This window comes from Chelmon rostratus, chromosome 23, assembly GCF_017976325.1.
Source record: "Chelmon rostratus isolate fCheRos1 chromosome 23, fCheRos1.pri, whole genome shotgun sequence".
In the NCBI taxonomy this organism is placed as follows: domain Eukaryota; kingdom Metazoa; phylum Chordata; class Actinopteri; order Chaetodontiformes; family Chaetodontidae; genus Chelmon; species Chelmon rostratus.
In genome coordinates, this window is record NC_055680.1 from 2,784,343 (window position 1) to 2,906,238 (window position 121,896).

Consider the following 121,896-nt stretch of genomic DNA (forward strand, 5'->3'; position numbering starts at 1 on the left):
TGGTCAGAAATCAAAGTAATGAACAAGCTGAGAGTTTGACTGGATGAGTCATTCGGACTCATTCTGCGGGGATCATGAATGTGTCTGTACATCCAATAGTTGTAGAGATATTTCAGTCTGGACCACAATGGTGGAGTGACTGACCAATCAGCATTGACCATCCCCGGAGTCATCCAAGCATGGCTAACAAGGGAAAAGCTGTTGACAAAAAAATCACAACTCAAGCTCCATTTACTCCAAAGCTTTTAACCCTTTCACACAGTCTTCATGAGCAGATGCTGTTCTCTCATTTGTCACAGAACCGTAATTTATTTGATCTCTTGCCTGTGTTGGATCTAAAGGTAAAAAAAAAAAGTAGAAATCATCAGAATAAGCTGTGGAAAGATTTGTCACAGTTATCTGACCTAAAAGAAATGCTGATTCACTTTAGTTCTAGCCACAGTCTCAGTCCAAACCTGAGTCACCAGAAAAATTAAACTCATGTCCTCTGGCCATGAGCAAAAACATTGTCTGCAGGAAAGGCCTATACCACTATAAAACACAGCTAAATGTGTGTTTCTGAAAAATAAATTCACTATGAAGGTGGTCAGTAGTTAAAAAAGTGAGGATTAAAACAAAAGTCAACATTTATTACATTTAAAAAGCCCCAATTAGTGGAAAAAATAAATGATTTGTATCTTTTTCTTACTTCTAACGTGTATTTCAGGTGTGTTTGTTTGCATGAGTGTCTGTGTGTGTGTGTGTGTGTGTGTGTGTGCATGTACATGGAAAAATCACCCTGTGGAAACACTGTGGGGAAAAAAATCGTTGAGTGGAAAGACACTCATTAAAGCTGTTTGTGTAGGTGTGTGTGTGTGAGCGAGTGTGTGTGATGCCCCAGGGTTGCGCTCAGATGGTGTTTGGTTACTAACCTACACACACATGCATGCTGCACACACACTGTGTCTGTCCCATGATGCACTTGTGTCCACGCAGGCCAGAGCAGCACAAACTGCTCATCCACACGCTCCCTGGTCAATAATTACAGCCGCGCGAGTCACCACTGCGCAGTCACCTGGTCTGAAGTCAGAGCAGAAACGCTGTAACTACAGAACTGTAGTTTTGATAGATGACCTCAATTAAAGATGAAAAGATACATTTAAAGACACGGTGTGTAGTATTTTAAAATTCCTGATTTTGGCACCTCCTAGTGGCAATATAAAAACATGCAGTCTTTATTTTCAATAATTAAAAAATATCAGAATAATTTGAAGCATGCTATCATCACATGGAGATTCTGCACATGGCTTTAAGGTGATCAAAGTACTGGACTACCCTCACTATTAAAGCTGCTGCCACATTTATTCGCATATTATTTACAGCTGCATGTGTAAAGTGAATTACGCTTCCAGCAGCAGGCTGCAGTTTGCAGCCACCAGGCAGCGCCTTGATCAAGGGCACTAACAGGAGAATTAGCCTGTCATGTTTTGATGGTGGAGGAAACCCACGCAAGCACTGGGAGAATGTGCCAACTCCACCCAGACAGGCCCTGCCACATTCGGAGAACAAACCCAGGGCCCCTCCAGCTGAGACGCAGTGTTGACCACTGAGCCACGGTGCTGTGCCTAATCCTGGCCAGCCTCAGACAGCATTAGCAACTAGCTGGTGAACATTTCAGAGCACTCAGGAATGAAAGAGGTATACGACAGCCTGACAGAGTTAGTGGAGACCATTGTTTGGTCATAGTTTGCTGTGCTGCCCCCAAGTGGCCAAAACAGCAATGCAGCCTTGAAGTCTGTGTTTTTTGATGAAAAGCCAGCGTTGAGTTGGACGAACGCAACCCCAGAGGCCGCCGGAGGCCTGTTTGACAACAGGGAATACAGCAGGTGATTTAAAGGACTCTGACTCTGCAAACAACGAACACATGGTGGGTTCAGGCAGGGACACGAGAGGCTTGAAGAAGGAGAGGAGTTAGAGGATGCAGGCTGGGCATCTCTTGAGCTGCCTCTCTAATTGGTCAGCATGCAAACCTCTGTAGATATCTCTGCAACACAACGCACAGATATCTTTGACATAATGTCAAATCATTCTGTTGAGGATTTTTGTTGATTTTTAATGTTGTAAAATTCTTGCATATTACACCTCTAAAGAGACACTCCAGTGATTTAGCATCACACTTTCAATAAGTTGGTGGACTCACAAGTGCCAGCAGCTCCCGTTTTTTGTCATCACTAAATATTTTAAAAGTTCATTTTGGTTCAGGACAGCCTGGGTCTTATTTTTTCTAGCTAAGGCCTTCATTCCCATTGGTTATGATAATGTTGTCAGAGTAACAGCTGAGATTTGGGAACACAGCAGCATTGCTGTACAAAAGCATCCAATAGCAGCATGAGCAGTCAGACGATGAGACAAGCTGTAAACAAGCCAGCATCGAACCCCGTGGGGACAAAACTGAAAGTAAACACATGCGACACACTTTCATGGAAGCTGTTGTACAGGAAAACTAAACTGCGGCAAGTAGCATAAAAATAATTCTATAAATGACTTGACTGCCCATCTAATCATCACACACTTGAAATAGTCAAAGTTGTTCCGGGCACACTTATTCCCAGTCAACAGAAGAGTGTGTCGGCCCTCCAGCAGCTTTTAAGAATCACCACTTTACCACTTTGCCCCCACGCCCTGAAGCACGAGGTGGATTGAACACCATCGCAGCGTCATTAGTTGCTTGGAAACAGTGTGAAGTGCTTCCTGGAAGGACTGCCGGTGAGAATCTTCATCAGTGTGAGCTTCACGCAGACTGCGATGGAATGATAAATGAGGGCTGCTGCAGGAACCTCTGGGGTTTACACAAGGAGACATCAGCTTCTGCAGTGCTACATCTAGAGGCAGTTCACAATGAGTTTATCTCACAATGGCTAAACAAGCTAATAGCATACAAAAGTCTGCTTTAAAAGTTAAGTTGAAATAAAAAGTTGGTAAAGTATTTGCCAACAAAACCACAAGATAAAGGTACACAAATTAAAATACTCCTTCATATCAAATGTGGCCAGAAAAGTGAAAAAGATAAGAATAATAAAGTATGTGGAGATCTGCAGCCTCCCCTCCTTTTCCTTTTGGTGCTCTCATGCTTCTTCCCCTCCTCTTGTCTGTCCCCCCCCTGTCTTTCTCGTGTCATTTTGTCTCTGCAGGGCGGGGCAGCTCCTCTCTGATCGAGCGCAGGTGTGTTCACTGAAGCAATCAAGACGCACCTGTCTGCACGGTATATGAGCACCTGGAAATCAGCCAGTGTTCAGTAGTCATTTTGGTCTTATGTTACTCTCTGAGGTTGAGTTTCAGCGCTGTACCACAGATTCAGTCCCTCACGTCCGCATGTCATTAGAGTACATTAAACATTAACTCATATTGATCACTTGCAATGTGTGTAAACTGCGAGACAGTTTCTAATGATAGTCTAGGAGAGAAGGGAAGGCCTAAAATAAACCGTCTGCCTTGCTTATTGCAGTTATGAGTTTTATCTAATAAGTGCTGAAACGGGCAGATAATCAGTTCACCGTGAGAGGAGCTGGACTTCAGTCTGTGAGGCAGAGCACAAGAACAGGTCACTGATTACTAATCAGGCCAGGAGTTAGACCACCATTCTGTATCAGCCCACTCATGTTCTAGGTGTTTTATTATGAAGCACACACATAGATGTTCTGGTAAAGTTCTTGCTTTTGAAATCATCCTCCATCAGACTAATGTTCAACTATGACGCCGCCTCCATCTCCTGAAACACTTTACTCATAATTAGTCATCATCCTTATACATTAAACTGCTTTAAAGGGCAATAAGTCTTTACATTAGTGTGATATATGCAGCCAAAAGCTTGAGAACAGTGGATCAAATGATCATTGACTGGAGGAGTGATCAAACCAGCAGCGCAGGGAATCACTGCAGGCTACTGCTGCATCGTGTAATCAGGTGATACATATATCAGTTTAGATAAACCATTAAAATTAGCATATCATGGAAATATATTTCCTCCTTTCAATTCTAAATTAACTTATTCATTTTGAAAATGGAATTGCAAAATTAATAGAATTTTTAATCACCGACTCTGGAGTTCCTCTTTAGCCTACTTTAGCTCTCTGCAGCCTGCATGGACCCTCTTCAGTGTCGTTTCCAGCAGCAGAGAAGAACCAAAAACCAAGTTAGGTACTAGCTGATGCACATAATGGAGGATTTAGCAGCTAAAGAGCAGCTAAAGTATTTTTGTTGGTGGAGGCCAAATCATAGTGAATATTCGACTTATCAGATGGGCACAAACGCACCTCCAAACAGATGCTATTGTTCTTTTGTGTCTGCTGGATGTGGAAAACACTCAATAATATACAAATATAATATGTCAAATGTCAGTGGCATTTTGTCACAAAAGTGAGATTAATGCAACTTGAATTCCAACTGTGTTTGACTTTACTTTGAAGCCACAAAGCTGTATGTATGTATATCAATTGAACATTAGTATAACTGAAAAATGAAAAGACTACAGTTATTTCAGTGGTCCACTCCAGACTGAATTGAAAAGGGAAAACCCTTTTTTCACAAAGAGAATAATTCACTGCAGCCACGTTTCTGTGGCATTTTATTAGCTGAACATGTACACCTATGCACTCTATTTCCTCCGTGGGCTCCTGCGCTCCATGTCTGCTCTGCTAACCGGATTAGCCTCGGTGCAGGAGCCTGCTGATGAATAGCCAGCAGTAGGTGTTAGGTAACGTGTCGGGGTAGAGCGGGTCCCGGGCATCCATCATGATCACCAGTGCCCGGGGAGGTCTGCTCTGGACGCTGATGCTCAGCTGGGTGGCACTCAGCTGTGGAGGGGTGGGCTGGCAGACATTGTGAAAGTGGAAGGAGACACGGTCTTTTACTCATGCCCTGACAAAAAAATAAAATGTGAGGGGCTTTTTATTCTAAAGCTTCCAGGTACTGGGTTGCCTTTCTAAAGCAGTGCCCAGATTTCTACGCAAATTCATAATTCTTGTGAATTTATAGAGCCCAAAAGGCTTGTTGCATACAGTGTGCATGCAGCCACAGGTGATGGTCCGTGCAGGCAGACTGACTGACCTCGCTGCATATAGGGCACATTGCTTCCTGCATTGCCACTGAACGTTGCCGCTGGATGTAAATAATGACATGCGGAATTGTCCAATTTGGATTTAATTCTTCGGGTAAGCTGGGCTGTGTATCCTGTGCACGTCATGTACAGGGCACACAGCAGGTCACATGTGGCAGCCTCATCATATGTTGCTTAGAGCCCCAGCAGCCAAACAAGTCTTATAAATTGATTAGACACAAATGGATTCAGGATTATGTACACAGGATGCAGTATTAGCTAAATAAGAAAGGCCTACATGTATATTTTGATACATGGCCCCTCTATGGCTAGTTCGTGCTTTGGTATTCCCTTCTTGGTAGTCTGTGTATTCCTCCAGCAGAGGAATGACTGGACCACATGCACTTTGTGGTAAATTCAGACCTGACAGTGTCCAGTCGTACCTGCATCACATACTGCAGCAATACTGTAATAACACAACCACGCACCAAAGGAATGTTTGGCCAAAGGCAGCGCCGCTGTGAGTTTGTCCTCAAACAAGGATAGCGACAGTGTTGGGAGGCTCAGCTGACGTGAAGCTGGGCCTGAGCGATAGGCTCCATCAATACCGTGTCTAATGTCTTGTCTGTGCGGCGGGCCAACTGCTTCGCAGGTTTGTCCCTTCGCAAAATAAAGGGTTGGGATAAACAGGGAAACCACCACGCTTTACTGCTCAAGCTTCAAATTCTGAGACCTCAAAACGCTGTGAACTGCTCTCTTTGTTGCTGATAAAGGACGTGGATGCACTGGCAGTTTTACTGATCTAGGTGGAAGAGGGAAAATAGCTGATAACCATGAATTTAAAGTAAAGTAGAATGTGACATTACAGAGGAGGGGGATGTGGTGTCCAGAAAAACCCTTTAATTAATTAATTTAATTTATTTCACAGAAGAAGTACTTGTTTTTTTTGCTTTCTAAACCCTAGAGCACAGGTGTAACTAAAAACAATAAAGGCTGATTTTTGCTGGTGGAGACCAAAACGGAGCTACTGTACAAAGAGAGTTATTGAGTGACTTACATTTGTCAGGGGGACAGTAACACAACTGTGAGCTTTAGCTTGCTGTGGAGAACTGGTGGATCTGACATAATAATATATTATTATTTTCAACTAGGGTCCTTGTGTTATGTCAAAATGTCTGTTGTGAAAAAAGTCTAATGTTCTGCAACTGCAATAGTTTGACATCACTGTGGTGAACACCATGAATTATCTCAGTCAGGCAGGTAAAAGAACATTTGCTTGTTTTAAGGTAAGATAAGATCAAATAACATAAGATATAACTTTACTGATCCCACGGCAGGGAAATTATGTTGTTACAGGCAGCAGTAACAGCAAGAATAAAGAACAAATAGACAATAAAAAGGGAATACAAAATAAAAATCAACAATATATATATAAAGATGGCCCAGTTTCCCAATGGATTTTTTATTAAATGCATATGGTAGGATATGGGTGATAAAATAAAGTGTTTTGTACCACTAGAAAATATATAACACAGTAGAAATAATATATAAGCACAGTAAAAAGGTATAATATTGCAGGTGATTTTTGCATGAATGTAGTGGATATTAGCAAAATAAACCTCTACAAAACTAAAACTATCCACAAATTAGTCGCAGCCTGACTCTCTGCTTGGCATAAACATGACAGTGCAAGAACATACCAAGAGATTGAGAAGTTTATATAAGGCCCTCTGAGCACGTCTTGAGCTCCCTTATTATCAGTGATATACAGCAGGCGTGACTGCAAATCTTTGTCTTCATCACTCAAGAGAACCTCTGGTCCTGGCCATAATAAGCAGCCACCTTCCTCCCGCGGACCTGATTCTGTTTATTCTCACCCATTCACAGATTTATTGAGTCAATTTCCTAGCTCACATAAACGCTGAGGCGCCGGCTGCCTGACACTTCACCTCTGCAGAGCTTTTAGACACGAGCTATTTCTGGAGCCGATGGCGAAACTCGCCAGAGGTGTTAAGGTGTGAAACTGCGGTGCAAAACTTCCTCTTCGGCCTCCTGAGAATAGATCTCACAACACACGAAAATCAGCAATTTCTGAGTATATTCAAGTACCGTCTGCCACATTCATCTAGATGAGCTAAAAGAAATGAAACAGCCTTTCCACATCCGCTCCCTCCGCTCTAATCCTGGATCACCGCTTTTCTTTTGCATCTCGTCTCATCTTTTTGAGGTTTATTTTTAACCAAGTATGGCTTGGAATAGCTCGCATCCTGAAATGGAAATTTGGGATGAACACAATGGGAACTTGGCTCCCTCGCTGTCCCCCCCAGAGGGAATAAGTGACTCATGTAACTTCAGCAGGAGTGACAGCAGCCCCACCAAAATACGAGAGAACGAAGAAGGGCCGAGAGAAAGAGAACAAACGTGAACCAAACAATAAAAACTCTGATTTATGTTCATCTCCAAACATCACACACTGTATGTGCATCTTTGATCTTACTTTTTTTCCCCCCACTTTTCATTATGCAATTGTCGTTCCTGCAGTGATGAAAAGCACATGGCCTTTGCTTACATGTTCCATTATAAAGTAATAACTTCAGGCCTAGTCCAAATCTAGCCGACGAGCGGGGCCATTAATCAAACCGTTACACCCACAAGGGTTTCCTCCAGCTATAGAAAGAGAAAATATATCTCTCTATAAACAGACATGACCGTTCACAGTGTTTCTATCCAATCAGGGCTTAGAAATGTGACGCAGAGAAGGATCAGTGTATTTGTAAAAGTTAGCTTTTTATCAGTAACCAAGCAGCAGTTATTGATTGGGCTATAAAACAAGCTGAAAAGTCAACATGTGTTATATTATTACCTTATTAAGTAGTTGTGAATGGCGCAATGGCAAACAGTCTGTGTACACATCAAACATGAAGAAAGGGAATTAGCTGCCATTGAGAACAATGAAGTCAGGTCCTCAGGGTTTATGCACAGATTTGGCGTGTCCAGCAACCTAAGGAGCTCACAGTCTATGTATAATTAAAACTTACATGTGGTGGGATCAGATCCCAGTATATCAACAATGAACTAAAAGTAGGCCATGAAATAAAGAAATAAAGGATGTTGTGTCACACTGGTCAAAAGTGGCCAAAAAAGTCAATTAACACGAGTTTAACTGAAGAAATAAACTAAACAAAATCCAAGACTTTCTTTTTGGTGTCTACAGGGGTGCACTGTGGTTAGCTGGACCTCCTGGCTGCAGCCCTGCAGCAACATTAGCAGAGTTTTTTTATTACCACCCAAATCTGGCTGTTCTAGTGCTATCCCCTTTAACTTTGTGTGTCTGCTCTTTGGTGCTGAGCAGGTACAGCTGCCTGCCGCTGCTGGAGGCAATGCTAATGATCGCAGTAAGACTTAGAAGTAAATCTGCAAGTTGAGAAACCAAAACATCGAGCTGAAAGACTCTAAAACAGGAGAAACTGAAGAGAAGTACAGAGTTGAGTGATAATTTCTGCTGGTTCGCCCCCATAGGCAACAGGGTTCAGATTACACACTGTCATTTGATCGTTTGCAGTGCGTAATGTGTTGATTAGTGCAGCTTTAAGTCATAAGCAGGGAGCTAATGTGTCTAAGCAGGTGATTTTAGCTTTGAGTCAATTCAAAGTGAAGCACAATTCCAACAAAGCCGTCAATCTTTTGATGTGCTGATGAGGATATACTGTACAAATAATGCCTTCCAGACGTTTAGCAGCAAAGACAGTTTCCACTTTGCCTCATTTCCCACCAATCCTACAATTCCTCCACCATGCACACATCAAGACTCAGGACTGAACCAGCCCTGCGTGCTACATCACATCTACTTCCCACATCATTTAAAAGAGCTCTGCAAATAAACATCTCTGATCCGATGCGGTGAAGACAAAGAGAAAAGGCCCCTTGAGATATTTCCACTGCTAAGCAGGCCAGATTGCAGAACGAGGAGTGAGACCAGGGGAGAGAAGACAGAGGCCTTATATAGTCAGAACAAACTCATCCTCCTGCTCAGGTAGCCAACAAGTCAGGATGCTGACCTCTTGAAAGCTTACTGATAAGCCACCAGAACTGATGAACAATTTTAGAAGATATGAGGAAAAAATGTCAGGAATCCTGAGCTCAGAGAGGAAAAGCACGGGGAAGAACGTAAGAACCCTGATGTTTATGTGTGCAAAGTTGTGTAAGAGAGAAAGAATCTGATCAGGAAAAGGTGAAAAAGCAGCCAAGAGCGCAGGAGGCAGAAGACTGAAGATGCAAACACACATAATGCAAGAAAAAAACTGACCAGTCAACAAGCCAAATCCTTTCCCTTAGCTGACCCGGCCAATCACAATAGTCCACTCTCAAAAACTGGGGTCAGAGGTGAGGATTTCCTGTCTTTAGCTTTCAAGCTCAGTCCCCAAATTCCTGGAACCGGTTCAGATTCAGCCCACAAGTCCCATGACCTCCTTGGGACTGGTGCCGCGAAATGCTGGACTGTGGGATCTGCACCAACTTTTTTTTTTTTTTTTTTTTTTTCAAAGTGACGCCGTGTGTTTATTTATATTAGCCTCCGTGGGCGGCGACGGTGACACGTGAAAAATCGTCGGCGGGGGAGGGGCTGTCGACGTGTGAAATTTGACATGTTCTGTCTGGCGCTGCTTTAATGAAGCTGTGCCACCGGTGGAGAAATAGTTTGGACGCAAATGAAGGGAAAACAAGGCTGACTCGACTTGCTCGCCAGGACTTGAGACAGCAGTCCTCTTAGGTTGTGTTTTCTTTTTTTTTTTTACATGCCAGCACCACTTTTCCTCCAGTGCGATGTGAAAGTCTTACTCAGAAGGAATTAAACTGGGATTGTTCCATCATGTAGTCAGTTATAGTGACAGGTCTGTTCAGATAACACACATTGTGTATGTGTCGGGGCACTTCGCCTCACATCAGTCCAGTAACACTCACATACAGTGCTATTCCTCCTCCTTGAGAAAGCGTAAAACTCTCCTCGCTTCATCACTCTCCCTCACACAGGAAGCTTCGAAACACACACACACACACAGGAAACTCTAGCTAGGATAGTTGTGGTTGTGGTCTGGCAGCCCCCATCCTTGTTCGAGTATCGTACTCACCCCATGGCTGCGAATCCCTCTGGCTCTGCCGGGCAACCTCGGCTGCTTCAACATACGCCCTCATGCACATGCAGTGATGGAGTCTAACGAGGGGGTTTCCTCTTCTGGTTTCTCTCCTCTGTTTTTACCCCCCACCCTCCTGTGGCTTTAGCGGGATCCTTTTTTGGAACTGGAGGAGAGAGAGAAAATAAAAGAGCATTAGAAAGTCAGTAAGGGAAGCAGAGACGGGATCATAATAATTGCTCCCCATGTTGCACACCAGGGACCTCACCAGCCTCCAGTGATACACCAGTCTCCTCCAATCATCCCTCTTTTCCCTCCCTCCTTCTTCTCCTGCTGTCCTGCTTGGAGACTGTGCAGGCCTGCAGGGAGGCTGTCTGGACCGGGACACTCCTATTTCCCCGCCATCTTTCACTCATTCTCCTCATTTCACATTAAAACCTTTTGGATACTACATGACTTTAGCACGCTTGCTTGATTTTTCCAGGAATGATCACACAGCGCTGGCTGATCAAAACTCAAGGATCAGTCTGTATTTGAACTCTGCCAACAGCTTAACTGGACTCACACTGCATCCTGGGAGCTGTGGTGGCAAACCCTCAGGGCCGGAATGGAAAACAAATCAGCTCCATTGGGAATTTTCTTCAGCTTTCCAGATAAATTAGATCTTTTAAAACACACACTTCCATTTTGAGAAGTTACTGAATGTACTCATCTCCCGCGTAGTTCCACAAGGTTCAGTCTCAGGTCCTGTTTGATTCTCCTCACATATACATCTCCTATATCTGCTATGGTGCAGTAACATCAGAGCTTGGAACAGCAAGCACAGTTAGAAAGCTTGTTAGCTTAGCTGCTAACAGGATAGTAAGTCCACATAGTTTTTGCACCATTGACTCCAGTGTCATAACTGTCTACAAACCATGTCTGTTTTATGGAGCAGTTTACACTCCGGAGACAGAGGAGGGTTAGATAAAAGCTGATGGTGCAGCACAGCTAACAAGCTACGGTAGCTCTCCTGCTTCTCAAACATCAGCACTGTCGAACTTGATACCAATCTTAATATTGATTAATATTGATACCTATTGGTTAACCAAACACATGTGTATGTTAAAGGTCACTAACATTGAACTAATCACATAAAATGTGAGCAAATCTACTTTACCCTGGTGAGTTAATCTACCACCGCCTGCTTTAAGCCCCTGCTTAATTTTGACTTGAGAATGAAAATTTTGGATGGTTTAAATCTTTATAGCGAGATGAGAGTAAAACAGAGGTCCTCATCTTTGGACTTACAGACTGTTGCAACCCCCCAGCCAACATTATTGGGCCTCTGTCTTTGAATATAAATACCCACGCAAAGAATTTAGGTGTCATCTTTGATTTTGGTTTAAAGTTTGGGAAGCAAATCAACTCCATTGGTGGCGCTCCCTTCCTCCACCTCATATCTACTGCTTGATTCAAACCATTGTCATTTAAGGATTCAGAGACTTGAGTGTGGGCTTTTATTTACTTTCCTTTAATGCTCTCTATTAAAGAACAACAGTCAGCATTAGCTAGCACTGGTAGCAGAAGCGAGCAGGTGAAGGACAGAATTAATCCAAATCTTTTCTGTTTATTTTTAGAGCACTGCGTTAAATGGCTCCAGTTTATATTTCTGATCTCCTCGGCGTCAATTCTACCTCCAGGCCCCCTCAGATCTCTTCACCAATCACTGGTCTTCATTCCATACTCCTGATTAATATCTAAGGATGACACAGCATTTTCCACTGTTGCACCAGACTGTGGGATAGCCTGTCCGTCAGTGTTAGATCTTCTCCCTCCAGTGATATCTTTAAAACTTCACTGTCGCTTTTTGAAAATCATATGTGACACGATTCCCTGTACAGTATGCAAATATATCAACATATTGTTCAACATATTCTTTTTAAATGTGCTTAATATATTGCTTTGACTTACATTCAGTCTACTGCATCAACTGCAAACCAAGAGATGTGATTCCTGAGCTGTGTGCCCTATTTTTTTTGCAAACCGGTGCAGCCTAATCAAAAGGCAAGGTGGTTTAAAACCTGCCAGTAAATCATTTAGTGCGCTCCCAAATTAAGATGTAGTGTTCTGCCAGGTCTGCAGGTCTTAAAAACTAGTCAGCAAAGCACAGGGGACAGCAGGCTGGAGGAAGAACAAAGCCACAGCGCCTATTGGCTGAAAGTTATATAAAGGTGAAAATGAGTTTCATAACTGCTACATTATAATGTTATGTGTGTAATAGTAGAAGCACCTGTAATGACATTTTAAGATGTTTATTCATGTGTATTTCCAACTATTATAGCTTCTCCTATATTTCATTAAGAACAATGAATGATGAATCAAGTGAGTTTGTGAAAAATGTGAAAATATGTGAAAATGTGATGAATCCACAGGGAATTATCACGCACCTCTGCAGTTCCCCTCAGCTCTGCAGATATTTTTAGCATCTTTCAGTTCATTGGTTTGGTTTTCCAGCCCAACTAAAGAGCCAGATATTGTAGAAGTAGAGTTGGTAGAAGACAAAATTGAACTGTTTGCTAAAGCTTAAGCCAACTTGAAAGATGCCGTGTTTATAGCTTGTTTCTACTGCCCCCAAGTGGCCAAAGAATCAATTACTGTAGGTTTAATTACAAAAAAAGATGTTTCTCTGCTTGATTATCTTGGTAACCTACTCATCCAAATCTGATGTTAACTAGAGTCAAACTGAAATGAAGTTAAAGAGAACAGGACTGAATGTCCAGAGACCATCACTACCTTGTGTGTACGCTGCTGCAGAGACTCATCAGGACAGCTCACAGTGTCTGTCTTTCCTATCGAACAGGTCCTGTGACAGGCAGACAGCACAAAGCAGACCGTGTGTGTGTGTGTGGGTGTGTGGGTGGGTGTGTTTGCATGTGCATTTCTCTGAGTGTGTAATGGAGTGGCAGGGTGTGTTTACGTGTCACTGCAAACATCTATTCCTGCTTTCAAGTTCCTAAATATGTGTGTCCGTCCACAGGTATGTGTGTGTGTGTGTGTGTGTGTGTGTGTGTGTGTGTGTGTGTGTGGCCACCTGCAGCGATGGGTGGATGCATTCTGCCTTTGTTCCGAGCAGATTAAAGCAGCTGCTTCAAAGGTCAGTGTGGGTTCAGACCTGTTTTATGCAGTCTACGGTTCAGACAGGAAACACTTTCAGACAGGACGGCAATCGAGCCCACGACCAACTCTTTCAGCTCGGCTCTTTTCAGCCTTTTCACAAAACACCGCAGGGATAAAGCAGCTGGTCTCTTTGGCCTGTCCTGTATAATAACCTGTATTGAACCGCTTCAAACGCTGAAGGTGTGATGTGTCATTTGAAGTGTCCCTGTCTCATCTCTTTTGATTGGATCAGATTCTGATTGCTATCAAATATTTCCTCCTCTTAAGGATAGTTTTAATAATTATGATTGCACATTTTATTGAAAATCAGTATGATCCTTCATCACCCTTCATCTCAAAAAAAGATGAAAGACTTATAAACATCTCATCAGAGTACTGAAGAATAACTCATGTTATATTTTATCACATCTGTACTTTAAAGTCAAGTGCAGATTTTTTCCAGCCTATACTCACACACCTGCTGAGGGTTAAACTCTGGACCACCTGCACAGATCAGCATGTAACTAGCTCTTCTACAGATTGCAGAAACCAAAGTACAGGATAAATTGAAATTTGGACCAAATGATGACATTAGTTAAGATAAGATAAGACAAGATAAAACATTATTAATCCCAAACCGGGGTAATCAAATTGTTACACACAGCAGAAATAAAACAGAGACATAGGAAGATCAAAAGAGTCAATAAAAAGGGATGCAGAATAAGAAATCAACTATATACAGGTATATGTACATTATATACAGGAGTATGAGAAAAATGTGATGTGAAAGTCAGAGGAGCACCACAGTTATACAGTCCACCTTAAAAGTTGCACAAACACCTGTACCAAATGTCATGCCGATCCATGCAGTAGTAGTAGATATTTCAGTCCGGGCCAAAGCGGAGGACCTCGACAGACCAATCAACAGACGACTACTGTCCCCCCTAGAGCCATTCTGAACAATAAGCCACTACATTTCTGCTTCTCTTGTTTCCTGTCATCTCACTGTCCAATAAAGGCAGAAAATGTCCCCCAAAATAATGACGTATTACTGTTTGGTTTTTTTTTTTTTTTTTTTTTTTTACAGGAATTAGTGAGGCTTGCACCAACAAGTTTTGAAGAATACTGTCACGGCTCGGATGGCAGAGGCTCAGGTGCAGATGAAGAACTCAGTACACAGATAAGGTATATAAGAATTTATTTACAAAATGTGAATACAACAAACCCCAGAGTGCTAAATACAATAAACAGTGACGTGAGACCAGCAACCAAACTATTCTTAGCAGAAATAATTTCACAATACAATGACTAGTCCGAATGGCGATAACCCTGGACGGGAACATATAACTCAAGAGAAACAAGACTGGTAAAGAAACATAAAATGCTGAACACAGGAACACAACAAAGGAACTAGGGAACGCTATCAAATAACTGGGAACAACTAAGGCTACCAACAACTAACAGAACAGGACCAACGAGAGAAAGGGTTTACTGAAGGTGGCTGTGGGATAGGTTTGGACGGAGTGGCTGGAGGTGAGACTGACGGCAGCGGGTAGGTGTAGCAGAGGAAGAGGGTCGACTGGAGAATGAGCTGGAGAGTTGGAGAGGCCGAGTTGTCAGGAATCCGAGGTGCATGAGGCAGAAGGCAGCGGGGGTGATCCAGACTACGGCAGAGCAAAAGAAAGCAGAATTACATTCAAGCACAACAAGCAAAAGAGCAAACTGACTACTTTCGAGGAGCTGGTAATAAACTGACGGAGTGTAGTTTACAGTCCGGATTGAGGCCGGTATTTATGGCAGAGGGAGAACAATGGAGCAGGGGTAGACCACGCCCCGCCACAGGTGAGTAGAGTTACTAATTGGCAGATTCACCGCACCTGTCTGAGCCTCACACACCAGCCTGCACACGCCCACCTGAGGAAGGAGTGTGAGAGGAAGAGGGAGAGATAGGAGGGAAAGGGGAGAGGGATTGCCACTAGGAGAGGGCAGAGGTGGAGGGCGTGACAAATACAAATTTATGTCAGGCTACAAGGTTTTTGTGCTTTTTTAATATACCAAGTTGACTACTTTGCTTTTTAAAAAAAGCTTTAGATGCTTTAATTATTTGGCTTGCATGTGTTGGATTTCATCATTTCTGTCATGTTTTATTGCATTATTAAGCTCCGTTTTGTAGCTTCATCAGACACTATATGCTAGTGAAAGTATTTTGTTATTAATGTGATTAGAAAAAACACTTGACAACCTACAGCCATAAAATAACCAAAGAATCAGATTTGATATGATGTAAATCAATAATAATATACAAGTATATAATCATATTAGAATGATCAATTAATTCTAATCATTAAATTATATTATACAGGTTTATTCCATATATCTATCTACAATCTGAATTATGATATACTATTTATGTAATCAGATCCTCTCTCTGCGGCGTGCACCCAGCACGCTGAATGGCTGCAGGCAGCATCATTTCCTGTTAAGGTTTCGGCGTGCTCGGCCTTGGCCAGTCCAAACACCGGAGTTTATTCTGAGATACAAACGCAGCTGGACGCTGCGCTATCGATGCATCAGACTGTGCCAAGAGAGCCGTGGTTCACGCTGACCACACGAGATTAGATTAGTATAAGTCTGCAGAGTGTGGAATGTGACAGGAAATTAAACATGCTAGCGTAAAATAAAGTCACTAAAATAACTCCAAAAACCACGATCAGACACAAACTATTAGACAAGCAACGTCTGGACTGTGTAACATGTCACTGGCTACTCGGATAAAGTAAATATCGCCAAGGGAAAAGAGGGATCCAATAATATCAAATACCTTTTTCTCATTGTACAAATTTCAGAGCTCTGACAAGCCAATTGCTCTTTTTAATGGGAAATCTGAGTCACTGGATCAAATGGAGTTATTTACAAGCTCAGCTGAAAGGACTGGTGTGCAGGTTCACAGAAAAGCCAGTGTTTGTTATAATAACTAATGATACACATTGCAGTTTTTATCATGTATGGATGACACCCATCTCCAGGATTTAGGCTTTTATTTGACCTTTATGTAATGAATTGAACTCATATGTTAGGATGTGTGCATCAAAAAACCATTCAACATGTTATGTTTGGTGACCAATACAGTGTTTCCTTTGTTTCTGTGCAAATACACAAAGTTAGCAGCAGGGCTCAAGCATACACTGTGTTGAACATGGACGTATTCTCCATGAGCCATAGCATAGCATCAGCAGTTGCCGCGTTCTTGACTGCAGAGCCACACTGCAGGTGTGATGCCAGGTGAACAGGTCACAGTGTTTAGTGTATGGATACTTGCAGTCTCTTTTCACACGCCCCTTCCTCGCCCGCATTAAACCCTTCCGCTCCGCTCTACTGTTTTTGAATGTGAATTCATTGGAGCATTTTATCTTATATCTCATTAGATTTATTCCCCTGTTTTCTGTCTGTCTGGGCTCATTTCCAATTCATAGAGAGGAAGGCTGACAGATGCAGATCTCTGCCTGCTTAGCATTTGAATCACGTATCAGTGCTCCGCTTTTTTAAACGCTCTGTTGGCCTTTCGTCCCTTTCTGTCCGAATTTCCTGCTTTCGTCTCCTTCCAGATTTTTTGCTTTTATCTCTCTTGGTGTCTTTTTTTTTAATTATTGTTTTTCTCTTCATTGAATTGCTGAGTTCATGATTCGGTTGATTTCCCAAAAACTTGAAGCAGTTCCAGGTAGGTGTCACAGTTTGATTTCGGTAACTTCATTCCAAGTGGCCATTGGTTTGACTGCCCATGTGCCTCTCACCTCACACAAATGATAGAGACTTGTGACTTGTGTTTTCTTCCAGTTTGGAACCTTTCACAACATTTAAAGATCTTAAAATTGCAGATATGCACCTGTTGAGACACAAGACAGCAACACACTAGCAAGAACTCATGCCGCCATCAAAATAAAAGCGTAGAATCAGTCACTGTATATATCCACAGTGAGGGGGAGTGTTCCTGCGTCTGGCTGCCTTCACCATTCAGACTGGATCAACATGATGAATGAATGAAAGCGGGTGTGTGCATGTGAGTCAGGATGAACCTGTCTTTTCACCACCATCATCATCATCATCATCATCATGAAGGTTCTGGCAGGATGTACTGTCTACCTGGTTTATAAGACACCCTTTGCCCCAGTGGAAGCTATCAGACACTGTGTGTTGTGTGTGTGTGGACATGTCACACTTAGAGGAAATGAAGGTCTAGTCCACTTCGGACAAATTTGTTATATTATCAACACAACCTGCACAATGTGCACACATGGCTTCCAGTAAAACAGTAACCGCCAAAAAGCAGGTTATCTGGCGGACGGGCTGCACGGGAGGTAAAGAGACAGCAGAGTAGACCTGAACAACGCTGCCACCAGGTGGTCATACGGAAAAATTTCATGTGTTGAAGTCTGATCACATTTATTAATTTATTTATATTTAGAGAGAACATAAGAGAACTGTTATGTTTCAAAATGCTGCAATATACAAAATATAGACCAACTTTGGCTGTCTTTGCATTTCAATGAAAAGTACAATAACTGCTAACACTGCTTGAGATTGCCCAGCTGAAAAGATTCTGCACGAGCGCTGAGGTCACACAGACGGAGCAGCCATCTTCTTCGCTCTGCGGGCTGCTCCAGACTTCCTCCTAGCTTTAGCCTTGAGGGCGGAAGGACGAGATACGCGTTTCCCTCCGCTCTTGGCACTGGAGCGATGCCTGGAAGGCCGAACACAGACGGGGGAGAACAGGTTAAGACTTGAATCTTCCTGGCGCGGCGATGGAGTGAAAGGATTTAACCCACTGCGGGGGCCGCTCTCTGAACTCACCTGCCGACCCTGTGCGTGTCTTTGAGGGGGCAGGCCTTGCGTTTGTGCTCCAGGCTGCCGCAGCTGAAGCAGCCCTGCGTTCCTTGAGCGTGCCCACACGGGTGGTCCGGGAGGGCGCAGCGGCCACAGGACTGGCAGTGCCTCCAAGCTTAGAGGGGGAAAATACAACAAATACGCACATTAAGACAAGACAATAAGCAACAAGTAACGATGAAGACTTTTATTAGCCTTGACACGTAGTGACCATGTGTTCATGGTTGTGTGTACCTACATGGTTTCACACATTTCTCACATGCAGCGCAGTGCTTCCATTCTCTGCCGTCCTGGAGACACAGAGGGTGAAAACAGAAGTTTTAGCACATGCCTTTATTAGAGGAAGCTAAATATAATGGGATGTAGTTGTGCTTTTATACCTTGGATGGGCAGACATTGCATTTAGCGCAGTGCTTGTTGAGGGACCAGACGAATCTCTCACATACAGAGCAAAATCTAACAGGAGGAGGAGAAGATGCACGACCTTTTTGCACAACTTCAAAGTCCTTTGTGTTAACACTGCATGGTTCCTACAGCTGGGTACTGAACTACAATACTTTCTGTGTTCCACCACATGCATCTCTAATTGAAAATTGTTGGGAACAGAATGCTGTGTAAGATCACACACCACCTGATTTACAGCAAGCCTTAGCAGCAGAGTTAACTAATAGAGTACATGTGTTGATACCTGTAGCCCTCCTCTTTGGGCAGGACAAAGCCTCTGGGTGAAATATTAGTGAAGAGCCTGACTGGAGACTGCTTCCTGCCTGTCTTCCCGTGTTTATACAGAGGATGGTTGTCATAGTCCACCTGATTGGAAACAAACCAAACATTTATTTCATTGTTGACTCTGTACGAAGCACAGACTGCTACTTCACAGTATCCTAACAGAAGATCACTGCTGGTTGTCTTGATGAGTGAGTCACTGTGCTGCAGCTCCAGGGCAGCTTTGCCGCAGCATGTTGATGTTCACTAATGTTTTTAATTCGTTTCTTTAGTAGTGCAAGTGAAAAATGCAAGATAAGCTTCTTCATTTTTTGCACTGGACTGAAGAGAATCAGCAGTTTTGATCTTTTCTTGCCCATCTTGATCTTGACATCATCATCATCGTTTGCTTTCTGAATAAATCTTGCTAACCTTAATCTTGATATCTCAGCAGCACTTTGTTTCTTTATTGTTCCCAAGTGACTCTGCTTCACACACCTTTTTCCCACTTGACACGTCATAGTGGGAAAGGCTCGGGTGTTACTAATAACATGAACTATAGCTGTTTCAGTAATTACTACAGTGCACTAAAAGGACCTACAGATGTACAATTACAGTCCACGCAGGTACTGTACTGCACTCTACGGTACTGTACTGTCATTTCTCACAGTTTTTATCTTTATCAAGCTGTTTTTATGTCTGCATTAATCAACGGCTAAAAGTGTTGTACTGCCAGCGTACCTGGTAGTCCAGCATGGTGAATGAGGGGAGACACTCCAGGATGCGAGGTTCAAAGAAATACGGGAAGATCCACATCATGGGCATGTCAGAGTTACTGCTGTCTGCACACAAAGCACACGGATAGTAGTTTCAAACAGTGGACATCAACAATGAATCAGATGACTGTGTGTTTTCTGAAATGGGTCACTTGATACTTGATGAGTCCACAGAAGATTATCATCCAACTGTGCAGTTTTCATACTTCACTGTCTTCTCTTGTGTATTGTTTTACTGTTTTTAAGCTGCGTTACTGCAGAAAGGTTCTCCTCTTGCAGAATAAGAGAGATCAGAACTAAATATACTGTTGGAAAAATAATATGACCAACATAAACAGACAAGCTCTCAAACTCCACAGTGACACTGACCAGAGCTCTGCAGCTTCCTCCATGTCTGTGAGATCAGAGAGAAACTATTAGCCAGAGGCTTCACCAGGCCACCGAACGGAGGGTCAGCCACCATCACCACCTTCTGCCCATCGCACTCTGCGAGGAAGGCCTGCAGGACTGCCCTGGAAGCCTGACAAGAGGCAAAGCTTGAGCATGCTGCACTGAAAAATCCAACGCATCAAACAGGAGTGTTGTAGCCTGTACCTCTCCATCAAAAAAGTGGTGGTTGAACATGTTGTAGTGGCAGAATTCATCCTGGCTGTAGAACTGAGCGTATCTGAAACACGATGCAAAAAAAATCACGTTATTCAGCAGCATTAAACATTCAGACAGCAATCAGATGCAACAGACTGTCCTTGGTTCCATTTCCGCTGTCTTACAAGTCTGGACTTATCTACTGTTCATACACACAAAGTTGGCAAACACATAGTGGATCCTGAGGTGTGTATCCAGGTAACTATTAGGTGTCTGAGTGTGTGCTGCAGGCTGAAGCTTGTAACACAGGCACACACCCTCCTCTGCACATTCTGTACAGAAACAAACAGCAGAGACACAGCACGAAGAGACCTCAGGTAAGAACTACTCCAAAACGTGATTTAATAATGCTAACATACAATACAGCTGAGTAAACATTCATCATGGATATTCTGCCGTGAAAGCATGGAGAAGTCTACAGCTTGATTCCACAGTAAACACGGAAATGTTTTGTTTTTAGTAAATGTGTGGAGAAAATGAAATCATGTCCCGGACCTGGTTTTCACAAAAAGCTTGGCATGGACTCAGGTTTTCACAGACTTTCCAAAAACCTGAAAAACTGGTTACTCTGCAGCGACAGCAAACATATAGAAAATGCTTTGGGTGGTGCAAAAGGAGGAAATATCTTAAGTTTAGCATATGTTTGTTGTTCAGCCCTCAGAGATGGCAGAAAAAGAGGCATTATCGGTCGGTGATGGACAGTCAGCAGCGGCTCAGTCTGCACAGCGCGGTCTTGCGTCGCCCTCTGCAGGCACCCACAGTGCACTGCAGGACGGACTGAGCTTCACTCCACTGGACTCCAACAGTGACAGGGTTGTTCAGCCTTTCCCACGTTCTCCAAATCTACAGAGGAAGATAGCCAATGCTGCACAGCCCTCGCAGGTAAACGCGAGCTGCAACATTTTCGCAGCTCGCCAATGTCAGCGATTTCACACACACACTCGCACTGTGCGCACCAGTGAGGTTATCACGGTTTAAAATGATATACTTTCATGCAAAAACTGGCTGTAACTCTGTCCCCTGCAGGAGCAGCTGTCCAGACGTTTGCAGGAGCTGCAGGTGGAGAGCTCCAAGACTGAGGCTCACATCCAGTCTCTGAAGAAACGCAAGGCAGACCTCTCTGTGAGTATGAGACGTGAAGCTCTCAGTGCTTCAAACAGTTGCGATACGATCTTTCGGTGTGTATTCAACATCTGGCCCCCATGTTGTCTGTGTACCTCCCTAAAGAGAAGCACAGAGATGATGAAGCAGCAGGTTCGAGAGCGCTTCGAGAACATGCGGCGTCTCCTGAACCAGGACGAGCAGGCTGTCCTGGACTCTCTAGAGCTGGACCATAGACGCACCAGGACCAGGCTGGACCAGGTTCTGAAGGACTGGAAACACCACCTGGACCAGGTCACTAAGAACATCAGCAGCACCCAGAAAGCACTGAGCAAGAGCTCGTCAGCAGAGGAAGATGGGAAGGTCTGATTGAAGGGCTGCGCACTGCTTAAAAAAATACAGTAACTGAAGGAATTTCCTGGTGTTTTATCAGTGTTTCTGTTTGTCTCTCATCTCAAGGGCCAGTCTGAGAATGTGAGGTAAACCACTGCACCTTTACATGAAACTCCAGCTCCAGCTGCTGTACAGCTCTGCTCACGCCTCCCTGTCTCACTACAATCTGTGTGATCTCTCTCGCAGTCCTAAGAAGCCGGATGCCTGTGAGCAGGAAATCCGACTGAATGAAGAGAGATTTGAAGGGCTGCTAAAAACGTTATCCTCCATCTCCAAAGACCTGAGAGCTCAGCTGCAGAGGAAGACTCTGCTGTTAGGTACTGAGGCCGCTGTTTCTACATTACATCAATCTCTTAGACGAGCTAACTCATTTGGGGGAAGCGGAGAGTAGCAGTGAGTAAAATCTGGTTCCAAAGTGAAGCAAAATGATGCACTTTATATCAATGACTGAAACCAGTGAGTGGGCAAAACCTGTAGGCGACTTTGGACGGCACCATTAGAGTTAAACAGGCCAACTATTCCTATTCATTCCTCTATTTATCTTCACTGGAAAGGTGCTTCATCACACTAATGCAAAACGCAAAATCTGTAAACTCAATAGAGCCATGAAATCTTTTCATTATTTTGCAACACTGGCTGCAATTACAGGTCACCACAAAATGACTAAAAAGAAAGAGAAATGTAAATTCATGTGACTCTGTTAACAACACCTGGGGTGAACTCAAATGAGTCAATGCGACAGGTATGAACACAGTGTTTCATTTGTTTACAGTGACACTGATGCATGGCCGCGGGTCAAATGTCATCAATAAATCTACGGATTCACTGTTTCATTTTAGATTCGTCCCCCATGGTGATTGACAGGGAGACCTGCCACAGCCAGATCGCAGTGACCTCAGAGGGGCGGGGCATGTCCTTCTCAGGCTCTGCCCGCTCAGCTCCGGAGCGTCCTCTTCAGTTTGACAGGGTGTGCTGCGCTCTGGGCTGCTCTCCCCTCACAGCCGCTCAGAGCTACTGGGAAGTCGACGTCCGCTGCTGCTCCGCCTGGGCTGTGGGCGTGGCGTACGCCAGCCTGGAGAGGAAGGGCCGGGAGAAGGGCGCCAAGCTGGGCCGAAACAGGAACTCGTGGTGCGTGGAGCTTCGTAACGGCCATCTTTCTGCTTGGCACAATGACCGGAACGTCGCGTGTCAGGGCGTCGGGCAAATGCCGCTGGGGAAGGTCGGAGTGTGGGTGAATTATGAGAAGGGCCAGCTGGTGTTTTACGACGCAGACACCATGGTTGTCCTGCAGAGGTTCTCCGCAGCAGTGACGCCGGTGTTTGACAGGGTTCATCACCAGTTCACTGAGCCCCTGTACCCCGCCATACGCTTCCTGAGACCACCAGAGAACCAGATGTGGCCAAACCACCTGGAGCTCTGTCATCTCAACACCGCATGACCCTGCTGTCACATTCCAGAGACAGCCTCTGAATGTGTAACGATGATGTGTTTTCCACCCATGTACATACACCGTTAAATCAGAGCAGCTGTACAGTGCAATATGTGTGTGACACAAACTAACCTGAAGTCAATGTCCAGCAGCAGACTCTTCATTGGCTCATGTTTCTGCTCCAGGTTTCGCAACTTGATCACCTCCTGGAGTCTAGAAGAGACAGCAACAATCATTACTGACTGCATGTACTAAAAAAAAGGCTTAAAATTTTCTGTCATTTGACAATTTTGTGACTATTGGCTGTAGCTAACTTGACTATTCTATTAAAATGTTATTGTTGTCATGGCGGAATTCTTCAAAACTTACATTTTGACCATTACAGGACATTCTAACTGTCCTCTGAACCCCAAATGATTCAAATTCTTTCTGTTAAAAGCCTCTTAAATGGTCTTTTTTCACATTTCATGGGTCATCTTTGGCACCTGTAGTTCAGTTCAGTTGGTCCAGACCAAGAAAAGAACAGTTAGATTGTTGCCTTTTAGTTCTGGTCACCCTCATGTTCCATCCACTTTTTACAAACACAGAGCTGACGAACATCATACGGACTGAACAGTAACTAGTTATGGTGGGGTCATCCTGCACCCAACCATAATGCACCCGTTTTAACCCCTTTTCACTTTCTGACTCATCAAGAAAACACCTGCACTCATGTGCTAATCATATTGTCAATAACTAACTGCATAAATCCAGTAGTAGTTTGGCTCTTAGGTTGATGCTAATGTTGCACACTGTACTGTAATAGATATGTTCAGATATGACACCACCCGACCAAACCCGGCAAGGACACCAAAAAGTAAAGTAGCTCATTTAAAACCAGTCTACAGCAAGGTGTACTGATTATTCAGAGTAACTGGGATATTGCCTCTGCAAAGTCAAGTTGCAGTCATTGTCATTTTTAAAAAGGTTTTGCTGCCATTTGCCTTTGTGAGATAATTTGAAATACACATATAGACAGGAAACCACACAGAGGGAGAGAGCAGAATGTGACATGCGGGGCCCTGAGTCAAACCAGGGGCGTTGAGGTTATAAGGTATGTATCTTTGACCACTAGACCACCATGACACACTTATTTTCAATTCTTTAAGCAACTCACATGAAGTTCTAAAACTCAAGCCAAAAAAATTAAAAAATCACAGTAACCCCCTCACCTGGGTGTGCCCACACACAGCACCTTCCTGTATCCCAGCCCAGCCAGGGTGTCCAGCAGGAAGCGGGAGCTGCGGTCGGTGAACAGGTACTGGGCGTTGCTCTTCTTGTTGTCCAGAGGACGCAGCAGCACGCTGGGCCTCCTCAGCTGGGCTGCGGTGACGGCCGTGGATCTGTGAGAGGAGTGGGCTTCACGATCTCCTGGCAGGAGCAGAATCTGACAATCCTGGCAGAACTTCTTCTCATCCAGCGGGAGGGAGGCAAACTTTTTGAATCTGAGAGACAAATTAGAGAACTTTCAGTAAGTTGGTTTATATGCTCATGTTCTGAATGAATTAGGTCATGTTAATTTGACATTTAAATTTTGTAAAAAGTCAGAGAACAGGATTGTCATACATAATGCACTTCCTGGATCAGGCCAACCATCACCAAGCCTCTTGTTCATTGGAGGTCATGATGGGCTGCAGCTGACTTCTTACCTGCAATAGGACTCCTGCTGGGTTAACAAAGGTCTCTTTGACTGGTTCTCTGATTCTCTGGCCAAAAGCCTGGCCTCTGACACCTGCAAAGCAAATGAATTAAAATGAATGAGAGTTCGCTGGAACAACGAGGTGACGGTTAGAATTCCAGCCAGCCTACCTTTTCATCTTCCCACTGGAAAAACTTGCAGTCTTTTCTGTCTCTGCAGGCTGAGCAGGCATAAAACCTCCTTCCTTTCTCACCTCCTTTGCTAACTTTCTCAAACAGCAAGGTTGGACCTGGCAAAAGACAAGTGACATTATTATTATTCCGTTTGATCCTCGATATTTCCTGGCATTGAAAGGTAGACTCCGACTATTAATACATTCACAAAGAGACAGGGTGTGTTTACCTACAGCATAGCTAAATATAAAGTTGTATCAAAATGGCTTGATACAATGGCTTAATGGCTTGGTGTGTGAAGCAATTTTAGTTCAGATTTTACTGCTATACGAGCTGTTTTATGTTACATTCATATGCCGAATTCATTAAAATAAATTATTAATTGGTATGGTATTATATTGTTGAAAGTGTGTTCATATATGAATAAAGAAGGAACGCAACTTTGAGATATAGAGGATTTCATAACACAGTTTGGTGTTGCGCTTTTGAGTGTCTACCATGGTTGTCCTGTACATTTACACTTACCATGCGGACAACATGGCGCTGTTTCATCGCCGACTAGAAGAATAACCTCTATTCCAAAACTGTCATCGCTAGCCTCGGTCATAATCACGTCTTTAAGGTTACAAAATTCATGAATTTTACTCTGATGTTTTTAACACGAGGGTTGAGCCTGATAGGCGGAAGACATGCCGTTTCTAGTCGCGCAGATATGACGTCATGCGTTTATTGTCGCAGTTCAAGCTCATTGGCCATGAATCAAAACATAGCCAGAATCAGTTTTGCGTTTATTTGATGATTATTCTGATATTTACGACTTTAATTTTAGCCAAACGATCATTCTTTTTGTACTTTGGGGTGAGGAGATTATAGCAAAATGTGAATCTATTAATAACTCTCAGTGTTTAATTGTGGATGTCATGTCATCCTTTTAATTGACTTCACACACGCATATCTCCTTCTCACATAAATTACTTTTTAAAAAATAGAAGTACATAAATTCTTCGTGATAAAGAGAGCAAGTCATCTGGCAAGTCCCCTGAACAAGTCATCGAGATATACAGTTGAAAGGCTGAAAAAAAACAGCACATGGATTTGATATATATATATATATATATATATATATATATATATATATATATATATATATATATATATATATAGTCAGTAGTAAACATTAAATGTGTTCATTTACTAACTTTTTAAACCTATCCTTTATTCTGTAAATAATTATACTCAAATATTCAGTAATTTCTTTATTACCTGTATATTCTAAATCATTTTAAATGGTGTGTATGTGTATGTTGCTGCTGAATTATGTCTGTATGTTTGGAGCTATGCCAAATGTCAAACCCAAAGTCACTATTTTACAAACAGTAAATATCCAATTGATAAACTTTTTCAAATCAAAGGGAGGGTAGTGATGTAGCCTAACTCAGAGAAGATGTTTGCCCTTTCCCCCTAATCTGTCTCGTCTTCTTCAGCGCTGTCGATTCCTCCTGCGCCCCCCCATCTGTACCCAAAGGCTTTTTTAAGAATCGCTGACCCAGTTAATTGTAGCCAATTACAACACACAAAGAGATCACGAAGAGAAATGAGCAATATTATGTTTAACCTTCAGTGTTTCTCTTAGATAACAACAAATAAACACACAACTTCAACAATTAGAGCAGTTATATCCAAACTGATCATCACAGAAACTGAAATACAGTCCTGTCACTGTCTGTGTGTTTCACAATGCAGTTTGTTTACACCGAACAGGCTTGTAGTCCAAACCCAGCAGCACGCCTCTCATTAGAATGGGTGTTTTCTTTTTTAAATACTACAATTCCCAAGTATGCCGCCGTACGCGCACAGCGGCGCTGTGAGCCTGAGGATGCTCTGTTCAGGAGCGGTCTGCTGGATGCTGAAGCAAAGCACAGACAAGATGCCCTCTGTTACCGAACGGTGAAAAGGAAGCGTTGGATTTTCTCCTTCAAAGTAAAAGCACAAACGTCGGCGATTTAACGATTAGCATATTAAAATATTGAATGTACAGAACAAAATTGCATCGAAACGTAACACTGAAGGTAACACTAATGTATTTTGCCAGTAATGATGAAATTGTGTCTCAGTCGAAGTCCTAAAAGCAACTTCCATGAAATTGTTCTGGATGCCCAGCTGATGCATGTGGATGCAGTTTTTCTATATACTGTTTTTTCACAACACTATATCCGTGGTTGTGTAATCACTATGTTGCAGCTTTGTAAATAAAATCATGGGCACAGTGGATTGTGTGTATGTGTACTTTGGTTTCCCCTGCACCGATCTGGAGGAGGTTAAGGATAGATAAGGTCCAGCCTATCCAGGGTCTCAGATGTGATGTCAGTGCCACCGGCCTAAATGAATCACTTTAACTTAGATAATTAATTCCTTCATTATTTTAGTTAATACTGTGCCAACATTGTTCATTTTCCTAAATTAAATTGATTATTTAGATTAGATTATTTTGGGGTCTAACTGTAACTGACTTGGTTTTATATTGTAAAGCCAGAACAACAACAAGCCTAACTTGGTTTGACCTGATAGTGGAACCAATTTGGTAATTTTCAGTTTCTGATTTAATTACTCAAACAATAGAAAATGTTAAACTCTTCCGGATTTTGCTGCACATCTGTCTACAATATTCTTAAAGAATCCTCGGATTCCCTGATCCCGAATACAGACCCAATCTTCAGGAGGACTTTTATTTTGAAATGCCGCACTGAAAACCCTCGTCGCTCTTCTATCCAGCTTGACTACAGTCGTGTTTCTACACCGTGCGCCCACACCCAACCTGCGCTGTCTGCCTTTCTGTGAGGCAGCGCAGCTCCGCAGTGTGTGCAGGACATTGTCTTGTCGGTGCGGCGGCGTCGGGAGATCTCAGCGGCCTCAGCAGACAGAGACAGCCGGGCTCTGTGCAACATTTGCCCGCATTCATCCCGCCGGCTGACACTGAGGCTTGCGCGCTCTGCGGCTACTGGCATCACCCATGTACTGTCAGTGTGGATAGTGGCTTGTTTACTGTGCATCATCTGACTGGAGAAGACGTCTGACTGGCACCATGAGCAGCACTGGTAAGCCCATTTTACTGTAGATTGTGCTGCTTCTTTTACATTGCACTGGGCCAATTCTTGTTAATGGGAACAATCCCCAAAACGTGATTTTAATGTTCCTATAGAGCTGTATTGATAAATACTGAGTCTTTTACATCTTGCACCATAATAACATTTACCTGTATAAAATGTATCAACTATGCATTGAAAATGTGTTAGAATAATACATGCTATTATTTCTCTTTTTAACCTTTACCTGCTAATGATGGCAGCAGCATCACTGTGCACCCAAAGATGTGATGCTAGAGTTAAAATTGAGGTTGGCTGATGTTAAGACACTGTTTCACATTCGGCCCAGTGAAGATGAATGTCATGTGAGCTAATTAGTCAGGATGTAGGAACACCCACAGTGGGTTTGGTGGCTCTTTGCATCATGTTGCTCCGCAGTCACTCCTGGTTTAAAGAGGGATGGTCTACAGCAGGCCTGACTCCTGGCGAGCTGCTGCCACACTTGGCTTTGTCCCTGAGGGGGGATCTGACAAATGTAACAAGAGGCCGGTGTTCATTTGAAGCCTGTTTGCTGTCAAGTCCCGCAGCAACAGTGCTGCTCTGCTTGTTTTTCCATATGCAAATAAACCCATGGAGCGCTCGAGCCAGCGTAGAACACGAGTTTTACTTTTTCGGGGACCCTCAGGAGAGACCACGTCAGAGTAGTGTATGAGGCAGCACTCCAGAGAGGTCGGAAATTCTGTGTTATTACAGGAAAAAAATGAAAAGGTTCGTCCTTTCAAGTCAGAATTTGAAGTCAGGAATGCAACATGATTTTCAACCCTTGAAGTCTCGTCATCATATACTGTTAGTTCTAAACTACAACAACATTTATATTTATCGTGCACTGCTTATAATCCTGAAAACACCTAAAATTAGCTTTCAGCACTGCATAACCCTGTATTCAGAAGAGCACTTCTGTGACAAATCAATAAACATTCAACTTCTAAGTCTGAATTAGCAACTTGCTGCGTTACAATGATGAGTTATATTATAGGTTTAGACCATAATAAAGCAGCAGAGGGGGCAAAATGCAGCAGCCTCCTGGTTGTCAGACGTATCAGGAAGTTCTCTCAGCTACATTGAATCCCCCGTTTAGTGAAAAATCAACTCCATGGACAGCAACATTACAACAGATTGGCCTTTTTGGATGGTGCTGTACCCCCTGAAGAGGACAGGAGCCTCCATGTTGGAGGATTCAGGAAACCCACGCACACAGACCAATACTTACGCTTCGACTCTCACCACCCCCTGGAGCACAAGTTAGCAGTAATCACAACCCTGCAACACCGAGCTGATAGTGTACCAGCAAGTGCCGAGGCCCAAGAGAAGGAGGGCAAACATCTGAGGGATACACCTGAAGCTTGTGGAGACCCTAACCGGACCTTTACAAAACAGCCTGAAGATCCAGGAAGAGCACCGACACTGAGGTGGTGAAGAAGAGATCAAACGCAACAACATCATCATTCCAGATGTTTCTAGAGAATCTGATTTTCAACAAACACCACGACCCTGTGTGCTTCAAACCCAGCAACACACTGAGACAGAAACTGCTCCACCTGAAAGACCCCACACCCAAACACAAGAACAGCAATCCAGCGTACGCAGGCCGATGCAGCGAGGAACGCACAGACTTCTAAACAACCATTCACAGGAGAGCCAACTCCTCAGGTCAGGACCCAGCAGCTCACCTCCACCTGGAAGATAAGGGCTGGAAAGAGGAGTGAAGGAGGCTGCTTTTACGAGGAGGAGGTCTACGACACCACTTATACCCTGCCTTCAACGCTGTCCTTTCATCCCTCTCCAGGAGATTTAACAACTATTCACAGTTGGCCTCATGTGACATCTTTGACGACTGTCATTCACATCTGTCCTCAGGTGACTCCACTGACTCTAACCGCTGCCATTACTACAGCCAGGAGCAATAGTGACCCAGGTACTAGAGGTGTCAACGTCCTTCATAATGACTCACCAGAGGCTGAATAGTTGGGATTCCCCACTTCAAGTTTGTGCAACCCAGTCCAGTTGCCCTTGATTCAGCCTTCCTTGGAAATGTGAGTGAGGCGTTTCGGTGCTTCCTGTTGTTCTGACGCTGTGTGGATGCAGCAGAGCGCTGCATTGATCACACAGTTTAGGGAAAAGTAAATCTCCCATCTTATTTCCAAACTGAGAAATTCTAGCACCTCGCGATGCTTTGCAGTAAATCTGGCCAAAACCAAAAATGAGATGTTACTGAGGACGGAGATAGGAGCCCATTAGCCGCTGAGAGTGCTGCAGTTCGTCATGGAGTCGAGACGGAGGAGAATTCATTAGCACGCCGCCGAAAACTGCGAGCCAAAGGGACAAACGAGACAGGCATCTTTGTCTGGGACAAAGCGTGATGCCTTTTAAGAGGTCGACCTTTAACCTTTAGGCTGGATGTGTGAGAGGACATCTGTACCTGCGTGTGTGACGACAGCTGGCCTCCACATGGCGGGAGTTGATCCTGATAAACAGTATCAGGTGTGTGTGTGTGTGTGTGTGTGTGTGCAGAGAGAGATCCAGTTGGATTTCAGTCTAGCTGTCTGGCCTGAATGAATGCAGCGATGGTTCACATTTAGAGTTTGTTTTCTGTACTTCATAGCACAGCAGAAAGGCTTAATCTTGTTCAATTACGACTGATCCAGGCCCTGTAAACAGAAGTTAAACTGACCTTTTAAGGTGTTGGTGATTGATCATCTGGTTAGGCTGGGGAATATGTGTTTTGATATTGCTTCCTCTGCTTGGGTTCAGTTTTTCATCATCCCATCACTTTTATTCCACATGGATGTTTCAGTCCTGAGTGAATGTGGCTTATAAATCTATGTGTTCTATAACCTGGATATGCTAGAAGGTAGCGTTAAACTAGCCTTCACTGCCCTGCTTAGCCCTGAAAAGGATGTAACGTGACTGTGTCAATACGGGTAAAGCGGAGCAATCACAACCTGCAAACAGTGTGTGGAAGTGGTGCAGCAGTGGTGTCATTTAGACCTCAATGTGCCAGTACCAGCCGTGCAAATGAGCAGGTCTGGGTTGAGAATCAATTAATATCAAAGAAACAGTCTCTCCAAAAATGATAAGCGGTTGAAATATCAGTTTCTCGTCCACTTCTGGATCAAGCTTTTCCAGATCGAGCTCGATCCTGAGAGCACAATTCAGTTGTCCTTCTATCCGACCAGAGTCTTGCGGAATCCTGTGGGATCCTGATCTAATCTGAGGCTTCTAGTTTAGATTATGTTCTTGAAGAAGAAATCGCACCGCAGATTTCTTGAGCCGTGACCTCAGCCCTCAGTTCAGATCATATCTAGAAACGAGAGAAAGAAGTGTAAGATCTGCACTTGCAGGCGCCTCAGTGTGACTGTTCAGTGCCACCTGGGTTTGACATTGTTTGCCTGGTCAAACCACAGGAGTGGTGCACTCGAGTTTAAATAAACCTCTCCGAACAGGCTCGGCATGAACACGCCCTGAGAGGACATTTCAGCAGCATGATTAATCCACAGACCAGTTTTGCATTCTTTCAATTCCAGAAAAACATAATTACGCTTTCAGATTTTATTTGGCATTACCCGTGCAGCAGCGAAAGGTTAAAGACTTGCATCAGATGACATTATTAACTGGGTTTGTTTTAGTCTCCAGAGCGGAGACGCTTTGACGGCTCTGAGCGCCTTCACCACAGGGAATAATTATCAGTGACTAACAGGGAGGGATGATCGTGGAATAGGCCGTTAATTCTTCTCAGATTACTGCCACAGGTCACATGACACGAGGCCTGATCAATACTGTTTCTCGGGCTGTTTTCTGCCTGCGTGTGTGCAGCTGAACCTAAAGGGTGGACCTGCTGACTCGTTAGCGATATCCTCGTGACCGGTCGTTTCGGAGAAGACAGCAGGGATCAGTATAACGTGCATTAAATGGATTTGTTGTGGCTTTGTACAACTCCCAGTGATTCACACAGAGCGATGATGAGGAGTGTCTGCTCAGCGCACATCACACTGCTCCATCATCAGTATCATCAGCATTAAGGCGCTGCTCTGGTGGACCTCATCACCGTCATAAAGCACGTAGCCGCTTGAAAAATGACTGGTACTAACAAATTAAAGACCCAAAACCCATCCAGAGACCTAGAGGTGGTTTATATCTCTTAATAAATTACATTTAAAGATTACAGAGCCCAAACCCAACCCAGGCCCGAGCTATACCATTTCAGTCACTGTCGAACATTTTAAAATCCTCAACCAAGAGAATACCCAGCATCCACCAGCTCCGAGCCAGGAAGTCCTGCCTAGTAAGCAATTACATCCACCCGCAAACACAGTGTTGTGACACTGTTGCAGGAAGGCTGGTTCACTCTGACTCCAAACAATGTGTGTCACAAGTCATGCGGAGCCGCAGTGTGTGCAGGAGTGTTTTGCTTGAGGAATGTGCCTCCAGGGTGTGTGTGTGTGTGTGTGTGTTCTCTGTTGACAATGATGATATATGTGGTTACACATGTGCAGTTTGTGCTTGGCTAAGTGTTTGTAGAGGGGAGAAGACAGAGTAAGAATAGAAATTTCGAACGCTGGTGTGTCTGCATGAATGTTAATATCTGGAGATAATGCATGAGGGTGTGTGTGTCTGTGTGTGTGTGTGTGTGTGTGTGTGTGTCAAGTCCATGCTGATATTTCAATCCATGTGCACTATCTGATATATATTTGTAATGGATTGGGAGTTTTGTTGCCGTATATATGTAATACTCATGAATCCCACACATGCTATCACTCCCAGAGGAATGCAAAATGATCAGCAGTAGATTATCATTTAAGATTATTTTAATGATCTATTGTATATTAATCTGGTTAGCATGTAATCTAATCATTTAATTGCATAAGACAATGGGAAATCTTTTGAAACTGTAATTAACGAATGCTTGGTATTTTAGCTCACCCAAAAGATGATCACTAAATATAAATTTTCAACATGCAGCTGTTTACTTACCCTAATCTTTTCTGCATTAATGATGATTGGGATTCATTTGTATTTGTATCAGAGGCTTTTCTAAAGGTCGCTGACTGAGGCGAACACCTGTAAGCAGGAGCTGTTTCAACTAGAGCGGCTCCAGCTCATGAACCACAGAGACCCGCGATAACACAGAATAACGACGGAAAGTCCAGATCAGCTGGAGGCTGCACACACTCGCTGTCGGCGCGTAGGCTGTCGGCTAGCGTGTAGCTAACGCCCATGCACCAAACACAATTCAGCCAAACTTGAGCTGTCCAACTGCCAAAATCCAGGCGAGAGGGAAACTGCAGGCAAAGTGCATCCACTTCCTCTGTTGTTCCGTTAAGAGAACAATCTAGATTTTTCTTAAATTAAGATAGAACTGCGAAAAGATCTTCTAACTAGACTTTTTGAAGTAAAGCTGCAGATACAACATTATCTATTAGAAGGTGTCAGACTCATTCGCTCCGTCCCATTTAGTTTGCACAGGTGGCCCTAGGCTAAAATTAGCTTTGTATTGAATCCACATTACTTCACTTCACTTGGTTTTGGCGACTTGACGTTTTTAGCATGTTTTGCTGAATGAAATCAGACAAGTTGCAGATATTTCTGTTTGTATCTGCTATTTCTTCCAGTAGCTAATGCCTCATGTCTCTTCCTGTGCCCAACAGAGGGACCACTAATTAGTGTTGTTAAACAGCCAGTGTAAAGCTTTTCTGAGCAGCCGCGGGCTGCACGCCTGCATTTTGATAAAAGCTTCAGCTATAAGCATTGAGTCACATTCACAGCAGACATTGTGACGCCTCATGGTAAGAAAAGCACAGTTGTTGCTAATAACATGAATGATGGCTTTGTTCTGTTGGTGTCCCAGTAAACCATGATATGTGTTTTATTCTAGAAATGTTGTTTAGTCGTGCACTTCCTTGCTCGCTTGCTGCTGAATGAAATAGCAGTGGACAGAAGCGGTGGGCAGAACCAGGCAGCAGTCAGACTGACACCTCAGCTCTTCTTGCTGGGATAAATACCATCTGACCTCACTGGTGCTAAGCCCCCACACTGGGGCTACACACACACACGCACACACAAACAGCAGTAATTAAGCCTACGATGTGGCGCGGGCTCGTGACATTTCCCTGCAGCCTGCTGTTTTACGTGGGCCTTTGATGAAGGCAGGGGCGGCGTGTTGTTTGTCCTACGTGAGTCCCCCTGCTGAATAGTGCAACCACATCACAGCTTTGGACGAACACAGCTGATACTCTTGAATTGAAGCTGATGTAATACTGCTATCGGTGTGTTTCGCCTTCAAACTGGAAGCAGGGAAGCTGCTATCGTAGCTCAATCAAAAGCAAAAAAAAGAAAACGGTTGATATATGTGTGAATTACGGCATTAAACTGCAACAAGGATGTAAAATACTTCATTCAGAAAGGAGTGAGCACCCTGAGGCTTTCCTATTGCAGGCTGCTTTTCACCAAAGCTCTTTCATAGAAATTGAGTCATGCTTTATTTATTCCTCCCTGCGTACCTCGCTGTTCCTGTGTGCAGCCTGGAGCTTCCTGATAATTGAGTCCGCTGAGTTAAACGTGCTGAGTGTGTGACATTTAGGTGTGACGGCAGCCATCGAGGTCAGCCGTGCGTTTCACAGGGAGCTCTATGATACAGTATACAGTTATTTTACGGGCTGTGTTCAAGCGGCCGTAGCGTGTTGATTAAATTACCGCAGCCCTGTAGTTGAATTAGTCTACATTATAAGGGAACTGTGTGATACTTCACGGGATGAAATGTAGAACAGCTAACGGCGTAACAACTGCTACACACGCAAAGGTGTAGGGGTTTGCAGGTGTAGCAGCCGAGTTAGCTGTGCACCACCAGAATTTGTCCTGTGTGTATGTGTGTGTGGCAGTGCTAGCAATCTCTGAAAGAGTTCTTTCTATAAGGAGTGCAGTGCATCAACAGCAAATCAGCCATTTTTGGAGGATACCAACAGTCACCTGCACACCATCACCATCCATATTGCCTCAACCTGTTCAACTCAGTGTGAGTCGGTTAGTCTAGACAGCAATTACCTTTTATTCAGCTCTAATAGAAAACACCATAGAGATGAAGGAAAACCTGTCGTGGAATCTCAGTGATCTGGTCTTCATGGTGGACATTACCAAGATCCTCAGAGCTGAACCCGGAGCTCCAGCCAACTTCTCGGCTCTCTGCATTCAAATGTGAAATTATTTGAAGCCAAATTAAAACTGTGGCAGCTGGAAAGAGGAAACAGGAGTATTTTCCTGCTCTGCGAGAACTAAAGCCGCTCTGACGTCTGAATGCGCTGCTGAGCGTGAAAACTCCTGCAGGCGTTTGGTGAGAGGTTTGATGACATGAAAAACAAACAAAAGGAGCTGAACATGTTTGCTAAACATTTTAATGCGGAACTAGCTGATGTGCTGACGGCCTACAACATGAAACCATAATGTGTCAATTCATGCCCTAGATGCTGAGATATTTTACAGGATAAGAGAAAAAACATCAGGGCATTACAGGTATCTGTGAGAGTTACACCCTCTACATCTGTATCAGCAGCAGAAGGTGTTCCACAGGGTTCAGTTTTAGGTACAGTCCCTTTTACTATTTATATTAACATTATTTCATCTTTGGCATCTTGAACTAAATGTTGATAAACCAAAGTTCATGAACCGACTTATGATTGAGAGACCACCTCCTGTAGTTTGCCAACTGGTCAAGTCAAGATAATTTAATTTAGATCGCCAAATATCACAAATATGCCTCAAGGGCCTTCATAATATGATCTGTCCAGTATGCTTACTAGTATCCATAGAACCTCTATTCGAACAAGGAAAAACTCCTCGAAATGCTCCTTTAATGGGGAAAAACTTTGGGAAGTGCAACAGAGGAGGGATTCCTCTTCCGGAATAGATGTGTGTACAGAATAGAGCAGCCTAATATCACAGCATGGACAACCAGGATGCTAAAATTATAGCTACATTGTAAACATACACACAATTAGTCACCATGCAACCAAGCCTCTGAGACCACCTTTGTGCAAGGACTCCCTTCAGAGAAGGAGAACAGAGATAAGAGCAGTGAGAATCAAAAGCTCAGTGAAGCTGGTGCTAATTAGCATTTTCATACTCTCAAACTGTATTTCACATTAGCGCTCTCTCTACATGGCAACTTGCTGCATTGTGGTCTTACAGGGTCTGCGTCGGTTCCGTGTCCCTGTAATGACCCCACAACGGTTTTAATGTGATGAACATGTGATGTCCACAGGCGCTATTTGTAGGTACTTTATAAGAGGAAACAGGACATGTTGTCCTTTGTGTTTTTCCAATGCATCATGGGATTGTTTGCTACCTTGTGAGCTACCTCTGCACTTAAAACTTGGATCAGATTACTGCTATGTGGGGAGAGGGAGAGAGACACACAGATCAATGGGCTTCAGTGAATTATTCATCAATTCACTTTCTCCTGAGTGTGTGTGTGTTTGTGTGTTTGTGTGCTTGTGTGCGTGTGCGTGTGTCTGTTCTTGTGATGTGATTGATCCTTCCTGGAGTCTGGATTGTTGTTTCTGATGTTCCACATTCTGCTGTGTAGTGATTCAGGTTCTGATATCTCTGTTATAAGAAGAGCTTACACACCTTTTTCCCCTCTAACTCTTCCACTCCTTCTCTTGTTGTCTTTCTTCAGCACACACCCTTAAAGGCAGGCGACAGTTTCTTCCCCTCCTCTCTTCTTATGTACACTCTGTCCACTCTGCACTCTGCCTTTCCCCCATTGCCTTTCTCCCTCTAATCTTCCTGTTTTCCTGTCCTTTTTGCTTCAAATTTCTCTCTAACCTCTAATTGTCTCCTTTCATTTCCTCTCCTCTCCTTTTTTCCTCATCACCTCTTCTCTTATCTCTTATTTCCTTTTTTCCTTTCTTTTCTTTTCTTTTCTTTTCTTTTCTTTTTTTCTTTTCTTTTCTTTTCTTTTCTTTTTCTACTCTCCTTCCTATCCTTTTCTTTTCTTTTCTTTAACCCTCCTTAATTTCCTTTCCTTTCCTTTTCGTTTTCCTTTTCTTTTTTTACTCTCCTTCCTTTTCTTTTCTTTTCTTTTCTTTTCTTTTCTTTTCTTTTCTTTAACTCTCCTTCCTTTCCTTTCCTCTCCTTTCCTTTCCTTGATCTCCTGGAGCCTCCACAGGTCCCCAGTGAATTAACCAATTAACCAGATTAACACACCCAAATCACATTGTGCGCCATGTTTTATGAAAGAGTTTCAAAGTAGGGACCTAAATGTGGGTCACACAGTATTTTGTGTGTGTGTGTGTGTGTGTGTGTGTGTGTGTGTTAAATCTCTTCTTAAGACTAGAGGAAAAATGCTGTGAAGACTGAGATTTGCTTCATGTTGCGCTTCCCTGGTGATCAGTAATCCTGAACATCAGCTTTAGTGTACACTACTGCTTCTCAGTCTGAAGCTTCATGATCAGTGCATGCTGAGTGTGTGTCTGTACCCACGAGTACCACACAATGACGGAGAGATACTAGTTTAGGATCAGAGGGTAGAAATGGAAATAGCTTTTGTTAGCGTTAAGTTTGTGTATCAGTGCATTTTTTCCCATTTGATATGCTTAATATATGGCATGCTTGCTTGTATTCTGTTGAACTGCAGGGTGTTCCCCCTGTTTATATGCATATGTAATCACAATGAAATGAGCATGCACGCACACACACACACACACACACACACACACACACACACACACACACACACACACAGACTGAGAGAGGAGCATTTTTCCCCTCTAACCATATTTTGTCACATAATTGTTTATTATATACTTTTTTAAATTTACCGAGACTATCTTCAGTTCGTAAGTGTAAGTTAATGACGAAGTTAAATAGAGTTTCGGCAAGGAGCCTCCCTCTGACCTGTTTTCATTTGTATTCAGTTTTTTTAGGAAACTCAACACTTCTTCCATATTTATCTGTGTTTTGTTGGCTGCAGAGTCATCTATATGTTCATTATTATACAGCATTATGCAAGTCATTATATACCCATTACTCTTCTGCTCTGATTTTGATGAATAATGCTCTCACTTACTAATTAATTGCAGTTTGTTCCACTCTGCAGGAGGGTTTTTTTGGCCAATACGGCAATAAAAGTCAACACTGCCTGCACGGATTTCACATTAAAAGCTCAATGGGCATTTTCCCACCCACTCCTGATGAAGGCTTTAATTTGTAACTGAACAATTAACTGCAGTCATTCCACTTTGCCTTTATTTTGATCACTATTAACATCCCTTTTTTTTTTAAAAAGGCCAACACTTCCTGTAGATGTTTCACATTAAAAGGCTTACCGCAACATTAAATACTAGCAGAGAGTGTTGACTTTCATGGAGTGGAGCTTAACACCAATTACAAAAATGGCAATGCAGAACAAAGACAGTTAGGGCAGCGTTTCTGTTAACAAGGAAAAACTCAGCAGCGTGGTGAGAATGACGTGACTCTGCTGTGCTGTGGAAACATTACACCGAATTTACCTTCAGAGACAGGTAACAGCACAGGTAATCTCACCCACCCCTCAATATTTTTAACCTGACTTTGACTAGGGACTGGCTATGCTTGCGCCGGCCATGGCTATTATTTGGTTATTAACTGCCTATTATTTGAGACTTTAAGTTTACTTCAATGCAGGTTTTTATTACAGTATAGGGCCACTCCTGCAACCACTGTGCAGTTTCAATGAGTGTAAATGAAAAGTTATTTAAGTTTGAATTAATGAGCAGGAAAGAAGAACGAGACAAAGAAGGTTACCATGTTGAAGACAGACTGAGAGGAAGAAGGTCAAGAAGGAGAAAAAGTGGATAGAGGAGGAGGAAAAGTCAAGAGTCATTGCAGGTCATACAACAGATGCTTTAATTAGCGGGTTTCAGTTTGGCGACTCCTTCTTTTCTGGCACTCGTCCATCCATCCGTCCTTCCCTTGTTGCCATTGGTTACAGCCATTTATCCTATTTCCAACGAGAAGCTGGAGCCGCAAGTGTGTGTGCGTTTAGGTGTTTGTGTGGGATCTCTCCCCAGCTCGTCTCCTGCTGTGTTTGACATACAATCAGGAGGGTGTTCCCTAATGTTTACATGCATAAAGACACACACACACACACTATTCTGACACCACAAAACACCAGCTTTCAACCACTGCAGCGTTTTTAATTTGTGGCATCTACTGCACTGTATATTTCATTTCACGACAGGGGTGCATTTGCAGGAGCAGAACTAAATAAGGCTGATATACAGTTGCACCCACTTTCTGCCTCTGTGTCTCACATGATCACACACATCCATCGCACACCCACATACCGAGCAGTGAACCACCCTGGGTACAGTGATTGTAATCTTGCAAATGGAGATACCAGACGTCCTGAGCTTCATCACTTCTATTTGGTATTGCTCCATTTCATCAATCTATTCAGTTATCAGATGTAGAGGACAGATGCACAAATTACAACACTGAAGGAGTTTGAACCAAAAATTCCAAAATGAGATAAATCAAGGGGCGTGGAAAGAAGTGAGTTTACCAGACGTCTGTAAACCTCTCCTCGTCTCTGCAGGCTAGTGGCCCCAGCAGTGGCACTGTCTGAATTGCTTCAGTATTATCCAGTATCAAAAAATGCCTTGCCACTTTTAATACCGAAGGAGTCAGTGTCATCAGCATCAGATAGCCAATAAGCATGCTGCATACTTGTACCAAGATCTAATAATGCTGGTGATTGGCTGTCTTAACATTACCCATCATACATTACATTATGCCCATAGACAGAGCTCACTGTTTAGTTGCTTCCTTGCAGATCACTCAGTAAACTGTGTGTGCCTTGTTAGCCAGTGCAGCTATTTATATTTTTTATACAGTCCAGCAACATATAATGTACATTTCGAACAGTTTCTTCATTTTAGTCCACTTATCTAGGTTGAGTAAAGTGCGAGTAAAAACGCTTTCTCCAGCTGCTCCCAGGTCTCTGAACTGTTCCTGTGAAATGAGTCATTTTGTCATAATGTGCAGCGTAGTTATATTTTTGTTTAAATGGATTTTATAAAATTGGTGTCGAATAAAGCATCATTCAGGAATTGGCATCAGAGCCAAGGTATTGGTACTGGTATCCAACATTTTTAAACAATACCCAGCTCCAATCATGCCCATCATTTCAAAGGTGGCTGTCACCGACTGAAATATGACCCACATTTCTTGCTATACAGGAAGGGAAGGGGAAGATGAACCTATTTAGGTTAAGAAGCATTTGTTCACTTTAAAGTCTCCTTTTGGGCATCTTAAGCTAAGCTACTTTTTACTCCATTTTTTGCATTTGCACACACCCACACACCATCCTACCTACAGCCCAGTTTCCTCCTTTTAACACACTTTTATGACCAGCAGTTGGACTTGGGATTGGGGTCGGTGGTGCATTGCAGAGGCACACACACGTATGCTCACGCACACTAAGAAAGAGAGAGAGAGAGAGAGAGAGACTTACATCACCAGCCTCCGTGATCCCTCACTGGGCTTTTGGGCCATTCCCTTATCCATTTTCCACTCCACCAGTATTCCCAGTAGTGATACGGTCATCTGAGACTTTGAAGTGAAGCTCTTAACGATGGTCTGGTTCACTTTAGTGCTGCAGGCTTGTCATGCATTAAACTGCTATATAATGACCCAGTGGTTTCCTATTAGACTTAGAACACTGCAGGGTGTAACTGATTAAGTCCAGGATGCTTGTGCATATGTGACATGATTGGCAATGAGTGTAGGAAAGTACTGGGAGTGGTGAGTGATATAGATAAGGTCAAGGTCAAGAGGTGCTGAGCGGGCATATCATTCGAACAATGTAAAGAGAAAATTGCTCAGTCTGAAGTGCATGAAGAATGAACATCATAACCTACTGCTTTTTAGAACAGTGGCCTGATTCACCTTTATGTTCAAAAATACCCCGCATGATTCAAGCAGTCTGTTGCTAGCTGTCATATCTGCACAGCTCCTAAACAAAAGCATACAGAGTTAGTCTAAGTTTGATTCATTTTGCATCTTTACAACTCTAGATGGTAAATGCATCTCCAGAGTTATGAAATCAGAGTGGTTGTTGGTTTGAATCCCTGTATCAGATGGTACATGAAGATAATAAATCACCCAATGCATCAGTTCGGCTGCTCTGCCTCTTTATGTCTCCTCTCCTCCTCCCCTGCTCCTCTCTGGGAAGTGAATAAAGCATGTTCAGGATGACAGATTGCTCTGACTGCAGAATGCTGCAGCGTGCACAAATCTGCCCAAACCTCTGCAAAATACCCCTCAATGAAGGAATGAGGAAGGTTTAGAGGAACGAGAGAGAGGGAGGGAAGATGATGCGTGCTGAATTTAAGCCCTTGAAGATATCTGTCCCCTGCCTTTCACTGGTTTATTTTGCCAAATGGAGAAAAGATGCCACAAGCTGAGCTCTTTCTTTCTCGCGGTGTCACTGTATTTGTTCTCTGGCAGATGCTGTTGCTTTTTCATCAGTCATTTCACTGCCATGTAAGACCTGCCTCTCTTGAGAACATTGCAGAAAGTTGTTGCCAGAGTAATGCGAAGCTAAACCCAGATTGTCATTGATCGCAGTTGGAGGGGAAAAGGAGCTGAGTCATTGTTTTGCAGCAAGTATTTTTCACACGATGAATGGCATTCATATGGAAGTCTGCATGGATTCCTATGACAGAAGCCCGAAGTGGCATTTTTCTTATCATACTTGGCATTTTGATCCTCATAAATGTCATCGTGCGACTGTAAATTGTATTGTTGCTTCATTATTTTGGCTCAGCTGGAAGCGGCAGAGCTCTGTTTTGGTCCCACTTTTGGATTTGTTGTAGATGTCACTTGGCAGCTCTGGTGCTGGATGATTTGCAATGCAGATCCTGTGTCTTTCTTTGCCTCACACACACACACACACACACACATGCTGAGTCACATGGCATGTGTGGCATGGCAAGTCCACCATGCTCGCTGTTCCCTTGAAGCTACCATTTACTGAGCACTTCCTTTGGTTTATGTCCCAGTGATGATCCGTCACAGCTTCAGACAAAGACAAAGAAGGAAAGAAGAGAGGAATTGAGGAAGTGTGAGAAAGACGGGGACAGTGTCAGAGATGAAATGAGGCCATGCTCAGTCCCTCTGGCATGTGTCTCTGCTCGCTGACAATCAGCTCAGCTTGAACACACTTCTCTGGTACATCCTGTGTTATTTTTGGTCGTTTTTAATAACCTTCTCTAATGGCGCCTGCTTGTCTGGCCTGACAGTGGAGAAACCATTCACCTGCCATGTTGTGACTTCGAATGAAGCTCACGCTGAGCCTGTCCTCTATCTAGCAGGGTTCAAGTGACATCTTCTGTTTCTGGGCCAATCCTGAAACCTCCAAAAGCTGATATATTGTGCTCAGGAAGGCAATAAGACTAAAGCCTAGCAACTCTGCAAAGCTGTATGTAGTCACAGTGGTGCTTTGAGCTGAATGCTAATGTCAGCATGCTAATGTGCTCGCAATTTCATAATGTTAACGTGCTGGTATTACGACAATGTTAAGAATGTTTACCATGACATCAGTGTAATAGCATGTTAACATTTTCTAATTAGCACTACACACAAAGTGCAGCCTGGGCTAATGGGATAGTCATTGGTTTTATAAGTAGTGGGTCAAATCCCAACATTTTGGACAAATAAAATGTTTGATGTGAGCATGGCATTCATCATCTAAATGTCTGAATCAAATGTGTTAAGAATCCATGTAGAGATATTTCACTGGATAGGTGAAAATGGTGACCTACTGTTGGAGCTGGAAAATCTGGAAACGTAACCAGAATAATTCAGGGTTCATCCTCCTGGGAACATACATCTTTTTACCAAATTTCATGGCAATCCATCCTATAGTCAAGATATTTCAGTCAAAGCAGCAAATATTATTGTGGCAGAAGAGGGACAGTCAAGGGATCACTTAAGTCATTCGGATGTATCCTCTGGGAAGCATGAATGTTTTCAAATGTAAATCTTTCTACAAAAATATAAGTATATATTCCATGAAGTTAGTAAAAGATAAGTGAAAAATGTCCCTGCTGGTGGTACTAAATGAACAGTTAGAGGATCACCTGACAGTGGGATTAATCCTCTTGGAACCATGAATGTCTGTACCAAATTTAAAAGATAACTTTCGTTTTTTACAACCTGGACTTTATTTGTAGCATTAATTACGACCATTTAGACACCCAGACAACTTTGGTGGCATTTGGAGTCGTTTTGAAGAAATTAGCCCCAGAGGAGCGGCGCATATATCCGTATAACGCGAGTTATCGGGGCACCCGTGCGTAGCCTCTATAAACGCATAATCTGCAGCGAAACTCGTTCATATTCCAATATTTTGATAAGATATGCTGGTGCTATTCCCCTCTGAGCCCGTGGTGGCATGTTATCAACATCCAGTGTCTCTAGACAACTACTTCTGACGTGGATGACGTAATTTTCGAGCGCCACACGCTGCGAGCAGCCAGCCACAACACGGCTAAAGTGAACTGGAAGACCCAGCCAAAGCCTGCAGGACCAAATGGGCAACTTTCGATTGAGTAAGTAGCTTACACACATGTATAGGTTGTTTATTTGCCTTGGTTTTGTTTGCCAGAAGTTTATCATTGCGCGGAAATCCTCCAGTGTTGTGACACAGACATTTATTGACACATCCAGACGCGTATCTCCTGGCCGCAAGTCCCACTCTGAGCAACAGAGGCATTCCTCCTCTGTTGTCATCGATGAACATTGTCCACAAGAACACCACCAGTTACCGTCTACTCGTGGACGCGCAGCTGTTTGTTGTTGTTTGGCCAGCTGTTCCCCTCTCTGCCTCCTCGTCAGTGTACTCTAGCTCAAAACGGTAAGGACGTCCATCTAAAACAAAGTCATCGTCCACCACCTCAGAGTCGGAAAAATATTCATCCATTTTGTGAAAAATAACAGTCGCGAACTACAGCTAAACTAGCCGACCGCCGCAGACAGCCGTGTTGTGGCTGGCTGCTCGCAGCGCGTGGCGCTCGAAAATGACGTCATCCACGTCAGAAGTAGTTGTCTAGAGACACTGGATGTTGATAACATGCCACCACGGGCTCAGAGGGGAATAGCACCAGCATATCATAACAAAATATTGGAATATGAACGAGTTTCGCCGCAGATTATGCGTTTATAGAGGCTACGCACGGGTGCCCCGATAACTCATTATACATTATACGGATATACGCGCCGCTCCTCTGGGGCTAATTTCTTCAAAACGACTTCAAATGCCACCAAAGTTGTCTGGGTGTCTAAATGGTCGTAATTAATGCTACAAATAAAGTCCAGGTTGTAAAAAACGAAAGTTATCCTTTAATTTCCATCTAGTCGTTGACATTACATTTCAATTCAAACCAAAAATGTGAACCCATTAGTTGTTCAGATATTTCAGCCTGGACTAAATCTGTGGACAGACCAACTAACACTATAATTCCTATAAACTGGTAGCTAGCATGGCTAATAAAATTAAGTAATATTTATATAAGACTGATCCACCATCACCAGGAGTGGTCACTTATTTCATCGTTATGGCAGAATATTCCCCCTCAGGTCATCTGGTTCAGTCATGTTCTCAATCCTTGGCACAACGCCTAATGGATCTGCCTGCTTATTTCACTGTTGTGGAAGTGGCCATTGTTTTAGCGGGACCCAGGAGATGGAGATGGTCCAACATCATTACCATTACCCTAAGGTGACCCTACACCAGCTGAATGAAGAATGAGCTCATTGTTGCTCTACACTGTACATACAGTGTTCACTCACATCACGCAACCATTTGCTGTATGCTCTGAGCATAGAAATTGTTTGAGTGTAGCAACTTTCTCTTGAAACATGCCCAACTCTTGATTAGTGGTCTCTGTACAGTACAGTCAACCACAGCCTTATCTGTGTCAGTGTAAAGCTGAATTGATTACAGTTGGTGATGAATTCCTACGGTTAAGTGTTGCTGCTTCCTCAGTATTGATTTGATATCAGCTCAGATCAATGGTGGGAGTTAAAGCCAGTCTCCAAATACCAACAAACACACAGCAGTTCAATTTGAAGTCAACTGGAACATAAATCAGATATGTAGACAAGCTACAGTAGAACTGTACAAGGCTGTAGTCTATATATGTGTGTAATGATTTTAGAGCAACACCGCTAAGGTAGGAGGGTAGATGATTATGCAACCTGCAATCCATGTCTCATTGTTCATCCTTCACCATTCAAGTGCACAGAGAAACAGATGGACCACACCAACCAGAGCCTCTGATGGCAAAAGATGTAGGTAGGATGAAAATATGGAAAAAAGTTCAGTTCAGAATTCGTTTTCAATGAAATAAGGGCTCAAGAAATGGCTCAGTCTATGGGACAAGAACAGGAGAAATGGAAAAATGACCTAGGCTCCCAGTGTTCCTATCTTATCTTATTTCAGGTAATAAATGTTGAAAAGGGATAGGATGCATATTGCTTCAGTTTTTTTCAGTTTTCTCTGGTGTAGTCTGTTGAAAATGCATGAAAAAATACATTACCCTATGTCTGTTTCTTATTTCACAATTTTAATTCTTCTCAATTTAGAAAAAAGCAACTTGTATTTTGGATTTTTTCATGTGTGATTTTGCTTTCACAACAGCATGTGAGCCATGTGTGGAGGAAGTTTGTTGTTAACGATCTAGCCTATCAAAACTTGCAAAACCAACATGGTACCGAATGAATCAGGACCAACCAGGTGCACTCACTGGCCTTTGCAAAACAGCGTCATAAGAACACCAACATTAAACACAAGAGGTCGCACCGCAGTCAGTGCATTTACAGGAGGATAGTAAAACCAGTGTGTAGAGTTAGAGGATATTGTCCACTAGTTAATTGATCGTGAATGGCATCATTCTCTCGGATGGATAAACCAGAAAAAATGGGTTTCCAAATATACTTTGTCCAAGTAAAGTGAATGCTTGGGAAACTGTGTTTAGATGCACTCTTTTTGTGTTAGTTTAAACTTTAGGTTGGTCTGATGTATTTGAAAAACTACAGTATTTCCTGAAATAATGACCAGGACCTGTATTTACCTTAACTGTAGAAGGTAACAGGCCTTTATTTGAACCAGGCTTGTGTTAGAGGCAAACCTTTATTTCTAATTGGTCAAAAATTTTGTCCTAGATAGTTAATCCTTTCCTAGATAGTTAGTCCTTTCTCTTCTGAAATGAGTGATGTAAATTGTACTAATTTGATCCATTGCTCATATTAAAAATATTATACATAAATTATCTCTAACATGCTTTGGAGCTGGTACTGAAAATAAGGAGCAACATTTTTCCCCGTCCACTGATGCTAAAAATATATAGAGGGAACACTAATATTGAATTACTGTGCCATCAAAATTTTGCACAAAACAAATTTCAAACATTCTGAATCCCAGTTTGGTTATTACTAAGCTGTCTAAGTTGAGTTTGGTGTGCACTGGGGAAACTGGGACACGCCCAGTGACGGATTACCAGGAGGAGGTGTCATTCTCTTTGAGTCGCACATGCTTCTATTTATAACAGATAGCTGCAATAACTCAGAGAGGTGGGAGAGAGAGAGGGAGAGAGAGAGAGAGAGGGAGACATAGGGAGTCATATGACCTGCAGCTCATTCCAGAGATAGTGACGGACAGAGCGCTCACTCTGTCCTCCCACCTATTATTACTCCAGAGCGTGCGGAGGATGTGTCGCAACACCATCAGAGGACTCTGAAAAGATTTCTGGGATATTGTCGATAATTACCATCACTGAAGGACATAACAATATATCACAAACAGCTGAGTGACAATGCCAGAGGAGAAAGGTAATAATGACCTTTAATAACCTTTAATAAGCTGTGTGTGGTGTGTTCACCTGTGTCAGGGAGAGAAGAGTTTGCAGCTAATGATTTGCTTGTATTAACCAGAACTTACCTGTTATCAACACCATCCCTCTGAAGTAGACATTAGTTACTTTTTTTTTTACCACAATAACAGATAATGAACGGAAATAACCCATCTATTTAAAAGGTCCAGGTCATATGAGTGTGTTTGTGCTTACAGCATGTATGACTGTGTAAGTAGCTCTTTACCTACAGCTAAACAGGCCTCCTATTATGCAACCCCAGTGAGAAGCGTATGGCACTTTCTGTGAATATGGCGTGCGAATGTGAATGACAACAACAAGCCTGTGGTAGCCGGCTGAACGCTTATGCTGCAGGTTGATATGCTGCCTGCCTGCAACATCCCTGGCAACAACAGTGTTGTCCTGGTCCCCTGCCTGCATCTCTAACACTGGGAGCTCGGCCATTTGGGCCGCTTACAAAGGGATAAGAGCCAGTTGCTAAGAAGAAATCACTCTGATATTCCTATAGTGCCTTACAGTCTGTCTTTGGTGTTGCATAATAAGGTTGTAGTGACCTTTTATGGCTTTAGCATCCTTTAATTTTCTCTGCACCTACCTCTCTGCCTCTGATGGTTAAAGATGAGGACTTAATACTTCCACAAACATTCCCATAATATTCCTGTGGACACTTATAGTTTGAGGTGAGGGTGAAATATAAGCTTTGACGCAGAGGGTATAGTACATTGGTTGTATTTTTTGTGTAAGATTGTGTATTTCCATCACAGAGGACAGCGAAATGCGCTTATGTTTCAAATGCAACTTCCCATCAGAGTTTTTATTACCATGTTCCCCTTAGTGTTTATTATTTGTCTTTTTTAAATTACATAATATTATATTATTGATTTTTTTCATATTTCAGTTTTTGGCAGCCTTTAACAAAGAACACACCCCATAAGCTCTGGACTTTTGCCAGCTAAATGTCACTAGCTTCACAGAGCTAGGCAAGTCAGCTGGGGCTTCGAATGGCTACGTCTAGTTCATACATCGCTGCAACACCAGCAGGGCAGGGAGGGCTGAACGGTGAGACAGTTTAGATACCAAATATCACAGCAAAAAATTTGGAAAAAGTATATTAGAGGAGAAAATCATGAATATATTGTAATGTAATTAAGTGTACTACCTGGAGCTGGAGTCTAGTTTTTTGTTTTTTTTTTTGTCATGCAAGTTAATCCTTGTTTAGCTTAATTAAAATCATCAAGGTTCAAATGTGAATAGCAGGTGTTGTAGTGGATACCGATTCATCTTAAAATATAAACCCCACGTTTCACTTCCGGCCAATGAAAGAAGCCCTGAGAAATGGCATTGAGTAACAGACGCTCGAGGCAGCTCGCCAAGTAGTGTCAGGATGAGGATCACTGTTACTAGCTTGCTGAGGTGAAGCTAATTTTAACAACTTTTTTATTATAAGATACTTTAACAATACATTGTGCTTTATTCTGTTATTTTGGATGAAAGTCTAAATGTAGAATATAGGCGTGAGGTTGAAGTAGTGAAGTAAAAAGCACCATATTTTTCTCTGTATTTTAGTGAAATAGAAAAACTAAGTCGCATGAAATTGAAACACATTGAGGTCTAAGTGCTTGAATGAATGTTCTTTCCAGCTGCTTGTGAAAAGCAGCCTCCCTGTTGGTCCTTGCGGTGTCCTAAACACACCACAGATATGTCCTCCCCCCTCCAGTGTCTTACCCTCAGCCGCCTTGTTAAAGCCGATCCAGTGTTAAGTCTGTGGTTGTGTCTTGGTGTCTAAATTCGGGGCCATAACTGTGTTTTGCACAGAGCAGGGAGGCGTGTGCGCCGCCGTCGCAACGTGACGAAGCTTGTAAAGTTTGGTGGCGGGGACATTCGGCCGACACACCCCCACACACACAGGCCACATGCTTCCACGCACACACACAGTCAGTGTCAGGAACATATGCTTTGAGAAGGAGAGTTAATTGGTGGTTATTTTATGTTCCAATATCTTCTTTTAATTAATTTAAAATTAATGACCAACATCAGAAATTTATAAAGATATAGACATTGTTATGCACACATGCATGCATGCACACCTACAGGCATGAAGTGTAGACATCATTACAATAGACGCATGCAGTGACACACACACACACACACACACACACACACACACACACACACAGACTCACACACACACACTCACCACTTTAGGCTGTGTCTCAGTCTTAGCCAAGGACAGTGTATCCTGGGTGTGTGATGTAATGGCTGGCTGCGTGTCAGCAGTCACAGCGACGCCCGTCACTATTCTGGACCTGCGTGTCCATCAGGCGCTGTTGACATTTTATACTTTTAAGAATTCAAAGAAGAATGTATTTTATTCTATTTAATTCCCTCAACAAGTAATATAGCCATTAAATAAATAAAACGGCAGGCAGTGGCATGTTGAAATATAATTTACATTGCGAGATACCTCAAAAAGTATCCTCAGGTGACCCTCGGCCCTCATTGGCTCAGTGCTTCATGATAGAGGATAGAGCTGCTGTTATTCTATATTTTTGTCACTATCAGTAAACGACATTGCATGTGGCACTCAAACCCAAGACCAGCGGTTCCTACAGAAGACATTTTTTAACAAATGTTACTCAAACAGGAGGAAATAATGCATTTGTTGGGGATTATTTTCAGCGGCGGATTAGTACACATTTGTTGCTCTAGTGAGTATTTGGGGCAGCTATCTATGTAGCTCAGTTTCCCACTTTCCTCACAAGCTCTGTTTGTCTGCAGTTCGGCACTCGCCAGGTGGGTTACAGTGGGTCTAACTGAGGTTTATATTTATATATATGTGAGCAAAATATCTGTCTCTTTAGCTGCTAAATGCTCCACTATGTTCATTAGAGCTTTTTTCATTGGATAGTGGCATGCTGCCATTGGAAAGGTTGTTTCCATGGTCAAAACATTGATGTTTCAGGCTGTAAAACCAAAACAATGAACTGAAAGATGTTGCAATGCTCCTTGTTACTGGAGACTGCAGCGTCTGCTGATTTGACTCATTTATTATATACAAATATTATAGTGCAGCTTTAAAAAAAATCACTTTTTTAAGTCATCGTGTAATGAAGTATGGCAATTCATGTGTTTATATTGCATTATTGTCAAGTAGCAGGTGAATTAGCAGCAATCTGAGTAACGGGGGTCACTCTGTTCTCAATTAGAGATTATGTAACGTATGTTTGTGCACTTCAGGGAAAGTAATGTCCTGTGGATGCTGATAATGACCTGTGTGTTTGAATCCAACTGCCATTATGCCGGCCTCTCTCCCTTAGGTGTTAAACCTGCTTGGCATATGCCCGTGTTTTTGCACCAGCTCCGCTCAAACAGCTGACACAATGCTTTCTACAGAGGGCCTCTATTCATGAGTCATGGCGTTTCTCTCTGGGTTGAAATGAATGGCCTGCTCCGATCCCTCCCTGTCTTTTTAATGTAACTCTTCTATTCCCTTCTAAACTGTGTGTTGCTCCCAATCAGCTCTCCTGCTCATGAACAGTTATTACATTAATAAAGCATCCTTAGACACATGTGCAGACATTGTAACGTGCTCAGCTGTTCAGTGATTTTCTGCTGCATCACAGTGTCTGTTCCACAGTCACATGATCCCCACTATTATACAGCACTTTCATCGAGACAGGCCAATGATGAGAGCATCGTATCGACTTTCTCTTTTGCTTTTTTTTTCTTTTCTCTCACGTTTTGCTGTCTCATTGTCTCTGTCTTCATCTTTGTCCAAAAATGGCTTCAGTCCCCAGGCTCAGTCTCAGTTTTGTCCTTGTTTCTGTGTCTTTGTCTCTCTTGATACTTTACAGTCAAACCAAGCATGGAGGGTCAAATCCTTCATAACGCTCAACAAGCACAATCATGCAAGAAAGCAGTGTAAACAGCAATTTTAATGACTAATTGTTTGTGTCATTGTTGTGTCAAACCAGAGTTTTTCTTTGTCATGAGACTATTGACAAAACACAAACTCGGGTCTCCTGAGTGTACAACACTCTGTTACCTTCCTCCACACTACAGGTCACTATTTTTCTGCATTGGCACTGAATGCTGGCACTGGAGGTAAATCAGGACGTATGGAGTTGTCCTAAATGAATGTAAGTCGTAGAGACATTGGGATGAGCGTTCACTGATTCCGGCTTCTAAAAGAAGAGGTTTTTTTAATTATATCATGGCGTCCAGTCAAGTTCTTTCACACCAAACTGGGAAAATCAGTTGTCATGATGAAACAGGAAAGGGCCTTCCCCAAACTTAACACGAAGTTGGAACAACTTCAGTGCATAAAATGTTATGTTATGTAGTAGTGTTGAGATTTCCCATAATTTAAACTATGGGGCCTAGACCAATGTATGTAAACAGCGTATCCACACTTACGGTTGTACAATGTTGGATTCTATTGGAGTTTTGACATAGCAGAGATGCTGATCTGATTCCCATCTTTCCCAATTCCTGGCTGGAATCAACAGAGGAATAATGCGGTATTTATGCCGATTGGCCTGCACACTGTTTTGACTTGAGGCAACTCCATGGAAATGGTCCAGCAGAGCCAGCTGCAGGAACACGTGGGATCATATCTGTAGGCAGTGTTTGTCATCCACATGGAAGAAATATTCACTGAGTCATCAGTCACAGGAATGGCAGGAATCATATGTTTTCACACAAAGACCATATTCATTAGAAGGCACACTAGTTGCCATGTCTTGATTTGCTTTGGGCCACTATTGAAAATTGTGACTTATGTTCTGGTTACTGTTGTTGTAAATAGCAAAATCATTTCCGACACCACTCTGTTTATATGACAAGCCCTTGTCTTTATAAGGGCTGAGCCAACGAGGATGCGCTGGTTTCATTTGCCGGGGAGGTCGGGAGGTCGGCTTTCTGTAGTGCTTGACCTCAGGGTCAAAGGTCAGATGCCGTTCTGGTCAGGTTGCAGGCATGACTGCACAGGTGCATGGGCTTTGAGTGGAGCAGGAGGAATCATAACTCACACTGACTGGTCTGTGTTTATCTTTAGTCCTGTAATTTAGATAATTCATGTTAGCTACTAGCTATTTCTCTGCTTCTTTTCCCTGTTTTGCACAACAGGGCTTGTATCCAGTGAGCTCGGCCTATAGGTTCTGCTCATGTCTTTTTGTTGGCATGCAGAGCGGGTGAGATAATGGAGTGAGTTTTCTGTTGGGGTGACGGACAGGAAACTCTCAAGCAGTGAAGTAATGGCTCTTAAACAGTCTTCACGTGTTGTTAGTCATATTATCGAGGCACAAGACCTGAAGTGGATGTGAATACAACCAATTAAAGACTTTTATGTCTTAAATGTAGTTTTATAGGTGTTTAAAATGCTGCACATTCTCAGTATGTTGTCTTCCTGGGCTAAAATCTGCCATTCATGCACTTTTCTCTGGAGAGGTTTAGTTAGGAGGAGTCATTTATTTCAGTTGCCACTTTGGTCATAAATTTGATAGTGACTTGAATTGAAAGAGCCTTAGAATTTGATGTAAGGTGCAGGTGTAGATATCTTGTTCTATTTTGGTTCTTTTTCTAGTTTTGCTACAATTAATGTAAAAGGCTCTGAGATAGTCGTTTAAAATAAGATGATCCTTTATAAAAAAAGTGGGGAAATTTGCAGTGTTACAGCCATAGTCCATAAGAAATGCAAGATATGCTAATAATTAAACATTGTAATAAGTAAAACAGACAGTGGTTGAATTCACGTTATTGCACATAGGAAATATTTCCCAGTTTAGTATTGCCCATGAGTGTGTTTGGACTAATGGGAGCAGTGTTGATTGTGAACAATAGGAAGAACGGACAGACCTCTCCTTCACACACTGTGGGTGAAGCAGCCTGTCACTGAAGGAGCTGCACAGTGTCCTGCATGGGGTGGCACATGTTCTAAATCAGGGATGATAGCTCAGCCATCATCATCCTTTCTCCCAACACCTCCACTGGATGGAGGGGGCATCACGGCCTTCTAACCAGTCTGTTAAATCTCTTTCTGTCAGCAGTCGAGATGTGGCTGCCCCAGCAGACCACCATAGAAGATGGCTGGTGCCACCACAGAGTCAAAAAAAGATCTTCAGGAGTGTCCCCTGCTTTTTAACAGACCTGAGTCTCCACAGCAGACATCGGCTGCTATGACCTTTCTTATCTCATGCATTTGTGTTGTCACTCCAGTCCACTTTATTATTCAGGAGAACACCCAGGTTCTTGCTAAATTCCATCATTGCAATGTCCGCTCACTGGTTTCTAATCCATGAAATGCATTGAGGGCGAATTCTTACCTTATCTTTACGCTCATCTTTGCTAACTTTGTTGTGCTAGCCTCAATGCAAACAAATAATTCAAGGGCACAAAGTACAGTTTTTCTAGAAATTGCACTGGAGCTCCCTCAGTATTATTACAATTCATTGCAATACAAAGAGAAATTACTTCACTTTTGCAACACAAGAAAGGTTCTACAGATAACTTTTATGACAATATATGTTTTAATTGTTATAAAATAGGCAAAAAAGTAAATGTATTATTTATACATGTGCTAGTTTTTAGGTTATGCTGTCTTATGCCATATACAACCATTATCCTAAGAGCTAAGAAAGAACACTGTGCATCACCAGTATTTACTGGCTTTTCCATGACAATAAGTATTTTGTAGAATATGTTCGTGTGTTTACTCATGAAAAAGTGAAAGTCCCCAAGGTCAACAGCTCGGCCACCGCAAAGTCCTCCCGCTGTGGTAATGTGAGCATTTTGGTCCCCTGCCCGCCCCTGCCGCCTCTGCAGATGGTTCACACCAGGAATGTTGCAGAGCACCATGGGATCCCCGTGAGTTGAGGGAACACTCTATTTTTAGGAGGTGCAGGAGCAAAGCTTCTTGAAAAGGCATTTGAGATATAGCTGCTTGTGTGTTCCACTGTGCAGTGGCCTTGGGTCCTTACTACATGTGTTTGTATCATAAAAGCCTTTTCATGTCGAAGAATTAACTAAGTTGTTGTAAGAGACATTGAAGAATTTTGTTTTCAGTGTGATGTGAATGTAGCATTGGGATGTTCTCAGTCTCAACATTTATTCTGTCTGTCTTTGAGGAAAACACTTCATATGTATCTTCTCATGTATTATTAGTGACCTGAATATGAAGTAATTGGATAAATGTACGGGTTCTTCATGGTGCAGCAGAGAGAGATGTTATGTATCTTTATGGTGTAGCCACATGCCTATGTTTGGGCAGTTATATGGTACACGTGTGCAGATGGTAAGCTGCAGACCTCAATGGTCAGTGTGTGTTCCCAGAGGCTTCCAGTGGTGTGACTATATGCTGTGGAGATGTGTAGTGTTGCATTGCTCAGATAGCTGCCTGCCTGGCTGTGACATTTTGGACAACGGCATCAGTAGTGGCCGTCAGCCAGAGAACAGACACCAGAAAGGCTGATTGATGATATGGACAACTGGGCCTGGAGAAGACAGGGCACTGGCAGGGGTAGGGGGGGTGGGAGGGGGAGGGCATGCTACATGCTGCTACACACGGCATAGTCACTCTCTGTCCTGCATCACAGAAAGAAAACTCATTCATTCCTTATGTCACCTACATCCATCTGAATTATTTCTTCTCCCTACTTCCTCTGCTCAATCTCTGTAAAGACCTTTCTTCTTCTGTCATTTGCTCTCACTCCATCTACTCCACAAACCTTTTTTCAGTCTTTATGGACTAAGCAAGGTCACTGAGGTCTGAACCTTTGACCTTTTTACTACAAGTTGCTTGCAAGGACAGAAGAAACTTAGTCCAAAGTATGCCTTTGATATGTACGAGTACGTTTTGGCATCCACTCACAGTTTTAGACGTAATTTCTTCCTTGCTGACTACTGGTGGTGACTTGTGGCAATGTATGACCAGGTGATTCAAGTGCACTCTGGGAGATAAATTTGTACCAGTGTTGCATATAAAATAAGGGTCTATGATAAGGGTCTATGTGGCCTGAAGCGGGAAAAGATGGGCACCACCCAGCTTGAAGAAAAGCTGGACTTGTTGGAGAAACAGCAGGGACAATGATACCATCGCTTCCTGGCAGGTCTGCCCTCAGACTAACAAGCAACATAAACTTATGGCAAAAAGATCGATTGTTGCCATGGTTGCTGGGAATTCTGAAATTCCTGAAACATGAAGATTCAAGTCAGTGCTCTGCCAACGACTTCTAAGAAGGACATGAAAGAGCAGCAAGTTAATATGGATTGCGCAGACTACTCATTACTCATTTTGTCGGCTATCATATATAAACAGCAAGCTGCCCCCCGCTCCCTCACTGACAGATTATTGGACCCTTACTCAGACCACTACGAGCGTCCTGGTTACTGGCAGCCACAATGTCTGCAAGAACTTGCTGGATTCTACATCTGGCCCAAAAGATCATCTCCTGTCTCCTCTTCATCCCCAACCCTCCTCCTCTATTTGCTGTTTGAAGAGGAAGTAAAGACACTGGATCCCCCCCAACAGGTGCAAGGGTGCAGCAATGCACCCTGGGTCAGATCAGGCTCCCCAGTGACTACCAATCCCTGCTCCCTACCCTCCTCCCAACTGTTTCTCACTTTCGGGCTCTTGTCTTTTCCAGATGGTAGCAATCAACTGAGTCTCAGACCTTTTTTACGAGGACTCAAGACTTTCCCCTCCTAAATTCTTGTCTTTATTGCTTAGCATGCCCGCATGTACACTCAACACGGGTAGCTTCAATAAAGCTGCACCTCCTACCAACAACAGAGCCTGGGCAACAGTGTCCAAAATCCCTATTCTTGTCTTGATTCAATTTGAAAGTCAGCACATTTTCAAGTCAGAGATCAGTTTGTAATCTAGACATATGGATTGAATGAAGGCAGCTCTGTGGATTTTAGCATCACCCAAAGAAAACTTCATGAAGAATTTCCTTTCTCTGTATTTTGATTATATTTGCTTACCTCAAGAATGTTCGCTATCACAAAGGTACATGTAACCCTAACCCTTTCGCTTTCTATTTGAATAAAATCTGATTTGGGAATGATGCCTAAGCATAGCCAAATAAAATAATGGTAGGTTGTCATGCTAAAAAGGTCTACGGAGGTTTTGGAGGCCGTGTTTGTCTTGGACACACAGAAACACAAACTTCGAAGGTGAAAAACGACTGGAGAATGTGTTGCTTCTGTCGGTCTGGAGGCTGGTGACTGCTTTTACTCACCTGTCAAGCATCTTCCAGGCAAGCGGATCACAAATGTGAAAATGCTTCTTTGTATATAGGGGACGCAATATAAAGACACCTGAACCAAAATGTTTGCTTTTTTTCTGCATGTGAGATAAGAAGATAAGCATCAGCCTCACGTTTTTGTGTTAAATACAGAGCTGGAGTCAGGACATGGTTAGCCTAGCTTAGCATAAAACTTGAAGCATGGGGAAACAGCTAGCATGACTCCGTCTTAAGTTTAAAAATATGCTTACCAGCACCTTTAATTATGACTTACTAATACTAAGTAATTGTATTATACTTGTTTAACTCATATTTCAACAGATGTAAAAAATGCAGTGCACAGGCCAAGACTACAGCTTCCTCCAGTCTTGGCCTGCGCTCACTGACCATATCTGGCAACCCACGCTATTGTCAGAGACACTGCACAGAAGTACTGGGCGCATGGATAATCTTGTCCATCAAGAAACAGTTCCAGCACATGACACCCCCAATAACCAACTTAATGTTTTCACATTACTGTTAGAACAAAAGTCATGCAAACTCGATACTGAGTGTAAATGCTTAAATGTGTACATTTCCGGCACATTTTTTTTTTACTTTGAAAAGAGTCAGACTAGCAGTTTCCCTCTGCTTTAATGTACAGACGTGAGATTGATTTCACTTTTCTCATTTTACTTGCGTAGTTCCCAAAATGTTGCACATGTTTTTGTTTTATTTATGTATTGCCCTTACCTGAAAGAGGTGTGGCCAAGGAAGTGATTACTTTGATTAGATAAGTAAGAGCCACTCCAAGTTCAGCCCAAGTGTCTCCAGTCTCAATGAAGTGGTGCTTAAACTTTAGAGGGAGAAAAGTGTCAGGATGGCTAAATGTGCTTTTCGTTTTTCCACATAATGGAGTAGAGAGAAACATTCTAACTTTAACTTAATCTAAGTCAAAATATTGTGCCAATAAAACACCCAATAAACACCCAATGAACTGAGCAAACCTGAAACGAGGATAACGTCCACCAGAAGGGAGTTCTTGGTAAGTTTCCAGAAAGCAGCGCTGTCTGACTCGCAGCTATTATCCCTACATTTCCTCCCACTGTCTCTTTCTCTAAATCAATTCATTCGATGAACTCCTCTCTCCAAGCCCAGTTACCGGTAGCCATGTAGGCCCCATGAAACCGGTCTGACAACACGAATGTTTCCTGTGAGCACAAAGGGCCTTTTATTCAGCTGATGCCCCACTCCGTATTGAAAGGCTGATCAGTGTGTGAGCATATTCTGCCGGGGTTATGATGAAAGGGGGAAAGGGTGAGGTGTACTGATGATGATGTTAGGATGAAGAAGGCTCTCACAGTGTGTGTTTGAATTCTTGTGTTGTCCTAGAGGTTTCTGGGGTGTTGCTCTGCTCGCTTGTTTTTCATTTTTGGTGGTGACACAATTTTTCTTGGCACAAATCCATGCGTGTGTGTGTGTGTGTGTGTGTGTGTGTGTGTGTGTGTGTGTGACATCTATCCTGGCATTGTGGGGACATAAACCTGTGCATGCCTTAAGGGGACTGGGTCCTGTCAGCATCAATCATTCAGTTTTACAGTCAACACTGGTTTAAGACTTATTTTAGGCTTAGGTTAACTTTAGGGTTAGGGTTAAGCATGTAGTGTTTACAGTTAACGTTATGTCTGAATGGAAGACGCTGCAATGTCCCCGTAAGTGACGGAAATGCATTTTTCTGTTTCTCTGTATGCGTGCACAAAAGAAAAAAAGAAAAATAAAGAACATTGCTTTTTCACACCCTTGTCTGATGTGACATCCCAGATGATGACTGGGATATTTTTGGATTAAAGAAATGTTTGATTGTAATAATAAAGGATGACACTGTGAGAAAGTTAGATGTGTGTGTTTATTAAAAGGATGATACTTGAAGCTTGAAAACCCAAATGGGGACAAACATACTATGAGTTTTGTTCAGATTACGTGAATTGTAGCTCTTAACCTTTCCCTTTATTTTGGAACAGTCCTCAGTTTGGCGTGGCCCTCCAAGCACAGGTGTGAGGGGAAGAATGGTAAAATAGGATGCAACTCAGGATGAAGCCCATGTATTAGGCTGAAACAGCAGATTTCATCCAGTTTGAAGCTGCATCATTGGCCTGTACCGTTCCACTAGATGTTTGCATGATGTATGTGGGTAGTGCTTGGGAAGGGGAGGAACTGAGGAAAAGGGACAAGGAATTAAAACTCCAAACTTTACAAGTCGACCACACTGTCCGATTTACCACAAAGTCCAGCAAATCCAAATGTCAGTTTAGCTGCTCATCATCGCTTGTGTGTGTCTGTGTATACCTTCCATCAATACCGGAAATAAGATCTAAAATTCAATTGTGTCTGTCTCCAGTGTTTCAGCAGCAGGCTGTCCACAGCCCTCTGGAGCAGAAGAAGCAGAAGCAAAAGCAGGGTGGAGGAGGAGGAGGAGGAGGACCTATCCCCTGTCAGAACTGTGGGAAGCCGTGCAAAGGGGAGGCCCTCCGGGTCCAGAACAAACACTTCCACATCAAATGCTTTGTCTGTAAAGGTATGTAACAGCCAGCTATCACCTCTCACCTCCACAATGTCACCCAACGACCCTCAACTCACACAACCTTGGGACTGTAAAAAGGCTGCATATCTGAGACTGGCAGAAACATACCTTCTAAAGGAAATAAAGACTCAAGCCAAATGACCATATGAGTAAAAAAGAAACGTGTTGAAAAATTAACAATATCCTGTAGAGGTCAATAAAAGAAGCAATAATATGGAGATGTTAAAGGAGAAATTATTTATTTTTAGAAGAGAAAATTTGCCAGTAAGGGACTTATTGATTAAAATTAAAAGAAACAAATGATCTGTGGAAAGAAAGAGATGAATGTACGTTCTTACACATTCTTCTGTAATTATTTTCTACGTGACACAAGCAAGTTGCATCTGAAGGCGTTCTGGGATAGCAGGACTGACCAGTGGTGTGAACGATATGCCACAGTGGTTTACAAAAACTCACTCACTAGCACAGAAAACATTATGCAGCGGCGTGCAGGGAGTTTAGTTTTCACCAGCTGTAGACATCGCTGACGGAGGAGAACAGTGTTGCAACCACAGAGTTCCTCCGAGGATTCAGCTACAAACATACATGTTTGTAGTGTGCGCTTGAAAAGATGCATAAAATGTTGGCTAAAATATTAAGCTGCTTAATTATGCAGCGCTTGCTAATATAAACGTGCACAAATCTTTTGCACTGAGTTCAGTTTGTGCGATTTTTGCACCATTGACCAATATGCTACCAAACCTTAGCACCACCTACTGTATGTTATGAGGATGCATTAATTCATTTCACTGCGCCTCTTTTTGGTGTGACCAAGCCTTTACTTTATTCTTGCTCTGATTAAGGTACAAAAAACTAACAAGAGGCCACAATCAATTTAGTGCAACTTTGTGGCAAATATTGAATCTACATTGTTGTAAAGTTATTTAATTCATAGTTCAGCAATAAGAGAAAATCTGATGGGTCGGTCAGGTCTAATCGGTCACAGAGATAAGTCTGGGGTACACTGTGTGTGTATGAGAGAAGGGTATTTTTTTTGTGTGTGTGTGTATTTCTGGATGTGTGGCTGCAGGTGTCAGATACTTGAAATCTGAGTGTGTGTTATATGTGTGCGTGTTTTTTTTTTCACTTTGTATGTGAGTGGATTTCACAGGAGCGCGCCCCTCCCAGCCCAGACCCTTAACATGCGTCTCGTATCAGGCTGCTGTTGTTGTCAACACACACTCCAGTTGCTAGGCTACCATGGGGGTCGCTACATTGTCGGCAGCTTCCTGGAGTTTATCGCCTTTAATCTGCCGCTGATCAGCAGACTCCCTGTCTGTACATTGTACAACCCGAGCATGAACAGGGGATGAAGGAGCAGAGTGCGGCAAACCCACGATGCATTCGAGATGATGACATGAGTCAACTGCAATTGATGATTGGTTTATTTTAGCATGATCTTAAAGGATTGTGCAGTTCATCACAACTTGGACCTTATTTTCATAGCCCCGACCATCATTCCTCACAGTAATAACACTGCATACTGACAAATACTGAGGATCAGAGAATGTGGTGACCTCGCTGAAGAATGATCCAGTAAACAGGAACAAGTTGTATCAAACTGGAATGATCCTTTAACTGTTTTAGTGTCTTAGTTGATTGGCAGGTCTTAACCCTTTCTGAAAATACTTACACGAGGTCGGTTGGTTGGCTAGATAATGTTTTCAGCTACTAGAAAACACCTTTTACCTATAAGAAGTGCTTATAAATTGTTCGCCATCCCCAGTGGTGAAATGCAAATAAATACTCATGTACTGTACTTGAGTACAACTTTAAGGTACCTGTACTGTAATTTCATTCTATTGACTTTTACAGGGCAGAAAGGAATTTGATTGGTCAAAAGAGAAGACCAGTAAAATCATACAGTAGACTACTGGTCAGGTCAAGAATAAACACTGATGCTCAAATAGTTTGGTGTTTTGACCACCATCTACCTCAATGGCTGTTCCCGGCCTAAGAGCAGTATCACTAGTCATATATTACACCAACATTTGGGTGACATAATAAACACCTATAACACACCGTGCCTGCCCTACGATCAGCATTATCCTGTAAATAGTAACCTGATTTGGCAGTTGCATGGTATATTTCGAACTTCACAGCATTGTTTACCCAGTGGAAGCATTAATCTGTATCCAATAAGCTCTTAGCACAAGGCATTATGTCCCTTGCATCTAAAAACCCCCCACAAAATTTGTTGCATTACGTACATTTCAGAGGAAAATATTGACTCCATTTTTCTTCACAGTAATAGTTATTAGTTACTTTACAGATTAAGATTCAACACACACAACTTGTAATTTACTTTATCCAACAGTATATTAAAAAAGTCAAACTCAAAATACTGCTTACATGTATCAGTAGTAATAAGTCAATATTGTAATATATATTCAAATATTATACTCACACTGATATCACACTGTTACTGGTAGTGGAATATTTTTAAATTGTGGTACTGATTTGAATACAAAAAATACACTGTGCTGACAGTGATGTGTGGCATTACGTTGTTTTAACATTAATATTTCACAATAACACAACTGTTGCTTCATTTATTGATTGGCTACTTCTTTTTACCAAAGCCTGATTAGTAGAAAATGACATAAACTACATTGTGTTGAGGGGTTAATTTTATTGTGAAGGAGTGAGACTCTCATGTCTTACTAATTGAGCTGAGTTTGTTTGTTTTTTTTTCATGTCTAACTTAAAAAGAAATTAGAAAATTGTGATGATTACACGCCGCAGGTCACACACACCAATTACTAATATGAATTCATCAGCTGTTAATACTTGAAAGTCATTATTTCATAGTAACTGGAGGTCGTGGATGAAGTTATTTGGCTTGCTTTCTAAAGAGCTTAATTAGGAAGCATGGGCCTGGCTAATTTAATGGCAGGCATTCAGGAGGTGTATTAATATCATGTAGACACAACAGTCAGAGGAGTTATGTAAGTATGCCGCTCACACCACTCAGTTCACGCATAAAATGCCCGGCTCTTTCTCCGACCCAGAAATCCAAAGCATGCGTGCATTAATTGAATTTCCAGCTCATGTGGGTTATTAACAGTGCTGATTATCCCATCATCGCGAGAGTTGGGTGGGGTTTCGGGGCGGGCAGTTCGCTATTAAAACGGCCAGATGTGGACTGACAGGAATCTGAAAGTCGGGCATGGAAATAAAATAAACCGCAGCAGGCTGAATGGGATCAGATTGCTCGATGTGCAGTTCAAACCCAGACATCAAAGAAATGAAAAGACATCTGCATCTGTGTCAGCAGCCAAGTTCAACACGGTGGAGCGCTCACTTAGAAGTTAGTGTTTTCTTTTAGCACATTCCTTATGGACACCAGTTGATAATATAATAAGATGAAATATCTTGCCCTTTTAATCTTTGATTTACAGACTATTAACACACACTGTTGAGATCTAGCTCACCTCTGACCAACTGCACTCTATCAACGATGTCCAGATTAACCTGGAGGAGAATCAAACCCATGACCCCTCACTATATTGCTGTATTAGTGCCAATTACAAGCAGCCTGGGTGTTAGCCAGCAGGCTAACAGCGCCAGGTCTGAAGTGAGGAACCGTCAACGCTCAGCTAGGCATGTGTAATTAACACCAAGCAGAGTAGGGGGGGCTGGATTAATGTGTGCTAATGTTAGCCTCTTTAGCGCTGGCCAGATATCAAGGTAGCTCTGCGCGGCTAATAGTAAACACAGCCTTAGTGTTTTTAGAAACCCCCACACGTAAATGTGATTGACATGGCTGGATTAACCAGCTGGAAGGCCTCAGGGCTAAACTAAGATAAGGGCCCCTATTGACTCACTGCTTGTGGTAATTTGGTTAAACACAAATGTATGTATGTAGAGCAAATGTACCATGGAAAGGTAAAGGTAAAAATGCAAGACCAAACCTAAAGACACAATAAAATGGTAAATTTAAATCTAACCGGTCAGATTTGAATGGATCACTCAAAAGTGGGCGTGGCTTAATGAACATGAGCTGTGGTGAGATCTCAAACTGCTCTGCTAAAAGTCATTTGCAGTTTTATATGATGGGCAGGGTTAGTTAGTTAGATGAGTTTCTGTACACGTCCCCGACCTCAGGATGGGTCATCAAAAATATTTTTCATAAGCAAAGAAAAAAGAGGGATTTTGATATAACAAAGACTTTTAAAAAATGTTTCTGCTCTGGAACCTTTCGATCATATCACATGATCTTCAACAGGAGTTTCTCAGTTGTCATAGAATGTCTAACTTTGTGTTTCACTGCTGCCAACATGTGATATGCTTTAAAAAAACAGTCCCACACTCGTACCTTTAAGCCTCGTGGACATTTGCTGAGCACTAATTGCTGTTTTCATGGTAGCTGCCATCAACGGCAAGCTGCGCGCTTGTGGAAGTGTGATTTATTTAGGCACCAACTGTGCCTGTCTCTATATATCCTGTTATGTCTGCATCTCAGACGCCTTTAAGCTGACACTGAGACACCACCAACAGCAGAGAGCTGCAGACAAAACGACCTGGCAGAACCACTCAGACAGACTTTTATCCTAATCTGTTTTTGCTTTCATGGAGGGCCGTCACATCATCCAAACAGCATTTGAATGCAGCGGGGAGTACTCAAATGCGAAAATATGCGGTCACACCCTAGTGTCGTCAAGTCTGCATGAAGCTGAATGTACAGTGGAAAGGGCCGTTGCTGTTGTTGTAGAAGGTTAACTGTAACAATAGCAGTAATGGTAATGATGTGAGCATCCACGCTGGATGCATGCTCCTGCTGTGTCGGCTGCCCAGGAAAACCGATATTGATGACCTTTTACTGCTGGACATTGTGCAGAGTAATGTGCTGCCTAATATTACGCTATATAAGTGTTCAATAAGCTGTACACCACAGTCAGCAAGTCTCCTTATCTCCGTAAATAATGATAACAAAACACTCGTCTGCTATGTTGTACGTGATGGTCCATCAGTTTGGATGGATGTTGATTGGCTGTCAGTGTGTCTATCATCCATTAAGTCGCTCTGAAAGTGACCCAATGATGCTGTTGTTGCTGTCGTTGTTACAGTTGTGGTGTGGACTCCACCATCCATTCAACGATTTCAATAACACTGAAATTGTAGTTATTGTTGTAGTTATCGTTCTTGGTTTGGACGGCCCTTAAGAGCTGGAATGGTGATACGGAAAGTTTCATTTATATCAGACACGCCCCCCTTTTTTTGCTATCCACGGCACATTCACAGGCAGTCAAGAACAAGCCCTCACAAACGCAGGAGTGGTGTCTTTTATTGCATTCCGCTCGCCTCTACATAAAGCTGAAAACAGTTTTATTCTTGCTGATGTCTGCCAAGCTAAAGTGCTGCTCAATGCCACAATGCACGTCATCTGGGAAAAAAACAATAAATCTATACAAGCTTTCTGCTTGAGGATAAAGATCTCTGCCTTGAAACAGCTGATGTTATTTGGGACCTCTGGATGCCGAACTCCTGATTTCCTGATTCCTGATCTCACAGAAATATAACATATATGTGATCAAGTGTAGGGAAATTCAACGGACTGAGTTGGTTTAGCTGTCATGACATGATCTTTATCCAGGCCTACTTTGAGACAAAGACAGAGATGTTTAATGACACCACTTCCAATTGCTTGTGGGAACGCTACCATCAGTGAAATGGCAAGAGAACCAGGCCGAAAGCAGTCGTAGCATCGATTGGAAAAGTCCAAGGCCATTGAGTGGAAGTCCACTGGCAGCCAGACCAGCCTTGATCTGAGATAGTAGTTCCAATCTCCATCCTATACATGGCCAGGTTGTTATCAAGTGACTGAAACTCCAGATTTAGGTCACACAATGGCCCCTTATCATTTCTAAGTGCTGAATGAAGACCATGAGATGTGGTTAAAAGCTCTGAAAACCAGCAAGTCGACCTCACAATTTAGACTCTCTTTAACATATTATAGTTTGGGTTTTCAGTAAAGCATGCACTATTCTTAGCAGTTATCATGTTAAAGCTTTTTTGAAAGAAAACAATCATAAATTAAAAATAAATTCTAACATTCACATAACTCATCATCAGTGGAATGCAATCACATTCTTGGGAAAATGTTAAGTGTTTTGTGATTTAACCAGGATTTTCAGTGTAGTTGGTCAGATATTTCGATTCAAGATGTTGGCTTTTACCTGTCATCGTCCCAGTGTGACATTTTAGGTCCAAAACAACTTCATGGCCAATACATGCAAGTCCCACCCGCCATTAACTGAGATTCATCTTTGAACAGAAGCAATAGTAGAGTAATTTTGACGAAGCAAAGTCACCTCTTACTCTCTAGTCCACGACTCTGTCGCCTGATAAGAACGCTGATATCTGATGATTCTGCAGAAGCCTGGATTACATGCAGCTATGCACATCCCTCCTGTCCAGCTCTCCACATAAAGGGTGTGCCCTTACTTAATTACTTCCTGCACAGGCGCTGGATGCAGGCACTGGACATAAATCATTCCATGATTCTTGCAGAATCATTCAATATGTTCGTAGTGGTGACTTTGGGCCAGGCCAGGTTTTTTTTAAATTATTTCACACTCTCAAACCCAAAGTGTTAAGCTCAACTTTAATGGCAACGTGGGTAAAGAGTCAGAGTGCTCAGAATGATCAAAAGTAGTATTTACTGTTCCAATGCAACTGAGCAATCTGCTGATGAAGACTGTGTGTAGTGTGAACCAGGAAGTGGGCCTTGACTTGAGATTGTTTTGTCAACTACTGTTTTCAAACTGTCAAACTCTACAAAATATTGTTGCTTGCATCCAGAGGAATGTAGACAATTTACCTGTTAAGATCATAATTATAGAAGGAAAGCAGACGTGGAACATAAACTTGAGGAGAACGTTAGAATGATATTTACTGTGTGCTGTGTGAAATTACAGCTTCGACTCTCTTCATACAGTCGGTCTTCCTTTGAGGTTTCGGCAGATTTATGGATTGTATTGTTTTTGTACAGCTACCCAGCCTGAGTGCGTTTCTTCCTGGAAGTGAGCTCGGTAAACAGCCGCTGCTCGCCACATGTTGAGGTCCTGATGGTCGGATCAGTGGTGTTACAATAGCAGATGGTTGCGATGTTCTCACCGGGGTGTTGGCTATTTGATTTGTCTCCTTCTTGGAAGCAGGCTGACCAGAACACAGTGTGTGTGTGTGTGTGCGTGTGTGTTCGTCATTGGGCCAAGAGGTCTGACTTCACACACACGTGTACTCAGGGAAAGGAAAAGCATGCATGCACACTCTAAAAATGAGTTGAAAAGCAAACTTTACATACAGAACAAACCATGTTGTGCAAATGATGCAGGAGAGTTTATTGGTTATTCAGATTTTTAAACAGACATGGAGGAGATTGGTGCAGATAATAACTCATAAATTGTCACCTGCCCCTAGCAACTGCTGCTGTAGCTTTTTGTAGCAACAATTATTGTGTTATTATCCAAGTGATTTAGACTATGGAGAGACCTCCGCTGCTTTCTTACCTTATTGGATGGAGCACTGCGAGCGCATTTCACCTGTCAGAAGTATCGACCTTGAATTTTACTTCCTTTCAAGTACAGTCCCATGGCTGGTCAGATCAATGCCCGCAGGCTGAAGACTGTCTAGTCAAGGTCATGGAATAGACAAGTGAATGATCTACTCCACCCTCATCCTCGCACACACATTAATGGTGAGTCATTGTAAAACATGAAATGCAGTCAAGGTCCCACACGCACAGCAGTAAACACATAGCACATGTATATTTAACCCTGCTCACGCTCACGCACATGCACAGTGGAAGTCGTTGTGAAACGTGAGATAGCGTCAAGGTCACACTCATGGAAGGACACAGCACATCGTGTAGCGTATATTTTATGTGACGCCATACGATGTCTGTCAACAGTGTCTCCAGACAGGCTCTCTCAGATATGCCTGGATGTTTTATTTCTCCAAACTGAAGCTCAGGCTGAACTGGATGAGGCCATTTATCTTCACCTTCACCTTTGCCTGCACGTGAAAAGTCCAAGCTTTATTTTTAAAGTGCAGCTGGATGATGTAGCCTATATTTCTTATTGCTAAATTGACTGCAGAATGGAGAAGGCATTTTCAAAACGTGACACAGACATGATGGAGCAGCGTGTCGCCCGGGCGGGTGTATGACACACTTTTGACGTGACTGGTTGGCAGAGCAACATTAGCATTAATTTGGTGTCTTGTTTCTAGTGATTCCCTAAAGTCCAATATTCACACTCTTTTTGGCTATGTTTGGTCACCACCAACTCCTGAGATAAATATGTGGCTCCTTAGCTGCTAAATGCTCCACTTTCTTTACAAGCTAGTTGCTATTTTTGTTGCTAAATATGCTAAATGCTCTCCACTGCTGCTGGAAATTGCAGAGATGTGTGACAACTCTAATTAATTTCATTAGTTGTTCGCATAAACATTTTGCTCAGTGTGGCTTTAAATCCACCCATTTTGTTTGCATTTAGGTTTGATAAGTATCTCTGGTTTCAACTCGATTGCTTGCATCATGTCCAGACAACTGAATCCGTTACTTTTCTCTCTCTAGACGTTGTTTGTACACGAGTAAAACAGGCGCACCATATTTTATTTACAAATCACAACGGGGCACGTTTGTTGCGCATCCATCCACTCCACTTATTCTGCATGCTGAGTTGAAGGAGAAGAAGAACAGGCAGCGCAGAGGAAGCAGATTCAACAGCACATTGAATTCCACCCGAGAGCCTCTGCGTACATTCGCGTTATGTAAGTGGCTTCGCAGTGCATGAGATAAGCCTTTAGAGATGTTATAATCAGTTTCCTGTTGAGTAATCTATCTTTCAGCCTTGGAAAATGTTGTAACTAAGTGCCTGCTTTAGTGTAACCTTTATACCTTCTTCACAATGGCAACCTGAGAAGCACAAGTGTTCCTGTTAGCGCTGTTGCTGCGTGTAATTCTGCCAGAGCGCAGTGGATGTGATGCTTTATTTTTTCAAGGTTTTGCCAGTGCTGACGTTCACATCATCTCCACGCAACTGGATTGAGTTGTTGCAGAAAATCATGAGATACGGTGCCCTTAGAGAGCCCCCTCAACTCACACTGACACCTACTCCTATCACCACACACCCAGAGTTCAAAAGGTCAGACCGCCCCCCCCCCCCCCCCCCACCCCACCCCGTGATTCGTCTACGTTTTATCTCGCTGCAGGCGTGTAGCCCGACACATTCTGTTCTCCTCAGTTGAGTCTCAGGACAAAACGGCTAATTAGCTGCGTCATGATCTCATCCGAGAGCAGGGAGAGCACACACACACACACACACACACACACACACGCATAAACCACACACACCCTCTGTAGTCATGGAGATGGAATTTTCAAAATAATGAAATCGCAGCTTGACCATAACATTCAGTTGAGTTAAGTGGAGTTCAAGGCTGATTCTGATACTTGTATTTGTTTTGCATGGTTAATGCAGATGCAGTTGTTTTCTGGTGAGGGTGGAAAACAATAAAACCCTCAATTAAAACCAAAAAAGGAGGGATATCTTGCATTTCTTTTCTACTGACGTTTACCGCTCTCTACTCTGCTATTGACTGGAGTCTGTCTTTTACCGTTTCCTCTGGTCGCAGTAAGCTGTTGGACTATTTCTGTCAAAGCGAACGAAAGCAAACTCCGGTCCCCGCTCAATTAAACCCGATTTACTGACTTCCACATCTGACTCTGCTTCATTTCTTCAGCTTCCCCCTGCCTTTTAACACGTCCCACGTGAATGAGGGATTAAGGAATGACAGATAGGAGATATGCGAGCTGCAAGAAAGGGATGAGAGGCAGACAGCTTTGGCGGTTTCCATTAGGGATGACAGACAAAACTGAAAGAGCATCTTCTGTCTCCCTCTCACTTATGTAATGCACTCAGACATACTTTTTAATCTGCATTAGAAGCTGTTTTGCCAGTAACTTTGCCTTGTTCTGCACTATACATATGCACTTTCTGGTAGCGTTAGCTCTATGAATGATGAATGATCCAACTTGAGCTCGTATGGGCTCGGCTGCTGAGCTGCTTAAGCAACTAAGTTATAATACAGTAAGAAGAGGAGTCCATGTGCCAACTGGCAGCGCAAGTATAAATATACAGGGATTGAAAGATGAGCTGATGGGAAGCTGCAACCAGGCCTCTGAGTGAGGTTTTCTGTCTCCATCGCTTCTACGTTGCATTTCTGTGCAGCAGAGCGATTCTGTTGGGGCAAATCTCAAGTCAAAGTCAAAGTCAAGTCTCAAGTCATTTACAGGTCTGTTCTGAAGTCTGTCAGAGCCATTCAAGTCAAGTCCCAGGTCATTCAAGATGAGTCTCAAGTGAAATCTCAAGTCTTTCAAGGAGTCCAAATCAAGTATCAAGTCTGTGAGAAACATTTCAGATCGTTCAATGAAAGTTCAAGTCAAATCATGTGCCGGTGAGAACAAGTCTCAAGTTATTCGAGACAAATTCAAGTCTCAATTCTCATTCTGAAGTCATTCAATTCAAGACAAGTCTCAAGTGCAGTGTTTGAGACTGGCTGAATCTGTCACTGTCATGTGTACATACAGTATATATATTATTATTTTTTAATTGGTCAGAGATTTTACCAAGTCAGAACTTGACAGTGCTTTTAAATCAAACATCAAGTCCCTTAATTCCAAGTCTCAAGGTTATGGCTCTGATATATAAGCCAGATAAATTACACACCTGTTTAAACCTAAAACAAAACAGTGTTGTAGTATAAAGCCATGGTGTTATCAAAAGAGCTCTATGTAGCACCAGAAATGGCTTCTTTGTATCAGACAATGATGAAAGAGCTCTTAGGAACCCCCCTTTTTTCTGGCTGTACTTATCCCATCCGTCCATCCATCCATCCATCCATCCAGCTTTCCATTCTGCTGGTGTTTACCCCCATCAGCCCAGAACATTATCTCATTCGAGACAGCCAGACATCTGAACCGGATGTAAGAGAGCCGGTAGCAGCCGCTGGAAAGTATGTCATCCACTTCCTGAGAAAACATTCCTGCTCGTATTGTTGTGGTTGTTTTATTAGCATGCTGTAACCCCTGTGAGGGCTTGATAAAAAAAAAAAAAAAGTGAAATGGTACAAAGATTGTCCAACATGTTGGTCAAAGTTTTTACAAGGGGATAAAAGGGTGGGAGAGTTGGATTGTTACGCAACTAATAGGGAAGTGTTGAAGTTTCTATTTAGTGTATGGGAATTTAGACAAACATTGCAAACCTTGCTATTTCCACATCAGTGTGTTGTATGTCAGACCACGTTCTGAGTCCATTTTAAATTTCTCTCTGTAAGGCCAAACTTGAGCTCCACCACAAGCGAATATTAAAAGCTGCAAAACCCCCACACCTTAACCCCAACTTTTATGTACTGACAACAACAAAGTGCAACCATTATAAGTGAAATAAATCAGATATTGGTGTTTATCTTCACTGAACCTGGTCCATGATAACACAAATATACTGCGTGAAGTGAAAGGGAATGGTGCATGCAGGTGTCCTGAAAACAGTGGGAACTTTATACGTTTTTCATGCTTACGAAGACAGTCAGCAGCTTCAGGCGCAGCAATGGCTGTGACTCCCAGCTAATGGAAGTCTATGGGTATTTTTTGACAGCTGAGCTGGGTTTTATTTTGGACTGGCGCAAGTGAATAACTGTGGCCTGATTCGTAAAGAAGTGCTAGCTAAACACGAACACCACAAACAGAGAGAGAAGGATGGAGGAGTTTAGCAGGATGTACTTGAAGGCAACACAGGCCTAATAACAAGTTGTACCACACATGGCAACGGCAGGAAAAACCCAAACCAGTGTGGAAACATTCACATAGACACTCATAACAGTGACAGTGTAGTTTTTTTGGAGGGGGTTGGGGCAGTGGGTTCACATGCTGGTGTTAGCATTTAGCTCAAAGCGCCGCTATGCATTTGTAGACTCTTTCAGAGCTGCTAGCCTGGATGCGGTACGGTGCATGTTACATATGTAGCAGTTGGGCTGCTGTTTGCATGATTACGTATAACTAGATATAAGCAAGAAACCTTTTTAGGCTTGAAAAAACTGGGCAGAAACTTGGCCTCTGTCGGACTGCTGCTTGGAACTTTGTGTTTGAGCTGTCATGTACAGCATCATGGACATCGGTTTCCACCGAGACCCTAATGAGAGCTGGGAAACCCACCAGCACCACTCCAGCTGTTCCTGGGTGTGTCGAGCCTATTCTGTAGAATATGTGTGAGTTTTTATAGTATGTGTTTTTGAGTGTGTGTGATTTCATCTACGTTTTGTACATGTGTCTCCTCATACCCTCTAACATTCCTGCAAGGGTACGTGTGTGTGTGTGAGTGTGTGATCTCACCACATAACACAAATGTGCCTGACTTCATACTTTCACACGAGCCTGCGAGTGTGCGCATGTGTTATAAGTTCAGTGAGCCGTCCGGGGGCGCGACACCAACCAGCACAAACATCTCTCATTCGTCTTTCCTGTCGTTCTTTCCAGAAAGAAAGAATGGAGGGAAAAGAAAGGCGGGGTATTGTTTTTGCTAAAGGAGTGGAAAAATAGAGCGAGGTTTCCCCCTGAGTATGTGGCTGGCCTGTGATGTCATGTGGTTGCCATGGTTACGGTGTAATCACTGTGTGTGCAAGAGAGTAGATGGCGATTTGGACTTCCTGTCATGTATTGTGAGGAGTCACACAAACAGGCAAAGAGCAATGTTTAGACACACACATTCTGACAGTGGGATGTTATTGGCTCTTAAAGCAATTGGAGGATACAATCAGGCTCTGCTCACCACAATGTCTCTTCTTACTGCTTTTCAAATGAATGCCCGTAAAAAGGCGTGTCCGTCTATGTGTGTGTTTTTATATATACCTTATATAGTGTAGTATAGTATCATATAGTGCAGTGTAATATAATATAGTATATAAAATAGTGTAATATGATATAGTACAGTGTAGTTTAGTATAGTAAAGTATAATATGATATACCATAGTATTGTACAGCACTTCAAATAATCAATATCTAAAACATATTTAGATAATGTGTAGTATAGATGCAGTGTATAGACGAAACAAATCTAACAAATTACTTAATCAATAAACAGAGCATTATAGCTGTTTTTGTTTTAGATAGTAACAAACAATATTACCACAAGTCTAAGAGACTCACACAAATCAAAGGTATCAGCCTCATGGTGGCGCTGGAGGGAAAGTCAGGGGATCCTCAGAGTTCAGTTGTGGAGGTATTTCAGTTTGGACCGAAGTGGTGGAGTGACCGACCTTGAAATCCCTAAAGCAGGCATGTCAAACTGATTCCATAAAGGGCCGTGTGGCTGCAGGTTTTCATTCCAACCGAGGAGGAGCACACCAGGCCGACCAATCAACATCAAGGGATCACTTAGTTATCAGCTGAAGACTGAGATCAGCTGATTAATTGATTCCAGCCTGCTGCGCTCCTCCTCGGAAAATGTGCAGCCACACGGCCCTTTATGGGATCAGTTTGAGTTGCCTTCCCTAAAGCCACACTGCTTTTGGTACTAAAAACATAAAAAAATAACAAAACAAAGTAAACAAAATAAACCTGTTAGCTGTATTGAGAAAAGACATAACCAGGAAAAAGGGGACAGCAAACCTGCTGCTTGTTTGCACAATGGCTTTGGTTTTGGACTTTGCTTGAAGCCATCCATGTTGCAGGGGAAGCATTGTATATGTAAAGGTTTTGCTTTTATATGTGTTCAGTTATCAATTTTGCCTAATCCGTCTCGCTCTGCTCTTCTTCCCATTCATCCCCTCCTGCCCTTCCCCCCATCCCTCCCTTATTGCAGTGTGTGGTTGTGAACTGGCCCAGGGAGGCTTCTTCGTGCGGCAGGGTGAATACATCTGTACTCTGGACTACCAGCGAATGTACGGGACTCGCTGCTTCAGCTGCCAAGACTTCATCGAGGGGGAGGTGGTGTCCGCCCTGGGCAAGACCTACCACCCCCGCTGCTTCGTCTGCGCCTCCTGCAAGTAAGAAACCTGGGAAGTAGGGTCATGTTTAATGCACGTATGATCTGGTTCCTTCTTCAGTTGTTTCCCTGCAAGATGAGCAAGTTCCGTTTGACTTTAATGGCAGTGAGCTGTGACATCTCAAAGTCTTGAGTTGTGGCCAACAAGACTCGATGCCCTCCTGAAGTGGAAGAAACATTGATTGAAAAGTAGCAGATTCACTAAGCAGATAAACTTCCCAGCTACTTTGAACCTAAACCTGCAAGCCAACATTAATGAGAAGCCCCTAAAGTGCTCAGAGTGCTCAGTGCAATGCCATGATAACTGAGCAAACGTCCTCACCTCATGAATACGGTGAACGGGGTTGCTGTTATGCAAAAATGATGCTATCGTCATTAGCAGTGTGCCTGACCCCTCCCCGTCCATGACTAATAAAGGTGAAAATCAAAATACAAAAGCACCCATTCAGAGGCAGATATCGCACCGGCAGTGTGTTTCTTTTACACACAGCCCCAATAGCAAGGCCCCTCTGCTGGAGGTGTCATTTACTAGTGCATAAAACTACAATACACATATTTGGATAAATATAGGAAAGCACATGAAGACACGTGCCACTGTGAGTCACAGCCATCTTCACCTGTTTCCAGCCATGTGTATGCTGTGTATTTGAGTGTGTGTGTGTGTGTGTGTATGACCAGTGTTGTGTCTCATGCCTAGGAAGGTAATGGGAGCCTCTCTCTCGGTTGCAGGAATTCTAAGTGCATGGTCAGTCAGTGCGGCCACTTAGCTCATTCCCACAGCTAGCATTGAGTGTCTTTTGAACTGGGGGGGTGGGTTTTCTGTGAGTATGAGCGTGTGTGTGTGTGTGTGTGTCCATGCTATCACACCGCGTATGCTGAACCTGAGATCAGAATGTTCCAGTGTGGCATTTGAGGTTTTGTAATGTGATCATCAAACTCCTGTGCTCCTCTCACAACAAATATCGCTTTTGTGGGGGCAAAACACACAGGCTTATTGTGCAGAATATAAAAATAGAGCTGGGAGAAAGAGAGCAAATGCTGCTTGAGATAAGAGTTCAAACTCAGCTGTGCTTGGGTCACAGTGCTTATTAATCATCAGTAATTCATCGAGGGTGATCTAGCTCTGCTTTTCACACTCACTGTCTGGGTGATACAGCTTCATTTTGAGGTTGTTCTACAGGTGCTCAGGAGGATTATAGGGGTGATGATGACCCCACCATGATTTATTTTCCGTTCGTGCCCATAGCAACCGAGGAGTCAGTGGTGTCAGATCACACATTCATCAACACTGATAGACTGATGCAAACAGAGAAAATTCCAAACAAATGGGCTCAGTTTCAATTAAATACTTAAATAAAAAAAAGTGAATGAAATTAACTTCTCATATAACAAGGCACAGTAGAATATTGCTTGTTTCATGTGTTCTGCTGTATAAAGCATCAGCATGCAAGTAACTGTAGCTGCTGCATGTTTAGTCATGATTAAAGAGACCAGAAGGTGAATCTTTGTTTTGTTTTTTCTAAACAAGACAAAGAATCTCGAGCCATGCCAGCAGCTCTGAGAGCTGTTTTGAGCTAAATGCTAACTTTAGCATGATGTCCAGCACGTAACGTTTATCACCTTCAAACACATAATTCAGCTGAGGGTATATTGTTTTGCAGGTGTTTGGTCATGAACACCTTTTGAAACATTACAATTTGGATGTGGCTCTAGATTAAAAGGGATCATCAATATGATTCCAATTCATCCTGAGGTGGGCATGAATGTCTGTACCTAATTTCATATCAATCCATCCAATAATTGTCGAGACATTTCACTCTTTACCATAAATGTCAACCTCACGGTGGTGCTAGAGGAAAAGTCAGGTGATCACAGAAGTGATTAGGATTCATTATCTGGTTGCAAGGAATGTGCATATAAAATTTCGCCATCGGTTTAGATTTCACAGTTTTAGAAAAAATAACTTTTTTAAAGACAGATGTTTACATTACATAAAAAAGCAGTAATGAATATGGACACATGAAGGGACAGGCAAAACTTTATGCTGTAAGTTAAACTTTAGAATAGACTTAAAGACTCAGGATATCATCCTTAGAAACAGAAACTTTGTGACTGTTTATTCATGAGTAACCTATAATCCCAGCCTCTCCCAGTCTGCCTGCCTGTATTTTTCTCTCAGTAGCTGGCTGTGACAGTGTGACAGCAGCTCTAATATCACATTTCCGAGCTTTAGGAAACAGCACGTGGCAGAAAGTCAGAGTCCTGCTCTGCCAAGGAATCATCATTCCTTCAGTACTTGACACTCAGCTGTGTTAGTGCAGCACATACAAACAGCCAGGAGACATTAACGTTGTTTTACTGTCTTTGTAATGTCCCTCTTCACAGTATAATGGCACTCGTCTCTAAAGGGATTTTGGCCTGAGAATGAAAATGTTTTAAATTAATGAACTGATCTGATTTCTTAGCAACAGCTTCCATGTCTTAATGTCGAGTCCACTGTAAACGTGCCTGAAGCACTTTTTCTACTAGATGAAGAGGTGCATCCAAGAAAGCTTTAACCCGTAACGAAAAGTGGATACATTTCTCTCATAAAAAGATACGCTCTTAATGTCCTAATTAACTCTTCATGTATGTCTTGATGGCGACTTGATGGCTCGCAGTTCATTCCAAAGGTGTTAGGTGGAGTTAGGGTCACTGCTCTATTTAAGCCAGTCAAGTTCTTCCACATCAAACTGGGAAAAACTATTTCTTTATAGAGCTGGTGGTGCACTGGGACATTGCAGGAAAGAGCCAAACAAAAACTGTTGACAGAAATTTGGAAGTCGGATGTTGGACAACATGCAAATATCTACTTTTATGCAGATGATGCTGTTATTTACAACTCTGCACAATCTCTTAAAGAAGCTTTGTGATACTTGCAGTTTTCTCATTGTACAACACAGGCTAAACAAATTGAAATAACAACTGGTTCTAAATACTCAAAAAAGGTTAAGTACCATGGTTGACAAATTCTCAGAAGAAATCAGACCTTCCAGCTGTTTTCACTGTTTAGCCACCTGGTGAAGAGCCCATGATAATTTATTGTTTCACACAGAGCAGTTTTAACAACCTTAGGAGTTTATTTTCACACAAACTACAAATGATTGGTGATTTCAGGCTTATTCTCATAAACTCAAAAATTGTCTGAACAAAACAAAAGTAACCAAAAAATAATAAAGACTCATGACAGCTCAGAGCCTCTGAATGCTTCCAAAATCCTCACTATGGCCCTGCTCAATATGTCACACCAGTGCTACTGTTACTGCTTTGTGATAAAAAGGAGCCTCCTCCCTGACCACATCTAACCATCAGTATATTATTATTGTTTTTACTTCATGTGTTAGATCAGAGAACTCACTCGTGTCTGGGAAGATTTTATTAATATGTCTGCAGTGAAAACTTCCCCACCCTGCCTTAAGCCAAGCCTTGTTCCGGAGCCTTAGAATGGATTTGCAAGCTTTGGGATTCACAAACCATATCAGTCACTGCCCTTTTCTGATGTTCTTTCTGTTTTGTGTTTGTTTCCAGACAGCCATTCCCGGCCGGCGACCGAGTGACATTTAATGGGAAGGAGTGTATCTGCCAAAAGTGTACCCAGCCTCTCCCTGCCAACAGCCCTGCACCCATACAGGCTGTCCACAGTCAGTGTTTTGTTTATGTCTGTCTCTCTGTGACTTGTCACTCTAAAGCATAGATCATGCAGTCTGCACCCTGCAAACTATGATTTGTTACATTATTATCAAAATTTTCTCCTTGGCATTTTCTTAAATTGTGTTAAGTCATTCCACTCAGTCCACTCTCAGGAATCCAAAATGTCCAATGTTTTTTTCATCCTTTTGCTCAATGAAACCAAACTACTGAAAAAGGAAAGTCAACTTCAGTATTATTCTTCATCAAACATCAGCTAATCTCAACCTTCATCTTGTTGTCGTCTGTTCAGACTGCTGTGGCTGTGGGAAGGAGTTTAAGAATGAACAGTCTCTTGTAGCACTGGACAAGCACTGGCACCTGGGCTGCTTCAAATGTAAAGTCTGCAACAAGGTTCTCAATGCAGAGTACATCAGCAAGTAAGTCACACTGGCCTTTGAAATACAGTGCAAACCTACACTTCTTCATTTGTGCTATGACCCCTATATCAAGTGTATATGTTGGATGTCACAAAACCTTTAATGCATCAAAACCTATAATCTTTATTTGTTCGCTACAATTCTTTGCTCAAAGATTCTTTGAGTCTTTCCCCGCTAATGGCAAGGCAGGCCAACTTTATTTGTAGAACATTTCATACACAAGGGGAGTTCAATGTGCTTTACAGGGTAAAAAAATACAGCACAGGTGAGAGATTTCTGCTAAAGTGCAAAAGTACTCGCAAACAATGCAAAAAAAATGTAAAAGTCAATTTTAATTGAGTGCAATAAAAAATAAACAAACACATCCTGTCTTTCTCTCTGTGCTCTAAATACAATTATCTAGGTCTTATCTGTATTTATTTTAAGGAAATCCAGCTTCATCTAGTCACTTATTATTTTAATGTAGTTACACAAAGATCCAATTTGGCATAAAGGAAGCATATAGAGGTTGAACATGAGAGGTCCCAAGATGGACCCTTGCGGAATCCCACAGGATCATGGCCACCTGCTCGGACACAAAGTTACCAATGGATACAGAGTACTTTCTTGCATGGAGATGTGACTTGAACCACAACATAGTCCAAGAGAGTCCCATGCAGCTTTCTAATCTTAACAATAGATTTGTATGGTCCACACTACAAATCTAGGCAGCACTTAGATCCAACAATACTTAAACAGAGTTTGCTTGAGTCATTGTTCAGGCAAATGACATTTGGTATGTTTATTTCTCAGTGCTATGATAGTGCCAAAATCCTGATTTAAAGTTGTGAAAACAAAAAATTACTAAGTTGTTTTCAATGACTTTACCAAAAAATAGCAGGTTTGATGTAGGCCGATAGTTCTTTAGTGCATTAGCATCAAGACTGTTCTTCTTTAGAACAGGCAAATGACTGCAGTTTACAAAGCCTTTTAGAAAATGCCAAATGCTGCTCAAAACTATTTTAGAGAAGCTAGCAGGTAAAACACCAAGGCAACAGGTGGATGAATTGAGATTGGAGATAAATTCTTCCTTTTATTAATGGGATTAAATTGTGCCATGGCTACAGTTCTAGAAGACTGTGATGATGATGCTGTTTTGTCCGGCATTGTGGAGTGTATCTCATGCCTTGAATCTCATTAAAAAAGATGCAAACTAGATTCCTTTGCTGCTAGAACCTGTTTGTGAGGATAATGGAACTGGAGGGTTGGTTAACCAGTCAGTGGTAGCAAACAAGATCCACGAGTTGTTCTTGTTGATGAGCTCAGAGAAAATTGATCCCCTATCACTTTTCAAGTTCACAGTGTAGATATGTGGTTTTTCTTTATAGATTTCACAGAGAGTGGAGTTCTGATTTACACCATTTACATTTTGCAGGTAGTTGTGTAACGTTGTTTTGAAAAGTGCTACCTGTACAGTATATAAATAAAGTCTGGAAATTTATAGAAAATAACAATTTTGCTGTCTATCACAGTTTCATATTCTGAGGGACTAATGCGGTACTGTTGAACTGGAGCAGAAATAGAGTAGAAGCTGTGCAGACATGCTAAGAAACCAATGTATCATTTTTCCTTTGGCCAAAACTCTAATTAGCACAAACAGTATCTGGACAATATTTTGACAGATTGAATCAACATTTTTCAAAAATTGCTAGGTAAAAACATTGCATTACCAACTTGTATTGTGCAATGATATGGATTTATTATAGCACTAACCAGCAGCTTTGTATTTACTTTGAAGTGCTTACAAATGATGGAAATATAATTTTGCCATGATAGTTGGATGTCTGTAGCAGGAGCTCCACCCTCCCTCAGTACCACTGAGTGCTGTCAGCTCAGGCATGGTGCATGAAGGATTCTGAGGCTCAGAGCTGTCTCCTGTATGAGGTGAAGTGTATCTGAAGCTCTGCTCTGCCTCTGATATGCTGACTTGTCCTGTGTTGTCCTACCAGGGATGGAATCCCCTTCTGCGAGATGGACTACCACGCCATGTTTGGCATCCAGTGTGAGAGCTGCAAGAAGTACATCACTGGAAAAGTCCTGGAGGTAACATTACAGCACAGATGGGTTACATTTAAAGGGAATAGTCTCGATAGATGAATGAATGGGTTACACTGAATACTAGAATACACAGATAACAAAGGTGAATGAAAGAATGGAATGAAAGGTGGCATTTAATTTCTTTTCATTGCATTATGACTCTAGAATCTATCTACTGATGAGTACCAATGAGAAGTGGACTGAATATATAAATACAGCTAAATAGCTATCTAGCCTGCTATTAACTGCAGCCAGATAAAGAGAAAGATAATCAGACATTAAGCTGCCACTTCTTCAAAGTATGAATGAGAGCAAACATGTTATTAATTTGAATGAACTTGAACGCCACCCACAGGCTGGTCCTAAGGAAGTACTACACATGCTTTAGGAGCAGTTGTGAAATGTCTTTTGTTTCTCTGTAGGAGCTTTATCAAGTCTGGGATGACAGATTTATTCATGTTCTGGAAGTAAAAGTCATGCTCACTTTACTGCACTGACAATAGAGAAAGTTTCCAAGGCTCAGATGGAAATGAAACTTCCTTTTGAATTGGAACGTATTTGTTTTTGGTTTTTTTGTAATAATTCAAAGGTAGAAGCTTGTGTGTACAGCAAAGTCAGCAAAGACTACTAATTTATTATTTAGAAAGCACAGCCTGCATTACAAACCGGGCACAAAGTTGAAGTTAAAGTTGAAATGACATGGGTGTATACCATGCAGGAAGGATCTAACGACAGGTGCTGTTGAGTTGCATTATGGGAAGTATAGGATCCAGCAGTTCTGGAGCCTTAACCATACTAGCTACTTAAAGTCATGATAACTCAACCTGTCCTGCTTTGATTTTGGTTTTTCTTGGAAGTGCAACACTTAAAACACTTGCACACTTTAAATGCCATTGTTTATAATGTTGCTCTTCATGTATTCTCCTGTACAAACATAATGCATCCTGTTGTTGTAGATTCCTCATGCTTCTTATTCTAATATTTCCACTTAACAGATTCCATTGCTGACCCCATTTCCCCAAAGCGATCATTAAAATTTCATCGGATCTCATACACTGCTAATGCAGACGAATGAGAAATGCACCATCAGTAGCAAAAAATTCCCAGCATGAAAAGGCACAGCGCGCAGGTGCTTCGAGAGACTAACGTAGTGAGCTCTGCTGAGATCACACGTTAGTCCCTCTGTGGCTGCTGTGTTTCGGTCCACAGGGGATAACCAGCCTACCAGGATCTATTCTCTTGTTGGGCCTGTGTGGCTATTCAGCACAATCTCTCTTTTTTTGTGGGATAATGGATTTGATCTCACTCTCCACTGCACACACATATTACTTCTCCTTGTCCCATGTCCTCCTCCCCCCCTCAGGCAGGTCATCCGTTCAATGTCACTTCAGTCTGTTACCTGGGTGACACACAGCCTCCTGTTCTAGAAAATAGACAGCCACGGGACAGATGTCACACTCAGCTCCTTTCAAAGCATCATTGGTCTGTGATGCTTTCCATTTTTTTAATAATTAGATATGAGGCATTAGAGTCGTCATCCCCAGGTTTTCAATGTCATTACGTCACGTGTGAGTCATTGTACTGTATGTGTGTGTGCTTGTGTATGACCTGGTTCAGTTTGTGAGAACAGTCTATATAGAGACGTAGAGAAAGAGTGTAAAAGTACCTCGCAAGAAAAAGCAAAAACTGGAACGATTGGACGGTGAGATTGAGCCACAAATCTAACACTGGGGTAAGGTTATTTCAGATTTTACCAATAAATTTTCACAAATTTGGCAGAAAGAAATTTAGGACCCAATTTTTAGATTTTATGTTAAGGAAAATAAGATGAATGATGAGAAGTCAACAGCTCTCAGTAGCAGGTCTTTGCTTTGCAGCTCAATGATTTCCTGTTGTTGGTCATCAGGCACATCAGCTGGTTCCACATGAACAGCAAATATGTTCAGTTCCTTCTGTTTGCTTTTCACATCCTGAAATCGCTTTCTAAACGCCCAAAGGAGTTTTTACACCCAGCAGCACAGTGCAGCTTTAGTTCTCGCAGAGCAGGAAAATGTAGTGCTTCCTCTTTACAGCTGCCACAGTTTTAATTTCACTTCAAAAGATTTCACATGTGAGAGCAGAGAGCCAAGAAGCTGCTGGAGCTTGAGTTTCAGCTCTGAGAGGTTCTTGCTAATGTCCACCATGAAGGCCAAAGCACACACATGCTGTCACTGAGTTTCCACCTCAGGTTTTCCTTCATCTCTATGAATTATTCCAGACAAACTGACTCACAACACTGTCTCAATCAGTATGTGGTCTGTGAAAGCTGCTTGTTGGACATCCAAACTCCATGAGCGTGAACGTTACCCAGCCGCATCTGTCCTTGCAGCTCATCCAATTTTTTCACCACTGCGAGCACGTCCCCATAAACTAACTCAGCCAACTAGCTTGGCTTGCCTTTTACTTCTACAACAGAATCAATGTGTCTTGAAAATGCTATGTGCATATGCACATATTTCATACTATTTTCTTCACTGATGAAAAAAGTAATTACTTTTTTGTATTTATGAATTGTCTCAAATGCCAGATCAAACTGTTTCCCAAACAGTATGCGGTTCCCATCTCTGTCCTACAGTAGATTCAAGGTTTACTTCCTTGTCCAAGAGTACAATGACACATGCAATAGCCAGCATTCTGTCATAGTCATGCTGGCTATTGCAAGATTGCATCAAATCTGAACATACTAAAATGATAATAAGAACAAAATAAGTAATGTAAGGAAAGGGTGGCATGTACTTAACCCTGTCAGTTTTAGGTTGCCATAGGGATATTATAGCAGGCCTGAAATGTTCAAAGTGAACATGTTGAATGTCCTGACTGCATACTTTTGCTTTTGTTTTGTATGCAGTCTTGCTGAAAAATATTGCTCTTGCATTCTTGAAATATACCCGCCATAAGTTCTGTTAAACAGTGAGAAGGTCTTGATAGTGGTAGCTGAGATGGCTGGTTATTTTTAATTAGCCTGACCTTTGCAGTGTTGTTACCTCGACTTTATACGCTCCACCACTGGTCTTAACGTAAGCACAGTGAATATCATACTGCTGTGAAACTACAGGGCTGATTCTAAGAAATGAACGTACCATGGCCCAGGGTTTATCAGCCATGTTATTTAATCAAGGAGTCACTTTTCAGTAGCATCCTGGAACAGAAAGCAGCTATAGCAATGAGTCACAGACTAACAACAGAAAACGTAGTACATTCATGCACATGCAGCATCAACGAATGAGCAGCTGTGTTTTTGATATTAGATGAAAATGGTGATATACAGGAAAATGGGCAGTGCGACATAAAGGTAGAAATGAGGTGAAAGTTGTTATATACCGTCAGCATTTTCAACACAATCCACAGGTAACTCTTTTGTTTCATTATGAAGAGACTGTGCAAAAACAGGAAGTGCACTTCAACAGTCTTCTGCAGCCAAGGCTACGGAAGGAAACTGTAAATAGACTAACTGCATACAAAAGGCTTGAAGAAAAGAAATTAGTGCATTCATTATTTAATAGGCGTTTACTCACTGTGGATATGTTTTCTAGTAAGACACCACCAGTTTGCATACATTTGACATTTAGAATCATTTCTTCTTGTCTGTAAAAAATATCAATATTAATATCATGTCATCCTGACCTTCAGTGATCATTTAGACTGTACACAAGCGATCATTGTCAGAAGTCCTGTAAAAATGAAAAGACAAATCAGTGTCATTGCCGTAATATTCAACCTTAAATGCTGCTTCTTGTGTCACTTGTATGGTCAAACACATCCCAGCTGTATGTTAAAAGGCCTGTTTTAAACCTGGAGTGGACACATCGTTGTATCAAAATCCTTCTTCTATCTCTGACATCATTTTTATCATGTTAAGCAGTGGTGAGATTGCTAAATAAAGCAAAAAAAAACAGTCAGCTATGTTTTGCAGCAGTTCGTGCAACCTGGCCTGCAAAATACAAAAAAATATGAGAGACGGACAGAACTGGATGAGACAGAGTTTATAGGAGAGGCAGGTAGAAATCAGCGTAGAGGAATGTGGTTTTAATGGTTCTGCAGTGATGGAGGGATGGGACACAGGATACTCTCCTTGGGCGGAGAGCGGGATGAGAGGAGGAGGTGGAGGAGAGGTATAAAGCTTTCAGACAGGGGGTCTTGGACACTCGGTGCCGTGACCTCGGAACAACAGAGCGGCTTTATAGGGACGAACAACAACAAGCTCTCGCTTTCTCTCACATTCTCTCCTCTCATAAACACCTATCAGGTTCCGGTGTCTGGAGAGCAGGGGAAACATAAGAGATGAGATGAGAGCGTGTTTCTGCGTCTCTCAGTGTGTGTCTGTGTGTGTGCGCGCACATGACATCATCTACTTCCACTTCCTGCAGTATTGTGTTGGGCTGTCAGGTGTGTACTTGATTATTTGACCCTGTAGAGTCAAGCAGGACGAAAAGCACCTGCACCTATGAACTTTGTGTGTGTGTGTGTGTGTGTGTGTGTGTGTGTGTGTGTTTGCTGTGTGTGTGTGCTGAGGGAGGAGTGGTCTTGTGCTGCTGCTTTGTTGCTCAAGGCAAGTTTTCCCTTACTTCTGCTCTGTTTTCATTACCTCATCCCTTTTAAAATGGAAAGGAAGGTTTCTAGCAGGGATGAGTTTATACTTTATAATATTAAAGATTATACAACATGCAAGCTAATGAAAACATTAAATCAAGCTTTCTATAGCGTCCCTCCTCTGAGAGACGCTGCCGTGCTTGATGAAGGTCCGGCTCCTTGGCAGCCTTTGTTGTTTTTTAAATCAAATAGCAGCACACAGGGTTGTCTCAGTGCATTAGGACAGAAGCCACTCTACCTGTGCTCTGCTGCACTTTGAAACAGCAGCAGAGAGGCCGAGCCTTCGAAATGTCACGGCATTTGTCTGAGATCAAAGAGTCTGCCTTGTGGGGACGTATCGAGTCAATAACTGCAGGTGGCAGCGGCGGAGGAGGTTGAATAGAAACTTTGCAACAACTATCTTAGCAAAGACTGCAGATTATGTAATTCAGTTAAATGTAAAAGAATACACTGGAAATGATCGTCGATAAGTAGGAACCTGAAAATAAAGAAAGGTTTGGGACATCGTCTATCACCGGTCACGTTATCTTATGTTAGCTGTAAAGCCATTAGTTGCATGTTGAAAGGTCAAAGTTGAAACTTCTTGAACTTTGAGGCAGGCAAGGCATCAGATCTAAGTAGGATGTAACCCCCAGTGTAGCCCTGCTCTGAGGTTCAGTCTCTTTGGTAAGCTATGGCTGATGCCAGTGGACAGTGTTTCTGCCGCCGATCATGTGTTGGTCCTGTTTGCTGCCCTCTCACCGGCCGTCTCATCGCTCTCACCGCTCAGGCCGACTTCACAGTTCTCGCGTTAGCTGGAAATGTTAAACTCACCACCCCCAGTGTACGTTAATCAAAGCGCTCTGCAGGTTGTCCAACAACGTCTAAAACCACTTTTCTGAGAGCAACAGTTCGCCGTTTCTGTTGGTAGCTGCTAACCAACACAGTTATTTCTCCAGGAAGTTGAAAGTGCTGGTCAGATTGCCTCACAGTGTCCGATACTGCCTTTACAGCGGCAGAGTTGGAAAGAAGGGCAACTTTTCATAACAGACAATCGGACAGTACTGCTCTCGAGCTCTCTTTTTTTCATTCTTCACACAACAACGTCTGTCACTGTTCATGCGTACAACTGGGTGCAAGACCATGGATAGTTTAAACACTTGAGAAAAGTGGGCTGTTATCCCCTTTTGATTCACCACAGTGGATGAAATGGATAGCAGCTGAGTTTGTTTGAAGCATACTGAGGCCTTGAGTGTGAGTACTGTGTATAAGAGGAAGTGTACTGTAAAAGCTTGAAGTGGATACAGTTTGAATTTATTTTGTATGCAATTAGTCAGTGATGCGACAAGTTGGGAACCAGAAGCATCTTTTGAAGTGGAAAATCACAAACAGACTTTGACGCAGGTGCACTTGAGATGATGAAAGACCGACCTAGACCATGAAAAGCATCGCTGATTTTCTGTGTGTGTGTGCTGTAGCCATGCCCGTCTGACCAAAATCTATTCCAATCTTCTTAATGGATCACCTCTTTAGCCCGACTGGTCTCTGCGATTGCGAGATGCGGGGATGGACGGGGCATTAGAGAGAGGACGGTTTCAAGAGAGCAAACGGTCTGTCTGTAATTGGGTGAATACCTTAGTAGAAAAGGCTGGCCAGTTCTTTGCCTCCTCACCGGCCGCCACGATGTCTCGCAGCTCTTCACCGCAGCGGTTTCAAAAGCCTGAAACTCTGCAGGAGGCTCAGCCGCAGACCTCGACCCTGGCCGACCAGCTACAGTCAAACATTCAGTCGTCGGCTGTCAAGTTCACCGCCAGTACAAACCATCCTCGACCCCTCCTCTTCCTCGACTTATCAGTCCTGCAGGACATCGAGTATGATAATTTCCCCCTCCTGCAGCTTTGGATTCTGACAAAGGAAGGATTTGATTGCGGTGCTATCTCCTTTCCTGCCCTCTCATACTTTCCATGTTTGAATTTCAATCCAGTTCCGGCCTTTTATCTCCAGGCGCGAATGTTTCTAAGTCAACTTCCTCTTTTCTCTTGGTCTCCTTCTATTTCTCTTTTTCATTTTGGTTCAAATATGAGCTCTTGGCATGGCGTCCACAACACACTGCCAGTTTTCAAGCACCTGACCCGCTTTTCTCCCGATAACACCTGAAACCTGGAGTCTCCCTCCTCATTTTCAGTTCTCCGTGTCTCGGCTTGCTTGCTCTCTCCATCTGCTGTCCATTTGGTCCAGATAAGTATTTAGCAGGGTGTTATCCAAGAAATGGGGTGTTGACGTCCTGTTTTCTGGTTTCTTTCCATATTGAGATGACGCAGCAAAGTGGAAGGATCTCAAAGGGACTGTGCGTAATCAGGCCGCTGTTGAAGCAAGAAGGGATGCCTTTGGGAGGCAGAGATCAGCAGACGTCTCATGACTGTTTTGCGAGGAGTGAAAAAGAACGACTTCACCGCAAAAACTATCCATCTTGTTTCATTTAGTTTATTATTGAGTCCGTAAATCATACGTGTTATAAGACAGGAAAATCGGCCAACAGTGAGATAATTCTACTTGATCCCGGTGGTGTTTTTTGTTGTCACAACACAACACAGGACAGAATGAGGCACTAGTGTTGAGTAAAACATCAATGAGCAAGTGGAATGGTATTTGGATTACCCATCAGACTGAGTGAATGACTTTTTGAAAGGGAGGTGGTTTTTGGGAGAAGACCAGTTTTTGGACCAAGGATTTGCTAGTTCCAGTCACTGAACCAGCTCGGAAAATTAAGTCAAAAATAGCACAACTCAACTGCGAACAGCTACTACTGGGGGTGCTGACTGACACTTGAGGGCACTAAAACAGCCTAACTGTGTTGCTGGTTGATCCCAGTTGTAGAGGTCCTCAGTGGTCCAACATTTTGGACCCAAGCAAAAACGAGCCCATGGAAAACCTGCCCAAACCTAAATATCTGTTCAAAAACAAAGAAACCCAATCCAAAGGAACCCAAGGACGGTCAGACCGACTCTGAACAAACCTGAGGATAATCACACTCAAACAGTTGCCAGTCAAAGAGGGAGCACCAACACTGACAGCATCATTTTGGACCCGGCCCAACTCGGGTCCCAGTTCGCTTTTCAGTTACAAGCAACAGTGAACCCCTGAAGACCTGTATCCCAGTGGCCTTCTGGTTTCACAAGTGCAACAACAATCCACACAATGACTTCAAATCAATATCACAGACGCATCCATCAACTCATTGACAGCCCCCTCTTTTCACACTGCCTCGTGGCTTCTCCCTCAGAGGAGGACCTTTCCCCTACATTCACTTCTTAATGTCACGCCACATAAAGCGACTGTTTGCTAAACGCACAGGTCATGATGAATACTCAGCGGTTTGGATTTTTGGTTTGTCGGACGTTTGGCCAGTTTCAGTTGAGCGTTGAAGGACATTTCCACTATTGACTCTGAAGATAAACAACTAAAGTTGGGTTTAGTTGTTTATCTTTAGTTGGGATTTTTGCTTTTGATGAATACTGATCAGTCACAAATATGTAAGTCTTTAAAAACCTCTAAGCTGAGTGGAATGCTCTCGAACTCATTTTACCCTTACCTTTCTATGCACAGAATGCAGCTGCAGTGCGCCTTACCCAACACAAGTGCTCCACCTTGTGGCTAAATAATAAAACGCAACTTTTTTTGCTGTCATTTGTAGCTGGTTGCACTTTAATCAAGTGCGTTAATTGGACTCTGAATTAGAATTAGCTCAGCAGCTCTCCGGGGACTGGTAACTCATGCTGCATCAGCATTTTGAATAAGCTTGTGATGAATTTTCTAATGAACTGTGGCTTCTGACATGCAGAGAGTCAGCTTGTGTTTGCGTACAGGTGCATATACGCTCAAACACCAGTGTATTTGCATCATTTTCTGGTTGGCACTGTAGGTGTGATGGCAAAGTAATGCCATTTCTCTAATACCATTATGAGCCCCGACTGATGAAATGAAACATTGAGGGACACTTAGCATAAGTATTTTTATTTTGTATTTCCTAGCATGTCTATTGTCTGATTTTGAAGGATTAGTCTGATGTTATTTTTTTCTTTTAATGGTTTCTGCACTGATCTTACACATGAAAGGAATTTTACCATGAGGAATTGTCGTCTGCTATTTTAAGTAGTGTCCTCTGTGACTCTGGAGAAGCTTTGTCAAGTCTGACAAATGATCCCCAGATGATGTCGTCAGGGTTATCTGAGTTTGGACTCTGAGGCTATAAATTTAGCATATACAGACTAGTGGTGTGTGCAATGTGGGCATTTACGTGGCAGGGAAAGCCTGATGAAGAGATGCTATCAAGCTAAAGTGACGAGTGCAGCGTTGCCATAACGTGTTCTTGTTCAATGCTCGACAGGCTGGAGAGAAGCACTACCACCCCACATGTGCCCGCTGTGCCCGCTGTGAGCAGATGTTTGCAGAGGGAGAAGAAATGTACCTGCAAGGTAAAGGAGTTAATCAATAAGAAGCTAAATATCTATGGTGACATGATTTTTTTTCTCTTCACCCTTTTGTTTGCATGTTTTTAGACTCTCAGCACCTGACTTAAGCCTCTGTTCCCTCTCACTCGCTAGCTACATAAACCCAATGCATTGTGCATCTCCTAATGAACTAGGTTAGCGGCTTGGTGAGTGAATCATGCACACGTGTGCCTGAGTCACACTGCCACGCTCGTAGAGATGTTAATTTCTGCCGCTATGGTGCTGACTCAAAGTAGTAGCTGGTGCTCGATTTACCTCCTCTCTTACTGACTCTTACCTGACTTGTCACATCAGGGTTAACAGAACCCTGGTCCCCAAAAAGTTGGGACTCTGTACGATATAAATCAAAACAAAATGCAATAATTTCCAAATGAACTGTGTTAACCAATACAACTATTGTACAAAGTATTCCCAAACCCATGTAGTAATATCCCCATGATACTATCACCTGTTACCAATCAACCTGTTTACCTGTGGAATGTTCCAAACAGGTGTTTTTGGAGCATTTATCAATGTTTTGCAGGTATTTAGTCATAAAACAAAGTAAATCAGGAAATCACCCGCGTTAGAATTAATTGTTAAGCGTTGCCATCCCTGAACAAATAAAGAACTCGAGCTAAAGGGATGCTGCTAGCGACGATGCAAATGGCCATGTTCGAACAATCTCTGACAGTTCTGGTCTTTGTCTCTGTGTCTTCAGGATCGTCTATCTGGCATCCTCCATGCAGACAAGCAGCCAAGCAGGAGGAGAAGAGTAAGGTATGTTTGAAGGCCCGCAACAACAGCTTTCTCGTTTCTTGCGTTCTAACTCGGATCAGTAAGCAGCAAAAGGTCAACGTTTGTCCAAAATGTCTTCGTGTGCATAAAAGGAAGTTGTAAAGGTGCAAAATGTAATTCTACAGTGTAGTCAGAATCAGCCATGAACTGCTGTGCTGTCTCCAGCTGCACACTACATTGCAAGTGTATACAGTATATACAATTAACAATTAATCTTTACTATACTCTTTTTTTCAGTTATTCAACATAAACATACTTTTCTGCTTCATACTCCAGGAAATGATACAATAAAATATATTGTTAAAAAGCTTCCAGTTATTGCTGCCTGTGCACTTGGGTCCTTCCTGTTTGAAGACTTTTTTCAGATATCTTTTGACCGCTTTTGTCAGATCTGGACTCTTTCAATGTGCCCCTTGGCATTGAGACCCGTAGAGACCCTTATCTGTACCTGTCCCTGGGATGCTGCACAGCATTAAATAGTATTGGACCAGCACTGAAAGCAGTAATAAATGTTAGCATTGAAAATACTTCCATTGGTTCTAGTAGCTATGACAAGTTCAACTTGTCAACCTCAAGACAAATCAGGAACTCCAAAAAGGACGTGGCTCACTAATCACAGTGAAGCAGAGGATTGTTTCACCATCAGCAGCCCTGCAGCTTTACATTCAGTATCCACCTTTCCAACATCTCCCATCCTCATTCCTCATGATAACCCATCTCCTTCCCAGAAGCAGGTCAGGATACAGCTCAATGACATCCCTGAGCAGCAGGTTGGTGCTCCTGTACGCCCTGCACCCACCCAAACCCCACTCAACCCCCTCAAATCCATCTGCTGCATGGGTTGATCATAACTGTTAACACCTTACTGCTATATTTGCTTCAAGTTGAGCAGCAGCCACACCCACAGGCCCACCTACTGCAAAGGCCTTTGACCGGTCAGCGACTGATGATGCTGGTCATCAGTCGGTGCATGTACAGGGATGCTTTAACAAGCAAGTAGTGATGTGTGTCAGTACCTGCATCTGCAGGATATATCATCTGTATCTGCAGAGTAACACTCACACAACTTGACAGACAGAATGGACATAACTGCCAATCATGAAAGATGACAAAGATCAAACTGTAACTGATTTGGATTCATACCAATATTTATTTTACTCAGAAGGACAAGTCCATTCTCTGTCTTCAACGAGTGTGCCTCAACAAAAACTGATGGTACTGGTCGCCCAGCACAGCTTTACTAATAGCACCACTGTACCACTGTGTGATACTGTTTCAACTTATGAAATGAAAATTTGCTCTTGTACTGCAGGTAGTGAGCACAATGTATTAAAAGACATTGATAGCTTATATTTAGGGTGTAGTTAAAGACATAATTTACCATCTCTGAATATATTATACATTCAGTCACTTCCTTTCCCAAAGGGAGGTGAGAAGATAAAATAAATCTCATGTCTGTGTAACAAGCACACAGCTGGAGTCGGGGTGTGGTTAGCTTAGCTTAGCATAAAGACTTGAGGCAGGGGGTAGCCTGGCTAGCTCCATACTACCTGTACTTACTACCTTCCTAAGTTTAAGGTTCAGATTAGCGTCAAAGTGACTCACAGGACTGTATCAAAAAACACTATGGCTTGTTGTACTGCACGCTGCTAATGGGTTACTTCTTTCAGTCAATTATTAAGCAAAAATACTGCTTCCAGCTTCTTAGATATAAGGATTTTCTGCTTCTCTCTTGTTGTAAATTGAAGGTGTTTTGTCTTTGATTGGTTGGTTATACTAAACATGCTGTCTGGATATGCCACCGTGGGTTTTGGAAATTGTGATGGGTGTTTTTCAAGGGATTCCTTCATAAAAAAAATAGCTAACTAATGAACTACTGTAGATGTGCAGTTGGTTGCTTAAAGGAAAAGAACAAGCGTGAGCTTAAACGAAGGTACAATGAATACAGTGTATTCAGCATCTCTCTTTGTCACCTCCTGTGACCTATGTGAATCCAATATGTCTAAACAGAGTTGTGTGTGTCTGTGTGTGTGTGTTTCAGGTGACCCGGACTTCATCTGAGAGCATCACTTCAGTTCCAGCCTCCAGCGCCTCGGGCTCTCCCAGCAGAGTCATCTATGTAAGACTGCACTGCCACTACTCACCACCAGGGGGCAGCCGCACACTTTTTCTCACAGCACTCTCATCAGTGTGATCCGGAGTAGCTGTTAAATGCACTTTAGCTGATCAAAGCTGATTCGACATATGTACCTCTCTCTGCTGCCAGGCCAAACTAGGAGAGGAGATGCTGGACTACAAGGACCTGGCGGCCCTTCCAAAGACCAAGGCCATCTACAACATAGACAGACCTGACATGCTGTCGTACTCTCCATACGTCAGCTACCCGTCTGAGGAGAGGCACTACGGAGAGGTAGACCAGCCTCGCAGCTCTCACTCTTTCAGTTCTTCTGTCTAACTTAATGTTCCTCTAATCCAGCGGTGGAAATTAACTCAGTGTGTTTACTTAAGCTCTGTGCTTAAGTACTCTACTTACGACTCTCACTTAAAAACTATTTGCACTCCAGATTAAGATTTTGAAAAACCTGTAATGTACAAGAGTAACTGAGAACTGAAAGTAAATAACTAATGACCTTATTAAATCACCAGCCAGAGGCAACCCGGAGGTTTTTCTTTTAAATATACAGCTGCTCTGTTAAGCAACAGTTAGTAACAGTTTATTAACCATTAATTAAGGCCTTATGAACAATTTATATACCCTTAATGGCAGGTTTCTTATTAAAAATTCTTATTCAATTCTTATTTAAATTATATACTGTGTTTTTTAGGCAGATACGAATATTAAACACATAATATTAGCAAACATTTAGTTAATTTTCTAATTTGAATATGCAGTATGTGATGAAACCAAAATGGCCTGACTTGATTAATGAAAAGATTATTTGATTTCGGCAGAGCTGATTTATTTCTCAGGATTCCTCACGTGAAAACCTGATTTGATTGAGTAAACTTCATTTCATTTCGCCAGTTTTTTTTTTTTTCCATTTTTCACCTTGCTGATGCCCCGTCATCACCCGTCACTCTATCAGTCAGTAGCAGTCATTCATCAGCGTTGTGCTTGCCCCTCGCTCACAAACGCAGCCATTCCTTTGCAGTGCAGTCACAGTCTCGTAGCCCTGAGTGTGCAAACTGAACGGCGCACTTCAGACCCGCCTCGTTCAGCTCATCCATCCGTCATCAGCGTCCTCACGGTGGACGTCATGACTCACTGACACTGAATGATCACTCTCAAGGTTGGATGGTTAACTCATATAACATCACATATGAGTTCGTCCTAATCATTGGCTTTCTCCCCCTCTTCATTTGCAGTCCCCCCAGCTGCTTTCTCCTACTCCTACTGAGGTAATATAATGCATTATGTCTCACTGTGGATGTCACACCATTCATCAGTGCTTTCCTCTGTGTGTGTGTGTGTGCATGTGTGGAGTTGTATTACTATACTTGGGAACACTTGTATTTGGTGTACATGCTTTTTCAGGGGAATGGAGAGCTCTGAAAGGTTTAATATGGGTTTAAATGCCCCATACAGATGTTGCATTTTCAATTAAAACAGCTGAAATATTCATATGTTTAAAGGATCATTTTATTTAAATATAACTTGGGTCTTATGTTTATATTTTTTGCCATCATTTCTAGCAGTTATAACATTGTATAGCAACATGGTCACATCACTGCAATAACATGATAATAATGATAATAATAATGGTCAAGAAACAGGAGCAGTCAGACATTCAGGTAGTTGTAGACAAGCCAAATATTAACCAGATAATCTAAAAATCTAAACCACTGTATTTGTCTCTCAGAGTGCGAAGGCTTCTAGCTCCATCGCACTTCCTTTAGGCAGGGACAAGGCATGCCAGACATCCAATCATCACCCGCGCTTCAGATGTGGTCAGTAATTCAAACAGGCTTATTGACAGCTGTGTCTGCTGGGGTGAGAGCCAAGTGACCAATGAGAGCTTTGAAGCAGAAGAGTAAGGTTAGGTTATGTCAAACAGCAACAGAAAAGAGGCCACAAAAGAAGAAGCATGGAGGAGATGCAGCTGCGCATGTTGTCATAACTCAACATAATGACTCTTAAATTGGGAGTGTCACAAAAAACTTCTTGGACACGCCGCATTCCCGCATCTCAGCTTTGTTTTAGGTGAATACAATGTTAATATCACCAGTATAAATGATGGCCAAAAGTGTGAATAGACCCAAGTGTATTATGTTGTACCATTTTCATGCCCAAAAACATAGGAAACTGAGACAGGACTGAAGGTTTCTGTTACAAAAGGCATTGAAAGGGTGATTTTACCTTAATTACCAAAAAATAAATAAATGCATTTGGTAACATATTGACATGCTGATGTGCTTACCTCGCTGTCAATGATATTCACTTGAACTGAAGAAATATATATGTATATATATATGGATGAAATCAGTGGAAATTCCATTCACCTCCATTGTATTGGACATAGATGCCAAAATGCCAAAGACAGAGATCTCAAATTTTGGATAAATAAAACCAGAACTGCCATTTTAGTGCCTTCATTTTGGTTTAGCACATGTATTTAAGTCCATTCCTGACGCTAAAAATGTTGGTTTTATGTTTTGAATCAGCCTTATCTGCTCTGGCACATAACAATATGCATACTTCCCTGACATCCACGTTATCTCGACTTCGGCCGTACATTTTCCGAGATTGATCCGTCTCATTAAGAATGCATCGAGTCGTGCCCACATTCCTGCCTGATGCTGCGATAAAGGAGTGACGTTATGCTTGTTTCTCATTAGAAGACCGTGACCTCTTTTTGCTGTGTGTGTTTGTGCGTCCAGGGCGACGGGGAGAAGTCACCCCGTCAGCGGAGACCCTCCAGCCCCAGCTCCAACAGCTCCCTGGGGGGGTACGGACGTTACACCCCGTCCCGTTCCCCCCAGAATTACAGCCGACCAGGTATCAGCCTCACACGCGTATGACACACAGCCCATTATTTCAGGAAATGCTGTTCTAATGTGATGTTTTCTGCAGTTTTGAAGGACCACATTACCCATGATTCCCGTCAGATCACATGCACACTCCTTCCTCTTACCTCTATTCCTCTGAGTGAACAGGCTGGTGCAAACATCACAAATGATTCATCACTTCATCACATTACTGCATTTTGAGATTTCCTGCTGGTGACCAATCCTAAAATGATATGAAGACATGCTCCTCCACAGCTTCACTAAATTCTGCCTGATATTACACTGTCAAAGCCCATCGGATCATCTGAAAACCACAAGGCTCTCAAGCTAAACACATGTCTGCTGTTCCTGATAAACTTTTCCCCTGACAGCTATGATTCATTTTATGTATGATGCATTATATTCACGCATTATAACTTATTATATTCACGCATTATAACTTTTTCTATTCTCCTGACAGCTGTGGTTTGGAGTGCTAACCAGTGGGAAAATGTAAATGCAAAAATAGCACCATTTGTGTGTGTAGGCAAATGATTTTATCTAAATCATCTATGCAAACATGCAATGCCAAAATCAATGCCTATCTTAACCCTCATATTTCCCAACGTGTTATTTACATAGCAGACCATTAAGTAAACAGTGGCAAGCCACTGGCTTTCCACTGTGATGAATGTTGTGGAAGGCTGAGTTCAACAATTTTACACCTCAAACTGTGTTTGCAGTTCTTAGGGAGCACTACTGTATATGTGAAAGAGTTGTTTAAAGCATTTTGATGAAACAAAGTCCAACAATTGGCTGAGTGCTCCATTCAAATAGTAGATTACTTTGATTCACGTTTGTGACTCAATGCAAACACTCCTTTTTATAATGTCTTTTGCATATAATACAGTGTTGTGCGTGCAGCGGTGATGTTACAGGCCCTCTGCAGGCTGAGGCACACTCACATGGAGGACTTCCACAATACAGCTCCCCTTTCAACTAAAAATATGATATTTCAATATGAACATAACTCTAAGATATTATAATCTTGCCTTTGGCTAATAAATAAGTAACAGAGTAACAGTAAGTAAGTAACTTATAGAAGAATGGCACAAAAGTAATTCAGTTTTTTTCAAAACTATCTTTTAATAAGCTCATTGTCTTTAAGCCTTATGAAACAAAATGTCCCTGTCTGAACACCATGTCCTGGCAACTCCTGACAGGTCAGGACACCTCTCCTGGACAGGAGTAACTTCTCTGAAATACAAGAACACTTAGGAGTAATTTTCTAAGTAAAGAAAGTTGATGAAAAGCTTTTTTTCCCTAGGCCTAAAAATACTGCCAAATGTATGTCCCCCTGAGGATTTTTGATCACTGATTTACCTGTCTGAGATGCTTGATAAATAGAGGCCCTGATTTGGAATAATAATAGGAATAACAGGCCTCTCATTTGTATGCAACCAAATCATTTTGATTGTGGAATTTTCTAGAATTTGCAGTCGATCTTCAAGATCAGTTTTTAAGACTTGACTGGCTGTCAACCTTCTGTAAAACAATCACAAATGTATTCTCTAGGATTTATGATATTTCCTGTTTTTTCATGGCAAATTGCAGAAAGACAACTTTAAAGAAACCTGATACCTTCATTTTATCCACTGACTCAACGTGTTTCTTGTAATCTGATTGGACATTCAGGGCCTGAGGTATTCCTTGGCAGTCGATCCAGCAGCCGAGCCCGTGATTCCAATTCTCTCCCTTTGCCTCCAACCCTTGTGGGTGCTATTAAGAACCCCTCCACCTGGGCCAGGGACTCATCCTCCCTCCCCATGAACTATTCTGGTGGTGCGGAAGGGAGTGGTGGTGTTGCTGGTAGTGGCAAGTACTCGCCTACACCAGCAGGTGGCAGTGCGGGCTTGTCTTTTCACCTGAATCCCACCACTCTGGCCATGCTGCAGCAGCACAACTACATCCCTTACTTCAGAGGTATCAAAGCACGCTGGGACCGAGACCTGGTCTACTACAGACAATGGACGACTTGCCGGAATCATTGCTGTTGTCAAACCTTAACAGAACCCTGACAGAAACAAAAACCTTTTCAAGAACTCCCAAAAATATATTTGAAATATAAATATTTGAAAGAGGGTTCAAAGTGCCCCAAAAGAGAGGTTTCCAAGGTGTTCCCCAAGCAGAACAGAAGTATTCAACCCTTGGACTTCGGTTTGAAAACATGAAACTCTTGAAAATGTGCAGTTAAACAGGTTTCCGCACAGCAGCAACGTGCCGGTCCACTCTGTATTTGACTGAGACTGAAGGTCTTAAAGAATGGAGTGCTGTGATATTGAATTGACTTCACTTGGCATGGCCTGTGGTTCAACACCAAATTAACCATGTGTTGGAAACTCACACTCACAGTGTCTCGGTTCACCACAGACCCACGAGCCATTATGGGATCAGAACGTCTGACCTCATCTGCGCCGATCTGTGACCGCTGTTTGATCACTCATGGAGATTTGTTTTTGTTAATTCTTGAACCAAAGCCATGAAACTTCTAATGCTAGTGCACGATACCACACATTCCTGAAATCAACATCACAAACCAGTTCTGGACATTTTCCCCTTGCACGCTGCAACCCTGCAGAAAGGCTTATCCAACCACCTCCCTTTGCTTCATCTCTCTCCAACCCCTGATTTCCCTCACCCCTCAGGGTTCAAACAGGACCCCCTACCTGACCCTAAACCTAGGACATCCCTGCATCTCAGTTTACCTCCTCCTAACGGTAAAAACACCAGTAGTCTCTCTCTTCTCTGTGTCCCCCCCTCCTCAGTGGAATGGTTAGCAGGTTTTGTGATGTTGCTGTCCGGCATCGTGGTGTTGTCGGGTTTCATGGGGTGCATCAAAGTACGTTCGTAGGACCACTCAGTTTTCTCATTTTGCTTGCCCTGTTCACTTGTGTCTGTGGACGTGGTTGTTGTCGTGCATGGTTTAAACCTTTTGTAGACCTGAGTGTGACCCTGATGCATTGGAAATTATTTTCTAGTGAACGATTGAGGATGATTTCACTTTTTTTTGCTTGTCTGTTTAGATTGTTGACCAACTCGTTTGCCTGCATTTGACCTCTGATGTACCCCTTTGTTTTTCCTGAATTATCCCTTGTTTATTGTCCTGTGGTAGACTTTAACCTTGTTTGTCCTTGCTGTGAATCTGGAGGAGAGTACAGACTTTGTGTTTTGATGACTGATAAACAGACACATGGAGGTTTTCAGGCAGGGTAACGAGAGTCATTGGTCTATTGTTTCTAACAGAGGTACAAGTAAGTGTTTGTAAGTAAATATGTTCTTTAGAAACAGTTACCATGGCCAAGGCACTGGCAAATACCAAAAGCTTTTAACTGCAAACCAAAGAGATAAAGGAAGGAATTATTCAGCATGTTTTATTGGAGGCTCTGCAGAGTCATTACAGAGTATACGGTATGTCGTATATCCAGTATATTAGTCATCTGAAAATGTTGTCATCACAGAGCAGATAAAAATACACCATGACACAGTTTGGAGAAAAGCTTTGAAGCAGGATTTTATTATTAGAGCTCCGACCGTCAGTTCTGTTGGCCGTTAACACTGTGCTGAAATCTACGAACAAGTGGCCAGAGAAATCAAATGGGTTTAAAAAAAACAACAACCTGCATGTGTCAAATTTGTTTGGAAGAGAAAAACAAGACTTACAGTAAAACTATGACTCAAATCGTCCGTTATAAACATCCTCCACAGCTTCCAGTAGCGACCCGCCGTAGTTGTACGCACTTAGAAGAACTGTTGAGGCTGGATGTGCATTTTGGGTGCACTTCTACCTCCAAATAAATTGGTAGCTAAAGTACTTTATCTGTGGCTAAACTGTCAACTGCTTGGTCCAATTTCAAAGATTGTATCAGTTATTTTGTTGAGTTATATGACCTATAAAACGTCTTGTAGCAAACTGTAGCTTTCTTGTTAGCATGGAAGGTAACAAAATGAGACAATGAATATCAGTAGAATCAGATAAGTTTGGATTATTTTTGGGTGGAATGATCAAGTGCAACAAACATAACCCACTCAGTCTAATGTCAGACCAGGTTGTCATTTATTCGAGGTGACTCTCTCAGCTGATATAGGTTGTCTGAAGTGGTCGCTGCCTCGCTAACTTGACAAGCTAACATCACTGAGAGACAGCTGTATTCTACAAAGTTAGCAAACAGCCTTTCCTTTAAATCTGATTTTCCCATCTGTGGCGTTCAATGTAAACTCCACACACATTAGTTTTAAGTTTAATGTTGCGATTATCCCCTTAGCACAGCTCACTAACTTCCTCCATTTGTCGTAGCTCAGTTTGCAGGCTGAGCAACAAGCCCCCTGCTGCAAAAGGCTGTACAAGGCATGGTCTGTTGCACTCATACGCTGTAATTTTTAATTTAAAGATCATTTTACGGCATTCAATTGGTAGTTCGAAATTTGAATAAAAAGTGACAATCCTAATGAAAGAGTTCCTCAAGCACCAAGAAGTTCTCATATAGGCCTGTTTTCACTTACAGATAACCTTTGCCAGAGAAAAGATGTTATTTTTGTGCTATGCAGAACCCTTACCGTAGCAACACGTTTTTCTAATATATGCTTCCTTGGACCATGGCTGATTAAAAGGAGGAGGTAGAGAGAGCAACATCACGAGCCTCCGCTCGAACGTTTGCACGGAAAATCAGGAACACGCGGTCCAGGATTCTGGCGGTTTTTCCATGACAGGGTGGAGAGGCTGAGAGGGGAATTCTCCGATGGGGAAGATGAAAGAGAGGAGGGGGAGCGGGGGAACGAAATAGCCCAAGCGGACCGAGCTGTAATTTGGGGTCTGGTTGCCAGTCGCAGCGGCATGTAGCGCAGCGCACCGCTAGCCTTGTTCGGGCCCTGGCTGCTCCTAACATGCCATGAAAGAGGGCTATTTGTTTTCATGCAACATACTCGTGCTTTAACGAGCAATCAGGTCTCCTCAGAGAAGTTTCTGTGGTAGCAACGCTCAGGCTACTTAGACGTGTTGTCTTGCGGTGGAAGTTAGGGGCGAGCTGAGGAAAGCACCTTGCTGGAAGAATGAGGCATGCTTTTGTTTTTGTCTCCCTGAATCCTTGTTAATGATCCCAAAACCATCTTTTATTATCTTGTTATTGTGTTATTAATTTGATTAGTAAGTGGCCTCCACCTTTTTGTCCAATGTGTAATCCATTTACTTGAAATTATAACGCATCTCCTCCCTAAGCTTTCCAAGCCTCCGACACATCCTCCTTTAGCTCCAGATGTTCGCGTGGAGGATCTGCCCTACATTTAGACCTGCACTAACAGTACTCTGGTGTGTTCGTGTGCGTGTGTGTTCATGGGCATGTGTGCGTGATTGTGTGCACTGTACGTGCAGGAGATCACTCAGACCAGCACTAACAGCATTGCTGTGTGTCAGTGATCTCATCCACTTGCATCCAGATCACTGACGATGGTTCCTCGCTGTCTGAGAAGAAAAGTGTGTGTTCAATCAGCTAACACTCTCTCTCATGCACACTCCCAATCTCTCTCTGCTGCTTCCTCAAAGCTCTGGATGTAGAGTGTTTATTACTTTTGGCCTTAAGGGTGTCAGTGACTCCATCACCCAGCCTGCCTGTGACGCCACACAATGGGGTGTACCCTTGTTGTTCATCATCATAGATACAAAACACACACATGTATGCCATCAGCAAAATGCAAATATATGTTACACTCACGCCTACAACAGGACACACATAAAAACTGGACAAATGTAATAAAACAGTTGCTTTCATTGCCATTATTTTGGCACCTGCACTTGGATTTAATATACCCAGAAATCCTATGATTTTGCAGTGTAAACTGTTAAGTGATGAGAACAGACCACTAAAAGGCCCAGTGCCAACATATCTGCAAGAGCTTTCATTTCATTTAGCTCTAAAGCTAAGTGAAAGGTAACTGTTGAATACATTATGGAGCCTAGAACTGTTTTGCAATTCAAATGTAGAGCTGCAGAACAATAGCAGCTCCTCTTTCACAGCTGTTTCTGAATATTTCCAAAAGCAGCAGTCCTATAGTCTGTTATAGGTGTGAAAATCAAGAACTGAAGTAGTCACAGGGGACTGGACTGGACCTCATTCTAATTCACTTTGGGCGAGAGGCAGGAACGTCCTGAGCAGGCCACCTGTCGATCACAGGGCTGATGCATATGAACAGACCTCCAGTTACGCTCACATTCACACCCAGCGGCAGTTAACCTCAGCCGCAGACTCCACGTAGAAAGGTTCTCTCAATGTGGAGGCGGGCCAGCCCAGTCCTTTTAACTGTGAGGTACAGCCTTGTTGCCCTCATGCACTAAATCTGACGAAGCTGGATGAGGTGTTTTGCCAGCAAGTTAGAAACACAAGAGCAAACTGTCAACGTCATTTGGTGCCCTTTTGTGGGTTGATCAGTTTGAAACTGGACTAACATGTGGTCCAGTTGGATTATAAGCTCTGATATGGACTGAAGCAGAACGACTGGGTAGTGCTTCTGGTAGGGGACAGTGGTGAGGCCATTTTTGGCTGCTATACTAGATTTTAGTGTCTCATCATTTAACAGGTCACTGGAACCGTAGGATTCTCCGCCAAAAAACGAGTGAATCTGTTTTAGTACAGTAAATATAAATACAGTAAATGGCTGGGTTATCGAGTCAGCGGCATCATTGTAATAATCGCTGCTTCATATTTGACACTTATCAATATGCTTACCATAACGCTGCCTTTTTGCCCCCCGATGCCCTTTGTTTTCTCCCAAACCCTTTCCCTTTTGCCTTTCATATCCATTGCCTACCCTACTCCGTCCCCAACTGGAGGTAGTGAAAGTGGTCGGAGTACCCCCAGCTTATCCACCTATTCTGATGGCAAATCCCCCTCCTCCACTTCTACATACGTGGCTGCTCCCCGGCATTTCCACATACCAGGTAGGCCATAGCTGCACCGCTTGGGTCGCAACTCAACATCTGTACACACACCAGGCTGAAAACTATTGTTTCACTGACCTTCCATAGTTGAAAGTCTGTTGCATCTCTAACGTATCCAACAGTGATTACAACTGCAAGGCTAAAACCTCAACCAGAGGAGGTTAAGAAATGCAAGATTTCTATTTGGTATTCAACTGCTGGTTCATGTTCATCAAGTTAACTAGTGCTGACCAGATTAGACTTCTACTTTCCAGTGGATTGGACCACCTTCCTTCCAGGTACATGCAGATAAGTCTTGTGAAGCTGTCATGTGTGGGATACGGGCCCTCATGCATGATCATTTTCATACTCTCTTCCAGACCTTTTACTTTTTCTATGATGTTTACCGGTACGAGTGTTCCCAGTCTGAAACTGAAAAAAGTAGCTAGTTTGCTTCAACTTGATGGCGCTTGTACATGAATACTTAGACGTGTGTTTCTGGGATTTTATCATTAGCATAATTGACATCACCAAAATGCTAAGCCTATCTGGTATGCCCAATTTGTGGGCAGATTCATTCACAAAAATGTTACCTTTGGGTAAAAAGTAGAACTTTTTGCATGCATTTTGAAGCTCTACGTCTACATTTTGAAGCTCTATGTCCTGCTATTGGAAACATCAAAAAATTAGCGGGATTGACTGTTGTATTAGGGGATCTGTCAATTTTTAAGTCAAACTAGTGTTTTCTACTCTTTACAAAGACAGACTCTCTGTACATGGGTTGTGTGACAAATCTGGACAAGTACGAGAAAATTTGGGAATGCCATGAGTTCTCTTACATCGTTAATTCGTGCCACCAAAGATTGGATGTGTTTGTGTGAGTGGCCCAGTGTCTTTAAAATTGTGTTTACCTTTGTCTCGTCGATTGTATTCTGTATATCTCCAGGACTTTTTTTTTATTCCCAGTGTCCCTACTGTTTAAGCATTTCAAAGCAACTTCTTTTTTATTATCTAGCATGAGATTGCGTCACTTCCAATTATATTTACACTATATTTGGACGAGAGTTAACGGCAAACAGTATATCCTTCATTACTTTCAGTCTCTCACAGAGGAAAATGAGTTTGATCCAACATATTGTTCCCATTGACAATTACACTGTCAGCCATGCAGAGGAAGAAAAACCCTCCCATGTTGGAAGCCAGTTAAGTGGAAAAAACAGCCAGCGATTATCCACTTAATAGCTTTCATAGTCATCATCCTTATTGCTTTTATATGGATATTGTTTCAGATGCTGGCAGGCACTGAAACAAGCCAGGAAAAAAAACCCCAGATGTGTTATTTTATTGTGAGTCATGTTTCTGCTGTGGCTGAATGTGTGACAGTCGTTACTGAGCATCTCTGTCAGAGGCCTGTCTGGGTCCACTGACACAAAGATGGACTAGATCAGCCTCAGGGTCAAACATACTGTCCCCATTATCCTCCATCTAGCAGTACAGTTAATACAGCAAGACTTCAATTAACTCTCAGCGTTTTCTCCATTGTTGTGACGTTTATGGTATTAATTTAGGTGTCCTTTTTGATTTCATTTGAAACTCTCTAAAGAATGCTAATATAAGTAGACTGTTTGATGCCTGGGGACCATGTGTGGTTTCTGATATTATCCTTTGAGTGTCATTGAATTATTCTGCATCAAATAACCTCTCATTCAACAAAGACCAATAAATCGATATATTTTGAATATGTTGCATGAATTATATTAAAAAAGTGCTGATGTTTCTGATGTGCCATAATAAAAATGACAAATGTCTTGTGTTGAGTCAAGCTATACAACCCCCCCCCTCCCTTTTTTGCTTCTTCCGAATACCTCATCTCTCAATGACCGCTAACTCATGCTTCTTTTTCTCCATTCTCTCTCTTTCTTTCTCTGCCTCCTATGTTGGCTTCTTCCATTTTCTTTCCTCTGCGTCTGTTCCCATCTTCAGAGACTATGGTCAAAGATAATATCTATAGAAAACCCCCCATCTACAAACAGCATGGTACAGTCTACTTCCTCGTTAACACTTCCTTCTCTGGTCTGGTCTCTGCACGATGTGTTGCATGTCGCCTGTCAGTCATGTCTTCATCCATTTATCCCAGTTCTCCTTGTTTTTCTTCTAAGGCCTGCACTCGTCTAGTAGACTCACATAGATCCACATGTGTAGGGCTGGTGTTAGAGTACTGCAGCCATTCTGTGTTATAAAATCAGCTCAGACAAGTGCAAAATCTATCAAGGTTGAACATTTGGATGGTAGGCAATGCTATGACAAATAACCCCCCAAAAAACGAAAAGCACCCATTGAATTTTATTTTAATTTTGAACTCCAAGGTTTTGAAGAAAGAAAGCAAATTATTCACCCTGCTCTGAGTTCAGTTGTCCTTCACTAGAATAAAGTTTTGTGCAGCTCTAGCTTGGCAAGATAAGCTGATGATCTAAGCCTAAGCGGGCGTTTAAACTGCACTGGTGTGGGCGGGTTGCTCCAAGTACCAGTGAGACAATAAAATAAATTCCAGGACGGTTGTTTGAGTAATGCTTCTCTCAGCTGGAGGGCTTAGCAGACACTAAAATACTACGCCATCATACAGAATGTTAGACAATTCTGCAGCGCACAATTTACTTTTTTCTGCGCCAGTGCAACACCTTTATGTAGTGAAGCAGAGAGGAAGAGCGGTGAGGTCAGGGTCGGGGATGGGTGTGTAGCCCATGCAACTCACACTATGGAGAGCACAGTTTGCATCCTGTTACAATCCAATGGTTAATGTTGTTTTAGGGCATTTGCGCCTTTATTGAATTGGACAATAGTGGGACAGGGGACAAGGGAAGACAGGGGGTGTGACTCACAACACAGGTCCCTGGATGGAATTAAACCAGGGGCATTGCAGTTATGTAGTAATTCACCTTAACCACTCAATCACAGGGATGCCCTCATGTTCCCTGCCCTAACCTTCATCAAGTGTTTTAGCTGCCAAAAGTGATCATTTTGCTTCAGTGCTGAAGCTGACTGTTGGACAGAGACTGAAACACTTCAAAGATGATTGAAAGTTTCAACCAGTGGAGGACAGTGCAGCAGTTTTCTGCAAAACCTAATTAATCTGTAGATTTAGATGTGAAATTAACGAGGGTCTGGGTCTAGCGGTGACACCATACTGGTGTTTTTATAGCTTAGAACTAAAGTCTGCATAATTGGGTTTTATGTACGAAAAGCATTGCCCTAAATTTGAATATCTGATCTGACACTCTGATTATTCACTCTGTCGTGGGACTGCTTGTTGGAGTTGGGACATTTGGGTGTTTGTTTGCTCATGCCATTCACGCATGTCTGCACTCATCTCACCAGCTCATTTGTTGGTTTTAGTGGTGGTGTAGTGACTGTGTGTCCACTGTGAGCGGTTGGGGACATAATTCACTTCGTATGGTGACATTTGTGTTGCACCGATCACTGTTTCAGTAACTGTGTCTCTCCCCTCACCATTGATCGTGTGTTTCATTTATGTTTATCACTATAGCTGCCCCTCAATCTATATGCACATGACAGGGTCACTCAAAACACACTGACATATGAGTCCAAGGAGCTTTTATCACCTCTATCACACAAGGAAATATTCATCTTTATTTGATATGACAAGTAAATCAGCTGCATATGGCATAGTCCTACAGATTTATGAGATGGCTGTCAGCATCTTGATTGTATGCATCCAAGCAGACGAGAGGTCACTGACAAGGTGTGTGCTGTCTGCCAAAAGAGGGGGGAAAATACAATTCTCCTCCATCTACTTGACCTCGGAGCTGTGTGAAGTGACATTACGTTTGAATGGACTGCACACATTTTTGTGAGCATTGGCCCATTGAAAGGAGGTAATTTGTGCACACAATGCCCACTTACGTAATTCATGCTCTTATTGATTAATGAGCATAACAAAATGTTAAACAGTAGCTGACATTTTAACATCCAGGATGTTAGAGGGTTGGCAAAAAAACAAAACAAAACTGGATTTGATGCAGTTTTTGGACTGTATGTACCTTTGACACCCCTTACAGAGAGAAGGAAGTAAGTAACTGGAGACCTTGAATAAGTTCATTTGTGAACAGTTTATTTATTCCATAGGACGAGTTATTAATCTCATTATTAAGCACTCGCAAGTTACTATTTTTTGACACCTAACTCTCCATAGCAACAAGGCTAGTCCCTAGAGACTGCTATGCTCATTACACCCCAGAATATCAGATGGAACAGACAGCATACTGAGAATTTTGGTATTGTTGAAGTTGTAGGAATATTGGGGAAAAAATAGTTAAAAAAATATATAATTCCTCCTCCTCTGGGGTTAATGAATTCACACCTTCATTATCAAGATATGTGTATCGAAAAAAGTGTCATGGATCAAAATCTTTGTCATGGGGAAGTTTTAACCAAGGCCATAGTTCAAATCATTTGCAGTCCCCCTTGTGGCTCCATGGTTACCAACCTTTATCATAATCAGGACTGAAGCTGTTAAGATATCTTGCTCTAGTGAATGATGGGTCAGGCTCTCAAAATGTCAGTCCAGCCCTCTAAAAGTACAGTGTTGATACAATGGCCTGTAGCTGCTGTCCATCCTTCAAGTCTTAAAGCACAGTGCATGTAGAGCTCCATGTAGGTGCCGTCTGCAGCTGATGGTGTCATGGTCCGGGGGTGAGAGTTAATAGTGCAGCACAGAGCGGTGAGGCAGATGATCCAGCACATTGACTGTGACACCCTGTAACCTCTGACTGTTTTACAGCTTCTAGAACATCCTGGCAGGATGGGGAAGATAGCAAGGTGGGTCTGCGTGTGTGCGCGTGTCCATATCTGCCTCTTTTCATTACATTTTCTCAAACTTTGCAAATACTGTACATCCATTTACTAATTTACTAACTCATGCTGTTCCATCATCCATCACCTCTTTCCATCTGTCTCCTCTCTCTGTCTCTGCCTCTCTGTCTGTCTCTAGAGGACCAGTTGGATGATCTTAAAGAGTGAAATAGATGGACACATGGGTCAAGAAGACCTGGATCCCTGCAAGTCCACCTGCAGTCTGCCCACTGACACCTCGCAGCCTAGTGAGTAGCCAATCACACGATCGGCCTGGTGTCTGTGACATAAATACAATGTGGATCCTCAGCAGCGTTTAAAGCGGAAAATGAGAATAAATATTTTTCCCTCTCTGCAGATTTCCCCTACAATAAGTCTGCGTCCTTACCCGGATATGGACGGAACGGCATCTACAAGGTGAGCCGCCACGATTGTGAGCAAAGACGAGCTGTAGTAGCTTAGGAAATGTAAGCTTGGTTTAAACAATCCACGGTGCTTCCTGGAACTGAGAGAGATCAGCCAAAGGTCATCATTGCACAAGTGTTTGCTTTAGTCAGAGCAAGAGGTGTTTCTAAATCATCTGAAAATATTTTAAGAAATAAATGTGACTTAGTTGTGTGGGGACAAATAAACAGACTTCATAAGTGGCCAATAAAGCAGTATGTTAATGAAGAAGGTCAGGAAATAATTAGTGATGATCATTTTATTGTTTTTTTGTTTTCTTTTCTAATAGAAAAAGGGAAAAATTCAAAGAAATCCATGTGGTGATACTGTAATGAACTAATTCATTGATATGAAATCAGAAATACCTCTGGTGGTCATTAACCTGACTGCAGAGCCCTTCATGTTAAAAGATGACGCTAAAAGGGTACTCAGTGCCTCAAAAAGTCAGAATGTGTTAGGCCAGCGGCTAAAAACCATAGCATTCCTATAACCCAACCTGTACCTAGCGCATAAGCTAAACCCTTGCCTGTCCCATCTGGCACCAGAGTTCGTATATTTCCACCAACACAACATGACACTGTACTCTAACCCAAAGAGTCCTTAGTTCCCCTCCAGTTCAAGTCCGGTACAGTAAAGCCTGGACTTGAACCCTGGGCAGGGCTGGAGCCACGGCTGTGAGAACGTTGAGCATTTGACTCGCTGCAGAGGGACTTGTGAATCGAACTGGGCTCTGGCCTGTCGCCACAGTTAGGGGGTGAAACCGAGCACACCCCCAGGATTAAAGGACATTTAAAAGAAAAAAAGATGGCTGAGGTGTTGGTGAACATCTGACAGGAGGTAGCACTGTTTCTCCAAGCACTGCACCCGCTGTGCTGCAGCATTCGAACAGGCCGCCATCTTCATGTGTTTACTCCATGGTTTTATCACACTCCCCCACACACCCTCCACTAACCGACACAGGAAACCTCAGGGCAGCGTTTAAAGTTTTCCTTCTCTTTAAAATTCAACCTCATCCAGCTTTTCTCTCACAGTTTTGGTATCCGATTACACAGGGGGTCAGTCAGCACCCCTCGCTCCACACAGGGCAGGGCTCCGGTTTATTATGAGGACGCTGGGGGTATTTAGTCTATCATCCACCGATGTGATATTGCTGCTCTCCCTCTGTGTTTGTTGATGGACGGAGGACAGGCAGACAAAACAGAGCAGAGGAGGAAATGAAAGCTTGGCGGCCATGACGGATTCACGGCGCAAAGTCTAATGAAGCGTTTTTCGCTGGCTGACGTTGCTGGTCAGCGTTGTTGACATTGTGGATTTAATGTGTTGGTAGAAGAATGACGGGAGAATTTGGAGCTCTGTAACATTATATTTGTAGCACACAGAATCTTTTTGTGGAAGCTCATCGCTCATACAAAGAATGACATACTGCTCAATCTCCTTTTAAAGTGCAACTGAAATGAAATTGCATATTTTTTTCAGCTACAGCAAACAGATAGTAATAAATGATACAGCTCGAGTCTGCAAACACACTCAGTGGCTCTGTGACGCTGTACGAACTGGTGCTTTGAGCATTGGTGCTAACATGCTAACAATGCTTGCATCCTCATTTAGCACTTTAGCATTTTCACGTCTGTTCATTAATCACTCAGTATGTTGCTCGTTTTCTGGCCGTAGAGAGAGAACTTATCCACCTTTAGCCAATTAATCACTTCCTCTCAGACTGTGTTTACGTGAAGCAGCAAAGTATCTGATAGTTGCAAACGGCTGTGAACACAACTGAAACAGAGCTTCACACTTTCGTGGACTAATAAACGCTGTCTATCACCGGTTCCTCCCTCTCCTCTCAGCTGCTTTTTAGTTCCTCCAAACTAAGTGATGTAAGCTCGCCATCAAAGGAGTGCGTCACACTCGCTTCCCATTGGTCACCCTGAAAGAATGTGAGCAAATCGAGGGTAAAAGCAGCGACTAAAAGGCTTTCAGATGAGCCGTGGCGTTGATAAAGACCAGCGATGTTCTGCCCGGCATGGAGCGGGACTTCTGAATGATGGCCTGACCGCTCTTTGTTTATGTGTGTGTGTGTTTCTGTAGGCTGCCGAGATGGCCGAGGATGAAGTGGACCCAGACTCCCAGAGCTGGGGAGGCATGAGAGGTGAGGCTGAAAATGAATTAGCACCGCTCATCTCCTGCTCTTTGCCGTGTTCCTCTTGATGTAAGTGGGAAACTTTTCCCAGTGCTGTGCAGCTGATAGGTGCAAATGTCTAAAACACATTAAAAAAAAAGAATACCATGATATAGCTATTGGGATGGTTTTTGGTTGGACAAAACAAGCAATTTCTTGGCTCTTGGAAATTGTGACAGCCAATTTCACTACATTTGTTGCAGCTTTAATATTGAAGTTGGCAATTTACCCTCATAGACACAGAGCTGGGAAGTCAGAGGTTGGTTCCGGAAGTATTTTTCCCACTAAATTCCCAAGTTTCTTCTTTACTGATTTTATTATTAAGGGATCGGGATTAGATTCTCTGATCTAAATTTTTATTTGGAAAATGCAGACAGCTGTGTTCATTCATCCCAACAACGTGTTGATTGTAATTCGCCTTTTGAAGAAATTTAAATCTGACTTCAGACCACATTAGTGAACAGAGATGTTGAGCCAAGCCTTGGAAGTGCCTCACCCCCACCCTCACCCCCACCCAAATACAGTACAGTGTTGCTCAATCCAAAACAGATAACGCTGTCTGCTAGCATTTTAAACTACGACACGTGAAGAGGCCTGTGTCGTCTTTCCTTCACCTGCACATCTAAGGTCAGTTTACAATCCCCTGATTACATCGTGGCCGAGCGTGCAGGGCCCTGCAGCTCTGGCTCCAGATCAGTTGCTGGAGGTAGCAGCGTGAAGAGGTGATATCATTTTTCCAGCTGCGGAATTGTTGCTGTGTGTTTACAAGTGTGTGTACAGTCCTGGCTGTGGCTCCGGCGAAGGCTGAGTTGATGGGATGCCAGCCTCATAACTGCGTGCTCGTGTGTGCAGCGCGACCGTTTATAATGCTTTTGACGCCTTTGAAACCCAATATTTTTGAGGAGGCTCGAGTCCACAAGGTGTAATTTATTTTCAGGCTCTATTATGGTAGTTTTCATAATGGCTCTGCTATTCAAATAAAAAGTCATTGTTCCAACGGATTAAGTCTCTCTCTCTCTCTCTCTCTCTCTCTCTCTCTTTCTTTTTTTTTCCTTTGCAGAATACAAGGTAAGATTTCCCTCATTTGTTAATGCTTTACAAATAATATTCTTGGCAGCTTTGCTTGGATGTTGGATTATAATTGTATTCCTTAATAAATCTCCCACAATGCTTACTCTGTGTGTGCCAGATCTACCCTTATGAAATTCTGGCAGTGACGCATAGAGTGAAAGTGAAGCTTCCCAGAGACGTAGATCGCACCAGACTGGAGGTGAGCTCTAATCTTGTTCTCCCTGCTCCGTTGTTTCCCCCCTTCCATCCGCAGGTCATTAAAAAGCCTGAGAACATGTCGAACTGCGGTTTAAAGAACGACTCGGAAATCGGAATGATGCACTTGGAGCAAAGCCGGGTGGGATAAAGCTCAGCCAAAGCTTGACGATGGCACGTGCCATCCCCAATTTTTGTGAAGGTGGATAAATGATTGAATGAATTTTGCTGTTTTTTCATTCAAGTAACAGATATACTGTATGGCCAAATGTACGTGAACGGGGGCTGCTTAGTGTACTTTTTACCTGGAGCTGTTTTCCATGATTTGGTAAAGGCCCCTGAAAGCCTCAGCATGCTCAGATAAAGTGAGTCAAGTCAAGACAAACACACTCACTGAGCCGGGTGCTAAAGCCCGGCTCAGTGAGTGCCCGACCCCACTAATGCTCTTGTGGCTGAATGGCCATGTTGCAGCATCTGGAGGGAAGCCTGAAACCATAAGAGTGGGGGCTGTCCTGCCAGCAGTTTAGCGCCCATGGTTTTGGAATGACACTTTCAACAATGACACATGGGTACATGGGTATTGCTCTTGGCCACGTGGTGCAGTTTGCTGCGAGAGAGCCCTATGAGTTCAAGCTGTGACACATTAAAGAAAGTCAATAAATTGTGGGATTTTATTGAATGTGAATTTAATTGGCAGTAGTATTGGTTTTGCTTTCTGATGTTGTATCACATTACCTGCTCTTGCGCTGGGTCACGGCAAGTTTAACCCGCATGCCTGTCTTATAATAAAAAAAAAAAATTAAGCACAATTAGACTTAATGTCCCGTAATAACTGATTTCCTGCAGCTGTTATTCTTACACTGCCCGTTTACAGATTCAGAACTTTCATTAAGTTCGTTCAGTTGAAAACAGGAAATATTTTAGTCAGTGAAGTAGTCTCAAATATGTTCCACATAGGATAAAAAGCCCATTTAAATACTTCAGATTGTGGTTTGTCTTGTGGTGCAGCACTGATGGCCCTCCTCTCCTCAGAAGATTAAAAAAAAAAAAAAAAAACACCCTTAAAAATATTTAAACCTTCAGTAACCCTAATATGAGAACTGCCTGTGAGCATTTGGATTATGGGAATATTGTCCCAAGGGGAGTCAGACCGCCGGGATACCGAGGCGTTACTGACGCAAGAGATTCCCCTTGTGGTTGGGATCACCAGACTGGAGTCATGCCGTCATTAGTGTGAATGTGTGTGTGTGTCAGAGAGAAATATTCCAAACTCCCTTTTACCCACCACTGTTCCTGATCCCTGACCCCAAGGTGGTGTCGGTTTACCCAAACTAATCAGCAGCTAAACCCGTGTCGAGACTCAAGAGGGACGCTCTGCCATGAGGCAGTACATGGCGCTCTTCTGAAGTTCAGCATATCTGGAACCACGCTTGCTTTCTTTCAGAGAGTGAGATGAGATGATTGATATCAGTTTCTATCAATGTCTGTGTTAAGCACAGAGCTGGGCGCAGGCTGTTGTTAGCCTTAGCTTAGCATGAAGACGGGAGGCAGGCACTGTCCTCAGACTGAGTTATAGTGTGCTGACATGTTTCCTCCCCTCTCTGCAGCTGCACATTGTCAGTGTGTGTGTCATGTTACACACCAGCAGTGTTGCCATCACTCATGCCAAAAGATTACAGTCGTTCAGTGTTTCCAGTATTTTGTGCCTGTACAGAACCGAGTTGAAAACGGCTTTTAAAAGTGGGTTCATCAACCGTTTGCGGCCTGTGAGCCTGTTTTTAGCATCTAGTCATTTTAAGTGACGTGGGTTGACTCAAGGGACGATTTTATAGAATTGGAGATATCTAAAAAATATACTTCAAGTTTTTTGATTATAAATAAATTTAACAAATGTATATGTGAATGCCAAATCTGCACCTGTCCAGTTGGCCTTTTGGTAATAAAGTTGTGATCTATCAAATGAATAGTCCAACTAAACTCAAGAGCCAAATCAAAAAGTCAAAGTTTTTCCTCTTTATCTTGCTCTTTATTGTCGGTTAAAGAATTTGGTGCATGACTACTGTCTGATATGGGTACTGCAGAATCCTCCCCGATACTTCTTGCAGCATCGGACTTTAGGAGCAGGAACTTGTTGAGGAGTGCAAACTATGACCCGGGAACCAAATCTGGAACCAGGTTTCTACCGTTGAAATGCAAGAGCGAAAAGTCCCAAAGTTCTCATAAAGATTCCTGAGCAAATGGAAAAGTTCATCCGGTGGAAAGAGGACACTGGTTTCCCAATTTGCAGGTTCAAAGACATTCTTCATGCATTGAGTTAGCAGACCGTGAGGGTTACATGGTCATTCACTAATTTGTCCTATGCTTTGAGTGAGTGTAGCTTACACTGTGGACAGCCTGAGAGGTCGAACCACAGAAAACCACAGAGGACTAAAGTTCTGCTGTCCATGTTGCGTCTTCGGGTTCAAACTCTCTAGCATGTCACACATCCAGCCACTCCCAGTCAGCGATGTCACAAAGGTGTTTTATACGCCTGTCAATGGAAAAACACCTGCTGTGACATCACTGATTGGGTTTGAAGCCATATTTATCCTATAAAATATCACCAAAATCTAATTTTCTAGCTACTGTCATGCTATGATTCTGTCAGCATGGCATTCAGCATGAATTAAAGGGATCTGGATGTTTTTGCCTTGGGGAGAAAGCTACATTCCTCCCTCTGTTGGTTGGTATGGAAACCAGGTTATTGGCTATCACAAAGCAACAGCCTGCCTCTAATTTACTATTACTGTCATCATAGAGACGCACAACTGCTGCGCACAGTGCAGCCAAAGTTTGACAATAAAGTGGCGTATGCTTTCGTTCTGGGTCTAAATCAATACCATGCATGTTTTTATTCCATGGTATATTCCTGACATTTACGGAGGAGTTAGTGAGTGTTTGCAGCGTGAGCCAAGGTGGGTTTTGGATGAACTTCTGAGGCGCAGAATTGAATTTGGTGTGTTAAACCTCAGCACAGAAGGCAATGTAACGCCTGCTTACGCGCTGAGCACAAACACGGTCTTAGGATTGGACGAGCGTCTTCTGTGTGAGTCCAATCTGAAAGTACGAAGCTGCTACTGATTTACCGTACAGCGGAGGTGGGCGAGGAACGTCGGGCTGGCCTGGAGGCAGATATAATTGGTTCAGGAAGGTGCAAGTTTGGAGTCCTTGAGCCAAGGAACCACTTGTTTTCCTGACTCAGTAGAACATATAAAGTCTTCATAGCTAAAAAACAAGTTAGCTTCTTGTCAATACTTTACGACTGATGTTTAGAGAGGGGTCAGCATTGCTGACTGTTGGTAGTGCGATGATCCTGGTCTCCCAAGACGCCCCACCATCCACAAGAAAGACTTTTCACGGTTGTATGAGCATGCTCCACCTTCATGATCACATCATCTGGACGACTGCTGGTCCAGTGGACTTTCAGAGACTTGGAAAATTGATGCCAAAGAGCCTTGAAGCTGTTCTGGAGGCTTGCGGCGGAACAGCACCTTACAGAAACACTTCATGTTGTTTTTTCTTTCAGTTGCCTCCCATCTGCAGGTGGCCTCAAACTGTTTTACCTTACAACCGTTGCCGGTGTTGTCTAGTGAGGACAGTCTCTCAGAATTTTGACCTGCTTCATGTGTTTTCTGCCTGTGCTTTGCCTCTCCAGAGACACCTATCTCCAGAGGACTTCCAGCATGTTTTCGGCATGACCCTGGAGCAGTTCGACAGGCTGGCCCTCTGGAAGAAGAACGACCTGAAGAAGGCAGCACGCCTTTTTTAGACAGAAAGAAAAAAAAAAGCAACATCTCCACAAGCATCCGTCCTGTCTGGGAGGAGGCCGAAAAGAAAACCAACCCATCTGAAATATCTATATATGCACCGCCATGATACCCTTACTTTCCACCTGTAAGACGCCATGCCATCTGCCTGCGACTCCGTCGCGGGAAGATTTTCACGATGTCGAGGCAGCATCTAGCTTTTTGTATGCGATGTGGCCCGAGTGTTTGACTGACAGCCTTGCAGAAGAGGACGAGGAGCTGCGTTTGCATGGCCTGTGTTGATGCTCCTCGCCTCCCATGTGGTTTCTGCATCCTCCCCCTCCCGCCCATCTCAGTGCTTTCAGACACCCTGGCAAAAATAACGGCTTTTTCTAATTCTCGTGCAGGCCTTCCTCCAGGTTTCTGTGATTCTGACTGTTTTACGTGCGCCTTCTTCTACTCTGTCGGTCTTGACTTATCTGTTTCTATCTGGAGTTCTTCATCAGCAGCCGGTTTGTTTTCACTTTACAAGGGTTTATCATCCTATCTGTCTCTACATATCACCTGTTTGCTGCTCTGCCTTTCCTCTCTCGCTGTCTCTCCATCATTTTAAGTTTTCATCCCTGCACTGAGTGACTGTTACAATTGTCAAACCCAGTTCATTTTTATGCCCTTGCCATCACTTTAGGACAGTGAATAGACCGCAGACTTGTACACATTCACTGTTCAAGCATTTCAAGGCCAAAGACAGGAATAATAGACGACTACAGCTTCTCTGATATTGTACTCAAAAAGCACCTTATCATGCGCTTTTGTTTTCAGTTTCCCTTCATGTTCCTTTCAATCAGAGAAATTGGGAAAAAAAAAATGGCTGGGTTTTTGATATGCGTGCACTGATATGTTTGAATGCGGTCCCATATCTTACACAAGCATCTCGTAAATCAGCACAGATAGGAGAGCCAGGGCTGGATAGGGGCCACAACATGGCAGTGAATCACAGGTTATGGGGGGGGGCGGCAAAAAAAAAAAAAAAAAAAAAGGAGGGGCCCTGCAGAAAACAAATACAGTGCAGAAGGTTTAAGGGTGTGCGAAGGTGTCAAACATGCAGCATTTCCATAGCGACATGCACTCACATCAGAAAAGAAAACAACAAAAGAAATTATTTTTATAAGCTATTTTTGACTTCTGGAAAGGATCATTAAACCAATCATGAGACGCAGCTGAGAGAAATCATGATTTTGTTACCAGAAAAAAAAGCCCATGCTGACTTTGTTAAGCTTCACAGACCTGCAGCAGCACTTAAGCATAACAAGTGGGGTCTTGCTTGATTTGAAACTCAATACTCTAACTGTGTTATATCTTCTCGGTTGGAGATTTAACTCTTTACATGTTTGTTGTTTGAAAGCATTGTTGCGTACAGTAAAAGCTCCACATTTAAGCTGAAGTCCGTCAGCTTTGCTTCATGATTTCCGGACCGTGAGCCGATCAACTCGCCAACTAACATACTGTAAGATGTATGTGAACATATACTGGACATATACCAGATATATTTGTCTGTATACAAGCCATGGTGTATAACTCTTCAGGCATGCATGAGGGTGGGAAAATGGGATTTGTCCACTGACCTCAGATTAGAAATGTATGAAAACATTATCATCAATGTGGTTTGAGTGATTGATTATTTTCTGGTTAACTTGTGTCAAATGAAATGCCCAGGTCAGCTGCTTACATTAGCTTGTGTTAGGTATTTATTTAATTGCGATATTAAGGAAGGGATTTTATTTTGAAATCTTAAGGGTGTAGTGTTGAATGAATAGCATCACAGAGACGGTAGCTTTTGAAGAGAAACATATCAAATTTTTGAGTTTAATCTGAGTGTCCAATCAGTTTTCCTCCTGTAAGTAACACACTAACTGTTGTCATAAAGCATCATGTCCTCTTTCTAATATTCATCTGCTATTAAAGTGCTTTATCCAAACCACAGAGTCACTTTGGATTGGAGTGCTTGAGTTTGTTAAATGAACTTCAAAAACCTTTTACTTCCGAGATGACAGTTCCTTCAAGTGAAGTGTGCAACATATAGGTGTGTGGATGGTCTTTAACATGTAAAGAAGAATGAGTTTTTCAATCATGACAGCTCATTTAAAGCTAGAAACTGTGGGAAGGGTGAAGGGTCACTGTCACATGTATACAGCCCGAGAACATTAGCAAAGGCCAGTGCCACAAAGAGCAGGTTCAAGCATTAGAAATTGCCAGATATTTTCCTAAATCTAACTTAAACCGGGACTGATGACCGCATTTTGTGTCTTTTGAACAAATTTTGCATCTTGAAAGAGGTTCTGATGTCTGGCGAGACCTAGATTCACTCAAAGCCTGATGTCAGGCTTTATTGAATTGTCCCACGCAGGTTTCTGAGATCTGAGGCAACTTGGTTTGCCGCCACTTAGAGGGAGACTGTGTCCAATTACAAATTAGGCTTTCTTTTAGTCATTTCCATTGGTTATGATAAACTGGCCATGCATATTTACGACCAGACAGCTTGTAAACAAAGACTCATGTTAGTCAAAAGTGATTTGGAACAGTACAGTTTTTACACCGACATTGTGCATGTGCATTGCAAACATCCATCACAGTTTGCAGACCAACCTTCTGGTCCAACTTTAAACCTGCTAGAACTGATTTTTTACTTTGTTTTTTAGCCACGGAGTCAGTGGGAACAAGGTGCGAACACAACATTGACGTCACCTTTTAAGCTGATCGTCAGTTGCTTATTTGCATCCGGCAGTAAATCCTGCACAGCTGGTCGCTGCCTCTGCTTACCTGCTGATAATTCTCTGTAGGTGCATCACTATGAAAGATCCCATTCATATTGTCGCATTGTTTTCACATTTAAAGCCGCTTTAATCTCTCATACTTGTCATGGTTGTGCTCACTCATTGCAGTGTTGCAATGAAGAACTACTAGCAGCATTAGCAGCGTGCCATACCTCCGGTTTCACCTTCAAATACAGTGGCCACTAATATGGCACAATTACTGGCTTGTTCACAATATGTGTGATTGTCCGACTGTCTAGTCTCACTTGTCTGATTCAGATGAACTTTGGAGTGATGTCAGTTAAAGATCTCACTGATTAACCGAACGAGGGGGTTAGAAACTTCAAAGGATGACACATCTTTCTGGTTTGCTTCGTCACATGTGGGGCATTAGGCCTCGGATACACATCCAAGAGGTATATGAACAGTCATCCAACAGGTGCTTATCTGAGCAGTGATTCCAAATGAAGCGTGGAGTTTTTCGGTGTGAATGTAGCCAAAGGAGCGGAGGAAACTCCACCCAGACCGGGTTACACAAGCGGAGGGACCTTTCATCTCAATGAGAAAACAACAGCGGCGACGTTCACACACGGCTCAGAGCCTGCGGTGACGGGTTCACAGGGAGGAACAATATTTATCCCCATCGTTTGCATTTTGTGTTCTCCTCAAAGGACGGAGTGAAGTTCTTCATAGAAACAGAGGGCATGCTGGAATAAAAATAGATTTCAGAGTGAATGAGTAAGCATCTCGTGACAAGTCAGTGAAAGTTGTTTTTTTTTTTTGTGTGGATCAATTGTTGATCTTAAACTGTACGTTCATTTCTGCAATTATCCATTATTCATTATCAGCAATCAAAACCAATCACAGAGTGTCCGATCAGACGTCTAATGGATGATGGCTTGCTGTGGCTGAATGTCGTTGCCTGATTTGTTTCCTAGTTGCCAGTTTGCAAAGAAATATCTGTTGTCCACTTTGTAATAAATGTTAATTTCAGTGTTGACTCGTCTGTGATATATTCTGATTATTTATTTTTAATCTGTCTCATCCTGCTCTGTAATCCTTTAACATTTCCATTAATATTGAATGTTTTATCCAGTTAAATCCATCTAAACTGGATGCACAGGGTCCTAGTACCATAATGTTTATCAGACAGTGAGCTTCATGCAGTTTTAAGATCGTAAAACACTTCAGATGAGGTTACAGAAAGTTTAAGTCTAACCGTAAAAACATGTATATGCTTTAGTAGCTACCAGGAGACGTCGTAGAGATGTGCAATATGAATATTTTGCAACTTTGCAAGGAAGACGTTTAACATGTGGACTTGTTGGAGAAAAAAATCATAATCCTGGTGGCGTTATGTATCTTTCAAAACGTATTTCCTGTGGGAAATTAGTAGCATTTTGTAGGCACTACAAGTCAGGAAACCTCTGCTGCTTCCATTTTGACCTCATCTTTTTTAATTCTGCCTTTTGCAACTCCAATACATTCATGGAAGTGCAGAACTAAGTTACTGGAGTAGCCAGTTAAATTGTGAAAGGAAAGCAATATTGGGAAATATAAGGAATAATAATAATGATATTAATATCTTTTTTTGAAAAGGATCCAGAAAAGCAAAGAAAGAAGAAAACACCGGGAGGTGATTCAGCGTATCAGCAGCATATAAGGACCATCTATCAGGGATTCACAATCTTAAAAGTACAATTTTGAGGAACTTTTGTATTTCTGTTTTATGTAACTAAATACTTGTACTCAACTTCACTTCACCAGGAAATATTTCATTTTGCTTTGCTCCAGTCTGAAAGCTAGAGTTACTGGTTTCTTTGTTAGATTAACATTTTGACAACAAAAGTTCTGATGATCTTGCAGAGCATGTTGAATTTTTCCAAACTGCTACAGTGTATAGATAAAATTAGCTCTACCTCAACCAGCTGCAACAGTTCAATGCATCTTACATGTTGACCATAAAATAGATATAACACTTTGACAGGGACCATTTGCCTGATGCTGGGGCTACATGTGTACTGCCATGACATCTCACTGGTTTATACTCAGAGGGACGGCCTTTGTTTTGGAGCCGCGTGGCTCGTACTTAAACCGCTGAGACTGTCCAGCCAGTTAGAAAACCAACACAAGAAAAGACGCCTCACTCTTAAAGAGCGAGGTGTCCCACGTGGCTGTGAACCACACAAGACCCGCCTCTTGCGCCGGCGCCTACGATTGGCCGCCGCCTCTGTCAATCGCCGGGGGAGGTGGGTTTGACGGGCGCAGCCGCCCTGCCTCTATTGTCACCGGCTCGAGGATAGAAAATTGTTTTTTAAGATGGAAAAGGAGAAGAACGACGAAGGTAAGCTGCTCGCTGCCTCCACACACTTCGTACAGGTCAACTTTCATTGACGAGTCGCGCGCTGTGCGCGTGTCGCTGTCAGCTGTTCGCTGTTTGCTGTTAGGTGTGAAGTCTGGTCTGGCTGTCAGTGATGGGAGAGGATGTGCAGCCTTTCATCTCATGCTGAAATCAAGAAACAGCCTGATCTTGCTGAAAACTGATGTATAATTTCTGTACGGACTTATTTTTTAAGATGCACAGTGGTTTATAGTCAATTTTGTACGCTTTGGTATTTTTATTAGTCTCATTAACAGCCCTACAATATTATTAAAGGCTCTTAATGGTATTTTATGTGACTTTTATATGGTGAACTTACTCTGTTTATTAGTATTTTGTTGTCATTGTGTTATTCTCAGGATATTTTCTCCATGTTGCTGTATTATTTCAATAGCATCCTTCTGGTTACACTATTACTGTAACAGGAGCTCCAGTGTTGTGAATGGGATGAGGAGGGATACAAAGGACCATGTGGCAGGAGAGGACAGGAGGAAGAGGAGGAGGGAGGAAGGGAGGAGTGTGATTAATTGGCAGACTGTAATGGGCGTGCAATGCCCCGGGCTGGAGGCTGCAGGCTGCTTCCAGCATCAGCAGCCCTGCAGGAGGAGGAGGAGGGAGGAGGAGGAGGGAGGAGGGGGGGGGGGACCAGCTGGGAGCCTGGATCTCTGTCAACTCCCCATGATATGACCTCCAGCCCAGAGCTTCCAAGGTCTTTATTGAGAGGAAAACGGCAAGCGGAAGCAGTTAAATAGACGGATGGTTCAGTTCATCAGGGTTCATTTCAACACTCACAGATACATGTAAAATAATGTGGCTTAAAAAAAAATCAAAGGCAGCGTCAGAGGTGATTTATCGGCTCTGAAACAGTATTTGCAAACACATAAATCCATTGACCAATTTAAAGATTTTGGACATCTTCATATTGAGGAAGTTAGGACATTTTTTGAGGCTTGCCAAATGTTTGAAGTGGAGGCACAGTCATCGGCTGATCTGGCAACCCCCCTGAATTAATGCAACAGACTGTGGATGGGGTTTGGGGGGGGGGGGGGGGGGGGGGGCTCCAGCAGCTCAGTGATGTGGGGCAAATCCAATTAATCAAATACAATAGAGCGATGAGACATACAAAGCACAAGATTTAGAGTAATTAGGCTGGAACTGTTGATAGGATAAAAAAAGATCACAGCACTGGAATTGACTTCTAATAAAGCATCATCAGCCATCTATTTACTCCGTTATGTGCAAGGCTAGCCTATAGCCTTTTGTCTCTTTAATAACTGAGACGAAGGCTTTTTTATTATCATTTATTAATCTGCCAGTTATGTTCTTGATTATACATTATTCATTTTGTCTATATAATGTCTTACATATGTACTTCCTACATTGAGGATTTCAATCATGGAATCATCAGAAATGAATGTTATTCCTGGAGGTAGTGGGCTTGAATAAAGTAGTATCAAAGCTTATCTCACCAAAGAGGAGAGGCCTCAAAGTGTTTGTCAGAGTCGTCTAGCAGCATCTGGCTTTTGTAACTCAAACACACAGCTGGACTCTCACACCCACTCTGGCCCGGTGTGTGGAAGCGTGGAGGATGGGCAGGATCTGAACCTCTCCCTTAAACTCTCGTTCATTTTGTCACTTTCTGTGTGTGCGGCTGAGGAATGCCTTTGTGTAAAGGCCTGCCTGACAGCGTGCATCACTATTCCCATTTGTGCCATTCATGCCTTGAGTCTACGGAGACAGACAGAAATCTTGGAGAGCGTTCAGGGAAGCCGTGGGATGCAGGTTGTGATGACAGGCTCTCGTCCCTGCCTTCCAGTGTGGGCATCCGGAGCGTCGCACATTTAATGTCAGCTTTCCGGAGTGTTTGATGCTCTTTGCTACGAACACATTCTGGTCAGGAAAAAAAGGAATTAAGGTTTGACGCCCTGCCGTGCAGATCACAGACCTCACAAGGGCCTAACATTCACACTGCTGAGTGCTGATTTGTTCTGTGTGGAATGCTTTTTGGTCTGTTTGTGTACCTTCGTCTCCACTTTTCTTACCTTAGCTGACCTGGCTCTGTCCTGAATTATAATTCCAAGAAGTCTTTATACTTGTTCAGCCTTTTGTCTTTTATTTTTACCCCTCAGTGTAAATGTGTGTGTGTGCGTGCGTGTGTGTGCTGGAGGCTCAGTATTTCCTCGGTTTCTTGGAAGTCCAGGCCAGTACTCACCGCAGCCAGTCTCATACGTGACAATGGACAATAGCAGGCGGACAAATTGTATACATCCTGCTGGCTTGTAGAGAGGATGGAGCTCTGAGCCAACAATGTGCCAGCATACACAGAGCAGAGCGGAGCACACAGCCGTACAGTAAACAAAGAGGGCGTCAAACTGAAGTTTCAGTGTCTCACCATGCTTTTTCCCATCCTCAACAGAATTAAAGTAAGATCACGCTTGAATAATTTGTGGCCACCAGTGAATTATTTTCCTCCAGGACTTTGCCCATCAGGAGCTCTGTTACAGCGGTTCTGGACCTTTTTTATTCAACTTGCGAACCTCATTGCAGTTTCTTTATTCCACTAAGTTGCATGTAGTTCAACCAAAAGTGATTTTTCTTTTCTCCTTTTCATTTGGATGCATTTTACATGGTCAAACTACAGCCTCCTGCGAGGCGTCGGTGAGAAAGGGAAAGCGGAATTTTGAATAAATAAATCATGCTCGAAGAAAGTATAATTTGTTCACCCAAATTAACCCCTTAACGCCTATTGTCGCGAATTCGCATAGTACCGCTTTAATCCACATTGCTGCCAAATCGCGCATGCAATCCTCTAATGCCGGTTTGTGCATATTCAACACACACCTAGGAACCTTTTGCAAGCACTGGTTTCTCGTCGGACCGGTCAAAGTGAAAACTACCTCCATTGTGTTGTTGTTGCAATTTAATGGTTGTAAGCCAATTTTGTGGCTGTTTTGATGAAATAAATGAATTTTGAATACACAAAAAATATGTTTTTACTGCATTTAAGCATTGAAAAAAGTGGACATATACTGTTTGTTTAACCCCAATTCTAGTTGGTGAACCTACCTAA

General features: G+C 42.6%; 3 protein-coding genes across 9 annotated transcripts; 2 read left to right on the forward strand and 1 right to left on the reverse strand.

The window, feature by feature from the left end:
• Window positions 1-17,770: 17,770 nt before the first annotated feature.
• Window positions 17,771-25,805, reverse strand: zcchc4 (zinc finger, CCHC domain containing 4). The gene is made up of 13 exons (XM_041964955.1): window positions 25,648-25,805; window positions 25,120-25,238; window positions 24,960-25,042; window positions 24,483-24,755; window positions 23,404-23,484; window positions 20,298-20,370; window positions 20,073-20,223; window positions 19,669-19,769; window positions 18,911-19,032; window positions 18,603-18,678; window positions 18,461-18,512; window positions 18,190-18,337; window positions 17,771-18,079 (listed from the first exon to the last, which is right to left on the reverse strand). The coding sequence occupies exons 1-13, from the start codon at window positions 25,727-25,729 to the stop codon at window positions 17,956-17,958; spliced, it is 1,485 nt and encodes a 494-aa protein (XP_041820889.1). The 5' UTR covers window positions 25,730-25,805; the 3' UTR covers window positions 17,771-17,955.
• On the forward strand, window positions 21,812-23,617 carry si:dkey-219e21.4 (tripartite motif-containing protein 14). Its single transcript, XM_041965642.1, has 2 exons — window positions 21,812-22,159; window positions 22,682-23,617. Exons 1-2 carry the CDS (start codon window positions 21,949-21,951, stop codon window positions 23,278-23,280), a joined length of 810 nt encoding a protein of 269 aa, XP_041821576.1. The 5' UTR covers window positions 21,812-21,948; the 3' UTR covers window positions 23,281-23,617.
• A 2,150-nt stretch (window positions 25,806-27,955) lies between the features above and the next one.
• Window positions 27,956-117,302, forward strand: ablim2 (actin binding LIM protein family, member 2). 7 transcript variants are annotated; one of them, XM_041964633.1, is made up of 23 exons: window positions 27,956-28,217; window positions 58,796-58,972; window positions 72,880-73,063; window positions 76,630-76,742; window positions 77,042-77,168; window positions 79,157-79,250; window positions 88,240-88,327; window positions 89,064-89,122; window positions 89,869-89,910; window positions 91,182-91,259; window positions 91,407-91,550; window positions 92,507-92,539; window positions 94,019-94,136; window positions 95,822-96,109; window positions 101,007-101,114; window positions 103,077-103,130; window positions 105,892-105,929; window positions 106,102-106,210; window positions 106,321-106,379; window positions 108,492-108,552; window positions 109,643-109,650; window positions 109,772-109,852; window positions 113,543-117,302. In XM_041964633.1, the coding sequence occupies exons 1-23, from the start codon at window positions 28,205-28,207 to the stop codon at window positions 113,654-113,656; spliced, it is 2,190 nt and encodes a 729-aa protein (XP_041820567.1). In that variant the 5' UTR covers window positions 27,956-28,204; the 3' UTR covers window positions 113,657-117,302. The 7 variants fall into 7 exon arrangements, with proteins under 7 accessions (XP_041820567.1, XP_041820566.1, XP_041820569.1 ...); XM_041964632.1 differs by lacking the exon at window positions 27,956-28,217 and adding an exon at window positions 47,009-47,132; XM_041964635.1 differs by lacking the exons at window positions 27,956-28,217; window positions 103,077-103,130 and adding an exon at window positions 47,009-47,132.
• The last annotated feature ends 4,594 nt before the right edge of the window (window positions 117,303-121,896 follow it).

Bases quoted from the DNA above. Each gene is read 5' to 3' on its own strand.
- ablim2 (XM_041964632.1), top strand. The intron at 94,137-95,821 runs GTATCAGCCTCA...TTGGACATTCAG, and splicing joins CCAGAATTACAGCCGACCAG to GGCCTGAGGTATTCCTTGGC. The intron at 101,115-103,076 runs GTAGGCCATAGC...TCCCATCTTCAG, and splicing joins CCGGCATTTCCACATACCAG to AGACTATGGTCAAAGATAAT.
- si:dkey-219e21.4 (XM_041965642.1), top strand. From the start codon at position 21,949: ATGAAACTCCAGCTCCAGCTGCTGTACAGCTCTGCTCACGCCTCCCTG. The intron at 22,160-22,681 runs GTACTGAGGCCG...GTTTCATTTTAG, and splicing joins GAGGAAGACTCTGCTGTTAG to ATTCGTCCCCCATGGTGATT.
- zcchc4 (XM_041964955.1), bottom strand. From the start codon at position 25,729: ATGACCGAGGCTAGCGATGACAGTTTTGGAATAGAGGTTATTCTTCTA. The intron at 24,756-24,959 runs GTAAGAAGTCAG...TTTGTCTCTCAG, and splicing joins CAGCAGGAGTCCTATTGCAG to ATTCAAAAAGTTTGCCTCCC. The intron at 18,080-18,189 runs GTGAGTTCAGAG...TCGGCCTTCCAG, and splicing joins GACACGCACAGGGTCGGCAG to GCATCGCTCCAGTGCCAAGA.